The sequence below is a fragment of the Chiloscyllium plagiosum genome, unplaced genomic scaffold (assembly GCF_037043375.1).
Source record: "Chiloscyllium plagiosum isolate Xiang-an unplaced genomic scaffold, Cpla_swu_hap1 HiC_scaffold_23, whole genome shotgun sequence".
Lineage (NCBI taxonomy): Eukaryota > Metazoa > Chordata > Chondrichthyes > Orectolobiformes > Hemiscylliidae > Chiloscyllium > Chiloscyllium plagiosum.
Genome location: NW_028270161.1, coordinates 56,653,122 through 56,797,300, shown reverse-complemented (window position 1 = coordinate 56,797,300; position 144,179 = coordinate 56,653,122). Strand labels below are relative to the sequence as shown.

Genomic DNA, 144,179 nt, shown 5'->3' with positions numbered 1-144,179 from the left:
GGGAGACCAGAATTGCACACAATATTCCAAAAGTGGCCCAACCAATGTCCTGTACTCAATGCTGTGACCAATAAAGGAAAGCATACTAAATGCCTTCTTCACAATGCTACCTACCTGAAACTCCACTTTCGAGGAACTATGAACCTGCACTCCAAGGTCTCTTTGTTCAGCAACACTCCCCAGGACTTTACCATTAAGTGTATAAATCCTGCCCTGATTTGCCTTTCTAAAATGCAGCACCTCAAATTTATCTAAATTGAACTCCATCTGCCACTCTTAGCCCATTTGCCCATCTGATCTAGATCCTGTTGTACTCTGAGGTAACCTTCATTGGTACCCACCACATCACCCAAATTTCTATACCGATGTATTCTGCTTCATCATTGTGACACCAGCACCATAAGACAGAATGTAATGCTACAAACACACTACATGGGCAGCAAGTAGGCAGTCATGTCTCAGTCTGAGGGAACATACCTCACCAACATGGATCTCCATATCAGTCAGGGGGTCAAAGGGCAGCCTCCAATATAGTCCATGGGCTTGGCCACGACCTGGTGTTCATGGGTGTTCCTAGTCAGGAGGTTCATGCCTCCATTCCAGGGGATGGGTCACCAGTCCAGGGGGATGGAGTCAGGGGCACGTATAGGTGCCAGTCATGGCCCAGGTCTGTCTAATTATGTTGCTCATGGTGGGGGCTGGGCCATAGTCAGTCACATATTACACACAACCCTTTGTTAGACACTAATGGTCCCCAGTAACCGCTATTCATTCCCCTAGCGTGACCATTATCCATTCCTTTGTCTGTCCAACTGTTCTCTCTCTTTGAGCTCTATCTCCATCTATCATTTACTCTTTAATCCCCTCTCCCCCAACGCCCATATCTTCAGGTACCATCAGATCTGAGGAATGGTCACTAGACCTGAAACACTATCTCTGGCTTCCTTCCACACATCCTGCCAGACCTGCTGATCTTTTCCAGCAATTTCTGTTTGGTTTTTGAAATTTTGAAGCATTTTGTTTACTTTCACCTTCTTCCAACTTGCTCATTGCAATCCCCATCTCTCCAGGTTCCTGTGTTCTCAAGGCACTATCACCCAGAAGACCTCCATTGATCGCTGGTGGGTAACATTCACAAAGTGACGGCTGAAAGATGCAGTGAATATAACACCTTGGGAAGGGTATATGGCTGAAGGGTTGGAACATTTCAAGATCAAAATCGCAATTTCTTTCCTAATGAGACTGAACTATGGAAATTTAATCCTCAGTCTGACATGAGATCAGAAATTTAAAACAGCGAATTATTTACATTCACAGACACAAACAAGGTTAGGTAGCGGAGCATCCTGCAAGATGGATAAATATTTCAATTAATACTGGAGGGGAGATGTTGGTGCAATGCTATTGTCACTGAGGGAGTAACTAAGTAGGTAGAGACCAAGATGGGCAGCACGGTGGCTCAGTGGTTAGCACTGCTGCCTCACAGCGCCGGGGACCCGGGTTCAATTCCTGCCTCAGGCAATGTCTGTGTGGAGTTTGCACATTCTCCCTGTGTCTGGGTGGGTTTCCTCCGGGTGCTCCAGTTTCCTCCCACAGTCCAAAGATGTGCAGGTCAGGTGAATTGGCCATGCTAAATTGCCCAAAGTATTAGGTGCATTAGTCAGGGGTAAATGTAGGGGAATGGGTCTGGGTGGGTTGTTCTTCGGAGGGCCAGTGTGGACTTGTTGGGCTGAAGGGCCTGTTTCCACACTGTAACCTAAACTCACACCCTGAGAATATCTGAGCAAATAAAACTGGGATATAAAGGCCATGAAATTATCACCATTATGAAAACCCACCTGATTCACTGATACCCCTTAGGGAAGGAAGTCTGATACCTGCCCTCTAAAATGGGGCAATTGGGGATTGACAAGAATCTGGGACTCCTGTGGTGCAGCGATAGTGCTTTACGTTTGGGCTAGAAGGATCTTGTCAGGGTGGTGGCCTGCCTTGGGGAGAACTCACAGGAGGTGGTGTCCCATGTATTTGCTGTCTTCGTCTTTCCAGATGGCAGAGATCATGGGCTTTTGAAACAGAATGGGTGAAATCATATAGGCATTAGATGTGTGTCAGTGGCAGAGGGAATGAATGTTGAAGGTGGTGGATATGGTACTAATCAAAGGGGTTGCTTTGTCCTGGATAGCGTTGAACATCTCAATTAATGAAGCTCCACTTATCCAGCCAAATGATGAGTATTCTTTAACATCAGAGCAGAATTACTTCCTGACTTGGACCTTGTAAATGGCAGACAGTCTTTAGGGAGTCAGAGGCATTACTCAACACTGAATTCGAGCCTCTGGTCTGTTCTAGTGTCCCCAGTATTTCTACGTTTGGCCTAATTTCTGGTCAATAATGACCCCAGGGTAGTGGGGGATTTAGTGATAGTAAAGCCATTGAATGTCAAAGGGAGAAGGTTAACTTCTTCCTGAGATGTTAATGTCCTGGCACTTACGTGGGCAGGAATGTTAATGCACTGTGAAATAGTGCTATGGGGGTCTTTAAATTCACTTGACTGGTTTAAATTGTCACCCAGGAGCCTTACATCAGTGGTGTGCAAATCATTGGAGGGAAACCTGAGGGACAGGATGTACATGTATTTGGAAAAGAAATGACTTTGTGTTTGGTGTTTGGTATACTTTCCTTTATTGGTCAGAGTATTGTGTACAGGAGTCGGGAGGTCATGACTTTGTGCGTGGGAAATCATGTCTCACAAACTTGATTGCATTTTTTTTAAGAAGTAACAAAGACGATTGACGATGGTAGAGCGGTAGATGTGATCTATATGGACTTCAGTAAGACATTCGACATGGTTCCTCATGGTAGACTGATCAGCAAGGTTAGATCTCATGGAATACAGGCAGAACTAGCCATTTGGATACAGAACTGGTTCAAATGTAGAAGACAGACGGTGATGGTGGAGGGTTGCTTTTCAGACTGGAGGCCTTTAACCAGTGGAGTGCCACAAGTATCGGTGCTGGGTCCACTACTTTTCATCATTTATATAAATGATTTGGATGTGAACATAAGAGGTACAGTTAGTAAGTTTGCAGATGACACCAAAATTGGAGGTGTAGTGGACAGCAAAGAAAGTTACCTCAGATTACAACAGGATCTTGACCAGATGGGCCAATGGGCTGAGAAGTGGCAGATGGCGTTTAATTCAGATAAATGTGAGGTGCTGTATTTTGGGAAAGCAAATCTTAGCAGGATTTATACACTTAATGGTAAGGTCCTAGGGAATGTTGCTGTACAAAGAGACCTTGGAGTGTGGGTTTATTGCTCCTTGAAAGTGGAGTTGCAGGTAGATAGGATAGTGAAGAAGGCGTTTGGTATGCTTTCCTTTAATGGTCAGAGTATTGAGTACAGGAGTTGGGAGGTCATGTCGTGGCTATACAGGATATTGGTTAGGCTACTGTTGGAATACTGCGTGCAATTCTGGTCTCTTTCCTATCGGAAAAATGTTGTGAAACTTGAAAGGGTTCAGAAAAGATTTACAAGGATGTTGCCAGGGTTGGAGGATTTGAGCTATAGGGAGAGGCTGAACTGGCTGGGGCTGTTTTCCCTGGAGCATCGGAGGCTGAGGGGTGACCTTATAGAGGTTTACAAAATTATGAGGGTGTGGAGAGGTTAAATAGGCAAAGTCTTTTCCCTGGGTTTGGGGAGTCCAGAACTAGAGGGCATAGGTTTAGGATGAGCGGGGAAAGATATAAAAGAGGCCTACGGGGCAGCTTTTTCACGCAGAGGGTGGTACGTGAATGGAATGAGCTGCCAGAGGAAGTGGTGGAGGCTGGTACAATTACAACTTTTAAGAGGCATTTGGATGGGTATATGAATAGGAAGGGTTTGGAGGGATATGGGCCGGGTGCTGGCAGGTGGGACTAGATTGGGTTGGGATATCTGGTCGGCATGGACGGGTTGGACCGAAGGGTCTGGTTCCATGCTGTACATCTCTATGACTCTATGACTATGACTCTATAAGGACTTATACACTTAGTAGTGAGGTACTGGAGAATGTTGCTGAACAAAGTGACCTTGGAGTGCAGGTTCATAATTCCTTGAAAGTGGAGTCTCAGGTAAGTTGGATAATGAAGAAGTCATTTGGTATGCTTTCCTTTATTGGTCAGAGCATTGAATATAAGACTTGGGAGGTCATGTTGCAGCTGTATAGGACATTGATTAGGCCAGTTTTAGAATATTGTGTGCAATTCTGGTTTCCCTCCTATGGGAAGGATGTTGTGAAACTTGCAAGGGTTCAGAAAAAATTTACAAGGATGTTGCCAGAGTTGGAGGATTTGAGCTATCGGGAGAGGCTGAGTACGCTGGGGCTGATTTCCCTGGAGCGTCGGAGGCTGAAGGCTGACCACAATGGAGGTTTATAAACTCAGGAGGGCATGGATGGGGTAAATACACAATCTCTTTTCCCTGGGGTGGGGGAGTCCAAAACTAGAGGGCATAAGTTTAAGGTGAGAAGAGAAAGATTTAAAAGGGACCTAAGGGGCAAAATTTTCACGCAGAGGGTGGTGCGTGTATGGAACGAGCTGCCAGAGGAAGTGGTGGAGGCTGGTACAATTACAACATTTAAAGGGCATCTGAATGGGTATATGAATAGGAACGAATTGGAGGGATATGGGCCTCACAGCGCCAGAGACCCGGGTTCAGTTCCCGCCTCAGGCAACTGACTGTGTGGAGTTTGCACATTCTCCCTATATCTGCGTGGGTTTCCTCCGGGTGCTCCGGTTTCCTCCCACAATCCAAAAATGTGCAGGTTAGGTGAATTGGCCATGCTAAATTGCCCCTCGTGTTAGGTGAAGGGATAAATGTAGGGGAATGAGTCTAGGTGGATTGTTCTTCGGAGGGTCGGTGTGGACTTGTTGGGCCGAAGGGCCTGTTTCCACACTGTAAGTAATCCAATCTAATCTAATCTAAGGTGCTGGCAAATGGGACTACATTAATTTAGGATATCTGGTCAGCATGAATGAGCTGTTCTCTATGATTCTATGACTCTATAACTCAACATCTCCAACAGTGCAGCACTGCTTAGAATTGCACTGGGGTCTCAGCCAAAATGACATGCCAAACCTCTGATGTGAGGCCTGAACCCACAGTGTTCTGACTGAAAGGTGAGCGCTAACCACTGAGTTACAGCTAAGAGTCTGACGTTAAATGGATAATACTTCATGAAGTCAATGTTACAACGTCAACAAAGTAAACACTGTGCTGTAAAGTATTTGCTAATTTAATCAATAAGTCACCGGGTCTGTCAGTATTCTCCGAACACGTAAACATTCAGATAAGTTGTAGAGTTTTCTTGTTTAAAGTACTTTCTTTGAAAATGAAAAGTGTGAGGAGCTCCGGGCAATTCCTATTTATAAATTAATAAGTGACTGAAATGACTACGTTTGTGTGTCCAACCTGAATTCATAAAGCACCCTTATCATATTAAAGCATCTCATGGTGTTTAATAGAGGCATTATAAAAGATATATACTGAGCTACTGAAGGAGATATTAAAGCAAGTTACAATATACATTTTTAAAAATTTATCTGTTGATGCAAGTGAGCTTTGCTAATAAGACCAGCATTTATTTCAATTCCCTAATTAGTCTGGAGACCAGGTTAAAGCCTGGTCAAGCAAGTAGCTTAAAGAGTGAATCGAAGGCAAAAAACGAGATAGAAAGGCAGACAGTTTTAGGGGAAAAAAGTCCTGAGCTTAGGACCCCCCACCCCCGACCTCCTGAAGGCACAGCAACCAATATCAGAGCAATTACAATCAGAGGTTCTCACTGAGGCTGGACTTAAAGAAATGCAGATATCTCACAGGGTCAGAGGGTTGAAAGAGATTGCAGAGATAAAGAGGGGGCAGACCATAGAGGGATTTAGAGACAGATTAAAATTTAACATTGAAGCATTGCTTAACTGGGAGCCAGTGTAGGTCAGAATGCACATGTCATGATGGTTAGGAGATTAGACTCAAGTCAGTACACGGGCTAAAGAATTATGGATAATCTCCGGTTTGTGGATTGTAAGATGTCAGAAGCCCACCCTGAGTGGTGTGGAATAGTTAGCTCTCGTGATACCAAAGGCATGAATGAGAGAGTCAGCTATGAAGAGCTGAGAGAGGGCAAATTCAGGGGATGTAGTTAAACTCAACTGGGGTTCAGATATAACACTGAGGTTGTGACCAGTCTGGTTCAGCTTCATTTATCTGTCAGGAAGACGGAGGGAGTAAGTGATCTGGGAACTGAGTCTGTGACAGCAATCAAGTATGATGAGTGCAATTTTCCCTTCACTACCCATTTGCAGAGAGCTGGGGAGCTGGGTAAATAATGGGGCAAGTTGGTTTGAGAGAGGGAGTACACCCCTTCTCACCACCTCAGCAATTAATTATTTGGTGTGAAGGTCTGTTAGAGATTTGTTTGACTCACAAGCATTTAAGGCCCTTAAGTGATCAAATAATGGCCTTAACCCATCAATTCCCTGATCACCTCCATCCTTGGCAGGAGAGGAAGATAGCTAGTTTCCCCAATTGTGAAACCATGGCAACCTGCCTTGCTTGGGAGGTGGCCTATTGCCCCAAACTGGGGCAGTTCAACCACATACCCACACCATCACTTAGGAACACCTAATTTGTAACAGCACCTGAATCAGCTCTCTCTCAGCTCTTCTGTAGCTGACCCTAAAACTGGAGGCATGGATGGTGAGGCAAGGAAATAGTCTCGGAAACCTACCCCTCTGACATTATCTTGGACTCCCAGATACCCTTCTTCACGTAAATAATTTAAACTCTAGGTGCTGGATCCCCTAAGGTGTAGGACCCAGACGTTACTGGCCTCTAATTGGCTGGCTTCTCCAAGTCTCCACTGTTGAGGCCTGTAATTGGTCAAGGAAAAGGCCAATGCTGTTAGTGAACTGGTTGCCAGGCAACGGGGTGAGTTATCTCACCAACTGGTACTGCATGCTAATTGCCCCTGAACACACCTTTGCTGCACGTCAAAAAAAAATTCTGTCCAATACCTTTGCTCCTCGCACTATTTAATGGGGGATCTTTCTGCTTATTCAGGATAAACGGTCTGATATTTTATAGACAGTGACAACACTGAATGAATAACTCTGGAGATGAAAAGGAACTAAAAATAGGTAAGAGTGACCAGAACGGAAGAGTTACTGGGTGCAATACATTTCTGTTCATGAAACATACAATCAAATTTTCACAATTGGCCTGTTTACTTCTCAAACTGAGACTAAAACCTTGTGGGTTTTGAACGACTGTTTTTTTTAAACCAATTAACTATCTCGAGGGCAAAGACATCTGCAGAATTCTTCTAAGCAGAGTAATGTAGCTGTGGAGTCTCTAAAATCAAGCACTAGCTGTTGCCATAAGATCCAGGCTAAATTCTGATTGCCAATTGTATTTGAAAAAAAATCTCTCAACACCATGGTTTCCATTTCAAACAGAAATCACCTACCAGTTGGCAAATTAGAAAGTTGTTGTGGTTAAGCATGAATATTTTTATAATTGTACCAAGTAACATATAATGACCCCAAATCAAAAAAACTCATGTGAAATGTGGGGAATATCAGTGAAAATTTATCCTCTTTTGTCATCTCCATACACCATCTGAAGATTTACATCAAAAAGAACGTTTTGTGCATTTAGCTATCAAAAGAGTGCTGAAATATAGCTTTTTGCAAACTTTTTAACATTAAGACAAAGCAAGTAGTGTTGCAAAGCTCCTGGTTTCCTGGAAATTTGTCTAAATTTAGCCAGTAATCCGTAAGATTGGACAATTGAGGAATGAAGAAGGGCTAATGCCCGAAACGTCGATTCTCCTGTTCCCTAGATGCTGCCTGACCTGCTGCGCTTTTCCAGCAACACATTTCCATCAATTGAGGAATGATCTGATTGAGGTATTTGGAATGCTAAAAGGATTCGATAGAGGGATATGACAAAACTATTTCCTCTTGTAGGGGAATTCAGAACATGGGGCATGATTTTAAAACGTAATGTTCGAATGGAATGGTGGAACATGGTCAAGGAGCTGAATGCCTTCCTCCTGTTTCCAAATCTTACAATTTATTACAGATACAGTGATTTCACAAAAACACATTTAAAGAGATTTATCTCTTAATCCTGAAATTTCAGCAGTTCAGAGTCAATGTGAAGTGTGTTATTATTTATTTCAGAGATATTAAAATTGCGCACACATTCCCTCAAATTTAATGTTGCTTTCTTAACATTGTAAAGGTTGATGAAATGGTCATGTCACCACCTAGTGATAAAATTAAGAATATACAAGAGAGTTAAACTATCACAAAACTGCGGGATGAATTAGGCAGTATAGTTTGTCTGTTTATTCCAGCTTGTGACTTAAATCAATACTGCAGCCTGCACAGTGAAATCCCAGTCTGAAATATCTCTGATGTACCTGTGTCGTTTTTTATTCATTCTTGTGATTAGGGCATCGCTGGCTGGGCCAGCATTTATTGCCCATTCCTAATTGCCTAGAGGGCAGTTAAAAGTCAACCATATTGCTGTGGTCTGGAGTCACATGTAGATGGGAACAGCTAAGGATGACAGTTTCTCTGCCTAAAGGACATTAGTGACCCAGATGGGATTTTCCTGATGATCAGCAATGGTTTCATGGTCATTAGACTCTTAATTCCAGATATTTATGGAACTAAAATTCCACTATTTACTGTGGCAGGATTCAAAACAGGGTCCCCTGACATTATCTGGCTCTCTGGACTAGCAGTCCAGTGATAATATTACTAGGTCATTGTCTCCCTCTAACAATCAGCGTTCATCTGCAATTTGAACTTGGGATTTCTCGCATGCCAGTCGAATACTTTTTTCTAAGCGAGAATCATACACCTAGACTAATTCATGATGCAGGTCTGTTCATAAACAGTTCCTAACTCTTCTTGATGCTGATTACTAAGTAGGCTTTTCAACTCCTTATGCACTGTACCACCCTTTATCCTGTAGATAGCCAGCCAAACAAATCAGCCTCACTATCACTGGATTCACAACAGTGAAATTAAAATGACTTCAGGAGAGAGGGAGAGAGAAAGAAACCCACATTGCTAACTGACACAGCAGAGAACCTGCACAGTTACTGCCTTTGCTGTTTAATTCATGTATTGCTGGACATCGGAGTGTGTCTGGGAAAATTAACAAACAGTGAAATTCACAGCTGATCGTGAAGGAACTTGTTTGGGAGAGGTCACAGCACAGAAACAGATAAGTGAATAGTTTTAAGTGTAGCCTTGGGGCTGAACTGTAAATCTGCAGTAGTGAATAGAATGGGTTCTTTCTTGATTATATGTTTTATTGAGATATGTCTCTTGATTAAACTTAAAAATATAAGCTGTAAGTATTAAGTTAGCCTGGAGCAGTATTTTGTAGAGGAATAAAACAGTGCTATTTTCTGAGTCTGCAGATTGGAAGAAGCAAAAATGGTCCTCAGTAGAGTGATACGGTCTTCTTGTCGGATGTGGGAATTTCGGGAGAGTTTACGTGTTACTGAAGATTATATCTGTAATAAATGCCATTGGTTGCGAATCCTCTCAGATTGAATGGAACGGTTGGAGCAACAGTTAGAGGCAATAAGGAATTTACATGAGCAAGGGGGTGTGATGGATGGCAGGGAGAAAAGTCACAGATACAGTCACATAGATGGGTTAACTGCAGGAAACGTAAGAGAGGTCAGCAGTTAGTGCAAGAGTCTTCTTTGGCTATCCCTATTTCAAACAAGTACGCTGTTTTGGAAAATGTAGGGAGTGATGGATTCTCAGGGGAATGTAGCACGCACAGCCAGGTTTCTGGTATTGACACTGGCTCTAATGCAATGAGGGATACATCGGGTTCCAAGAAATCAATTGTGTTGGGGGACTTTCCAGTCCGAAGTACAGACAGACATTTCTGTAGCCAGCAGCGAAAAATCAGAATGGTGTGTTGCTTCCCTGGTGCCAGGATCAAAGGTATCTCAGAGAGAGTGCAGAATGTTCTCACCGGGGAGAGGGACCAGCAGGAAGTCATTGTACACATTGGAGCCAATGACATATGAAGGGAAAAGGATGAGATTCTGCAGGGAGACTACAGAGAGTTAGGCGGGAATTTAACAAGGAAGTCCTCGAGAATAGTAATATCTGGATTACTCCCAGTGCTACAAACTAGTGAGGGCAGGAACATGAGGATAGAGCAGCTGAATGCATAGCTGAGGACCTGGTGTATGGGAGAAGGATTCACAATTTTGGATCATTGAAAACTCTTCTGGGGTAGAAGTAACCTGTACAAGAAGGACAGATTGCTCCTAAATTGGAAGGGGACTAATATACTGGCAGGGAGATTTGTTAAAGCTGCTCAGGAGGATTTCAACTAGCAAAATGGGGAGGGGGCTGGGACCCAGAGAGATAGTGAGGAAAGACATCAATCTGAGACTGGTCCAGTTGAGAACAGAAGTGAGTCAAACAGTCAGGGCAAGCAGAGACAAAGCAGAGAACAAGATAGGACTGATAAATTAAACTACATTTATTTTAATGCAAGAAGTCCAAAAGGGAGGGCAGATGAACTCAGGGCATGATTGGGAACATGGGACTGGGATATCATAGCAATTACAGAAACGTGGTTCAGGAATGGACAGGAGTGGCAGCTTAATGTTCCAGGATACAAATGCTACAGGAAGGACAGAAAGGGAGGCAAGAGAGGAGGGGGAGTGGCTTTTTTGATAAAGGATAGCATTCCAGCTGTAGTGAGGGAGGATATTCCCGGAAATACATCCATGGAAGTTATATGGTGGAACTGGAAAATAAGAAAAGGATGATCACCTTATTGGCATTGTATTATAGTCAGAGGGAAATTGAGAAACTAATTTGTAAGGATATTTATTATTTGTAACAATAATAGGGTGGTCATGGTAGGGGATTTTAACTTCCAAACATAGACTGGACTGCCATAGTTTTAAGGGTTTAGATGGAGAGGAATTTGTTAAGTGTGTGCAAGAAAACTTTCTGATTCAGTATGTGGATGTACCTACTAGAGAAGGTGCAAAACTTGACCTACTCTTGGGAAATAAGGCAGGGCAGGTGACTGAGGTGTCAGTGGGGGAGCACTTTGGGGCCAGCGACCATAATTCTATCAGTTTTAAAATAGTGATGGAAAAGGATAGGCCAGATCTAAAAGTTAAAGTTCTAAAGTTTGTGGGCGGCACGGTGGCACAGTGGTTAGCACTGCTGCCTCACAGCGCCAGAGACCCGGGTTCAATTCCCGCCTCAGGCGACTGACTGTGTGGAGTTTGCACATTCTCCCCGTGTCTGCGTGGGTTTCCTCCGGGTCCTCCGGTTTCCTCCCACAGTCCAAAGATGTGCAGGGTCAGGTGAATTGGCCATGTTAAATTGCCCGTAGTGTTAGGTAAGGGGTAAAAATGTAGGGGTATGGGTGGGTCATGCTTCAGCGGGTCGGTGTGGACTTGTTGGGCCGAAGGGCCTGTTTCCACACTGTAATCTAATCTAAAATCTAAAAAAAATCTAATCTAATCTAAATCGGAGAAAGGCCAATTTTGACAGTGTTAGACAAGAACTTTCAAAAGCTGATTGGAGGTAGATGTTCACAGGTAAAGGGACGGCTGGAAAATGGGAAGCTTTCAAAAATGGGATAACAAGAGTGCAGAGACAGTACATTCCTGTCAGGGTGAAAGGAAAGGCTGGTAGGTATAGGGAATGCTGGATGACGAAAGGAATTGAGGGTTTGGTTCAGAAAAAGAAGGAAGCATATGTCAGGTATAGATTGGATAGATCAACTGAATTCTTAGAAGAGTATAAATGCAATATGAGTATACTTAAAAGGGAAATCAAGAGGGCAAAAAGGGGACATGAGCTAGCTTTGGCAAATAGGGTAAAGGAGAATCCAAAGGACTTTTACAAATACATTAAGGACAAAAGGGAAACTAGGAAGAGAATAGGGCCCCTCAAAGATCAGCAAGGCAGCCTTTGTGTGAAGCCGCAGGAGATGGGGGAGATACTAAATGAGTATTTTGCATCAGTATTGACTGTGGAAAAGACATGGAAGATATAGAATATAGGGAAACAGATGGTGACATCTTGAAAATGTCCATATTACAGAGGAGGAAATGCTAGATGTCTTGAAATTCATAAAAGTGATAAATCCCCAGGACCTGATCAGGTGTACCTGAGAACTCTGTGGGAAGCTAGAGAAGTGATTGCTGGGCCTCTTGCTGAGATATTTGTATCATCGATGGTCACAGATGAGGTGCAAGAAGACTGGAGGTTGGCAAACGTGGGTGCCACTGTTTAAGAAGGGCGGTAAGGACAAGCCAGGGAACTATAGACCATTGAGCTTGACATCAGTGGTGGGCAAGTTGTTGGAGGGAATCCTGAGGGACAGGATGTACATGTATTTGGAAAGGCAAGGACTGATTAGTGATAGTCAACATGGCTTTGTGTGTGGGAAATCATGTCTCACAAACCTGACTGAGTTTTTTGAAGAAGTAACAAAGAAGATTGATGAGGGCAGAGCAGTAGATGTGATCTAAATCGACTTCAGTAAGGCATTTGACAAGGTTCCCCATGGGAGACTGATTAGCAAGGTTAGATCTCATGGAATAAAGGGAGAACTAGCCATTTGGATACAGAACTGGCTCAAAGGTGGAAGACAGAGGGTGGTGGTGGAGGGTTGTTTTTCAGACTGGAGGCCTGTGACCAGTGGAGTCCCACAAGGATCAGTGCTGGGTTCACCACTGTTCGTCATTTATACAAACAATTTGGATGTGAGCATAAGAGGTACAGTTAGTAAGTTTTCAGATGACACCAAAATTGGAGGTGTAGTGGACAGCAAAGAAGATTACCTTGGATTACAATGGGAAATTGGTCAGATAAGCCAATGGGCCAAGGAGTGGCAGATGGAGTTTAATTCAGATAAATTTGAGGTGGTACATTTTGGGAAAGCAAATCATAGCAGGACTTATACACTTAATGGTAAGGTCCTATGGAGTGTTGCTGAACAAAGAGACCTTGGAGTGCAGGTTCATAGCTCCTTGAAAGTAGAGTCGCAGGTTGATAGGATAGTGAAGAAGGCGTTTGGTATGCTTTCCTTTATTGGTCAGAGTATTGAGTACAGGAGTTGGGAGGTCATGTTGTGGCTGTACAGGACATTGGTTAGGCCACTTTTGGAATACTGTGTGCAATTCTGATCTCCTTCCTATCGTAAAGATGTTGTGAAACTTGAAAGGGTTCAGAAAAGATTTACAAGGATGTTGCCAGGGTTGGAGGATTTGAACTATAAGGAGAGGCTGGATAGGCTGTTTTCCCTGGAGTGTTGGAGGCTGAGGAGTGACCTTATAGACGTTTGTAAAATCATGAGGGGGATGGCTAGGGTAAATACACAAGGTCTTTTCCCTGGGGTGGGGAGTCCAGAATTAGAGGGTATAGGTTTGGGGTGAGAGTGGAAAGATATAAAAGAGGCCCTAGGGCCAACTTTTTCGTGCAGAGGGTGGTGTATTTATGGAATGAGCTGCCAGAGGAAGTGGTGGAGGCTTGCAAAATTTAACAGGCATCTGGATGGGTATATGAATAGGAAGGATTTAGAGGGATATGGGCTGGGTTCCGGCAGGTGGAACTAGATTGGGTTGGAATATCTGGTCGGCATGGACGGGTTGGACTGAAGGGTCTGTTTCCGTGCTGTACATCTCTATGACTCTACAACTCTAAGTTACCCAACTGTTGTCAATCAGACTTTATGAAGAATTGATCCTGGATACCAAGTTAATAACTTAAATAAAAATTAACTATTTATTATTACCAATGTAAGAACACTCCATGCTCTAAACCTCCACTCACAGACAGACAGACATACGTAATTAAGGGATAAACAGAGCATAAAAGAAGTTATAATTTGCCAGTTTCCAGACTTGAACAATATATACGAAGTCTTCATGAAATCCTTGGACAATGGGCTGTTCACAAACAGGTAGAACAGTATTGCTCTGGCCGTTCCACACTGATACAATTTAGGTCTGACTGTCCCACATTATCTGATACAGTATAGGTCTGGCTGTCCCATACTGATACAATATAGCTGTCCCTGTTCCACACTGTCTGATACAGTATAGGTCTGACTGTCCCGCATTGCCTGATACAGTATAGGTCTATCTTTTCCGCACTGTTTGATACAATATAGGTCTGTCTGTCCCATACTGTTTGATAGAGTGTCTATCTGTCTCACACTGTCTGATACAGTATAGGTCTGTCTTTTTCACACTGTCGGAAACAGTATAGGTCTGGCTGATCCACACTGATACAGTATAGATTTGACTATTCACACTGTCTGACACGATATAAGACTGGCTGTCCCACACTGTTACAGTATTGCTCTGACTGTTCCATATTGCCTAATACAGTATATGTCTGACCATCCCACACTGATACAGTATAGGTCTGACTGTCCTGCACTGTCTTAAAAAGTATCGGTCTGACTGTCCCACACTGATACAAGTCTCACTGTCCCACACTGTCCTATACAGTATCGGTCTGGCTATCCCACACTAGTACAGAATAGGTCTGACTATCTCACACTGTTAAAACTCACACACCAGGTTATAGTCCAACATGTTTATTTGGAAGTGATAGCTTTTTTGCTATAACTTCTGTGTCTTATGATCCTGTTCCACAGCTACCTGATGAAGGAGCAGTGCTCCAAAAGCTAGAACTTCCAAATAAACCTGTTGGACTATAACCTGGTGTTGTGTGATTTTTAACTTTGTCCACCCCAGTCTAACACCGGCATCTCCTCATCATATCTCACACTGACACAGTATAAGTCTGACTGTCCCTCATTATCTGATAGCTTATAGGTCTCACTGTCCTACACTGATACAGTTAAGGTCTGGCTGTCCCAGATTTTGTGATAATCATACTTGGTCTTACTTTGTGGTTTGAGTAAGATAAACACTTTACTGTGCCTCCTGAATGTTCATTCGGGTATTCCAGCAATATAAGTTGATTCTGTTTCCCTAACAACCATGGCTTCTGGCTGCCTGCCCATTAGCCAGACCCTCTGCCCTGATTTTAAGGCTGACAGACTTTGTTCCCTGTATCTACAGTTGTATAATCTCTGCTGCTTTTTCTCGAGTTTTTTTTACCTTCCTGCAGTCTTGAGAGGTTGTGCTTGGCTTGCGGTTATGTTCTAAAACCAATACATCCATTATTAACTTCTTGCCCAGGAGCAGTTCTGCTGGGGAGTACTCCTTATTCAACGGTTGCTCTGTAATTGAGTTGAGCTAATTTCCAGTCAGGATTCCTATGTGTCAGCAACTTTCCACTCTTGACCAGTCTTCCCATCTCTCCATTTGACTGAGGATGGAGTGGAGAACTTGTCACTTGGCTGATGCTTGTCTTCCTGAAATCATTTACAATTTGAGGTCCATTGTCCGATACCAATTCTTCCAGGAAACTCCGTATCACAAAGATTTTTTTCAGTGTCTGATCAATGAGTATTCTGTGGTTGAATGAAATCTTGCCTCTTCAGTTCATCTCGACTAATAGTTGACTGGGAATAAATAAATCTCCTCTCTAAAACTAAACAAATCCATTGCTAGCCTTTCCCATGCCCTTTCGAGAAATTGTGATGAGATCATTGGCTGTTGAGGCATTTGGCTGTATATGGCACACATTTGACATGACAAATTATAAACTTGTGTGAATTTCAAAATGCCTGGCAACTACTCTGATTGGTTGTGCTTTTGCTCTGCACTTAGAGTCACAGAGTCATAGAGATGTACAGCATGGAAACAGACCCTTTGGTCCAACCTGTCCATGCCAACCAGATATCCCAACCCAATCTAATCCCATCTGCCAGCACCCGGCCCATATCCCTCCAAACCCTTCTTATTCATATACCCATCCAAATGCCTCTTAAACATTGCAATTGTACCAGCATCCACCACTTCCTCTGGCAGCTCATTCCATACACGTACCACCCTCTGGGTGAAAAAGTTGCCCCTTAGGTCTCTTTTATATCTTTCTCCTCTCACCCTAAACCTATGCCCTCTAGTTCTGGACTCCACGACCCCAAGGAAAAGACTTTGCCTATTTACCCTATCCATGCCCCTCATAATTTTGTAAACCTCTACAATGTTCACTCCTCAGCCTCTGACACTCCAGGGAAAATAGCTCCAGCCTGTTCAGCCTCTCCCAGTAGCTCAAATCCTCCAACCCTGGCAACATCCTTGTAAATCTTTTCTGAACCCTTTCAAGTTTCACAACATCTTTTTCTCCTCACATTAACTGTGGTATAACTGTTCTCTGGTTGTAAACCAATACATCTTCCACCATTATCAAGTGCTGTATCTGCTGATTGTAACTTTTGAAGCACTTGATTTGCTGGAATATATTTCAATCTGTTCTTTGTACATCCCATGTCAGATTTTTCTGCTCCATGAATTTGTCTGAGTTTGCTTCAGATGCTGATAAAGTGTTGGATATTACTGTCCAATGAGACCCTCCTGCTTCAGCCAGAATACAATCTTCTTTTTTCTGTTGAATCCACTGTTTGCCTTCCGAGTGTATCCACTTTTCCTGCAACATTGACCGTATCAGTCTAAGCCCAGATCTTTGGATGTGCAGAATATTTTTTGAGTGTTCTTTAGATCCCAATAACATAGAACATTAGAACATAGAACATTACAGCGCAGTACAGGTCCTTTGGCCCTTGATGTTGCACCAGCCTGTGAAACCAATCTGAACCCCATCTATCCTACACTATTCCATTCTCATCCATATGCCTATCCAATGACGATTTAAATGCCCTTAAAGTTGGCGAACCTACTACGGTTGCAGGCAGTACATTCCATGCCCCTACTACTCACTGAGTAAAGAACCTACCTCTGACATCTGTCCTATAGTTATCACCCCTTAATTTAAAGCAATGCTCTCTCATGCTAGCCATCACCATCGCTCTCACTGTCCACCCAACCTAACCCCCTGATTATCTGATATGTCTCAATTAAGACACCTCTCAACCTTCTCCTCTCTAATGAAAACAGCCTGAAGTTCCTCAACCTTTCCTTATAAGACTTTCCCTCCATACCAGGCAACATCCCAGCAAATCCCCTCTGAACCCTTTCCAAAGTTTCCACATTCTTCCTATAATGCGGTGACCAGAGCAAACATCGCCAAAGGCTTATCATTTGTCACAACCTGGAATTTCAGTCCCATGTGATAGTCTGTGAATCTTTCACATCACCATGGAATTGCAAACGCTTCCTTCTCTATGGGTTGTGCATCTCTGTTCAGTCTTCATAGAGGACCTTGATGTTAAACTGAAGTTTGGGAGAATTGTGGGGGGAGAGAGGGATCTCATAAAAACCCATACAATTCTAATAGGACAGGACAAAAGAGGATGTTCCTGATGTCCAGGGAGTACAGAACCAGAGGACACAGAATAAGGATACTATTAGGCCATTTAGGACTGAGATAAGGAGAAATTTCTTCACCCAGAGAGTGAACAGCCTGTGGAATTTTCTACCATAGAAAGCAATTAAAGCCAAAACATTTAATATTTTCATTTAATATTTCAATAGACTAGTGTGTGCTGGTGAGAGATAGATCTACAGAGAACAGTATTATCCACTGTTAAATATAGCTCTTCAGGATGAAGGGATTAAAGGGTGTAGGGAGAAACCAGGAACAGTGGATGATCAACCATGACCATATTGAATGGTGGAGCAGGCTTGAAAGGCCTACTCCTGCTCCTATTTTCTATGGTTCTATGTAAGTAGTTAAAAATCACACAATATTGGGTTATAGTCCAACAGGTTTATTTGGAAGCACTAGCTTTCGGAGCACTGCTCCTAACCACCTGATGAAGGAGCAGCGCTCCGAAAGCTAGTATTTCCAAATAAACCTGTTGGGCTATAACCTGGTGTTGTGTGATTTTTAACTTTGTACACCCCAGTCCAACACTGGCATCTCTAAATCTATGCAAATAGATTTATTTAAATGTTCTGCCAGCTTGCACTTAAATCAGAAATGCACCTGGTTCTGAGCAAGATGCATTTGAAGCTGCTATAGTAAATGGGGAAAACATCAGTAGAAAGTAACTTTTCTTCAATGTTTTCAAAAATTGTTGCTGACTCCAATATCATTGTTGGCCTTTTCACAAAACCTCTCTCATGGGCTTAGTAAAGACTGATTAAATTGGGAATAAATGTTCCCACTTAATTCATCAAACCCAAGAAACATTGTATATCATGTATACACTTCAGCGCTGATGTCCATTGATGGCTCTTGCCTTCCCTTAGGAATGGCATGGTGGCTCAGTGGTCAGTACTGTTGCCTCACAGTGCCAGGGAACTGGGTTTGATTCCACCCTTGCGTGACTGTCTGTGTGAAGTTTCACATTCTCCCCATGTCTGTGTGACTTTCCTCTCACAGTCCAAAGTCATGCAGGTTAGGTGGATTGGCCATGATAAACTGCCCATTGTGTCTAGGGATGTGCAGGCTAGGTGGAGTAGCTCTGGGGGATAGGGGGTGAATCTGGCTGGGATGGTCCTCAGAGGGTTGATGCAGACTTGATGGGCTGAATGGCCTGTTTCCAAACTGTAGGGATTCAATGGTTCCTTGGATCCACAGTGATGCCTTTTGCAGAAATGTAATCATTCTCCAGAATTGATTTTTCTCATTAAGTATAAGGTACATGTTCTGCAGTGCCTGAGGGCATGCTCCTTCTTTGTTTTACCAATTACTGGGCTATCGTCCATGTGGCAAATTATTCCCTTCCAGGATTGAAAACATAGCTGTTTGAAAAATTTCTGGCGCAGAGAAAATCCCAAATAGTAGATGTTTGAAGCAGTACCATTTAAATTATACAGTAAATGAGGTCAGCAATCCTGATTCTTGGTCTAAGAATATCTGTGAGATCTCACTATTGGCTTCCAGTTTTGTAAAAACTTTGCTTTTTGCCAATTTTGCCAAACTATCATTGACACATGCAATGGGATGGATTTCTGTCTTAACTCCCTTGTGTAACTGAATGAGATCCACACAGAATCTTGGTTCTCCATTTGTCTTGGGGCAAGTTACTCATCCTGAGCCCCATTGGTTCTGTCACTGACAATATGACTCCACTGTCAATTATGCTTTCTAACTGGAGTTCTGCTTTACTGAAAGAAGAGGAATTTCCTGGGAGTATATGGCTATAAAGCAACTTCTTTCTTTATCCTTCATGCTTGGAACTTCTTGCAAAAGGTCATAAGCAAAAATACTCAACAACAAGGGTGGTAAAATTCTTACCACATGCAATAACTTATCCTTTACTGTGATTTGTGTGGTGTTGCCAAGACCAGCAGTTATTGCACATCCCAAGCTGGCCTTAAACTGAGGGGCTTGCTCGGCCATTTCAGTGAGCAGCTAAGGGTCAACCCCATTGCTGTGGGTCTGGAGCAACATATAAGCCAGACCAGATAATGACAAGATGTTAGATCTTAGATGATTGTGTGCAGAACTGCATGCCAGGAGAAGCATCATATTGATCATGAAATTGTAACAGACTAATGATTAATCTTTAATTACATTGACTGATTTAATATCTCACACTTTCATTTGTATGAGCCAAAGCACTGTGTTTTCAAAGGTCACAGAAGTCACCTGACCTGAAAGTCGACCAAACTCCAGACAGCTTTAGAAAATGAATGCTTCAACAACATTGAAGAACTGATTTGCATTAAGGTCATTGACACCGGTGATAAAAAATACATCTTCATTGCAGGAACTCCAAAGACAAAAATTGTGACTTACCAATGCTGCCAACTCACCAAAACCTCTTGTGCATTTAGGGATGCTGTAGATGCCCACAGGTATCTTGATGGCTTTGACAATGGGACAATGAAACCTTTTCATTAACATGGACACCCCCTATTGTGTGCCAATAGTCAATTATCACAGGATCAAAAGTCCTCTTGTGAAAAGTTATAATTATAAGCCTGTCAATTGGTTACAGAAGGCTGTAAAATCCAGAAGACTTGTGGGTTGGAATAACAGCTCTCTCAAAGGCTTAATTGGACCCTATCTTTGTTACAATTTGGAATATATCACAGAGAGGGAGAAGTTAAGAATAAGAAGGAATCTCTAGTACCTTACAGCCACTCTGAGAAAGGGTTATTGCAGTTTGGAAGACACTGCCTTCCATCAGTAACAACATTCTGGACTTCCAGTCCACAGAAGGAATATTGGAATGTATGATTTCTTTTCAGTTTAGACTTCAACATTTTTCCATTTCCATTTCCCTCAGATACTACTTCTCAAAAGATATTTTCTGGGAGAAGACACCCTATTCAACCAGGGCTTTAAGGTAAGTCTTTACTTGAAATGTTGATGGATATTCTGTGCTCTGATATGGTTAGATATTTCTAGACGTTCTTAGATACTCCTCAATCATTCTAAATAACATCAAACTGGATTTTAGTAGATTTGGAAAGGCATTTTTGATAGTTTTTAATATAGCTGTATACTTATTCACTTAAACAGAATTGTCTGTGAATTTTTGTCAATTAAATTGTAAAATTAGTAAACTGTCTCATTGGAATTAGATGAGATTACTTTACAGTGTGGAAACAGGCCCTTCGGCCCAACAAGTCCAGACCGACCCGCCGAAGTGCAAACCACCCATACCCCTACATTTACCCTTTACCTAACACTGTGGGCAATTTAGCATGGCCAATTCACCTGACCTACACATCTTTGGACTGTGGGAGGAAACCGGAGCACCCGGAGGAAACCCACACAGACATGGGGAGAATGTGCAAACTCCACACAGTCAGTCGCCTGAGGCGGGAATTGAACCCGGGTCACTGGCGATGTGAGGCAGTAGTGCTAACCACTGTGTCACTGTGCCACCCACATTGAAGTTCTTATTTCACAGCTAAGCAGAATCCACTCTCTGTGTACTCCTTAATGGGGGTGTGCTGGTGGGGGAGTGGAATATATTTTCTGCAAAGAGAAATCCCAGAACCTTAAAACATTTTGGATGTATAAAGCATAGCTACGGCTTATTAAAATTAAAGAGGGTTTTCAGAAGAAGATAACATTCTTAGACAGTTTCTTCCCCTGTGGGATGGTCACGTCAAACCTACAGACTCAAGACTAGGCATTTGATGGTGATTTATTGTCACTTTAATCTACCGTGAACAACACAGTAAAATACAGTGAAAAGCTTCAAATGTCGCCACAATCCAGTGCCATTCAAATACCTCAAGAACAAAAAGAAGACAAAGCTGAAAGAAAGTCCATCTTCGCTCTGCTGCCTTCACCATGAATCTCGAGCCCTGAGTCAGCTGACCAAGATATCTGTTCTGCTGCCTGCACTGGACTCACCAACATTGGAGTCGCTACTCTTCAGGCGCCATCTCTTTGTCACTGGGCCCACCCCGAAAGGCCGACAATGCTGGGTCCGCACTCTTCCCGCTGCCACCGTTGATAACCTGGAATCCCTGCTTCGGTCCTACTGCAACCAGGAGCCCCTGGCTCCACTGAAGCCACCACCTCACTGAGGCCTGGAGTCCCCAGTCCAGGCCCATCACAGCCACCAAGTCAGGCCTCCACCTCACCAAGAGTTCTACTATGGTCGCTGCTCTCCGTGATGTCATCCCCTCTGCCAACACCAACAGGAAGGAGACGAAGAAAATGAAAAAGAAAGAAGACAGGGTAAGGAAAGCAGGGAGGAAGCAACTGCCCAGAGCAGATGGGCCCAGGAGCCTGATTGCTGTCTATCTTCACGGAGCCACCAACTTGCATTTGTGGAATTGACTAACTTGAACTCAGCGAAAGAAGTCATCAGGGAAATACTCCTGATCAAAATTATCTCTAAAAAATATTTAAATGCAATTAATCGCTTTAGCCCTGAACTACTCTATTGTAATATTAACTACTTCTCTTCCTGATCCTACAGCCACACTGCTATCTTTGAGAGTGCCACGTTCTCATAACCTCCTGTGCAAATAAAGGTTTCTCCAGTTCTCTGCTCTCAACTTGCTTCTCACATTTAACTTCAACTTTGTCAAATTACTTAGAGTCATAGAGAAGTACAACACGGAAACAACTCGTCGATGATGACCAGATATTCTAATCTAATCTAATCCCATTTGCCAGCACTTGGCCCATATCCCTCTAAACCCTTCCTATTCATGTACCCATCCAGATGCCTTTTAAATGCTGTAATTGTACCAGCCTCCACCACTTCCTCTGGCAGCTCGTTCCATATACACACCACCCTCTGCATGAAAATGTTGCCCCTTCAGTCTCTTTTATATCTTTCCCCTCTCACCCTAAACCTATGCCCTCTAGTTCTGGACACCCCAAACCCAGGGAAAAGACCTTGTCTATTTATTCTATCCATGCCCCTCATGATTTTATAAACCTCTATAAGGTCACCCCTCAGCCTCTGATGCTCCAGGGAAAACAGCCCCAGCCTGTTCAGCTTCTCCCTATAGCTCAAATCCTCCAACCCTGGCAACATCCTTGTAAATCTTTTCTGAACCCTTCCAAGTTTCACAACATCTTGGGCGGCACGGTGGCACAGTGGTTAGCACTGCTGCCTCACAGCGCCTGAGACCCGGGTTCAGTTCCCGCCTCAGGCGACTGACTGTGTGGAGTTTGCACGTTCTCCCCGTGTCTGCGTGGGTTTCCTCCGGGTGCTCCGGTTTCCTCCCACAGTCCAAAAAGATGTGCAGGGTCAGGTGAATTGGCCATGCTAAATTGCCCGTAGTGTTAGGTAAGGGGTAAATGTAGGGGTATGGGTGGGTTTCGCTTCGGCGGGTCGGTGTGGACTTGTTGGGCCAAAGGGCCTGTTTCTACACTGTAATGTAATGTAATGTAATCTAATCTTTCTGATAGGAAGTGGACCAGAATTGCATGCACTATTCCAAAAGTAGCCTAACCAATGTCCTCTACAGCCACAACATGACCTCCCAACTCCTATACTCAATGCTCTGACCAATAAAGGAAAGCATACCAAATGACTTCTTCACTATCCAACTCACCTGAGACTCCACTTTCAAGGAACTATGAACCTGCACTCCAAGGTCTCTTTGTTCAGCAACACTCCCCAGGACCTTACCATTAAGTATATACATCTTGTTCTGATTTGCTTTCCCGAAATGCAGCACCTCGCATTTATCTAAATGAAACTCCACCTGCCACTCTTTGGCCCATTGGCCCATCTCGTCGAGATCCTGTTGTACTCGGAGGTAACCTTCTTTGCTGTCCACTACACTTCCAATTTTGATGTCATCTGCAAACTTAATAACTATACCTCATATGTTCACATCCAAATCATTTATATAAATGACAAAAAGTAGAGGACCCAGCACCGATCCTTGTAGCACTCCATTGGTCACAGGCCTTCAGTCTGAAAAACAATCCTCCACCACCACCCTTTGTTTTCTACCATCAAGCCAGTTCTGTATCCAAATGGCTACTTCTCCCTGTATTCCATGAAATCTAGTCTTGTTAACCAGTCTCCCATGGGGAACCTTGTCGAACGCCTTCCTGAAGTCCATAAAAATCACGTCCACCGCTCTGCCCTCATCAATCCTCTGTCACTTCTTCAAAAAACTCAATCAAGTTCGTGAAACATGATTTCCCATGCACAAAGCCATGTTGACTATCCATAATCAGTCCTTGCCTTACCAAATACATGTAACTCCTGTCCCTCAGGATTCCCTCCAACAACTTGCTCACTGATCTATAGTTCCTTGGCTTTTCCTTACCACCTTTCTTCAACAGTGACACCAGGTTAGCCAACCTTCAGTCTTCTGGCACCTCGTCAGTAATACAAATATCTCAGCAAGGGTCCCAGCAATCGCTTCTCTAGCTTCCCACAGTGTTCTTCCAGCATCCTGCCTATCTGCCTGGTGGTTGGGCTATGTTCACAACTCTCTGTGGTTTCTTAGGTCCTGGGCAGAGCAGTTGCCATACCAAGCCATGGTGCATTTAATAAAATTGGTGAAAGTCTTACTGACCTCACAATCACTGGAAAATGCCTTGTTTGAACAATCAAAATTATGTAGTGCCTTTTAGCATTGTAGGGCATTTCAAAACATTACACAGTGGCTTTATTGTACAAACCTTTGCAGTTGTGTCAAAAGATATTCAAACAGGTGGCTAAAACCATTGATAATGAAAGAGGCTTGAAGTAGCATGGTGAAGGAGGAGAGAGCTGGGATTTTCAGGGAGGTGAACACCCCAGACTTGATCTTCAGCAGCTGAAGTTAGGCTGACAGTAGCACAGTGAAGGAAACTGAGGAATCTGGATGAGGCCAGAACTGGGGAAATAAAGTCTATGCCCTTACTTATTATTTTACAAAATGATTCAATTGGGACTTCCTAATTCGATGCAGAGGTGACAGCTGGGGTGATTCAACAAAAGTTCATTGCTTCCCTCAGTTGCAAAGCTGGCATTTTCTTTGGCACAAGTTGCATCAATAGACAATAGACAATTGGTGCAGGAGTAGGCCATTCTGCTCTTTGAGCCTGCACCACCATTCAATATAATCATGGCTGATCATTCCTAATCAGTATCCTGTTCCTGCCTTATCTCCATAAGCCTTGATTCCACTATCCTTGAGAGCTCTATCCAACTCTTTCTTAAATGAATCCAGAGACTGGGCCTCCACTGCCCCCTGGGGCAGAGCATTCCACACAGCCACCACTCTCTGGGTGAAGAAGTTTCTCCTCGTCTCTGTCCTAAATGGTCTACCCCATGTTTTAAGCTGTGTCCTCTGGTTCGGCACTCACCCCATCAGCGGAAACATGTTTCCTGCTTCCAGAGTGTCCAATCCTTTAATAATCTTATATGTCTCAATCAGATCCCCTCTCAGTCTTCTAAACTCAAGGGTATACAAGCCCAGTCGCTCCAGTCTTTCAGCGTAAGGTAGTCCCGCCATTCCAGGAATTGACCTCATGAACCTACGCTGCACTCCCTCAATAGCCAGAATGTCTTTCCTCAAATTTGGAGACCAGAACTGCACACAGTACTCCAGGTGTGGTCTCACCAGGGCCCTGTACAGCTGCAGAAGAACCTCTTTGCTTCTATACTCAATCCCTCTTGTTATGAAGGCCAGCATGCTATTAGCCTTCTTCACTACCTGCTGTACCTGCATGCTTACCTTTATTGACTGGTGTACAAGAACACCCAGATCTCTCTGTACTGCCCCTTTACCTAAATTGATTTCATTTAGGTAGTAATCTGCCTTCCTGTTCTTGCCACCAAAGTGGATAACCATACATTTATCCACATTAAACTGCATCTGCCATGCATCTGACCACTCACCTAACCTGTCCAGGTCACCCTGTAATCTCCTAACATCCTCCTCACATTTCACCCTGCCACCCAGCTTAGTATCATCAACAAATTTGCTAATGGTATTACTAATAGCATCTTCTATATCATTAACATATATTGTAAAAAGCTGCGGTCCCAGCACTGATCCTTGCGGTACCCCACTGGTCACTGCCTGCCTTTCCGAAATGGAGCCGTTTATCACTACTCTTTGATTCCTATCAGCCAACCAACTTTCACCCAAGTTAGTACTTTGCCCCCAATACCATGTGCCCTAATTTTGCTCACTAACCTCCTATGTGGGACTTTATTAAATGCTTTCTGAAAGTCCAGATACACTACATCTACTGGATCTCCCTCATCCATCTTCAGAGTTACATCCTCAAAAAATTCCAGAAGATTAGTCAAGCATGATTTTCCTTTCATAAATCCATGCTAACTCTGACCTATCCTGTTACTATTATACAGATCAAGCATTTCATTTGTTGCATTATGCAAAGTGCTTTCCCCCATTGCAGAGGTTGTTGCAATGTCAACTTCCCTATTGCAGTGGATGCATTCCACTTGGTATAACTTGCATAATTTTGGTGGGAATATTGCACTGGGAAACAAGTCTCAGCAGCACACAAATTATCATAAATATGAAATAATGAGGAATTTAATCTCTGTGATGGTTATTACCTGACTATGAACACTGTCTAGGATGTAATAAACTCACACTGGGTTTTATCAATGAACAAGAAAACCAAAAAAAAGGATAAAGCTGAGTTCTTTGCTAAGCACAGATTGTTCAGCAGACAGCAGCTGAGAGTATAGTGAATACACAATGAAAGGTGATTAGAAGAAGAAATTGAGTCAGAGGAAAGGGCCGGGGAGGAAGAGTCCAGAGAAATGTTGGTCCTCATATATGGTTGGAACTTGTGTTCCTTAACACTTGAAAAGAAGAGAGAGGAATGTGGTAATCTGTGAAAATTCGAGGAGCCAAGAAATATCCCAAAAGTCACTATTTAAAGTAAAAATTAACAACTTTAATTATTCTCCGTCAGACTTTAAAAAATAGCTAACGACTATTTACAACTCTTTTCTTGAACCTATCTTTTACTTCCCCTTATACAGTACTGGCCCAATAAAACTCCCATTAAGATTTAACAAAAAAACTCCAATTTCAAAACAAGCCAGCTGTTGAATCTTCTCTTTGTATCTTCCTCTGTCTTCTTTTCTTCCTGGGGATTATGGTTCACAGGTCATTGATGGATAAAAATACCTCTAATAAAGCTATTCTGCAGGCAGTCTGTATAAGTTGTTGGAATGGCAGTTCTCCCCTCAACTGTTCAATGTTTTTTGGTTTTATACCTCAAAGCATCCGATCGTTTAATTGGTTTTAATATTGTCAAAATACCAAATTCAAATTTGATTGGAGTTTGGTATCTTGTACATAATTTAAACTGATTGGCCAAATTCAAATTTGTTTTTGTATCCAGGCAACCCAGCTAATTAGCTATTTGACCAAATGTTACATTTTAAGTTTTCCAGTACTCTGTGTTTGCTTCTCTAAGTCCTTCAACTCTTTTAAAGGTAGAGTACTCCTACATCTTCATAATAGTGAACCACATGAAAAAGACAACACCTTGTCGTATAGAAGAGCATAACTTTTTCAAGTTTGACATTTGTGAAAGAGAGGTGGCAATGAATTAAGAATTAAACAAAAGTAAAATTATTGCAGATGCTGGAGATCTGAAACAAAAACAAAGTTTTAGAGAACTTCAGGTCTGGCATCTGCATAGAGAGAAATAGAGTTAGTGTTTTGAGCCCAATATGAGTCTTCATTGGAACTGAGGAGAAGTTGATAACAATATTTTTTTTCTGTTGGAAAAGGGGAAAAGAGCAATTGTAACAGAAGGGAGATATCACGGCTGTGCTAAAGGAGGACACTATGGGGGGCTTGAGCAGTGAGGCATTTTGCGTAGAGCTGAGAAATAAGAAGGATGCAGTTACATTGTTGGGGCTGTATTACAGGCCTCTCAACAGTGAGCCTGAGGTAGAAGAACAAATAGGTAAACAGATTGTGGAAAGATGTAGAGGCAACAGGGTGGTGGTGATGGGAGATTTTAATTTTCCCAACATTGACTGGGTTACACTTAAAGTCAGAGGTCTGGATGGGGCAGAATTTGTAAGGAGCGTCCAGGAAAGTTTTCTGGAGCAGTATGTCAATAGTCCGACGAGGGAACGGGCCATATTGGACCTGGTGTTGGGGAATGAACCAGGTCAGGTGGTACAAGTTGCAGTGGAGGATTTCTTTGAGAATAGTGACCACAATTCTCTAAGTTTTTAGAATATTCGTATACAAAGATGAGAGTGGTCCTAAGAAGAGTACTGAACTGGGCTAAGGCCAATTATACCAAAATTCAGCAGGAGCTGGGAAATGTGGATTGGGAGCAACTATTTGAAGGAAAGTTCATGTTTGATATGTGGGAGGCTTTCAAAGGTAGGTTGAAGATAGTGCAGGATAGGCCCTTTGAAAACAAGAGATAAGAAAGGCAAGATTCGTGAACCATTGATGACAGGAGATATCATGCGACTAGTCAAGAGGAAAAGGTCCTGGCAGCTAAGAACAGAACGGGCCTTGGCGGAATTTCAGTAGAATAGGACCAATCTTAAATGAGGAACCAAGCGGGCTAAAAGGGGTCATGAAATAACTTTAACAAGCAGAATTAATGAGAATTCCAAGGCCTTTTATTCTTATATAAGAAGTAAGATGGTAACTAGAGAAACGGTTGGCCCACTAAGGGATAAGGAAGGAAGGTTGTGTCGAACCTGAGAAAATGGTGAGATTCTCAATGATTACTTTGCATCAGTGTTCACTGAGGAGAGGAACATGATGAATGTTGAGATTAGAGATAGAAGTTTGTTTACTCTGGATCACATTGACAGAAGGAAGGAGGATGTGTTGGGTAGGCTAAAGGACCGGATGGGATCTATCCCAGGTTGCTGAGGGTGGCAAGAGAGGAAATAGCTGGGGCATCCTTAAACATAGGCGAAGTGGCGGAGGACTGGAGGGTTGCTCATGTTGTTCCCCTGTACAAGAAGGGTAGTAGGGATATTCCAGGTAACTACAGACCAGTGAGCCTGACATCAGTGGTGGGAAAGTTGATGGAGAAGATACTGAGGGATAAAATCTATTTAAATTTGGAAAAGAATAGGCTTATCAGTGATAGGCAACATAGTTTTATGCGGGGGAGATCGTGCCTTACCAACTTAATGGAGTTCTTTGAAGAAGTGACCAAGTTGATAGATGAAGGAAGGGATGTAGATGTCATATACATGGACTTTAGTAAGGTGTTTGATAAGGTTCCCCATGGTAAACTAATGGAGAAAGTGAAGTCATAAGGTGTGCAGGGTGTTCTAGCTAGGTGGACAAAGAACTGGTTGAGCAACAGGGGACAGAGTAGTAGTTGAAATGGAGAAAGGTGACCAGTGGTGTTCCACAGGGATCAGTGCTGGGGCCACTGTTGTTTGATATACGTAAATGGTCTAGAAGAGAGCACTGTTGGTATGATCAGTAAGTTTACACGTGACACAAAGATTGGAGTAGCAGAATGCATAGGGGACTGTCAAAGAATACAGGAGAATATAGATAGACTGGAGAGTGTGGTGGACAAATAGCAAATGGAGTCCAATCCAGGCAAATGTGAGACGCTGCATTTTGGGAAGTCTAATTCTAGAGTCAACTATATTGTAAATGGAAGAGCCTTGGGAAAAGTTGATGAGCAGAGGGATCTGGGAGTTCAGGCCCATTGTACCCTGAAGATGGCTGCACAGGTAGATAGAGTGGCCAAGAAGGCATACGGTATGCTTGCCTTCATTGGATGGGGTATTGAGCATAAGAGCTGGCAGGTCATGTTAAAAATGAACAAGACATTGGTTGGGCCGCATTTACAATACTGGTCGCCACATTACCAAAAGGAAGCTTTGGAGAGGGTGCAGAGAAGTAATTGAGGATGTTGCCTGGTATGAAAGGTGCTAGCTCTGAAGAGCGGTTGAGTAGGTTAGAATTGTTTTCATTAGAAAAAAAAGGAGATTGAGGGGGGTACCTGATTGAGGTCTACAAAATCATGAAGGGTATAGACAGTGGATAGAGGTAAGCTTTTTCCCAGGGTGAGGGATTCAATAACGAGAGGTCACGTGTTCAAGGTGAGAGGTGAAAAGTTTAAGGGGGATACACTCAGGAAGTACTTTACGCAGGGTGGTAGGTGCCTGGAACGGGTTGCCAGCAGAAGTAGTAGAGGCAAGCACGGTAGATTCATTTAAGGTGCGTCTGGACAGACGCATGAGTAGGTGGGGAGAATGGGAAACAGATGCTTAGGAATTGGGTTCAGACAGTGGATTTGGATCAGCTCAGGCTTGGGGGGGCCGAAGGGCCTGTTCCTGAGCTGTAAATTTTCTTTGTTCACACTTATTCGTTAACATATGGTCATGTGATGCCATAGGATCTCCAGTAGACTTCCCCATGTCACTTGATGCAACATCGCATCACCTCACTTGCTACGTTTTCTCCATTATAGTGATTGCATTGCAGCAATCTGTTTTCCCTATTGCAGTGTTGCACTGCACTTGCTACATGTTTCCCCCATTGTAGTGATTGCATTGCATTTGCTGCACCTCTTTTGCCCTCTGGCAATGGTGTCCTCACTGGATGGATTGGGCAAGACTGCGCATGCGGGGTATGGCGGTCGTGCAGGAGTCGGCGCGCATGCGAGCTGCCGGGCCCCCCCAGCTCCTCACGTGATGCGGGTGCCGCTGGGATGTGGGTTGGTGACCCCGGGGGAAGCTGTCAGCCCGCCTGCCCGTTATCATTTTAATGTTTCACAGGCCGTGCCGCGCGGTCGGCTGATTCTGTAGGTTTGCGGGTTTGACGGCGCCGCCCGCCATCTCGGCCAGGATGAAGCTGTTCTCCGAGGCGCACAAGACGGTGTTCGTGGTGGACCACTGCCCGTACATGGCCGAGTCGTGCCGGCAGACGGTGGAGTTCGACATGTTCACCAAGAACCGGGCCCCGGGCATCATCCCGCTCGCCCCCATCTCCAAGTCCCTGTGGACCTGCGCGGTGGAGTCGGCCATGGAGTACTGCCGCATCATGTACGACATCTTCCCGGCTCGGAAACTGGTGAGAGGCCGGGGTCCGCCTCACAGCGGGCCCGGGGGAGGGCTGAGGGACTGGGGGGGAACGGGGGCCGGGCCCGGGGGAGGGCTGAGGGACTGGGGGGGAACGGGGGCCGGGCCCGGGGGGGAGGGCTGAGGGACTGGGGGGGGGGGAACGGGGGCCGGGCCCGGGGGGGAGGGCTGAGGGACTGGGGGGGGGAACGGGGGCCGTGGGCCGGGGGGGGGGAGGGCTGGGGGGGAACGGGGGCCGGGGGGGGGCTGAGGGACTGGGGGGGAACGGGGGCCGGGCCCGGGGGAGGGCTGAGGGACTGGGGGGGAACGGGACAGGGAGGGGTGCGGGGGGAGGGGAGGGGTAGTAGGGTGCGGGGCTAGGGGGTGGGGGGTAGGGGAGTGGGTGCAGGGATCAGGTGAGTGGGTACGGGGTCGGGGATAGGGGTTTCGGGGGAGCGGGGTGCAGGGGTGGTGGGTGCAGGGGTAGGGCAGCAGGATTAGTGGGTGGGGGGTGCAGGGGTCAGACTGGTGGGGTGCAGGGGTAGGGGGTGCACGGGTAGGGGCGTGAGTTGCAGGGGTCGGGGGAGTGGGTGCAGAGATAGGCATAGTGATTGCAGTGGTGGGGGAGTGCGGTGCAGGGGTAGTGGAGCGGGGTGCAGGAGTGGGGGGGGGGTGGGGGGGTAGTGGAGCGGGGTGCAGGAGAAGGGGGGTGGGGGGTGCAGGGGTAGGGAAGTGGGTGCAGGGGTAGGGAAGTGGGTGCAGGGGTAGGGAAGTGGGGTGCAGGGGTAGGGGGTGCAGGAGTGGGGGAGTGGGTGCAAGGTTAGGGAGGGGGTGCAGGGGTAGGATGTCGGAAGGTTATGAATGGGTGAAGAGGGGGTCAGAGTGAAGGTTGGGAATAATGAGGGGAAGCAGAGTGAGTGGGGTTGGCTCAACAAGGGGCATCTTAAAATGGAATGCTGAAAGCAGAATGGGGGTGTTGGTGTGAAGGGGGTGACACAGTGAATTCAGGGTGCGGTTGGAAGGGTAAGGTGAGCCAGCGTATATGGAGTGGTGTGGGGGACTGTTGGAGTGGTCGGGCTTGTCTGGGTTGGAGGACAGAGGAAAGAATGACAAGGTCCTGATTAGGGATGGGCGAAGGGTCCTGCAGAGTTGATGGGGGCAACAGACTGAAGAACCCTGGATGCTTGGTTGGAGGGAAGAGAGAATGAGAGACTGGGGACTATTGGCTGTGTTCAGCAGGGGACGCAGGTATAAGAGGTAGGTTGAGGGCAAAATCAGAGAGGTGTCTGTGTGTGTGGAGACGGGTTTGCCAAGTTTGCACCAGAGTTAGGACAGATCATGGGGATAATAGCCAGTGAGCACTGGGGCAAGGGAGGGCAAGAAATTGAGCTCAGTGAGTTTGGATAGGCACTGGGTTGGGGGTAAGCAGTGAGTTCTCAATGGAGAAAAGTGTCCAATTTCAGCAAGATACTTCTAATGTTCTCTGGCTAGGGGCGTGCAATGAATGGTCAGCCATTAAAAATATACTGGTGTACTGTACTTAATTATACAATCACCCTACTAAACCTCTCAGTAGCTTGACACTTAGTGCATTAGTAGATATTGAATCTTAACTGTAATTTTCCTTACATACAAGGGTCTGATTTTAAATAGTGGGAAATAGAAGTTAAATTAAGCCATGGTTAGCATGTAGTACAAAGCAATAGTATTTACTGCTATTGGAAGTAGATGATGTCTAATGTTTTATTTCTTTATGCTTTCAATACCGTTTAGCTCAGTTATTTATCCATTGAAAAGGTGTTTTTCTTGATAATCAATGAGTTTTTGAACCTTCTAAAAACAGATTAAACATTTCCTCCTTAGCAATAAAGCTTCTAATAAGTCAAAGACATGTGGTTTTATAAATGCAAGACCCTTATAAAAGCACAACTATAATGAATGATTACAGATTCGAGTGTTGCTTCACATCAGGCTACAGGTGTCATTTATATGCTAAATGCTCTGCATTGAGTAAGATTTGGGTTCTCATAACACTGCCTCTTATGAAGTGCTCACTTCAAAGAAACTAGTTTTAATTGTTAGGAGACAAGAAACTGGAATTAGTTTTTTAGACAGAATGATGGGTGTTTAATAGAAGTAATCATTATCATGGCAGGTTTAGATGAAATAAACAAGGAAGAAAATGTTTCTATATGGCAGATGGGTTTAAAGCAGGTTGAGATTTTTTTAATGCTGTAGGTTGTGATAATCTAGGCTGCATTGCCTGAAAGGGGGTGGGAGCAGATTTAGTCATAACTTGCAAAATATAGATATTGAAGGCAAATAAATTGCAGGGCTATAGGGAAAGTGCTGCTGAGAGTAAGTAATTGGTTTGATCTTTCAAAAGAGCTGTACAGGCACAGTGTGCTGAATGATGGTCTTCTGTTCTCAACAATTGCATGAAATATAGAATGGAAAATGTGTGATTCCTGGAGTGTTGACATTCCATTTTTAATATATATTGCAAACTGCGTATAAAATATGTTGTTCTATTTAATTTCCCTGTGTATCTCAGCCAGCAACATTAAGCAGCATGACGTCAACATCTGGTGACCAAAGGCTGCTAACAGTTGCTCCAAAGCAATTAATGGGTGCAACCAGGGTAAGTAAAAAAAAATGTCCTTTTGAGATGCATTTTTTTGTTGGTTCATGCTAGAGTTGAAATGGATTAACTAACAGTGAAAAAACAATACTCTAGACTCTCAAGGAGAGTGTAATGTTTTGTTTATACTTTAGAATCGGATGGTCTCCTAACAGAGATCAATTGGAGTTCAATTGGACATGGGTGGAATTGCATTTGCTGCCTGTGATATTTTGGTTTGTCGTCAACATGTGTAGATGTGGTGAAAGTTCCAGCAGAATAGTAACTTCCTTTCAATTGGCAAGTGGCGGATGTTACTGATAATGCAGACCTTCATTAACAAACCCTGGTTTGCCTGGGCAGGAGATGGTGCGCAGTGAGTTACCTTGAGCCACTTCACAACAGTTCCTTTAGTGCCAAAGGAAGTGGTGGAGGCTGGTACAATTACAACATTTAAAAAGCATCTGGATGGGTATATGGATGGGAAGGGTTTAGAGGGATATGAGCCAAATGCTGGCAAATGGGGCTAGATTAGGTTATTATATCTAGTCGGCATGGACAAGTTGGACCAAAGGGTCTGTTTCCATGCTATACATCGCTATAACTCTGGTTTGCTCAGCTGTGCTGAGGAGTATTGGCGTCAGAATTATTCTAACCATGGCACCTCTTACAGATCCTAAATACGTTTTATAAAGTTAAAAATCTCTCAACATCAAGTCGTCACAACCACCTGATGAAGGAACGGCGCTCCGAAAGCTACTGCTTCCAAATAAACCTGTTGGACTATGAATTTTATGAATTCATGAATTTTAACTTTATCCATCCCAGTCCAACACCGGCACCTCCAAGTTATCACGTTTCATAAACGTTGACTAAAAGCTTAAACAATCAAGGACCAATCTTATTTAAAAGCAAAATACTGCAGGCACCGGAAATCTGGAAAAGAAACACAGTGCTGAAGAAAGTCAGCAAGTCAGGCAGCATCTGTGGAGAGGAAAACAGTTAATGTTTTGAGTCCAATATGATTCTGAATTGAAGTCATACTGGACTTGAAATATCAACCGTTTCTCAACTCCACAGATGCTGCCAGATCTGCTGAGTTTCTCCAGCATTTTCTGTGTTTGCAACTCTCCACTAAAACAGTAGCAGATAAGTAGTCTGTAAACATGGTTTTGTAATTGCATCCATAATGTGTTTGGAGAGCACAGTAATTGTCTTGCGCTTAATGCTACTCATTGAAGCAATTTGTGTGTTAAACTGTTTCTTTTGCAAGTCCATGTTAGTGTCAAAGGAAAGCATTCAGAGCTTCTGACATGTTTCTAGTATTTGTGGCTAAAGGTTAACCCCCTTTATTGAAAGGGGTGCTGTGCAGAAGGTTGAAAACTGTATTGGATAAGTGATATTGCCTTATTTAATTGATGTTACATCTCTCAGGAGTATCAGGTATTTTTACATGTTCTGTCATTTAAAAATCATCAAATCATTTATGCCATTCAAAATTATCCTCCACACACTCGCTAGCAGGTATTTCAGCAAAATGTGCATTTGGTAACTTCACCAGCTCTGCATCCTTGTTCATTAGCTGTTAAATGTGTCCTGTTTTAAATATTAATTATTCTCTGCTTTTCAGGGTTTTCCTTCTCTTCTGCGTTTTTTTTTAATTGCAGAAACAACTTATACTTCGATCCCGGATTCAGGGTAGTAAAATATCCCAAGGGACTTTGCAGGAATACCATCAAAAAGAATTTGACACCGAATAATGTAAAGTGTCAGAGCAGATAACTTGAGCTTCAAGGAGTATTTTATGGGAGGCAGTGAAGTGGAGTGGTTTAGGGAGTAGCTTTTAGATCCAGGCAGTTGAAGGCATAGTGCCAATGGTTGAGAGATTTAAAATCAGGAATGTATGAGAGGTCAGAATTGAATCACTGTGGCTGTCTTGGAGCGGAGTGAGACCATTCGGTGCAGCCATTTTGGCTCGAGCGATTTGGCGCGGCCTGCTTGGCGCAGCCCATTTTGCTGCAGAACTATTTTGGCGCAGCTCATATTTATTCCTTTTCAAACTTAGTTAAAAGCATTTATGAAAGCAATCAAAATAATGTTTATTCTCTTTAGTTAAAATGTTAAAAATAAAACATAAAAGAAATAGGTTAATTACGAAAAATCTAAAATATGACGTTTATTCAAAATTATGGGCAATCCCTCGTAAATACTCAACATCATTACTCTCGCTAAATCTTCTTACGAGTGTTTGTATTCTGCTTCCCTAAATTTCTTTAATTTCAACGGAATTTCGTGCCCTGCTACGAGATGCTCATAGTAAATGCCCCTTCATCTCTGAACCTTTCGTAAACTGTCAATAAATTTCCAAATAACTGGATGTTCCACTACAAGTTTGCATTGTAATCTCCTGTGGGCAGCTTCTGCATGATTGTTTGTTCTGTCCTCATTGTTTAAAGTTCTTTCATATAAATTCCACATTCCAACTGGAAAAAGTGGTGGACGTCGACCATTAAAGAAATTCAGGGAAGCAGACGCTAGAATACAAACACTCGTAAGAAGATTTAGTGAGAGTAATGATGTTGAGTATTTGTGAGGGATTGCCCATAATTTTGAATAAACAACATATTTTAGATTTTTTGTAATTAACTTATTTCTTTTATTATTTTTTCTTTTTAACATTTTTACTAAAGAGAATAAACATTATTTTTATTACTTTCATTCATGCTTTTAACTAAGCCTGAAAAGGAATAAATATGAGCTGTGCCTAAATGGGTCTGCGGCAAAATGGGCTGCACCAAACAGGCCACGCCAAATTGCTCGCGCCAAGATGGGCGGCACGGTGGCACAGTGGTTAGCACTGCTGCCTCACAGCGCCAGAGACCCGGGTTCAATTCCCGCCTCAGGCGACTGACTGTGTGGAGTTTGCATGTTCTCCCCGTGTCTGCGTGGGTTTCCTCCGGGTGCTCCGGTTTCCTCCCACAGTCCAAAGATGTGCAGGTCAGGTGAATTGGCCATGCTAAATTGTCTGTAGTGTTAGGTAAGGGGTAAATGTAGGGGGTATGGGTGGGTTGCGCTTCGGCGGGGCGGTGTGGACTTGTTGGGCCGAAGGGCCTATTTCCACACTGTAAGTAATCTAATCTAATCTAATCTAAGATGGCTGCACCGAATGGTCCTAAACCGTCTTGGAGTGTTATAGTCATTGTGCTAGTTATGGGGAAAAAGAAGGGTTATGATATAGAGGGATTGGTAGACAAGGATGCCAATTTTAAAATGGAGACAGTTCTTACCTGGGAGCCAAACTCAGCAAGCGTGCCGTGGATGATGGGTAAATGTGACTGTGCAAATGAGAGTATAGACAATGGAGTTTTGAGAGGATTCATATTTGGGGAATCTTGAAAGCTGGCTGGGAATGTTTTGGAGCAGTTAGTTCCACAGGGAGCAAAAGTATTGATGCATGTTTCAACAGCAGATGTTATGGAAGTGGAAGGGGATTGTATTAGCGATGCTGCAAATATATAGGTGGAAACTTATCTTGGGGTCATGCTTGGCACCATGGTATGAGCAGTCTAGTTCTCTCCAAACATTTGCCAAGATAAAAAGTGGAATCAAAGGCTAAGGTACAGAGTTTGTACCAGGGACAATGGCTTTGGTCATCAGAATAACTTAATTCTTCAAAATGTTTTTTATTGTCTGGTTGCACGTGATGCTTTATTCTTAACTGTTTGGCTCACCTCCATTTATCCTTGTTTTAGTTTTCTTCTAGACTAGCATGTTATTGACATGAGCTGACCTTTCTTTAATATTAGATATTTCTTGCTCGTAATTTTAAGGAACATCTTTATTCAGTTGTCTTTACCAAATGTTTGACCATGACCTTAATCCTAGTATTGATAAAATTTGTTTCTTTGCAACTGAAGCATTTTACGTTGTACACAGATATGCTCCATTAATAGGTTTCCAGTTGATTTATTTTTTATCGTTGCATTGTATAGAACCAAAGAAGGCTGCAGCACCAAAAGAGACATTTTATCCTGTTGAGTCTCTATTGACTCTTTGCAACAGTAGTCCCAAAACTAGTCCCCATAGGTCGATATAGTCTTCATTGTCAAATACCTATCCAATTATTTTACTGCAGTAGTCTGAGAATTTATTGCATCCTTTAAAAATAAATGAACTGCCTTAATGCCTGCAGGTGCTTTCAAATTCTTCATAATAGTTCTGCAGGTTGCAGGGTTCAGCTGCAAAAATAAGCTAAACTTCAAGATTATGTTGTGTGGGATGGATTGTACTCTCTTGCCCTTGTTTTTGCTTAAAATTAGATCCTATGGATGAATGCCTGTTTAGTAGTGTTTATCTGCAAAGAGAGAAAAGTGACGAGTTTTCAATTATTAGAATAATTTGTTCACAAAATGCAAATTCTATTATTTATTTAATGATGCGGCATGTGTTTACCACTTATTATTAGGAAACTATAATGTGTGAGGTCGTAGATTCATTTGCCGAGCTGACACGTTTTTCTGTAGACGTTTCATTGTCAGTGTGGCTCTGATGAAGCGGTGGTCTGTCCTGCCTGGTATTTAAGTCTCTGTTTTCTGGTTCTTCCGGTTCTGTATGTGACTGGTTAGTATAGGGGGTCCAGTTCAATATGCTTGTTAATTTGAGTTCTGGTTGGAGTGCCAGGCTTCAAGGAATTCTGTCGCATGTCTCTGTTTTGCCTGTGCTAGGATGATTGCATTGTCCCAGCTGAATTCGTGTCCTTCATTGTCTGTGTGGGTGGAAATGAGAGAGTACTGGTTGTGTACGGCAGCGATGAGCTGATGTTCATACTCTTGTATAGTAAGTTTTCTTCCTGTTTGTCCTATGTAGTGATTTTCAGTCTTTGCAGGGTATCTTGTAAACTAGATTCATCCTGTCGGATGTGGGTGTCAGGTCTTTAACTTTTATGAAGTGCTGGTGAAAGGTGTTTACAGATTTGTGGACTGCTATGATTCCTCAGTCTGAGTAGTCAGGTAGCCATTTCTGGTATGTCCTTGATGTACGGTATGGTCGCTATTGTGTGGCTGAGTGGTGTTTTCTTCTTTAGGTTAGTTGCGTAAGTACGGGAGGATAGAGGTCTTTGGGCGCCTGTTCCATTTAAATCCTTTCAATAAGTGTCCCTGTTCTGCCCTCTGGATTTCTGGGTTGACCGTGGGCAGTGTGACCGTGCCCATTTAAATAGTCTCCTAATGCAAAGCTTCACCGGAGGCGCACTGATGATGTGACCTAGCGAGGTGACAAAACATCTGCAGGAAAACACACAAGCTTGGCAAATGAATCTACAACCCACAACCTGAGCCACAAGTCTTTTTGAAGACTCTAACTATAATTGTGTTGAAGTGCAGTGATCACTATTTCTGAAAAACAATACGCTTGTAAAAAATCTGCTTGCTAAGCTTGGATGAAATGTGTTGCAGACAGTTCTCTCAATATGTGAATAATTATTATTTCTAAAGATTGAATTATAATATGCCAACTATGTTCTGTAAATTTATTGTATTTTGTTCACCCCTTTAAAGTACTTAAACATACAGATGAAGTAAATGTTAATCGCACTCATTTTTAGTTTTGACTTTGTGTTTTTCAGGTGAATTTCATTGTCAGTGACTCAAGAGCACACACCCTGAACTCCTGGGGGCAAGAAGATCAGAACCTGCAGGAGGTATAGCAAAGTTTGTTGTTGATAGAGTAGGGGGTGAATTGTTGCAATCACCTGCACTGGCCTCGATAATTTTCAATCTTTGTAGTTCATTTTCTAGCAACTGTTCTTGAAAGCACTATTGTGTTTCAGATACAAATGATTTAGCCGATTTACCTATTGTCTGGTTGCACTTCATGCTTTGTTTTCTAACTATTCTTTTCATCTCCATCTAACATTAGTGTTTTTCTTCTTAATAAATATATTATTGACATGAGGTAAAAACAATGACTGCAGATGCTGGAAACCAGATTCTGGATTAGTGGTGCTGGAAGAGCACAGCAATTCAGGCAGCATCCGAGGACAGGCAAAATCGACGTTTCGGGCAAAAGCGATGAGCTGACCATTCTTTAATATTAGCTATATCTTATTGTAATTTTAAGGATCATTCAGTTTGCTTTACAAATGTTTGATAACCATGACCTTAATCCGGTTATCGATAACATTTGAAACTAAAACATTTTACTTTGTAGAAACTACCACAGAAATGGTAGTTCATAAATAGATTTCCAGTTGGTTTATTTTCTGTGGTTGCACTTTATAGAACCAAAGAAGGCTGCAACACCAAACTAGACATTTTATCCTCATGTGATGTGTTTTTGCAACAGTAGTCCCAAAACTAATCACTATTTTCCCCATAGTTCAAAATTATCATCTTCGTCAAATACTTATCCAATTAGTTTACTGCAGTAGTCACTGAGAATTTGTGTTACCCTTTAAAAAGAAATAACCTGCCGTAATACCTGCAAATGCTTTCAAATTCTTCATAATATCACTGCAAGTTTATTTTAGCCTAAAATTGAATAACTGAAGGGCCAAGTAACCTGATAGCACATGAAAAGCATATCAAAAAGCAGGAAAGTGAATCTAAGTCGATTTAGCTAGGGATTTTCAGTCTGAAGGTTGCGTCTGAGTGTCCGCAAAGTCAAGCAGAAAACTTAATAGGAAAACAAAACCATGGAAGAATACTTAGATATGCTAAAGCAGGTGGAACAGAGTGCAAATATGTAGAATTTATAATTGAACAACAGCATAGGCCAAACCACAGGGAATGAGTTTCAGTAGCTTGGTTGAAGCAGAGCATTGAAGTTGTTTCAGGAACAAAATCAGAAAAATGTCAAGTTGACAAGCTGGCGATTAAATTCACAAGGACTGAAGTGTGTCTCCATTGGAATTGGGACTTGATTTTTATCTAAGCATCATTTAAATTGACTTTACACTAACTGTGTAATTTGCTGTGACAAATAATTTTTATATTTTTGAGATGGTGCTTAGAAATCTCTAATCAAACTCACTCCGAGAACATGTACAAATAACTGATTAATGCTGGTGAATGTGATTTCCTGGAGTGCTATCTTTAATTCTGCCACCTACTCTCACTAGTGTCTTTGTCAGGTGAGGAATAGAAATTAGTGATTTAACTACTTGGTTGGCTCAATAACTTCACTAATGTCATTATATTTGCATCCAACAGTTTAAGCTTGTTTATTGTACAACCAGATGCAGAATAAAACTTGCATTGATTTGACCTAAAGTTTACCATCACCCGCAATTGCACCAGTCAGTCTTTCCATTTTGCATGATTATAGTTCAGTTGTTCACCCCAAAAGGTCTTCTGAGTTCATAACAAAAATATAGGTCGGAAGTGGCAATGAAGATTTCTTGTGGTGCAGTGGTAGTATCCCTACCTCTGGGCTAGGAAACGTGGGTTCAAATCCCACCTGCTCCAGAGGCTTGAACATCTCTGAACAGATTAATTTGGAAAATTAACAGAAATGAAGATGATTGCATGTTGCTTAGTCCCGTTCACAGTTCCTCAGTTATTAAACTATCCTTACCCGCATCCATCCTGCGAACTGGGCAATACTCAGACCTGGGCTGATGATTGAAAATTCACATATGTGTCACATAAGTGACAATGACTATCTTCAGAGGATCTAACTATGGCATTCAATGACTATATCATTGCAGAATCTCCTGACATCAACGTCCTGAACCGGCCATGTAACTTCTGTGGCTGCAAGTAAAGTTCAGAGGCTGGGAATTCTAAGGTGAATAACTCCTCACCTACCTCCCCAAAGCCTGTTCACCATCCAAAAGAGAGAAATAAGGAGAGTGATGGGTATTCTTACCTGAACTAGGCCAACTCCTACAACACTCAGAAGCTCCATACCATTCAAGACAAAGTAGTCTGCTTGATCAGCCACCTATCCACCACCTTCTACACATGCACTTCCTCCTCCTCCACTGATGCACAATAGCCACAGTGTATATCATCATAACAAAATGCATCACCATGACTCCACCAACTTCAAAAACACCTTCTAAATCCAAGACATCTTCTATCGTGAGGTGCACATGCATGAGAACACTATCACCACCTGCAACTTTCACTTTAAACTACACCGTCTCCTGATTTAGAGTTAATGTTTATCACCATTCCTTCACTGTATCTGGGTTAAGAATCTAGTATTCCCTTCCTGATAGCATCGTAGGTGTACTGACACTACATGGACTGCAGTGGTTCAAGCAAACACTCGCTGCCACCACCTCTGGGGCATTTAGAGTTGGATAAAAATGCTGGCCTTTCCAGTGACACAACTCATCCAATGAAAGAATAAAAGAGAAATATTCAAAATTAAAGCACATCATAAATGTTGACTGAAGCAATTCCTGAACACGTCGATTAGAACTAAAATAAATCCTGAACGTTTCCCATCTCTGTTGGGTAAAAAGAATATAAAAATAAAGTCACTGTAGTCTTACCAGACCATAGGCCTGCTCTCTCATTAGAGAGGGATGACTGGTGGTGGTTTAACATGAGGATCACCACACCTCAGGCAGAGGGAGAGGCTGAGGAGGAGTCCCTCTTCAAGTTAAGATTAGCTAGTCCAGGGATCGTACCCATGATTGGCACCAACTGAGCTGACCAACGCCCTTTTTCTATTTGGTAGGCCTTTTTAGAAACATAGTACACTTTCAACAAAACTTCCAATTTTTGCAATTCTTGTTCTTGCCACTATCAATAATACTATAAAGAATTACAAAGTTGATGCTCCCAGTGCAGTAAGTAAGTCAGATATTTTGGGTGGAAGCAGGTATTCTGTGGGTAGTTTATACCTTATTGTGTACTTGTCTAGTGCACTTAATCAGCTGTTGTGCAAGCTGTAATCTGACACTACTCAGCATTGACTGCAGCCTTAAAGTAGATAGTACTGTTGTCAAGCACAAATTAACCCACAGATAATCTTTCATTTCTGCTGTGGCATGGCCAACATTGCCAATCCTTAGAATGCTAGTGCATTTTCAACTTTTTAAAAACTAATTCTTGAATCGACCCGGGAAAATGGGAAGGCAAGTACAGAGGATGACGCAATGATTCTACAGAGAGATACAGATATGTTAATGAGCGGGCAAAACTTGACAGATGGAATGTGATGTGACGAAAATGTTATGAGCTGAGTATTATCCGAATGGAGAGAAACTGCAGCATAGAAGGATTTTGGGTAGCTCGTGCATGAATCCAAGTTTAGCATATAAAAAGGAAGGAAAAAGGACTGATGGCTTTCATGTTAAAGGAAATACAAGGCACTGGTCAGACCACACCTGAAATACTGTGAGCTGTTTTTGTTCCCCAGTCTAATGAAACATATGCTGGCAGTGCAGACAGCCCAGATTGATTGATTCTAGGTATAGAGGGTTTTCTTCATAATGGGAGTTTGAATAGATTGCGCTTGTACTCATTGGAGTTTAGAAAAATGAGAGCTGATCTTATTGAATTCTTTACTATAAGATATCTGCTGAGGCACATTCTAGACTGCGATAGATTTTTAATTAGTAAGGGTAATGAGGGGAAAGTGGACTTGAGGGTTATCAGAGTAGCTGTGATCTCACTGGTGGAGCAGACTTGCTGAGCTGAAATTTCTGCCCTTGTGTTAGCATCTTAAGACACTGAAAGAACAATGACGTAGTTCAAAGTCAGGGTCATGTGCGACTTAGAGGGGACTTTGCTTCCATATATTTGCTGACCTTGACCATCTAGGCTGTAGAGGTCCCTAGTTTGGAAGGTGCTGCTGAAGGAACCTTGGCAAGTGCCCCTGCTCTTTTGTTGACAAAATGAATATTTAAGGTGGGGTGCTGGTCAAGCCAATCAAGTTTTTGGTTAAATTGGTGAAGCCAGTTTCTGGAATTAACATTAACTGCAATACGTATTTCAGCACAGTTCAGTCAGGAGAAGCTTTCTTCTTGGTAATTCTATCTTCTACATCAAACATTCTATTGTAGGGGAAAAAACCTTTACTCATTTCGGAATTTTGAAAGAATGCAGTTATTCATGGGCTTAAAAGGTCTTAAAATCTACTCTGTACCACGTATGCATACATTGGGATGCAATGGCACGGTGGCATTATTGTTGGACTAGTAATCCTGAGGTTACGTTTTGGTTTGCAAGCGATGGTAGATTTTGAACTCAGGAAGACAGTCTGGAATTGAAAGTCTAAGGATGACCATTAAACCATTGCCAATTGGAAAAGCCCATCTGATCACTAATGTCATAGCCATAGAGATACACAGTACAGAAACAGACCCTTCAGTCCAACTCATCTATGCTGACCAGATATCCTAAACAAATCCCATTTGCTAGCACTTGGCCCATATCGTTCTAAGCCCTTCTTATTCATATACCCATCCAGATGCCTTTTAAATGTCAATGTACAAGAGTCCATCACTTCCTCTGGCAGCTCATTTCATTCAGGCACTACCCTCTGTGTGGAAAAAGTTGCCCCTTAGATCCCTTTGAAATCTTTCTCCTCTCACCCTATGCCATCTAGTTCTGGACTCCCCCCATCCCATGGGAAAGACTTTGTCTATTTATCCTATAAAGTCATGCCCCTCATGATTTTATAAACCTCTATAAGGTCACTCCTCAGCCTCCGATGCTCCAGGGAAACAGCCCAACCTATCCAGCCGCCTCCTATAGCTCAAACCCTCCAATCTTGGCAACATCCTTATAAATCTTTTCTGAACCCTTTCATGTTTCACAACATCCTTCTGATAGGATGGAGACTAGAATTTGCACAGTATTCCAAAAGTGGCACAGTATTCCAAAACCAATGTCCTATACAGCTGCAACATGACCTTCCAACTCCTTTACTCAATGCACTGACCAATAAAGGAAAGTGTACCAAACACCACCTTCACTGTCCTAACGGCCTGCAACTCTACTTTCAAGGAACTGTGAACTTGCACTCCAAGGTCTCTTTGTTCAGCAATAGTCACATGTACTGAGATACAGTGCAAAGTGTTGTTTTGCATGCTTTACAGGCAGATTGTACCTACAAAGTGCATCAGGATAGCAGAACAGACTGCAGAATACAGTGTTACAGCCGCCCAGAAGGTGCAGAGAGAGCAATCAACATTAACATGAGAGGTCCACTCAAAAGACTGATAACTGCAGGGAAGAAGCTGTTCTTGAGGAAGGGTCACTCAACTTGCATTAACTCTGATTTCTTTCCACAGATACTGCCAGACTTGCTGAGCTTTTCCAGCAAGTTCTGATTTTGAAGCCCCTTAGGAAAGGAAAATTGCTGTGGCCTGGTCCGGTTTACATGTGACCTCAGATCCACAGTAATGATTGACCTTTAAAACAAGGGACGGCGTGGTGGCTCCGTGGTTAGCATTGCTGCCTCACAGCACCAGGGTCCCAGGTTCCATTCCAGCCTTGGGTGACTGTCTGTGAGGAGTTTGCACATTCTCTGTGTGGGTTTCTCTGGGTACTCTGGTTTCCTCCCACAGTCCAAAGATGTTCAGGCCAGATGAATTGCTAAATTGCCAGTAGTGTTAGGTGCATTAGTTAGAGGGAAATGGGACTGGGTGGGTTACTCTTCGGAGGGTCAGTGTGGACCTGTTGGGCTGAAGGGCCTGTTTCCACACTGTAGGGAATCTAATCTTAAAATCCCACTGAATGGCCTAGCAAGCCATTCAGTTGTATCAAACCAATAAAAAAAACCTCAAAAACCGAATGAAGCCAGACAGATACCTGGAGTTAACGTAGGCACCAGAGATGGCAGTGACCTTGTAACGTCGCTGCCAATGGGAGATAGTGGCAAAATGTGAAGAGCTTTCAGACTGAAAAGTCATATCATACACTCATACCTTATAGGAAATATGCAAAACAACAACAATTTCATCCCTGGGTATGTCCTATCCCACCAATAGTCCAGGCCCAGCAAAGTGATGTGCAGTTGGATGGACTTTGTGCTGGGAAACTCCACGTTAATGTCAGACCCCACAAAGTCTTGTGGCATCAGAACAAATATGGGCAAGGAAACCACCTACTGACTGCCATGTGCTTGTCAACCTGCATGCTGCAGATGCATCTGTCCAAGACAGGATCAACAGGACTGAGCACCTCACAGTCCTTGTTGAGATGAAGTCCCACCTTCACATTGAGGATGCCCTCTATCGTACTGTGTGACACTGTTGCAGTGCCATATGAGAGAGTATTTGAACAGATCTAGCAATTCAACACTGGGGATCCATGAGGTACTGTAAGCAGAATTGTGCTGCACATATGTAACATCATGGCCTGGCTTACCACTCATTCTTGCAATACTGTCAAGCCAAAGCATCAACCTTGGTTCAGTGAAGAGGGCAAAAGGGCATACCTAAATATGAGATGTTTCCTTGGTAAAGCTACAACACAGTACTGCATTCACATCAAACAGCATAAGCAGAAGTTAACAGAGAGGGTTAAGCAATTCTATCAACCAGTGCATCAGATCTAAGCTCTGCAGTCCTGACACACCCAATTGTATATGATGGTGGACAATTAAACAAGTCCCCCAAGGAGGGTGTTCCAGAAAAATGAGATAGGTGAGGCAAGCACATCAGTGCAATATATAAGGCTGAATCATTCACAATGGTTCTTTGCCAAACCTGCCATGTGCTTGTCAACCTGTGGATGATCTGACTCATCTTCTTACAAGATCACAGATGCCAGTCTTTAGCCACTTTGATTCATTCCATGTGATATCAAGTAGCTGCTGAAGACACTATATATTGCATGGTCTGTGGATTCTGACCATGTTCCAGCAGTGCCATTGAAGACTTGTGCTTCAGACTGTGCCACGTCCCTAGCCAAGCTGTTCCAGTACAGCGACTAGGAGAAAGTGAGGACTGCAGAGGCTGGAGATCAGAGTCAATTATAGCGCTGGAAAAGCACAGCAGGTCACACAACACCAGTGGAGCAGGAGAATCAACATTTCAGGCATAAGCCCATCAGGAATGTGGAGGTGGGGGGAAGGGACTGAGAGATAAATGTTGGGTGGCTGGCTTGGGGGGGGGTGAGGGAAGGGGGGGGAGGAGGTGGTAGCTGGGAAGTTGAAGGTAGATGCAGGTGATAGTGGTAGGCCGGAGGGAAGGGTGGAACGGATAGGTGGGATGGAAGATGGACAGGCAGAACAGTTCAAGTGGGTGATTTTGAGTTGGAGGATTGGATCTGGGATGAGGTGGGGGGAGGGGAGCTAAGGAAACTGGTGATATCGACATTGATGCCATGTGGTTGGAGAGTCCCAAGGCAGAAGGTGAGGCGTTCTTCCTCCCGTCATTGGGAGGATGCCCAGGACTTGCATCTGCTTGGCCACGTTGGGTGGAACGGGGCGTTGAAGTGGCTGGCCACAGGATGGAGGAGTTATTTGGTGCGTGTCCCAGAGATGTTCCCTGAAACGTTCTGCAAGTTGGCGTCCTTTCACCCTAATGTAAAGGTGACCACATTGAGAGCAGCACACAGTAGGTGAGGTGTTTGGATGTGCTGGAAAATCTCTTCTGGATGTGAAAAGATCCTTTGGGGGGGGGACTTTGGACGGAGGTGAGGCGGGAGGTGTGGGTGCAGGTTTTACACCTCCTGTTCCAGTACAGCTACAACACTGGCATCTACCTGACAATGTGAAAAATCCTCCCAGCGCATTCTGTTTACAAAGGGACGAATCCAACATGGCCAATTACTGCCCCATGAGCCTCTCAATCATCAGTAAGGATGGAAGGGGTTGTCAGCAGTACAAGAAGTTGCTCATGATAGTGTGGGTTCTTCCAAGACCAAAATTAACCTCTTTGTGGTTCAAGCATGGACAAAAGGCCTGAATTTCAGATGAGGTGAGGTGTGAATGACTGCGCTTCATATCAAGGCCATGGGTGGCTGAATGTGGCAGAAAGAAGCCCTATGAAACTGGAATTGGGGGGAAATTCTCTCCATTGGTTGTAGTCCTACTAGAACAAAGGAAGATGGTTGAAGTTGGTGGAAATCAGTTATCTCACCTCCGGGCCAGCTCTATAAAAGTTCCTCCAAATAGTATCCTCAGCCCTATCAGCAACTGCTTCTTCAATGATCTTACTTCCGTCATAAGGTCAAAAGTGAGAAGAGCTGTGATCAGAGCACAGTATCATTTGCAACTCCTGAGAGAAGAGGTAGTCTGTCTAAATGCGGCGAGACATGAATAATGTCCAGGCTTGGGCTGAAGAGTGGCAAGTAGCATATGCTCCACACAGGCAGTGATCCTCTCCAACAAGAGCAAATCTATCCATGCCCCAAGACAATCAATGGCATTACCATCTCTGATCCGGAGACTGAACTGGATTAACCATATAAATAATGTGTAAACAAAAGCAAATTAGATGTTCTTTGAGTTGGAACATTATAGGTCTGAAGAGAAGCTGGATAGGCTGGGGTGGTTTTCTTTAGAGCAAAAAAGCTGAGGGACATTGAGGTATACAGCATTGAGTAATGTGAACAGAAAGCAGTTGTTCCCCCTAGTTGAAGGGTCAATAATGAGGGGGCATAATTTTAAGTTGAAGAGAAGGAGGTTTAGAGGGGATTTGAGGAAAAATGTTTTCACCCAGAGAATCGTGGGAATCTGGAATGCACCAACTGGGAGGGTAGTAGAGGTTGGTAACTACTCAGATGAGAACTTGAAATGTCATCACATTTAGGGTTATGGGCCAGTTGCTGGGAAGGGATCAGTGTAGATAGGTTGGTGCAAATTTGATGGGTCAGTAGGCCAGTGAGCCTCTTCTGTGTTGTAAGAATCTATGACTAGAGGTAAAGAATCTTGCTGCAAGTAATTGACCACCTATCTCCCCAAAGCCTGTCCACCATCTATAAAGCACAGGTGTGTGACTGAATACTTGACTAGGAGTGCAGCTCCAACATAATCCAGGAGAAAGCACACTGCTTAATTTGCACCACATCCAGGAACACCTAGCTCTATAGTAACTAATGCACAGTAACAGCAATGTAATCTATGTACAAGATGCAATGCAGAAACTCGCCAAGACATTAGCTCCACATGTTCACTGTCTTGATGTATTATGAATCTATGCTTTTAAATGTAATATTTATTTGAGACAGATTCTAGTTGAAAGAGAAACAGAATTATAAAGGGGCATGAAAAGGTAGATGAAGGAAGGTAACCAAACTTCCCATTTTATAAGAAGACTAAAAGCAAACTGAGATTTAGAAGCCAAAATTTCTAGCACATTGAACCTGGTTAACAGGCATAAAAGAACACATTAGACTAGCTGTACTAACCAGAGATTGATGAGTCTTATCTGCATTTCCAACTTGCTGAAGAAGATGAGAAGTTAGATCCAGAAGCTGAGAATACATTGCTGTCACTATTCCAATCTGTAGCTGTGTGTAGCTACTGCCCATGGAACTCTGGTGAATTGTGTGTTATTGAGAGTTCAAGATCAGACCTGCTCCTGGAGGAGAGGAGCTGAAATCCCTCATGAGAAAGACAGAATACTTGTGTACTACACTTCCAATTCCTATTATACACCTTAGTTGTATCTACCATTTAAATGTGCAATTGATCACTTATTTTTGACCACAATTTGCCTGCTAATGCATAGTTAATTTTGAGTATCACAGTACAAGATAAAATTTAATGTTACTTTGATTTTGGTATTGTGAAAAATGTAAACTGCAGATTCGTATGACTTAATTCTTTTAATAAATATCTGGAATTTGAATTTTGTCTACTCCCCCAAAAAAGTTGCTAATGATCTCTCTCAAGATCATGATAATAGTTAAGGTATTGTATTCAGCGTGTTCTAATAAACAGGAGAAAGATAAGCCATCTTAACACGTGGAAATTTTGATACCACTGGAGATGAGATTAATTACTGTTTGAATGCACTGACTTGATAGGGTTCGATAGAGTACAGAGTTGAGTGCCAAGGGTCATTTGTTATTTATATGGACTTTATGCCTGGTGAAGTAGCACGTAATAAATGTTGCAAGTTATAGGGACAGAAACTGTATGGGTATAAAGTTGGCTAAGGGAGAAAAGAGCATAGAGTCACAGATGTACAGCACAGAAACAGACCCTTTGGGCCAACTCGTCCATGCCGACCAGATATTCTAACCTAATCTAGTCCCATCTGTCAGCACTTAGCCCATATCCCTCTAATGTTATAATTGTACTAGCCTCTGGCAGCTCACACACCACCCTCTGCGTGAAAATGTTGCCCCTTACTTCCCTTTTATATCTTTCCCCTCTTATCCTAAACCTATGCCCTCTAGTTCTGGACTCCCCCACCCCAGGGAAAGGACTATGTCAATTTATTCTATCCATGCCCCTCATGATTTTATAAAACCACTGAAGTCACCCCTCAGCCTTCTTTGCTCCAGGGAAAATAGCCCCAGCCTATTCAGCCTCTCTGTTTAGCCCAAACTCTCCAACCCTGGCAACATCCTTGTAAATCTTTTCTGAATCCTTTCAAGTTTCACAACATCTTTTCTATAGGAAGGAGACCAGAATTGTACGGAATATTCCAAAAGTGGCCAAACCAATGTCCCGTACAGCTGCAACATGACCTCCCAACTCCTATACTCAATGCTCTGACCAATAAAGGAAAGCATACCAAATGCTGCCTTCACTATCCTATTTACCTGCGACTCTACTTTCAAGGAGCTATGAACCTGCATTCCAAGGTCACTTTTTTTAGCAACACTCCCTAAGACCTTACCATTAGGTGTATAAGCCCTCCTAATATTTGCTTTCCCAAAATGCAGCACCTCGCATTTATCTAAATTAAACTCCATCTGTCACTCCTCAGCTCATAGGCCCATCTGATCAAGATCCCATTGTAATCCAAGGTAACCCTCTTTGCTGTCCACTTTTGGTCCAATTTTGATGTCATCTGCAAACTTACTAGCTATACCTCTTATGCTCGCATCCAAATCATTTATATAAATGATGAAGAGTAGTGGACCCAGTACTGATCCTTGTAGCATTCCACTGGTCACAGGCCTCCAGTCTGAAAAACAACCCTCCACCACCACCACCCTCGACCTTCAAGCTCTGTATCCAAACGGCTAGTTCTCCCTGTATTCCATGAGATCTAACCTTGCTAATCAGTGTCCCATGGGGAACCTTGTCGAACACTTTACTGAAGTCCATATAGATCATGTCCACTGCTCTGCCCTCCTCGATCTTCTTTGTTACTATTACTGAAAACTCAATCAAGTTTGTGAGACGTTATTTCCCACAGAAAGCCATGTTGACTGTCCCTATTCAGTTCTTGCCTTTCCAAGTACAAGTAAATCCTGTCTCTCAGGATCCAACAGCTTGCCCACTGCCAGTGTCAGGCTCATTGGTCTATAGTTCTTGGCTTGTCCTTGCCACCTTTCTTAAATAATGGTACCACGTTAGCCAACCTCCAATATTCTGGCACCTGTGATTATTGATGATACAAATATCTCAGCAAGGGACCCAGCAATCACTTCCCTAGCTTCCCACAGAGTTCTGGGGTACACCTGATTAGGATTTATCCACCTTTATTAATTTCAAGACATCCAGCACTTCCTCATCTTTTAGTGTGTACATTTTGCAAGATGTCACCATCTCTTTCCCTACATTCTATATCTTCCATGTCCTTTTCCACAGTAAACACTGATGCAACATGTTCGTTAAGTATCTTCCCCATCTTTGCTGATCTTTGAGGGGCCCTCTTTGCTTCCTGGTTACCCTTTAGTCTTTAGTGTATTTGTAAATGCTCTTTGGATTCTCCTTAATTCTATTTGCCAAAGCTATCTCATGTCCTATTTTTGCCCTCCTGATTTCCCTCTTAAGTATACTCCTACTGCCTTATTCTCTTATAAGGATTCACCCGATCTCTCCTGTCTATACCTGACATATGCTTCCTTCTTTTTCTTAACCAAACCCTGGTGAACAGTTGTTTATTTGTTAATATTCAGTGATCATTCCCAAGGTTGGTACAGGATCACTATACTATTTTGATACGTAACTGACCTGAACGTGGGTATGCAGGGCAAAATCCTAAAGTTTGCAATGACAAGAAACTTGAACATATAATGAATAACGGGACAGGAATGGCTTTCAGGAGGGTATAGGTGGCCTGGCGAAATGGTCAGACTTGGAACAAATTAAATATTAATGCAATGAAGCATGAAGTAATAGATTTTGGTAGGAAGAAAGAGAGGCAATATCAACTAAATGAAAGAGTAGATTAGTGTGCTGGAAATCTGAAATGAAAACTTCAAGTTGTGAATAATCAGTGCTGCTGAAAAAGTAATTGATGTGAAGCCTGAACTAAATGATACAATTTCGAAGCAGGTATAGGAACAGAGACCTGGGGTGTGTGTACACAAATCATTCAAGATGATAGGGTAAGTTAAGAAGAGTTTTATTTTTAGAAAAGAAGTATGTGGAGTTTTGTTTTTGAAAAGACAGTTCAAAGTCAAAGTTCTGCTAAATTTTAATAAAACTCTGCTTTAGGTCCCAGGTGGAGACTTGTGTCCAATTCTAACACCTTCCAATTCAGGAAGCAGTGAGAAGAGATTGACCAGAATGGTACTAGAGATGAGGGTCTTCAGTTACGTGGAGAGGCTGGAGAAACTGGGGTTGGCCTCCTTAAAGTAAAGGATAAGAAGAGGTCTTTCTAGAGGTATTCAAAAGCATGAGTGATTTTAGATTTTAATAGAGTACATGAGAAACTGTTTCTACAGACAGGATTTGATATGCTTGACAGAAGAAACTGAGGTGACATTAAGTATTTATTTTACTTAGTTGGTTTGAAAAGAGAATTAGATTAAAAGGATGAGATTTGGCCTAATTTATTAGCTTTGCCTTTGGCATAATGGGCTGAATAGCCTTCCTTGGTCTATCTATTATGATTTTATGACTTGGTTTCAGAATTTCTCATTTTTCTAAAATAACCATCGTTATCAACTCTGTGTAGTATGTAAACATCTTAATTCACCAGAGTTTTTCTATTGCATCAATAATAATGGATCATATTTTCTGTACCAGTTGATGGCAGCCTTAGCGGCCGTTGGGCCTCCGAACCCTCGCATGGACCCAGAGTGTTGCAGTGTGCTGCATGGTTTAGTCGAAGCAGTGGAGGTCCTGTGCAAATGTACCGATTATCAGCATGAAGCCCGGACCACATTAATGGAGAATGCAGACCGTGTCAGCAATCGGGGTCGTATCATTTGTATAACTAACGCCAAAAGGTGTGCTGCTTTGGTATTCTCTGTAGCATTTGCAATAATTCTTATTCGGTCATTTGAACAAATGTATTTTGTTGGCGTCTAATAGATTGATAACTTGAATTGCTTTAAATTGATTATTAATTTCTGAACAAAATGCATCAAAACACACAAATTTGTCATCTTTGCAGAAAATGCTTCCATTAATTTGATTTATATTTTGGGTGGATGCATGAAACCTCTGGTTCACATTATCCACTATACAGTTGTTTTATGACTTACAATTTAACTGTAGTACTTTGGAACATAACTGAATATATTTAAAACCTTTTAATTGAACTCAGACCAATTTAGATTGTTATAATAGATTTTGTTGTGATCTGAGTACAAATTTGGCATCTTCATCAAACTAAAGCTTGTTTCAGATTGATTTTTGTCTTGTCCCTTTTTGCACAGATTACTTCTAAATCAGCAGCCATCACCTGCTGCATCAAAAATCAAATCTTACAGCTTACAATTCTGTCTCTTGATCTCTCTCCAAAGTCCTTTAATATGTTGCCTCCCAAATTTGCACCCATCTTGCCCAGAATGCCATGTTTGAATCCCCAAATAAGTTTCCACACTGAAACCGAACAAAATACCGCTTACCAAAATGACTAATTGTGTTTTTTTAATTCACTCACGGAATGTGGGCATCTCTGGCTTGATCAGCATTTATTCCCATCCCTGATTGTCCAGAGGACAGTTAGGAGTCAGCCATATTACTGTGCATCTGGAGTCGCATATAGGCCAGACTAGGTGAGGATGACTGATTTGCTTCCCTAAAGGACATGAGTCAATCTAGTTTCTCGGGTTTTCCGACAATCGATAATGGTTTCATTATCATCATTAGACCCTTAATTCCAGAATCATTTTATCGAATCATGATAGGATTTGAACCCAGGTCCCCAGAACACTAGCTGGGTTTCTGGGTTAATAGTCTGTTATGATACCACGAGGCAATCACCTCTCCACATTGCATCCCATTCTATATGACTGACAAAGGTAAGTGTTGCCTCCTTGCATTTGTCTGCAGCCTTTAACGTCATTCACCAAATTATCCTATTTCTTCACTACTCCAGTTTTGTCACTCTACTGGGATTGCACTCACTCAATTCTGTTTTTATCTGTCTCCCTAGCCAGAATATCACTTGCAGTGGATGATCTTCCCACTTTTTCCCTTTTGCCTCTCTTGTGCCCCTAGTAAGCTATTTGTCAACCCCATGCTAAATCCTGTAGTACCCCGGGGGGGGTTTTTGAAAGTGCATTGTTAATTTTCACAAGTGCGCCGACAGCACCCAGTTCTACCTCACCATCACCCCTCTTGATGCTACTGCTGTGAATGAAATTATCAAGTTTATCCAATATCTAATATCAGAAGAGCATAAATGTGAGCTGTTGTCATCAACTTGGAGGACGCTGTTGAAAAGACCTCTGGATCGACACCAAAAAATGCTTGGATCTGTGTTAAGAATTTTTTTATTTCTTATACTGAGAATGTGTTACATATGTTATGGTTCTGTTCACCGAGCTGGGAATTTGTGTTGAGACGTTTCGTCCCCTGTCTAGGTGACATCCTCAGTGCTTGGGAGCCTCCTGTGAAGCGCTTCTGTGATGTTTCCTTTGGCATTCGTAGTGGTTTGAATCTGTTGCTTCCGGTTGTCAGTTCCAGCTGTCCGTTGCAGTGGTCGGTATATTGGGTCCAGGTCGATGTGCTTGTTGATTGAATCAGTGGATGAGTGCCATGCCTCTAGGAATTCCCTGGCTGTTCTCTGTTTGGCTCAACAGCCACTCTCAGACAACAACTCACCAGAACAAAGGACCCGATACCTAACATGAGCAAAACCAACGTACTGTACAAAATCCCATGCAAGGACTGCACAAAATACTACATAGGACAAACAGGAAGACAACTAACGATCCGCATCCATGAACACCAACTAACCACGAAACGACATGACCAGCTATCCTTAGTAGCCACACACGCAGATGACAAGCAACATGAATTTGACTGGGACAACACTACTATCATAGGACAAGCCAAACAGAGAACAGCCAGGGAATTCCTAGAGGCATGGCACTCATCCACAGATTCAATCAATAAGCACAGCGACCTGGACCCAATATACCGGCCACTGCAACGGACAGCTGGAACTGACAACCGGAAGCGGCAGATTCAAACCGTTATAAATGCCAAAGGAAACATCACAGAAGCGCTTCACAGGAGGCTCCCAAGCACTGAGGATATCACCTAGACAGGGGACGAAACGTCTGCAACACAAATTCCCAGCTCGGCGAACAGAACCACAACAACGAGCACCCTAGATAAAATCTTCTCACAAACTTTGTGTTACATATAATTAATAAGATACTATTGATTGGCAAGATTGCTTTAAGATTTTAGTTTGTGATTTCTATATCGTGATCACTGTACACGTGAACTCTGAACTATTTTGCCAAGTTCATTCTGATTCCCTGCTATTTCTCTGTTCTAAACCTGTTGTGCAGTGACAGCCATGTGCGAATGTTGGAAGACTGTGTTCAAGAGACTATCCATGAGCATAATAAGTTAGCAGCCAGTTCTGATAAGTAAGTTTTGGGTCTGTTCTTTAATGCAAAGAATTTACTTGATCAATATTCATATCCGTGCGTTGTATTTAACAAAAAGCTTGGTTCCTGAGCAGTTGTCTTATGGAAGAATTCTTGTTCACAGTTAACAAATGTGCAAGTTTCTAAATACTCAGTATTCTGATGAATCTGCTCTCTTTCATGTCAGTGATGTGTCCAAGTGGTTAAAAAAAAAAACTTGCTTTCTGAAGAATCATCAGACTTAAAATGTTAACTCTGCTTTCTTACCACAGATGCTGCCAGACCTGCTGAGTTTCTCCATCAATTTCTGTTTTTGTCCTTTGGTTTTGCTGTTTTGTTTTGATTGTAATTCAGTATTGTTCTAACTAGTTTTATTTGGACATTCTCTTTTTGTTTTTGATTGAAGATGGGCCAATTTAGAAATAATACCGATGACATGAGTAATGTCAAGTGATGATTTTTAGTTGATTATTTCCAAGTTTCTTTGTGGCAGCTTTGTTCAAAGCTTGCTGAACACAGATTGCTTTGCATAGCAACCTCATCTTAAAAGTCTACCAAATTTCCTACTTAGCATGGAATGAAAAAATCTTGGTTTTAAAACATTTAATGTTTATTTATCAAAGTTAAGGACAAGTATGCCAAATTAGCTTATCAATTCAGTGAGAAATGTGATGGCCAACTGCTGATTTACAGGAGGTGTAGACATGCAGCATTGCCTTTGCACAGATGGTCTGCTAAATATTTCTTCTTTCCTTTCAGCTTGATGCAAATTCAACATTGTGAGCTGGTCTTAATACATACCTACACTGCGGGCGAAGACAGCATAGTTTCGGATCGTCCAAGGAAAGATGTGAGCCCTACTTAGAATAAAGATTTGGCACATTTTGCATTTTAGCTTCGATTTAAACTCTTGATTATAGGGACAAATCGTATATGCAATGATCGTATTTTAACGATGTGCAACAGATAATATATTCATGTCCTGGTTGGATGCAAATATAAAGCAGTGTGAGAGCATCTTGGGGAGAAAGGTATTCCAGGACATTTAGGCGTCATGCCATGGGGTCCCATATGTTCTCTGAAACAGAGCAGGATTTGGTTTATGTTTTGACAAAACAGCTGTTGCTGCTCTTTTTAAAAAAAAAAGTGACAGAAAATGGTGCTGTGTGTGTATACACATAATGTTTGTGCAGACTCCTCACTGGTGTCTGAATCACAGCTTATGACAAAATAAATCAACTTTTTTAAAGGCTGTGACTAGCAATCGGCAGCATGTGGTGGGACTGGTGATGGCTTGTCACTGGCCAGCCGTGTGATGGACCTGCAGCTAGAGTCTTCTAGAAAGGAGAAACCAATGCCATGAACATTACTAAAAATTGAAGGAGCCGAAGTTGATGTACTTAATTAAAATGTATATTAATATGCAGCAATAGAACAGTAACCAAAGGCTGTATATTTACAAATCTGTTTCATTTACAAACAATAAATGACCCTGAAATTAAACTATGTGCCATTCATTGTTTTCTATTAATTGCTGTAGTTTTTAAATAGAAAGGTGATCAAATAATATTTTCAAGGATTATTTTATTAAAATGGTTTGTTTAGATGTGGTCAGTTTTTAGTGCTAGAGCTAATCATATTGCTCTTAAGGTTCCTAAAATGAAGCACATTTCTTCCGTCCCTGTACTCATTTGATTGTTGCAAAAAGTGTGTTCCCTGTTTTGTTTTGAAATAGTTTTTTGAAGGAAACTAGATTGAGAACTTTTGTTGAACTGTGGAGTTTGCTGTGTTTATTAGTGTCACCGATGATGCAAAACAAAATGCAGCATCCCCAGAGAATAATGCAGTTCCAGCTGTGAATAACCTTGGAAAGTTCAGAGCTGACTTTCCTCAATGTTTGGGATCCTTAAAGAAGCTGAAAATAACGGGAGTAATTTAGTTTTTGTCAATTGGTGTAAGATAGCTGGCATTGAATTAGCTGCATGTTCTGATGATTTCTTTTTTCCTTTCCCTCTATTGACTTCAGTGAGTGGAAATTTGAGCATGGTAATAAACTATTTTAAAATCTAGCCCCTGACTTTAGAATTTCCCACCCAAACTTCTCAATCTCTTTCTCCTTTAATGATGCTCCTTAAAATCTACCTCACTGACCAAGCTATTAGTCAGCTGTCCTAATATTTCATCCTTTACTCAGTGTTGAATTTTATATAATTTCAATAGAAGCACCTCATGATTTTTAATTATATTAAGCATGCTAACCAACTAGCCACAAAAAGACATGACCCTCTCTCACTAGTATCCTCACATACGGATGAGGAAGGACACCACCTCGACTGGGACAACACATCCACCCTAGGACAAGCCATACAAAGACAGGCACGAGAATTCCTAGAAGCATAGCATTCCAACCAAAACTCTATCAACAAACATATCGAGTTAGACCCCATCTACCACGCCCTGAGAAAAGGAACAGGAAATAATATCACATGAAGTGACATCACCAATCCAAAGAAACCCAAACATATAAATAGCAGGAATTTTCAGCATTGTTTCGCATGAGGCCCACTGAAGATGTTACCCAGTAGGGTAAGGAAACATCTGGAAATGAACCTTGCAGCTCAGCAAGCAAACCTACATCCCAAACATGCTAAGTAAACAAAAAATAGTTTAAAGTTATTCCTAATTAAATAGACAACTTAATTTTGTTGTAACTTTAGATATTTAGGATCAGTGTTCTACTTTACATCTTGACTGTTAAAGTGGTGAATATATCCTATTGGTGTCTTGTAAAAACAATGTTATTTAACTTGGTTGTCAAAGATTTTAGTCACCATTTAAATTTGTTTTTTGTAGATCTCTTTGGCTTTAACGAGTGAAGTACACAGTGTCCGTGCAGGAAGACAGTTACCTGCAAAGCTCACTTCTCTTGTTCAGCAACACTTTGACCTTGCCTCCACTACTATTACTAATATACCCATGAAGGTAGGTTTTTTTCTTCCCCTCAAAACTGTCTAGTTAAGTAGAGTGCAGCATCTAATTGTTTTTTAGTTCTTATTTTCAGTTTGTGAAAATTAACATTTTTCAAAGTAATTTTCGAATTATTTTCTCTCCACATCATATTTCTGTTTGCTAGCCTACATTCAGTGTCAGTGAACAGGTTAGTAAATTTGATTTTAAAATAGAACATTAGATCATGAAAACTGATCAATAGGTTATATTGCATGTAACACGTGACGGTGTGCAATATAATCTTTCTTTTTGGTTGGATAGTTTTCCTTTTCAATTTTGCAGTCACACTCAAGCTGTCTGCTCTTGTAACATTACTTTATGATCCTTTGTATGATAATGTCGCTGAGACTGTTACCCTATGTCTGTACTGTTCCTCCCATTTTATGTGTTTATATGTATTACCCTGTATCGTATTTGTGTGGCATGCAGTGATAATGTACCTGCTGCAATTTGTTCATCATTGAAAGCTTTCTACACCCTGGGACCGGGTATGGGGAGAAAGTATTTTATTGAATTTTCAAAATAAATGACATTCATTGATCTTTTGCATTGTTAAAATGCTGTGAGGTTCAATGTTTCTTAATTTTGCTGCTCAATGTACAGTGAGATTACTAGGACAACTTTGAGTGTTAATTGTGTTGTGTGTTTTACTGGAACAACTTGTGCCAGTGTTTCCTGATATGTTTAACTACTCTATCAAGTGAACTGGTTACAAGGCAGCCACAAGGTGGCATGATAATCCAATCAAAATACCTGGTTTTAAGTGTGGGAAAGGGGAATTGGGATTGTTCCTTCCCTATCAACATTGTGTTGGCTTAAAAGGAAGGGTAAAGTTAATGAAAATTACAGATTAATATTTTTGAAAATAACTTCAAAACCCGTTAAAGTTGTAATCTACATAATTTATTCAGAATTCAGTGATAGAACAGGAGCTGCTGGAAATATTTCAGTATTGCAACATTGGAGAGAGAAATGGAGGTTAATATTTTGTTGCCAACCCTCCTCTCAAATTTTATTTCACATTTGGCATCTGCAATATTTTCCTTTTTTTTAAAAGAACTTTAAGGGCTAGCAGTTTTCTTGAGTTTGCGAATGATTCTGATTGAGCTGATGAGGCAAATGTGGAGTTGCCAAAGGTCCACTAATGTCCTTTAGGGAAGGAAATATGTCATCCTTACCTGTTGGATCTACATGTGACTCCAGATCCACAGCAATGTGAAAGACTCAAAACTGCCCTCTTCAGGAGTCTAGCAAACCACTCCGTTCAATTAGGTATGCAGACAAAATGACACAAATAGACATGAATGCGAGCATCTGAAATAGGCCATTCAAACCCTTGTATCTGCTCCACCATTCAGTAGGATCATGATTAATCTGTTGTGTTTTGAACTCCAAGCCACCTACTCCGATAATCTTAAATTCCCTTCTCTAACAAGAGTCGATTTACCTCCGCCGTGGAAATGTTTGTTGACCCTGGCCCCATTCTCTTCTGAGGCAGAGTGTTCCAAAGTCGCACTACCCTCTAAAAGGAAAACAATTTCCTTACCTTTGTCCTCTGAGGGCAACCTTCATTTTTAAACAGTGCCTCAGGTTCTGGGCTCACCCACATGTTCACGTCGTCAGGACCATTAGAATCTTGTAAACTTCAATCAAGTCATCGGTTATGCTTCTGAACTTCAGTTGAAATAAGCCCAGCCTGTCCATTCCATTCCTATAAGGCAATCTACTTATTCCAGGTATCAATCCAGTGAACCTCCTCTGAACTGCCTCGAAAACATTTACATCCTTATTTAAGAAAACTAAAACTGTGTACCATTTTCCAGATGTCTCATCAGTGTTCTGTATAACTGAAGCACAACATTCTTAGTTTTATGGTCAATTCCTCTTGTAATAAAGAATAGCATTCCATTAGCCACCTTAATTGCTAATTGTATCTGCATTTTAATTTTTGTAACTCTTGCACTAGAGCACCTAGATCACTGTACATTGCATGCTTCATTTATATTACACTCTGTTTTTAGTTCTTCCTGCCACCGTGAATAATGTTTTCCCACATCTTCTAGAAATTTGCTCACTCACTCAGTCTGCCTGTACCAGCCTTTGGCCTCCTTACATCCTCTTTACCTTTGTGTCATTTGCAAATTTAGTCTTCATCTTTGATCCCTTAATTGAAGTCATCAAGACTTTCTTGGTATAATTTGTAAAAAGCAGCGCCCTTTAGGAGCCTTCTTGCAATGTCATACCAATCAGATAAAGACCCATTTGTGTATACTTTTGTTTCTTGCTATCCAGCCAATCATCATTCCTTGCTAGTATGTTCACCCCAACATGCTGAGGCTCCTACTCTGTGCAGTAAATATTTTAGGTGGCATCTTCTCAAACGCCTTCTGAAAATCCAAATTTAAATCCCTATAACTGCAGTTCCAGTTCCTCAAAGCACTATAATAATCTGTTTAAACATGATTTTCCTTTCATTAAAATCATGCTGACTCTTCTGATTACATGGAATATTTGTAAGTGTCCAGCTGTAATAATCTTTATGGTTTATCAGGGGGCACGTGTTAGAATCAGATGTCAAGCTAACCGGTGTTTAGTTTCCTATTTGCTGCTTCCCTCCCTTGAATGGAGGAGTTATATTTGCTACTATCCAGAATCCAGCAAATTTTGGAAAATTAACGCCAACATATCTCCCATTTTAGCCACCTCTGTTAGGACCAGAAAATGAAATCCATCTGAGCCCAGAGACTTGTCAGCCTGCCCCTCCAGCAGTCTGCTAAGTCCCACTTCCCTGGTGATTGACATTTCACTAATCTCTCATTCTCCTTTCCACCTTCAGATTTATAGCTATTATTGGAATGTTTTTGTATACTTTGTAGCGAAGACGGAAGTAAAATATTTGTTCATTTCTTCTGCTATTCCTTATTATTTATTAACTCCCTTTTCTCATTCCCTATAGGACCAACACTCAATTTATTTACTCGCCTTTTTAAATCGCAGTAAAAACACTTGCTATTCATTTGAGCATTTCTAGCTCGCTTCCCCTCATGCTCAAGTTTTTTTCCTCCTGATTAATCTTTGAGTTATTCTTCTGCTGTTTTTTGTTCTGTCCAATTCTCTGACTTGCCTCTCATTGTGCAATTGTCCATTTTTCTTTATTTGATGCTCTCCTTAACTTCAGTTAAACATTGACAGTTGGTCTTCCACTTAGAATTTTTCTTTATAATAAGAATCTACATATTCTAAGTACTATGTTCTGAAATATCTGTTTACATAAGTTTCTGTAGTGCAGTGATTATCGCATTCGCCTAACATATGAAAGGTGTCTGGTTCAGAACCGGACAGCCACTGCTTTGTTCACGACTGAAGTCTTTTGATGGGAGGCACAGTGGCTCAGTGGTCAATACTGCTGCATCACAGCGCCAGGGACCTGGATTTGATTCCCACCTCGCGTGACTGTCTATGTGGAGTTTGCACATTCCCCCTGTTTCCTCAGAGTGCTCCGGTTTCCTCCCACAATCCAAAAATGTGCAGGCCAGGTGAATTGGCCATGCCAAATTGCCCATAGTGTTAGGTGCATTAGTTGGGGTAAATATAGGGTAGGGGAATGGGTCTGGGTGGGTTACTCTTTGGGGAGTCGGTGTGGACTTGTTGGACCAAAGGGCCTGTTTCCATACTGTAGGGTATCTAATCAAATGTCTGTCCCTAATTCTCTGTGGATCTATCCCCTAGCCTAGCTTTCGAATTCAGTTAAGCTAGTTCAAAATAGTTGACCTTATTTAGGTTTGAAATATCAATCTTCGATCCAATCTTCTCACTTTCAAACTGAATACAAAGATTCATCATATTGTGGTCAATGCTCCCTGCAGATGCCTTTACTCAGAGGTCATTAATTCTGTCACATTACATAAACCTAACTCTACTCGAGCCTGCTGTCTCGTCTGTTTCATATGTGCTGCTCTAAGAAACTATCTCAGAAACATTGAGTTCTTCATGCAGACTATCATTACCAGTGTGACTTTTCCAGTAGATTAAAATGACTTAATTGTGGCCATCACTTTATCACAAGAATGCAGTATTCCTTGTGTACTTTATCCACATTGTGGTTACTTCTGAGGGGCTTGTAGACCACTGTCACGAGTCATTTATTTTCTGCCTACTATTCCTCCTCTCCATCCAGACTGGTTCGTCAGCCTTATATTCTGAACCAAGCTCATCTCTAATTAATGTACAAATGTCATCCTCATTAAACAGAGCTGATTCCCTTTATTCCCTTTCCTATCTTCCTGTTTTTGTTGAACCCCATATGTGCCTCAATATTCACGATACAATCCATGTCATCATGTAGCCACATATCCGTAATGGCTATCTGAGAGGAGAGGCAATGGTGGTAATATCATTGGTATCAATCCAGAGAATGTTCTGGAGAGGCAGGTTTGATCCTGCCATGACAAGTGGTGGATTTAAGTTTGATAAGAAAATCTGGAATTAACATTCCAATTGTGACCTTGAAATTGTTGTCAGGAAAAACTCACCTGGGTCACTCGTGTGCTTTAGGGAAGGAAACCACATGTGGCTCCGAGCTGCTAGCAATCTGGTTCACCCTTGACTGTCCTCTGGGCTTTAGGGATGGGTGATTAATACTGGTGTCCAGGCATTAATTTAATTTTAAAAAATCTGTGGTCAATCTGGAGGCATGGGAGATCATCAGAGATTTTATCACTGAAATAGGTGTGCTTGGGGAAGATTACCTAGTGAGTGGGTTCCCCACGCCAGCTTATTCCCACTGCTATCTAAATTGGGTTCATTTCTCTCCAGTGAGGATGGGCATTGTGACTGTGTATTGATATCAATAAATGTTTTGTTGAAAGATTAATACCTAGAGTAGCCTTCTAGCTGAGGTAGATGTACAAGGAATAATGGGGCCGTTCATAAAACAAATGGGGATTAATTGGTGTCTGTAAAAGTGTGGACTTGATAGGCTTATTCCCAAAATATCGATTCTCCTGCTCCTCGGATGTCGCCTGAATGGCTGTGCTTTCCCAATGCCACACTTTTTGACTCTGATCTCCAGTATCTGCAGTCCTCACTTTCTCCTAATGGACTTGATGGCCCAAATACAACCAAGTAATGGTGACTGAGAGTTTTAGTGAGAGAAGGAAAACTAGAAATTAGTCAAATCTGAATGGCTATGGCATCACTTGTGTAAAAATCTACTTCAAGCCGGTTGATTTGTGTTAGGAAATAAAACTTCAATTGTTTTAAACTTTGTATACATCTGATATCTTGACTGGATATGCATTGTTTCATGTCACCTTCTCAAAGTTGTAAACCATCTACAGAGATGAGACTTGATGCTGCAGCAAAGCGATAGGACTCGACAAATTAAAAGTTGCAAAGTGGTTTAGCAATTGTGAAGGTCCTGCACCATCTAATACACTAAATGTTATGGAAGTATTTATAGTAACATGGTGAGATTCACACCAACATTGTTCTTGTAAGTTCTGTGTGTACTGTCTGAATTTTGCAATCACATGTGACCACAATTTGTATATGTACAGCATGCTTAACAAAATATCCTGAGGAGCATTATGAAATAAAATATGATGTAACCTGTATAATGAAATTTGATAAGATGCCCAAAAGCTCGCGTAAAGAATTTAGGTTTCAGCAAAACAGAGGCAGAGATGATTACAAAGATGATTGTTTAGTTTGGAGCTCAGGTAGTGCAAGTCTTGATCAGCAGTGATAGAGCAAATAAAATCAGAGATGATCAAAAAGCCAGCATCAGAAGAATTCTGATATCTCCGATACACTACATGGGAGGAGAGAGGTCATCATGTAAAGGGCAGATTGTAAATGATGAATAGGAGGTGTGAGGGGGCTGAGGATAAATCCTTGGGAACACGAGAGATAACACTGCTGGAGTGGGAACAGAAATCTTTGTTCACACACACACAAAACTAATAGGTTAGTCATCTTGTTGCTAAAGATGGATAATATCATTTTTGCTTGCCTACATACAGGAAAGAACAAACATAACATTACTGTTCAGGCCAGTTGTACAAAGCATAAGCTGTATGCAAGGATTAAATGGTGCTGAAGGTAACAGAACAGCATAACCTTTATTGTCATGTATAGTGCAGGACAGAAGCATAGGAGTACAGTGAAGAGTTTTTACAATGGCTGCCTTTAATGGTACCACCTTAGGTACAAGTACCTAAGTGCAAATCTTGGATACAAAAGAGGAATTAAAGGTAAGTAGTAGCATTACTTGGTATCTAAAACATTAGTTAGAAATAACCTAGGAGTGTGAGGGGAAACCTGGATTCCAGAGCAGCGTAGCTGAGTGTCGGAGCGGAGCGGACTGGAGGCTTGGAGAGAAGCAGAACGTTTGTTGGACTGGGACTTGGCGCGGATGGTCAGACCACGTGCTGAGCTGCTGCTATTTGAAATTCTTTCCTGGCTGGAATGTTATAGCTATCTTACTTCTAACTTTTTTTAGACACTGTAAGTAATGCTACTACTTTGCCTTTTATTCCTCTTTTGTATCCAAGTTTTGTTTCGCACTCTGATGTGGTGCTACTGTTGAGCCCGGTCGTACCATACTTTACAGATAAACTAAAAAAATTCTCTTCTAATCTTAAAAATGTGCTTTTATTAAAGCCAAAACTGACCTATCTTAATGGCCCCAAAAGATAAGTACAAGTTGGAAAAGGATTTTATTGATGTGGTCAGTTCCCTGCAGCTTAGGTATATAACATTGGTTTATTGACTGTAAACAAACACATATTACCTTTACATTCTGACTGTCCTTCATTTAAAGGAAGAACAACATGCAAACACTTCAGCAAATTATGACGTAGAGCTTCTCCACCAAAAAGATGCCCATACTGAACTACTAAGAAGTGGTAAGTGACAGTTTGGACTTGATCTAACCAATACTTGGACCATGTAGCATACAGTTCTGTAAATTAGTATGTGTGAGGATTTAAGGAAAAATAAACCCTCTCCTTTAAATGTTCACTCCTTTAGTTCCAAGAGCACTTTTTATCAAGTTTAGTTTGCTAACTAGGGATCAAACGCCATTGCATTCTTGACCCCCCTCCTGACTTGTACAAAACGCTGTATCCCATCCTGCAGCCTGCCGTGTTCACCCATCTCCCCAGTGACAGCGTGCTATAACCATCATTGGCAATTGATATTTCAATTTAAGAGTTCTTGGTATCATTGTTTTCTAATCCCATTGTGGTTTTGCCCCTCTACCTCAGTTATTTCTTCCAGCTTGGTGATATAAGGTGCTCTACAAGGATTTTGAGGAAAGAATATATCCTGAAACATAGAACCATAGAGATATACAGAACATAAACAGACACTTCAGTACGACTCAGCCATGCTGACTAAATAAATCTAGTCCCATTTTCCAGCATTTGGCCCATATCCCTCTAAATCTTTCCTATTCCATATACCCATCAAGAAGCCTTTTAAATGTTATAATTGTACCAGTCTCCATACAGCTCATTTCATACACGCACCAACCTCTGTGAGAAAAAGTTGCCCTTTAGGTCTCTTTTAAATCTTTCCCCTCTTGCCTTACACCTTAGCCCTCTAGTTCTGGACTCCCCCACCCCACCGCCACCACCACCTTGTCCATTTACCCTATCCATGCCCCTCATGATCTTATAAACCTCTATAAGGTTGTAGCTCAGCTGCCGATGCTCCAGGGAAAACAGCCCCAGCCTGTTCAGCTTCTCCCTATAACTCAAATCCTCCAACCCTGGCAACATCCTTGTAAACCTTGTCTGAACCCTTTCAAGTTTCACAACATCTTTCCAATAGGAGGGAGACCAAAATTGCACGCAACGTTCCAAAAGTGGCCGGACCAACGACTTGTGCAGCCACAAGATGACCTCCCAACTCCTCTACTCGATGCTTGGAGCAATAAAGGAAAGCATACCAAACGCCAACTTCATTATCCTATCTACCTGCGACTCCACTTCAAAGGAATTATGAACCTGCACTCTAAGGTCTCTTTGTTCAGCAACACTCCCCAGGACCTTACCATTAAGTGTTTAAGTCCCTCTCTGATTTGCCTTTCCAAATGCAGCACCTCACATTTATTTAAATTAAACTCCATCTGCCAGTCCTATGCCCAGTAGCAATGTTCCTCAAGAGTTGGCCCACTCTGAAATAGGAAGTCAAGGAAGTGGAAAAGCCTCAATATAACATTTTTTTTTCCATACAGCTCTAGCATTTTAACATTTCTAGCTATCATGTTCATGATTTGTAATCTACTGAGGAAAGATTGAGCAAGTTGTTCTGAACTTGGTGGAATTGAAAAGAATGAGAAGTGATCTTATTTGAAACCTACAAGATTTTAAGGATGCTTGAGGGGAGATAATGTAGAAGAATTTAAACTAGAGGACACAGTTTAAAGATCAGGGAACTCTTATTTAAGATGGAGAAGAGGGATTCTCTTCCAGACAGAATAGTGGTGGCTAGGACATTTAATTTATCTAAGGCTGAATTAGACAGATTTTGGTTGAAACTTTATTGCTGGAACAGCACAGCAGGTCAGGCAGCATCCAGGGAACAGGAGATTCGACGTTTCGGGCACAGGCCCTTCTGGGCCTGTGCCCGAAACGTCGAATCTCCTGTTCCCTGGATGCTGCCTGACCTGCTGTGCTGTTCCAGCAATAAAGTTTCAACTTTGATCTCCAGCATCTGCAGACCTCACTTTCTCCTCTTAGACAGATTTTGATCAGGAAGAGAGAATTGTGGGAGTTACAGGAAAGCTAAGTCACAATCTAATTAGGTATGATCTTATTGAATGATGGAGCAGTCTTGATATGGCAAATGGATCACTCCTGTTCTCCTTGTAAAATGTTGTTAGATAAGCTCATGTGATATCCAGCTAATCAGTGAGTTCTACACGTTGTCAGTTTTCTTCATTAACGTTTTGGACAAAAGTGACATTGAGTCACAAAACACATTAGCGCACATTTCATCAAAAAGCTAGGATTTCAAATGGCGTCTGAAAGAAGGAAAGTGAATAAGTTGAAGGGGGGGATTGCAGATGAAGGCACAACCACCATTGATGGATATAGGGAATTATGAGGATTCCTAAATAGCCTGGGCTTACAATGTCAGATGGAAGTTTGTCAATCTACAGGAGGCTACAGAGATAGCTTAGGGTGAGACCATGAAAAGATTTAAACTAAGGTTGAGAATTTTAGAGTTGAAGTGTTGATACGGTAAAAGCCTCTGCAGGTCAGGGACCACAGAGGTCAAACTAATCAGACTTGTAACAAGTTAGGCCACAGGCAGAAGAGTTTTCAATCAGCTCAAGCTTATAGAACTTAGAGTCATAGCAATCAACATTACAGAAAAATGCTGTTTGGCCCGTCACATCTGCTCTGGTCAAAAACAACCACTAACTATTCTAACCCTATTTTCTAGCACTTGACCCATAGAGTGTATATTTAAATATTTAAGTTCTCAGTGTTCCAGCTTCCTGCCACCTTCTGGCTGAAAAGAATTTTCTTCACATCTCACCAAACCATCTGCCCTTTACCTTAAATCTAGCTCCCAGTCATTGATCCCTCCATCAAAAGTTTTTTGCCCTGTATAACTTACTCTGTATTCCTCCTAATTTAATACTTCTCAATCATGTCCCTCTCTTAATCTGCTCTGATTCAAGGAAAATAACCCCAGTTTATCCAATTTCTCTTCATAATTGAAACTCTCCAGTCGAGGTAGTATCCTGTCGAATCTCCTCTGCACCTTCTTCAGTGCTCATATCCCTCCTATAATGTGGATTCCAGAACTGCACACAAACTCTAGCTGTGAACTAACCAATGTTTTATGCAATTACAGCATGACCTCCCTGCTCTTGACCTTTATGCCCAGCTAATCAAGGTAAGTATACCCATATACCTCCTTAACTACTTTATCTACCTCTCCTGATATGTTAAGGGACCAGTGTACATGCACACCTAGGTGCCTCTGATCCTTGGTGTTCCCCAGGGTCCTAATGTCCATCATATATTTCCTTACCTTGTTTGTTCTGCCCTACTGTATTACCTCATTTATTTGGATTGAATGCCATTTGCCACTGATCAGCCCATCTATATCCTCTTGTAGTCTGAGGCTGTCCTCCTCACTATTTACTAACCCAGCAATTTTTGCATTATTTGTGAACTTTCGGATCAACCTTCCTACATTTTAGTCAATTTTGTTAAAAATTGCATCCACAAGGACTCCAGCTCTGACCCCTGCAGGACCCCCGCTGGACAGATTTCAAGTTGGAAAAACGCATTTCAACCATTGCCCTCTTCCTGCCACTCAGCTGATTGTGGATCCAATTTGCCAAATTTCCTTGGGCTCTTACCTTTGCTATCAGTCTCCCATGCAGAACCTTATCAACGGATTGTTTCCACTTAACAGCTTGAGGGATAATGCTGTATGCTTATCAACTGCCAAGTTACCTACGTAACAATAACCACTGTTCAAGTGTGCTTTATTATAAAATGCTTTAGATATCTGAGATAATGGAAGATGTTATGCCATCAAAAGTCCTTATGAGACAACTATAGATTATACAATTCAAAAGCAAGCAAAGATAAGTGTACATGTAACAAAAAAATAAGAATTGCTAGGGAAACTCAGCAAATCATGCAGCATCTGTGGGGAGAAAGCAGAGTTACTGTTCGAGTCCAGTGATCCTTCAAAATTGTACTTGAAACATTAACTCTGCTTTCTCTCCACAGATGCTGCCAGACCTGTTGAGTTTCTCCAGCAATTTGTTTTTACTTGATTCAGATGTCCACATTCTTTATTGTTATGTGCATGTGCAGTAGCTTCATATACAAGAGATCATCTGTCTTCTAAATTGTGTACCAAAGCAAAGTGTCCAATTCAAGAAAGGCATATTTTGTCAACCCACTGAAGTAGAGGTTGTCATTTGTGCAGTTATTTTTCTCATGACTGGCCTTTTAATTGTTCTTCCACAGAATGGAAGAGCCTGACACCAATGACATGTATGTTAAATTCTAACATAATTGAATTGTAATATTGGTATAACTAATGTAGATTTTTTTGTTGTTTTAATTAGATTATCTACCAGCTGCTACAGGGTAGAATAACAAAATACATTAGCTACAAAGAAAAAAAAAGAGAAATAGTGAAGTTCTAATTCTGCAGCAAGTGATTTTTTTCATCTTAAAAATAATCCAGTTTGTGAGTGCATTTCTATTACCATGTTCCCTCCTTTTGACAGAAAGTAATAGTTACAATTAGATTGTAGTTACAACCACTCTTGATCAAATAGTGGGGGTCCGTGAACCCTGTATGATGATGGGCTGTAATAATTTGCCAGTCCATTGAGATGAGGATCTTTCTATGAAGTCACTGGTGTTAATTCTCGAGTAGCCTTTCAAACAAAACATTTCCCATCATAAAACCTAAATTCAAACTTGAATCTACAGGTTTAGTACATCAGATGCTGAGTTGGCACAATTTCTAAATGCAAAACATTTGTGATTTAAATTAAGAAGTTCAAAATACCTTTCTTTTACAAAATGAAACAGCAGGAATAGACAGGGTTGATGCAGAAAAAAACATTTCCTCTGGTTAGGGAGTTTAGGACTGGGTGTACCATTTAGGATTGATATCAGGAGAAAGTCTGTTTTAACCACAATGGTGAATCTTTCGAACGTTATAACCAATGGACCATGGAAGCTTAGTTTTTGGGAATATTTAAAAATGTCGATAGATTTTTGATTATCAGTAGTGTAAGAGATATGGAGATAGTGTAGATAAAAGGCAATGAAGTATTTGATCAGCCATAATCATATTAAATGATGGAATAGGCTGAACTGTCTATTGCTGTTCCTATGATTGTGTAATATGCTGCTTGTTTTTAATCTCTCACTGAACACACTTCTTGCCAGCAAGGAACAGACCAAAAGTTTCACCTATGTAACTATTTATCTGCTCGTAGGTTGAGTGCATGCAGATAGTAATGAGGTTTTGGTGAGTTAGAATGTCATCAATGGTGGCAGTCTCTTCTTAAACAGACCGCTTGCTTGACAAGGCAGTCTTTCAGATTAATTGTACATAAGGACCCTGTTCAAGAGGATATAAAAGATCTTCAGTTACTTATATGAAGGGTAACTGAGTTCCTCAGATGCTGACATTTATCCCTTAATTGACAGTATCAAAACAGTTATCTGGCCTTCTCATTTGTCTTTTGGGGGAGATTTTTCCTTTATGGAGTTGATTCATAAATTTGGACAGAAAGAGGCCATTTGATCTATCACGTGCATGGAAGCTCTTTGAGTCATAGATTCATAATCCCAAACTAAACTAGTCCCACCTGCCCGTTCCTGGTCCATATACCTCCAAACCTTTCCCATTCATGTATCTATCCAAATACCTCTCAAACATTGTAATTATACACGCACCCACCACTTCCTCAGGAAATTAATTCCAAACATGAGCATCCCTCTGTGTGAAATTTGCCCCTCATTTTTTTTAAAATTTCTCTCCTCTCACCTTAAAAATGTGCCCCCTAGTCTTGAAATTCCCCATCCTAGGGAAAAGACAGCTATCATTAACCCTCTATACTTCTCTTTATTTTATAAATATCAGATCACTTCTCAACCTCCTACGCTCCAGTGGAAAAATGTCCCAGCCTTCCTTTATAACTGAAATGTTCCATACCTGGCAGCATCTCTTCTGAAGACTCTCCAGCTTGGTAATATCCTTCCTATAACTGGGTGACCGGAACTGGACACCGTATTCCAGACGAGGCCTCACCAATGTCCTGTACAACCTCAACATGACTTTCCAACTCCTATACTTAAAGGACTGAGCAATGAAGGCAAGTGTGCCAAACACTTTTTAAAAGCCTTTTATGTGGTAAAAACTTCAAAGTATTATGTACCTGCACCCCCAGGTCCCTTTGTTCTACAAACGCTACCCAAGTCTCTACCATTAATTGTATAAGCCTTACCCTTGTTTGTTGTACCAAAATGCAATACCTCACATTTATCCAAATTGAATTTCATCTGTATTTTTCAGCCCATAGACTCATTTGATGGAGATCCCTTTGTAGTCTTAGAAAACCTTCTTCACTGTCTATAATGCCACTAATTTTGGTGTTGTCTGCAAACATTATGCATGCCTTCCATATTCTGATCCATATCATTTATATAAGTGACAATACAACAGAGACTCAGAACCGATCCCTGTGAAACACCGCTGATCACAAATCTCTAAAGAATAACCCTCCACCATTACTGTATCCTACCATTGAGCTAATTATGTATCAATTGGCAAGATCACCCTGAACACCATGTGACCTAACTTTACTATTTAGTCTACCATGTGGGACTTTGTCAAAGGCTTTACTAAAATCCAACTAAACAATATCTCTGCTCTATCATCATCAATCTTTTTGGTAACTTTCCCAAAAAACTCAAGTTGTAAGACATGATTTTCCTCATACAAAACCATGCTAACTATCCCTAATCAATTTTTGCGCCTCTAAATGTCCATAAATCCTATCTTTTATAATCATCTCCAACAATTTGGCAGCACGGTGGCACAGTGGTTAGCACTGCTGCCTCACAGCACCAGAGACCCGGGTTCAGTTCCTGCCTCAGGCGACTGACTGTGTGGAGTTTGCACATTCTCCCCGTGTCTGTGTGGGTTTCCTCCGGGTGCTCCAGTTTCCTCCCACAATCCAAAGATGTGCAGGTTAGGTGAATTGGCCATGCTAAATTGCCCGTAGTGTTAGGTGCAGGGGTAAATGTAAGGGAATGGGTCTGGGTGGGTTGCGCTTCGGCGGGTCGGTGTGGACTTGTTGGGCCGAAGGGCCTGTTTCCACACTAAGTAATCTAATCTAATCTTAAAAAAAATTTTACCACAACCGTAGTCAGACTCTCAGGTTTATAGTTCCCCTATTTCTCCTTACAATTTTTCTTAAACAAAGGTACAACATTAGCTACCCTCCAGTCATCGGGCACTTCACCTTATGAATACTACCCCTACCTTTTCCCTTTTCTCCTTGCTCCTCTCTTTCCCTTCTTTGCCATTAGCATTTGTAATGATTAAGGTGAGTGGCTAATCATTCATGAAATATTTTCCATGCTGGAACAGAATTATAGTTTATCCAGTTTGACAAAGGTGATTATAAGGTTGCTATTTTAATTTTGACATACTTAAGTCTACTTGAATAATTAAGTGTTAATCTAAATGATTTAAATGATGCAGGATTGTTGATGTGCAAAACATGCATTCTTTCAAATGTTTGCCTCTATTTGGAAAAGATACCCAAACACAAGATTGAAATATGATGAAATCCTCTTTAACTTGGTATCAGCATAACAGAAAATGGCTCAATCTTTCCAGTGAGTCTGTAAATATTCTTGCTGTCTTTCTGAGTTGAGGCTACATTTCCATTACCTGCACTGGAATAGCCACAGCCCCAGTTTGGATTTCTATTGCTTGAATTCCTCTTTGTCAGAAGAAAAATCTTAATATTATTTCTGATGTTTGTAGGTGACCACTTCAAGGGAAAGAAAGGTAACTGATTGGTAGACACTTCTGATGGTTTCCCTCAGTGTATATAACAGGAGTTAAGTTATTTATCCACAGTAGCAAGTTGGCCCTGTAACTATCAATATTTTGATCCAAATGTCCATTGTAGCTATATGTAGTAGCTATATGTGAATCAGTATCTTGATATTTTTAGCTTGATCTTTGAAAACAATCTATGAAATTTGCTTAATTTTGACTATTTAAGTGTCCTACTTTGCATGAGACATCAAGACTGTAGAGGGTGGAGCAGAGTTTCATGAAGGTGGTAATGAGAGAGGAAACTCATTTTAAGGGTAGATGAGAATGGAACAACTTGCAATAGAACAGAGAATATTGGGAAAAGATGTAATCTTTTACTCAGTGCACTTTCAAGGTATATAAAAAAAGTCACGAATCCAATGGCATCATTTAAAGAACAAACGAGAGAGTTTAGGAGAGACCTCTTTATGTATTGGATTGTTTTGTTCTTTGATGGAATATGGGCATCACTGGAAAGGCCAGCATCTGTTGTCATAATTACCTTGATCTGAATGGCTTACTTGGCCAATTCAGAAAGTAGTTATGAGTCAACCACATGTGGGTCTAGACTTGCATTTGGGCCTGACCAAGGAAGGATGGTAAATTTCCTTTCCATTAGTGAAGTGGGTTTTTATGACAATTGATTTGTCATGGTCCCCATTAGTGAGAGCAGCTTTATATTACAGATTCATTCACTCTGTCAGTAACAGATTCACATTCATTTAATTCATCATCATCTGTTTATTAAAAACAAGTATGTTTAAAAGAATAACTGAAGGTAGGGCAGAGGAGAAAGGGCAGGTCAGTGGGTTTAATGGAAGTCTTTTTTTGTCAGAGAGCCAATCCAGGCGTCATGGGCCAAATTCCGGTTTACCAATAAACTGCAATGGTTGCTTATTTTGAAGTGGATGTGTTTTTGTTTTTCTGTGAATTTTATTTGGAAGTCGTTGGTTAAGATTTATGGCAACTCATCAAATATGTGATGTATGCTCCCAGTGCAAAGGCAAGGTATGTACTCTTGCAAATTTTAAAGAACTTGACCAAGTTGGAGCTTTTGTTTTTCTCATCCAGTCACGTTCATTTGAACCAGGAGGTCATAACACAATGAGATATAGGAACAGAAATAGCCCATTTGGTCCATCAAGTCTTTTCAATCATTCAGTTTACCATGGCTGACCTGACGATCCTCATCTGCATATCCTTTGTTATCCCTAATATCCTTGAACCACTTACTGATTAAAAATCTGTCCGTATCAGCCTTGGATATGCTTAACAGCCCTCCCTATCAAGAATTCCACAGATTGTAACTCTGAGAGAATAGATTCCTCATGTCTTAAATGGTTTACCCTTATTGTGAGTTTATGCTGTCTGGTGTTAGACTCCCCACCAGGGAAAACGCATCTGGGCATTTACCCTGTTGTGCCCTCTAAGAATCCATTTCAATAAAGTATCCTCTTGTTCTTCTAAACTGCAACAAAGACAGCCCCAATCTTCTCAAACTTTCCATAAGAAAATCCCCTGTACCTGGAATTAACATAGTGAACTTTCTTTGCACTGTCTCCAATGCCATATACCTTTCCTTAGGTAAAGAGACCATACGATTGCCAGTGGATACGGCAGGCTACAGATGGGCTGGAGACTTGGGTGGAGAAATGGCAGATGGAGTTTAACCTGAACAAATGCAAGGTCATTTTGGAAGATTACGCAGGAGTAAAGTATACAGTAAATTGCAAAACCCTTAGTAGCATCAATCTGCAGAGGGATCTGGGCATACAGGACCACAGTTCCCTGGAAGTGGCAACACAAGTGGATAAGGTGGTCAAGAATACATATGGCATGCTTGTCGTCTTCAGTCAGGGCATAGAGTATAAAAATTAGCAAGTCGTTTTGCAGCTGTATAGAACTTTAGTTAGACCACATTTGGAATATTGTGTACAGTTCTGGTCATTACACTACCAGAGGGATGTGGATGGTTTGGAGAGGTTGCAAAAGAGGTTGACCAAGATGTTGCTTGTTTTGGAGGGATTAACCATGAGCAGAGATTCGTCAAACGTGATTTGATTTCACTTCAGTGTCAAAGGATGACGGGTGACCTTATAGAAGTTCACAAAATGAGGAGAAAAATAGAATGGACGGTTGTCGTCTTTTTCCCAGGGTGGTAACATCAATACATGGATTTAAGGTAAAAGGACATGAGTTTACAGAAGATCCGAGAAGCAAGTGTTTTTACACAGATGGCAACTGCCTTGAATTTGTTGCTAGAGGAGGTGGTGGAGGTAGATACAATAGCAGCATGTAAGAGGCATCTTGACAGATATATGAATAGGCAGGGAATAGACAGATATGGGCCATGTAGAGGCAAAAGGTTTTTAGTTTAGAAGGGAATCGTGTCGATTGTTCCTGTGCTTTACTGTTCTTTGTCCTTTGAAACTGTTCATGCTATTCCATTTATACCTTGCGAAGATTTAAAAAGACATCCCTACTTTTATATGCAATCCCATTTGAAATGAAGGCCAACATTCCATTTTCCTTTTCTATAACCTGCTGAAGTTGGGTGATTCATGCAGAAGGGCCCTCAAATCTAAGTGTTAAATCTTTCTTTTTGGCCCCGTATAAATAATATTTAGCTCTTCTGGTCTTCCTGTCAAAGTGGATAACTTCACATTTTCCCACAATATGTTCCATCTGCCGAGTTTTCACCCAATCATTCAACCTGTTGCTATCCCTCTGTAGACTTCGTCATCCTCACTATTTGTCTTTCTACCTACTTTTGTGTCAACTGCAAAATTGGCAACCGTGCACTCACTTTCAACATCCAAGTAATTAAAATATACTGTGAATAATTGTGACTCCAGCACTGGTCCCTGTAGAATACTAATGCTTACAGGTTGCTATACTGAAAATACCCCTTTTATCCCAACTGTGTATCTTCTATTAGTTAACCAATCCTCTATCAAGCCATGTTGACTCAGCTTTCCAATCAGGTGCAGAGGAAAGAGAGTGATTTAATAAATAATGGAAATAAAATACAAAAGAGACAGCAGATCAGGTGATGCGTTCCAAATGCAGCATATGGGAACTGCTGGATACAAAGGTGATCCACAATTAATATGTCTATAGCAAGTGTTTGCAACTCAAGTAACTTCAGATTTGAACTGAGGAGCTGTAGTCCAAGCTGTGGACATTGTGCTACATCAGGGAGGGAGCAAGTTACCTAGACACTTTGCGCAGGTCCTTAGCTTAGGTAATCCAAACCTGGTCTTTGATCAAGAACAGGGGGATTGATTGTCAGTGAGACAGGCATGGAGACCAAGAGAAAGTCCCTGCAACGGTCCAACAATCTTGCAAGGTGTGTGGACATGTGGGAATGGATAAGCAAACTGGCCATAACACCATTGAAATGGGGTAAGAAATAGAACAGTCGGAGTGAATAGTATAATTAGGGGATGGATTCTGTGCAGCTGTAATCATGAGATCTGATGGCTGTGGTTTCCTGCCTAATGCCAGCATAAAGGAGATATTCTTAGGGTTGGACAGGAACTTAGGAGTGGGAGGGAGGGATCTGGTTGTCATCATCTATACTGGCACCAATTACATTGAGGGGACTGGAAAAGAGGCTCTGCAGGAAGAGTTTTAATATTTGGGAACTAAACAGGAAAAAAAAGCAGAACCTCCGAGATGATATTTTCAGGATTACTACCTGAGCCATGGATAAACTAGCACAAGGTAAAAATCAAGGAATAAATGCGCTGCTGTAAAGAGTGGCACAGTGGGCGGCACGGTGGCACAGTGGTTAGCACTGCTGCCTCACAGCGCCAGAGACCCGGGTTCAATTCCCGCCTCAGGCGACTGACTGTGTGGAGTTTGCACCTTCTCCCCGTGTCTGCGTGGGTTTCCTCCGGGTGCTCCGGTTTCCTCCCACAGTCCAAAAATGTGCAGGTCAGGTGAATTGGCCATGCTAAAATTGCCCGTAGTGTTAGGTGCAGGGGTAAATGTAGGGGAATGGGTTTGGGTGGGTTGCGCTTCGGCGGGTCGGTGTGGACTTGTTGGGCCGAAGGGCCTGTTTCCACACAGTAAGTAATCTAATCTAAAAAGTAATGTAGCAGGAATGGTTTTCAGTTCATGGGGCCCTATCACAAGTACTGGGACAGAAGGGAACTATTGGCATGACCATAGGCTCTATTGGAACTGTGCTTGAATTAATGTCCTGGCAAATCAAATACCTAGGGATATAGTGAGGGCCTTAAACTATTCAGAGTGGTGGTGGTGGTGTTGGTGGGGGTGATGCATAGACTTATAAACAAAAAGATATGACATTTCAGGTCAACTACTTTGATCGCCAGAGAACGTGTACAAACATTTTTGAAAAGCAGCAAATAGGATGGAAGGGGAGGAAAACTGGTAAAATTTAATGGCTCTTTACTTAAAGGTTTGCAGTAATCAGACCAGAATAAATGAATTAATGACACACACAGAAGTGGTATGATCTTATGGCCATTACAAAGAGACTTTTGAAAAGACAGACAGGAAGTGATGGGGTAGCTTTCTTAATACAAGATAGAATAAATACAATAACAAGAAATGATCTAGGATCAGATGATGTAGAATCCATGGGTAAGAAAAGAGGAAAGCAATACTGTTGGGAGTAGTCTATAGCCTAACAGTCACTGTTCTAAGGACAGAGAATAAAACCAGGCTTTTTTTTTAAAAGAAAGGCAGTTCATCAATCATGTGACTTTAATCTTCAGGTTATTTGGAAAATCAAACTGGCAAAGATAGCTATGAAGAGGAATTCATTATGATTTGAGACTTTCCTGAAACAATATGTTCTGGATCTTCCATAAATCAGATCGGTTCTGAATCTGACAATGTGTACTGAGGCACATTTAGTAAATGATCTGAGTAATATATCCCCTAGGGAACAGTGGCCATCACATGGTAGAATTTAGCATTCAGTTGAGAGAGGAGAACCCAGGTCAGAAACTACTGTGCTCAGCACAAATAAGGGTAACTAAAAAGGGATGAGTGTTGCTTTGGCTAGAGTAGACTGGGAAAGAAGCTTGGTAGAAAAGATTATAGAACAGTAATGTCAGATGTTTGGGAAAATAGCTCATGACTTGCATCAAAGACATATCCCAGTGAGGAAGGGCAACTCTGTGAAGGGGATAAATTGACCATGGTTAACCAAGGATGTTAAGGATATTTAAAGAAGCATACAATGTAGCAAAGATTAGTGGTAAACCAGAGGATTGGGCAAGTTTTAAAAGCAAACAAAACTTGACTAAAAATACTGGATACAGAATTGGCTGGCCCATAGAAGGCACTGGGTGATAGTAGGTGGACAGTATTCAGCCTGGAGCTCGATAACCAGTAGTGTTCTGCAGGGATCTGTTCTGGGACCTGTGTTCTTTGTGATTTTTATAATTGACTTGGATGAGGAAGTGAAAGGGTGCATTAGTATGTCTGCTGATGGCACGAAAGTTGGTGGAGTGGAGGACAGTGTGGAGGGCTGCTGTAGGTTGCATTAGGATATTAACAGGATGCAGAGTTGGGCTGAGAAGTGGCAGATGGAGTTCAACCTGGAAAAGTGTGAAGTGATTCATTTTGGAAGGTCGAATTTGAATGCAGAATGCAGGGTTAAAGGCAGGATTCTTGGCACTGTGGAGGAACAGAGGAATCTTGGGATCCATGCCCATAGATCCCTCAAAGTTGCCATCCAAGTTGATAGGGTTGTTAAGAAGGTATATGGTGTGTTGGCTTGCATTAGCAGGGGGATTAAGTTTAAGAGCCTGAGGTTATATTGCAGCGCTGGATAGCCCTGGAATGTTGTGTTCAGTTCTGGTCGCCTCATTATAGGAAGGATGTGGAAGCCTTAGAGAGGGTGCAAAGGATATTTACCAGGATGCTGCCTGAATTGGAGGGCATGCCTTATGAAGAAAGGTTGAGGGACCTAGGGCTTTTCTCATTGAAGTGAAGAAGGGTGAGAGGTGCCTTGATTGAGGTGTAAAAGGTGAGAGGCCTAGATAGAGTGGATAGCCAGAGATTTATCCCAGGGCAAAAATGGCTATCTGAAGGGGACATAGTTTTAAGGTAATTGGAGGAAGGTTCAGGAGAGGTTGGTACTTTACACAGAGTGGTATGTGCTGCCAGCTGTGGTAGTAGAGTCAGATACAGTAGGGGCATTTAAGCGACTCTTGGATGGCCCATGGATGATAGTAAATTGAAGGGTATGTGGGTTAGAGTACGATAAAAGGTCAGCACAACATCAAGGGCTGAAAGGCCTGTACTGTTCTATAGACTACAAAGTGATATAAAAACCAACAGCAAATCTTAAACATAAAAACAGAGGCACCAAAGTGAGCATTGGCCAGTCAAGAGAATTAGGTTAGGGAAGTGATGGGAAACTGGAAACTGCAGAGGAGTTGAATAAATACTTTGCAACAGTCATCACAGCAGAAGACGCTAATAGCCGACCAGAAATACTAAATCAAGGGGCTAAAGTGGGGGATGGGGCTGGAAGTAAACGCACTAACTATCACTAGAGAAAAAGTACTAATGAAATGAATTGAAATAAAGACCATTAAGTCTCCTTGACATGATGAGTTGCTTCCTTGGAATTTGAAGGAGGCATCTACAGTGATAGTGGATACACTAGTGGTAATCTTTCAGAAATCGTTATATTATGAAGCGCTAGAGAATTGAAAAATTGTCTATGTAAAACCTCTAAATAAAATGGGAGACACAAAGAATTGGTAACATATAGGCCAGTCATCTTAACAGCTGTCACTGGGATAAGTTAGATTCCATTGTAAATAAAGTAATAGAGCATTCAGAAATACATAATCCAATCAAGCAGAGTCAACATGGCTTGAAAGAGGATTGGCTAATTAATGGAAGACACACAGTTGAGATAAAAGGGGTATTTTCAGGATGGCAACCTGTAAGCATTAGTATTCTACAGGCACTTGAGCCAGAGTCACAATTATTCACAGTATATTTTAATTAACTGGATCCTGGACTTCCTGGCTGGGAGACCTCAGTTAGTCCGGATTAGGAACAGCATCTCCAACACCTCTCACTGAGCACGGGGGCCCCCAGGGCTGTGTGTTCCGACCACTGTTGTTCACCCTGCTGACACAGGTCAAATCACACCATCACATTTGCTGATGATACGACTGTAGTGGATCTCTTTAGCAGGAGCAACAAGTCAGCATACAGAAAGGAGGCGTAGTGGCTAACAGACTGATGCAGAGCCAACAACCTGTCTCTGAATGTGAACGAAAGAGATGGTTGTTGACTTCAGGAGGGCACAGAGTGACCACTCTCTGCTGGCCCATGGAGATTGTGAAGAGCATCAAATGTCTTGGCATCCACCTAGCGCAGAATCTCACCTGGACTCTCAATACCAGCTCCATAGCCAAGAAAGCCCAGCAGTGTCTCTATTTTCTGCACAGGCTGAGGAAAGCTCACCTCTCACTTCCCATCTTCACCACATTCTACAGCGGGTTCATTCAGAGTAGCCTGAGCTGCTGCATCACTGGTTTGGGAACTGCACCCTCTCGGATCGTAAGACCCTACAACGGATAATGAGGGCAGCTGAGAGGATCATTGGGGTCTCTCTCTCCTCCATTACACCACACGTTGCATCCGAAAGGCTAAGAGCATTGTGGAAGACCCCACCCACCCCTCACTCAAACTTTTCTCCCTCCTGCCATCTGGCAGAAGGTACCGGAGCATTTGGTCTCTCCTGGCCAGACTCCTTAACACAGTATGATCAGACTTTTTTTTTCCCCCATCTGAAATTCGTTGCATGACTTCAAACTGCTGCTAGAAAAATATCTTAATTATCTTTCTTCTGTGAGACTGTAACCTGCGTGTTTTGCACTTATGCACTTTATGCCATGTACGATTGTGTAGTTTGTGCTGTCCACGGGGCACCCTCGGTCCTGGAGGAATGCTGTCTCATTATTACGGTGTCAGTTGTATATGGTAGAAATGACAAAATACTACTCTACTCTAACATTCCTGCTCTTTTGACTTGAAGATCTCTATTCTGAAGACTTTATTTTATTTTTTTATCCCACTAGTGTTAATCACATACATAAGTTATTTTTGAGGAGGAAAAAAAGAGACCTAATCGCAATCTAAAGATCTTTCTTTAAATTTAAAGACTAGAAGCAATCATCAATCCCACTGTCAAATTAGCTACTTGTTTAGGTAAAAGCAAACAAAGCCTTCTTCTTGTGATGAACACTGACAAACTGTTGTAAGTCTTATTCCTTGAGGTGCTAAGTTGCACTGTTTGCTACTTATACATGTTCCCAACACAAGGTGTAGCTCGTGGTTAACAAGGAGCCAGTTTCAACTGATTCCTAATTAGGTTTCTCTTTCAATGCACCCCTTAAAAATAAGCCTACTCGAAGCTCTCAACTGCAGAATTTTACTTTAATGTCAAGTACCAATTACAATCTAAACTGGGATAAATTATGTTTGTATAATCTCGTGGTTGTGGTTATGTACTATAGAGTGTACAGGAAAACCGCACGCACTGACCAGGTCCTGAATTATATCAACAACCATTGGGCGGCATGGTGGCACAGTGGTTAGCACTGCTGCCTCACAGCGCCTGAGACCCAGGTTCAATTCCCGCCTCAGGCGACTGACTGTGTGGAGTTTGCACGTTCTCCCCGTGTCTGCGTGGGTTTCCTCCGGGTGCTCCGGTTTCCTCCCACAGTCCAAAGATGTGCAGGTCAGGTGAATTGGCCATGCTAAATTGCCCGTAGTGTTAGGTAAGGGGTAAATGTAGGGGTATGGGTGGGTTGCGCTTCGGCGGGTCGGTGTGGACTTGTTGGGCCGAAGGGCCTGTTTCCACGCTGTAATGTAATCTAATCTAATCTAATCTAATCAAACCACCGAAACACACACAATAGAAGCTATATTAGGACTCTGTTCAAAAGGTCCACACTACACTGCAGCAATCCCCATCTACAAAATGAAGAAGAACACCTCTACAGAGTCTTCGCCAAGAACGAATATCCCCATAGTTTCATCCGCAGATGCCCAAGTACATACCATGCCCTAATTCACTAGCCGCGCTACCTTTCATAAAAACCTCTCTGAACTGACCGCCAGGCTTCTCCAATCACTTGGGTTCATGACAGCCACGCTCAGACAATTGACTCACCAGGGTAAAAGACCCTCTACCCATCATGTGCCAGACTAATGTAATTTACAGGATTCCATACAAAGCCTGCACGAAACACTGTACAGGGCAAACAGACAACTAGCAATCCACATCCACAAACACCAACTAGCCACTAAACGCCATGACTAGCTGTCCCGAGTAGCCATGCACACAGATGAAAAGGACCACAAATTCGACTGGGACATCACAACAATCATAGGACAAGCTAAACAGAGGACACCCAGAGAATTTCTCGCAGGATATCACTTATCCATGGACTCCATCAACAAGCACCCTGACCTAGACCAAATATACTGGCCACAATAACAAACAACCGAAACCGGCAACTAGAAGCAGCAGGAACCGAACCAAGCCACTTCCAGAAGAGTGTGCAGCAGCGCTTTACAGGAGGCTCCAAAGCACTGACGATGTCACTGAGACAGGGGACGAAGCAACTGCAAGTCAACTTCCCAGCTTGGTGAACATACCCACAACTACGACAACTGGCACCCGAGCTACAAGTTTTTACACAAACCTTGAGGTTTGCATAAATTAAGCGTTTATGCATTTTCTTATCCAGCAAACATATACTCAATCCAGTATTTTCCTGTTCACTAATTGCTGAATTGTTGATGAGAGCCATAGGGAATGCTGTGGAACATGCACGTTATTCTCCTGCATGTGACTGATATGAGAGACACTTGTTAAAAAGTTGGCTGCAATAATAGTGGTTAAGTTATCAAAGTCTGTTTGGAATAAGCTTTAGTTGAACACTTGCAAGGGAAGAATTTTCATTTTATATTTTAGAGTCATCTTTTCTATTTTTGATATCTCTCATCTAGAGCATTAAGATGGAATTGTAGTTTGCTCAAAATGTTTTGAAATTTAATTGTTCATCCAAAATGCTATCTGCTGTTTTATCTTGCAGTTGATCCACATTTGAGCAGTACCAATAGAGATAGTGCTATCAAAGAAACTGTGACATTAAAATGGTGTACCCCACGAACTAATAATGTTGGTAAGTATCAAGTAAGATGAAACTAATGATGAAAATGATTTTATCTATTGAATCGTTTAACAAAAAAACTTTCAGTTGTATTGATTGTAAACACTTGTCCCTACAAAAAGAGCCAGTAGAATGGAATTTGGAGGTGTTGGGATCATTTGTCACTACTCAATTAAACATCTCAGTTAGCATTTGCTCAGCAACAATGCAAAATGTAGGGGAAGGGTAATAGTCCCTAAATTTTAGTTTGTTTCTTATGCAGAAAGAATCCAGTTGCTCGGAGTACACGCCAGCTCACCATAGAGCAATCTCGTCAATCCTAATCTCCTCAATCCATGTCACCCTGCAAGTATATTTCCTTCAAGTATCCATTCAGTTTCTTCTTGAATTTTCTGGAATGAATTTTCTTTTTTGCAGACTAATTGTGGAGTTGGGTGTTAAAGCAGGAGGGACTTCCAGTAGGGGCTGATTTGGGGTTTCCTGCATGATTAAATTCTCCTCTGCTCACGTGCATACGCTAGTGAAATGACACATTTAATGGGCGAAGCGTTCTGAAGCCTGCCAAGACTTTTTAAACTCCCATATCAGGGCATCATATTCAGAAGAAAACTGGAGAGCACTTGTCTGTCTGCAGTTCAGGAGTATCAGTCATACTCTACTGATCAACCCAGCCACCTCTGCAGATATCAGAGACCAGGCAGAAAGTGGTGCCATGTTTTTATGAATCCTCTCAAGAGGAACTGGTCTGTTTCCATGCTGTACATCTCTATGACGCTATAACAAAGGCAAGTTCTTTGCCTAGGGATGGCAACAGGAGGCTATTCCATCTCAAGAAGGCAGTCTGAACAGAGGTAGCTGCAGAGGTTAGTGCTTGAGAGAACCACATTCCAATGCCTCAACAGGTTGAAAAATCTTCTACACTCTGCCAGATTATGTTTCACTGCCTTCTCAATGCTTCCTGCTGCAGTGAGTGAAAGTTAGTATTGTAAGGTGGACAGTGTGGAGGTCTGTCACACAGGATATTGAGTGCCAGCCATTTCTATCTGTTGCGTAGTGCAAAATCAGTGCTTGTCACTTAATTCCACTTAGTCATATATCGCTACCTGGACAACAGCGTTACTGCTTCTCTCACATCTACCAAGATACACACTCAAACATTAAAGGAGCTGCAACTGAGTAGCTCGCATGCCATCATGTCACTGATCTTTCATCACAACTCGGAGAATTTACACCTGTTGTTCACCAGAGGCTTGCAGGAGACCAAAGGTGACCTTTTGAGTTGAATCGCCTTTGCTCTAATAGGATGTGATGGCATTAGTCATGTTGTTGCATTGTTTGGGGGTAAGCTTATTGGCTTGGTCAGATTTCACTCAAAAACTATTGTGTTTAACCACATAGCCAGACTACATATGACTTGCGATTTGTCATGAGCTGATTGGGGTGGAGAGCCAGTGCCCCTCATAATTATTTGCTCAAAGGAACATTTTGATTATGATGGATCCAAATAATTGAAAAAGGTTTGTACTCACCAAAGCTTGGAGGAAGAAAGCTACCCTGCCAGGGTTCATACCACCTATATATAACTGAGTTTATGAATGTATGCAAAATGGGTAATGCAATCCACCTGGAAGTTTGAGAAATTATGTTTAATCCACATCAGGAAAGTGTATTTATACTCCTCAGCCACTTATGTTCCCCCACCTATTCTTCTAAAGCCCTGCGAGTTCAAAAAATTCTATGCATCATTTTCACTTTGCCCATCTTCATAGGCAGTCAGTTCCAAGTCATTCCTATTCTGTGCAAAGCAGGTCTCCTGCACATTCCCTCAGGATTCTTAAGCTTGTGTCCCCTCATCCTTCTATCATCAGATAATAGGAAGAGATTTTCCCCGTCTACCTTATCGAATCTTGTCAACATCAGTGCCCAGCTCAGCGAGAGTAGACATGTAGTAGCATATGGCTTTTGCCCGAAATGTCGATTTCGAAGCTCCTTGGATGCTGCCTGAACTGCTGTGCTCTTCCGCACCACTAATCCAGAATCTGGTTTTCAGCATCTGCAGTCATTGTTTTTACCATATAGTAGCATATGACTAATGATAGAAATCTCTGAGGCATTCGCATTTCACAACTTCAACATGACTCCACCCGTAAGGTAGACTGAGTTTAAGATGCAAAGGTTTTTTGAAGGCAGGAAACTCAGGAAATGTGGCATCTCCACTTAGCCTGGGTGGAAATGAATAAGTGAGTAATCTTGAGCAGTGGCATTGTTGCCTTTGAGCAGCTAAGTATACAAGCATACACTCCTAGAGTTTTTATAGCATGAGAAAAGACCTTATTGTATTTCATCTAGCATCAGTCTGTTGTAGTCCCATTTTCCAGCATCAGCCCAAAGCCTTGAATGCTACTTCATTTCAAGTGCAAGTACTTCTAGTCTAGTAAGGACAAAAGGCAAGCTACTATGCTGACTATCCCAATACAGTCAGACAACTCACTGCATTGTCATGTGGAATGACATGTCGATATGCAATCAGGCTCCACATCCATCAGAATGTACATCACTGAGGTTAAACTAAAAGAGGCATGTTGGTTTCCCAAATTTGTTCATTTAATCTGTGTTTCTCTTTCTACTGTGAGGTCAGTGATTAGTTAAAATTTTACCCCCACATAATCTTTGCAACAACATTGGAAGTGAGAGTGGGATAATTTGAACTCTACTTCACTTGATCCTGGAAGTATATAGAATCGACCACATTCAACAGCACCTCCCAGACTTCCATAATTTAGAAGGCCAGGACAATAGTTTCATTGGGGTGCAACCACCTTGAATATTCCTTTAAAGTCTCACATCGTACTCACTGGTACTTGTGTTACCATTCTTCCATTACTGTGGAGAGCCTTCGCTACAATGATGAAAAGATGGGTCAGTGAGGAATGGTCAATGAATGCTGGTCATTAACACCTAGAAATGAATTTTTAGAAATGCTTGAGAAGACATGGGGAAGAAATGGAGGGAATCTTGAGTGCCAGAAATGCTTGTCATGTCCTTCTGTAAATCATGCACATATTGAGCTATTTCATTATTATTTTGACCCAAGTCCCACTTTAAGGACCAGCAAGCTATTGTGTTGTGTTTCAGTGCAGTTTCCTGCACTTGAACAAGTTAAGCTGCTTTGTCTGACTGTCCTTGTGGTATTGTTCTTCTATATAATTTCATGCCTGTGTGGCTCTCAGGGTATTTTGCCATATGAAAGTAGAATGCTTTGACTTAGTGAAAAAATGCATATTTTTACTTCTAAATAGAATTGTTTTGTTAATTTATGTTTTTTTTTAATATGCTATTTTACATGGTGATACAATATTTCTTTCAGAGTTGCATTATTGTACAGGGGCTTACAGAATATCACCTGTAGACGTAAACAGCAGACCCTCCTCCTGCCTAACAAATTTCTTACTGAACGGTAGGTAATTTTTCTATATTTAGTATTTTCTGTATTTGATTTGAAAATATCATGACAAAGTTACAATATTACCAACGAAGTTGTCCCAAACAGAATAGACAATAAGTGCAGGAGTAGGCCATTCAGCCCTTCGAGCCTGCACCGCCATTCAATATGATCATGGCTGATCATTCCTAATCAGTATCAGAATAGTCAGGACTGTGTGCTGGTAGTGTCAATGTTTGCTGTTGTAATTCCACAGAAGCTGGCAGCAACTTCTGGGGGTTTGGGTACATTCAGAATGATGTGGGAATCCAGAGATGGTTGTCCATGAATTTATCGTCCTCTGTGTGGTGTGCTGCAGAGGTTCCCACAGACTACCATTTCCCTTTACAATCTTAACTTTACAATCATAGCTTCCACTCCAACCCTGTTCACCTGGCTGTAAAATCCTGGAAAAAGCTACACCTTATTGACTTGCAAAGGGGATTTTAATGGTATACGAATTTCTTCATTATTGCTAAGTAATCACTCTGGTCCTGAAAAACCGCTTTCATGTTTGTGGAATTTCAAAGTTCTGTGCAATTATTTTAAAATTCTGTTTTTTACAAACATTACCTTTATTAGTTTTCTGTGTCGCTTATTTCTATTTTAATAGTTATACATTTAATGCCCCAACTGAAAATATAAGCTAGAAGTTCACTTAAAAGATTTTAAATACTTTTAGTTTTGTAGTTTGGTTGAATACACACTTATTGTCAGCAGTGCTGCTGCCCTTGATTTGTTGCCAGATTTAAACTGTTACAGAGAAAGGGGCAATTCTAGTCACATGGTTCTCGATCTTTGCAGGTGGCATCCTCCAGGGTTAATGGTGAACACTTTTGCACCATTGCTTACTGCAAAAAAAAAACAAGCAGTTGACCCACTCCATCACACTCAGAATCACCTTATGCCAAATACTAGGGAGATCTGATTACCAGTTGTAAACACTCCTCTCAGCAACAGCTTAATTGACAAGAGTATTGATATCTAACATATCAATAGGTATAATTTGAAATAGATAGAAGATATGTGTTGTCTGTATTTGGTTTATAATAATCATGGTCTAACAGTGGTGGTGCCCCTAACTCTGGGCCAGAAGTCCATGTCTGAATAGATTGCTTGAAAATAGCAACAGTTGTTACCCTAACTGCCCTCTGCTACCTATGTTATCGATACATAGTTACTGTTCGTGAATCCTACATTTATAAAGACTAGTTTTTCTAATTGGAGTATTAATGCAATCAATTTAAAATGGCTGATTTATCGCTGATGCATCGGAAAATTTGGTGTTTTAAATTGTAAATATATTACAAAAGCCTTTTTATTGTGGAAATTCTTCTGGAGTGTGTTCAAATAAGTCCTGGATGTTTTAACTTGGTCTAAATAAGCACTAATTAGTCCCCATTATCTCAGTGTCACTTTTGGACAGGAGCCAAGTTGTGTCCAGATTTTTAAAAAAGCATCGCTTTCAATTCTTTTATTTATTTCACTATCTGCAATTGAAAAGACAGAAAGGGTAATGATTTCCCCTTATGAGAACCTGTATTTTCTCTCCCATTTTGTTTACATCAATTGAAATTAATTATTTGAGCCTTTCTTTGTAAATAAGAAGCAATTTTTGTTTTGAAATGTAAGATTCAGAGAGAACTTGACAGGGTAGATGCTGAGAGGATGTTTCCTCTTGTGGGGGAGCCTAGAATTAAACGTCAGAGTTTAACAATGAGGAATGTCTCATTTAAAACTGACATTGGGGGGGATTCCTTCCCAGAAGGTTGTTAATCTTTGGGATTCTCTTCCCCAGTGAACAGTGGAAGCTGGCCTGAATGTACCTATGGCCAAATTAGATATTTGTGCATTGATGTTGAATTTAGGCCACAGTTAGATCAGCTCATTATCTTATTGTATGATTGAGCGGGTGGGAAGAGTCAAATGGTTCCCTCCTGTGCCTATTACTTATGCTGTCATGCTCTAAGAAGTAAAGGAACATTTTGTTCTGAACAAAGTTCTATCCCAAATGACTTTCCCCTCCAGCCCTACTGTTCCCAAAGCTAAGTAATAAGAATTCTGGGCCAGGTCACATCCTGCTCCAGAGATGTGAGTACAAATCCAAGTTGATACTCCAGTGCTATGCATTGGAACCAGTACATTTTTAGATGAGACAGCTGGCCTTTCAGGTAAAAGTAACAGATTCTGTGGTACTATTTTGAAGATCAAGGAAGTTATCCCCAAAAATATCACTTTTAAAAACAAAAGTTCTATCGCTATGCATGCTATCACTGTTTGTTGGAACTTGCTGGGTGCGAATTGGCTGCTGTGTTTCCCATGTTACAGCTCACAAAACTTCAAAAGTACTTGATTGGCTGTATAGCACTTTGATATCAGATTGCAGATGATACTGTAAAAATGTAAATTTTCTTAATTGCCTGACCAGTGAGTGAGGCCTAAGATTATTCTCTGATCCTGAGGCATCTTCCACTTCTTAAATGAATGATCATCTCCTGATCACAGGTCTCTGTCTATTGGAGTCATAGCGATGTACAGCACGGAAACAGACCCTTTGGTCCAACTTGTCCATGCCGACCAGATATCCCAACCCAATCTAGTCCCACCTGTCAGCACCCGGCCCATATCCCTTCAAGCCCTTCCTATTCATAAACCCATCCAGTTGCCTTTTAAATGTTGCAATTGTACCAGCCTCCACCACTTCCACTGGCAGCTCATTCCATACATGTATCACCCTCTGTGTGAAAAGGTTGCCCCTTAGGTCTCTTTTATATCTTTCTCCTTTCACCCTAAAGCTATGTCCTCTAGTTCTGGACTCCCCCACCCCCAGGAAAATACTTTGTCTATTTATCCGATCCATGCCCTCATGATTTTATAAACCTTTATAAGGTTTTTAGAGGTATATAAGCCTCTGACGTTCCAGGGAAAACAGCCCAGTCCATTCAACCTCTCCCTATAACTCAAATCCTCCAATCCTGGCAACATCCTTGTAAAGCTTTTCTGAACCCTTTCACAATGTCTTTCCTATAGGAAGGAGGCCAGAATTGCACGCAATATTCCGACAGTGGCGTAACCAATGTCCTGTACAGCTGCAACATGACCTCCCAACTCCTGTACCCAATACTCTATTATTCAATATCTCTGCATGGCATAATCATGCCTTACATGTGGTTTGATTTATCAGCAGCTCTGGTTCGATAAGCTTTTTTTCCGCGCTCTGCTTCATTTGCCAAAGGATCTAATCTAACTTTGCACATGTACATACGGAGGCAAAAGTATCATGTGCCAAATTTGTCCCTTTGTTATCCTACTCTTCTTGAGCTGAAATGCTTAAAACATTTTCCTGTATCAGGGCTTAATTAATGCTTGAACTTTGACTTTGCACTTCCTCAGTTTAAAGGATATCTTAAGTTGAGCATGTACTGCACCTCTATTGCCCTCTGTGTTTTAGATAGCAAGGCTGCATTTAGGGGCAATGCCACATCTTTGTGAAGACTTGCAGTCCCAGAGTGGGAGAGATGCACCTGACTGCATATAGCTAAACCAACAACATCAAAGTTAGGTTAGATTCCCTACCGTGCGGAACAGGCCCTTTAGCCCAACTAGTCCACACTGACCCTCTGGAGAGTAACCCACGCAGACCCATTCACCTATTCCCTACTAACGCACCTATCACTATGGGCAATTTAGCATGGCCAATTCACCCGACCTGCACATCTTTGGACTGTGGGAGGAAACCGGAGTACCCGGAGGAAACCCACGCCGACACAGGGAGAATGTGCAAACTCCACACGACAGTCGCCCGAGGCTGGAATCGAACCCGGGTCCCTGGCGCTGTGAGGCAGCAGAGCTAACCGCTGAGCTGCTGTGCCACCCCTAAATTAATTCTGAGCAAAAAATAAATAAGCAGGCTGCAACACTTTCTTACATTAAGCTTTAAGTTAGTTGTAAGATTCAGAAAAAAATCTGTCAAACTTGTTTTGTAAGTCAGTACTTCTGAACTACGTTAGCGATGGTGTCATGTTGACTGACAGTTAACCATTTTTATTGAAATTAAGATCTCCAGCTCTAAAGAAATTTAAGATAGCATTGTTACTGTTTCCCAAATCATACAACTAACTTAAAATTTAATATACTGCTGTGATGTCAGAGGTGCTGCTGGACCATAGCAGCCAAGTTTGGAAATGCCGTCCCTCATTTTCCATACTGCCCCCTCTCTCTTTGGATAGCAGGATACTGCAGATGGAAATCTGAAATAAAAAAGACAACACTGGAAATATTCAGGTTGTGGCAGCACCTGTGGAGAGACAAACACAGTTACTGTTTCAGACCTTTCATCAGAATACAAGCCTGCTCCTTCCTTCACGTGTTGAAGCACATGTTGCATTTCACTTCACAAACTGATGGCCAATCTATTTCAATGCCCTTTCAGCAAAGATGACTGATTATAATATTCTGATTTTGGTCTCAATCTTCGTTAAGCCATTCTTTATGGATTTATGAGAGTTCACCATTTTTAAAAAAAATTTTGTTGGCGATTAAATGACTTTTCTTTTTCCAGCTGTTTAAGTTGTGATTAGTCAGAATCACCAGGTGAAATTACCTTTATTTAGGTCACCTCGTGATCCCCAGGCCATCACTCTTTTGTTATCTCTAAACTTTGACTGACCGTCTGGTTTTGGTTGTTATTTGGTGAGTGTTGTTTGTTCCAGAAGTTTGTATGTGGCAGAATGTTGAACAGTCATTTTGAGATTTTCTAGAGCTGAGCTCGGAGTTGAAAGCTATTTGTGAGATCCGTTTCACAACATCACTTGAGGTTTCTTTCAGTCCTTTTATTCGAAGGGGACACATTGTAGACAAGTTTTCTTTCAGGTTATCTTAAATGAAACCAGGCAAAATTTTTCCAGTGAATAAATGTATTATTGTTTGGCTTGCTCTGTTTTAATGTCACCCATGAATAGAAAGTTGAGAAGCAGCATTCATACTGGCTGTGGAGAAGTCTGTGGGCAAAGCTATCTTGTCAAATTCTGTCAAAAAGGAGAACAGAGGAATTTTATCATAGAAATTACATCAGTTTTCAAACTCAGACCTTCATGCTCAGTGTAAAAATAAGGTGAAGAGATGTTAGCATTTATTTTCAGTCTCCTCTCCCTTGCTGGTTGGAGCCTCCAATTTTTAAACACAATTCAGCCTCATAGTCTATCTCCTTTCTGTACCATTGATGTCATGCATGCCTGTGAAAAGGAGGGGAGGGAACAACACACTTCCTCTCCACACTGATCAGCTACACCATTACTTTCCAGAACTATTTGTCCATCTGCCAGTTAGCATGTAGCTCAGAGTATTATGCCGATTGCTTCCTTCACAGTTCTGTCTTGTTTGTAATACTGTCTTAGCAGGACTCTTCTTCTTCCGCAATGTTATAGGTTCCAAATTAAGGCACGGCAACTAACTCGCCTCCACCTTTAGCTGTGTTTCCCCTCCAGCTGCTTTGTCATTACCCTGACAACATGCCCTTCTGACTGTCGATAGTGACTGCAGTGAATATTTCAATGTCAGTTGTGTTTTTTTCTTGTAATTGGATCCCTCCAAACATTGTGACCATGTTCTGCTGTGAAATATGTAGCTATCTTCCACTCCCAAATCATAGATATTTGAAACACAAGTCAATTCAGCTTCTTGGATCTATGCTGTTTCTTTGAAACAGCAGTCGTAGTTATCTCCGAGTCCCTGACTTTTATCTATAATCTTGTCCAGTCCTCCTCAAATACTATCCAAATTGTTTTTAATATCGTTGGAAAGATATGGAAGCTGATTCCACCAAGCAGTACATCCCACATCCTGAGAACTCTTTGGGGAAGATTATTTGGGGTGGTGGAGAGAGACATCAGTCAAACTGATGTCTCTGGTCTGTAAAACATCCTCTGCTTCCCCCAACTGACTTAACCAACCTCAATCCTAACAGACCACCTCTGTCCAAACCAGAGGGAATGAGCTTTAAGGAGAGGCTAGAAAAACTCTAGTTGTTTTCTCTGGAGCAGCAGAGGCTGAGGGGTGACCTGATAGACGTCTATAAAATCATGAGATGCATAGATAGGGTTGGTTGTCAGAATCTTTTTCTCGGAGTCGAAATGTCTAATGCTAGGGGACATGTATTTAAGAAGAGAAGGGGAAAGTACAAAGGAGATGTGAGGGGCAGGTTTCTTACACAGAATGGTGGGAGTCTGGAACGTTCTGCTCGGGGTGGTGGTGCAGGCAGATACGATAGGGGTGTTTAAGGAACGTTTATCTTAGCACATGAATATGCAAGAAATGGAGAGATACGGGCCAACGGCAAGAAGAAGAGATTTGTTTAATTTGGCGTTATGCTTATCCCAACATCCTGGGCCGAAGGGCTTGTTCCTGTGTTGTGGAGTTCTATGCTGTTCAAATGTTCATGTATTCAACATCTTCTGCAGAATCTTGATCATTCTTGTTTCATGTTTTACCAAAGAACTCGGTCAATTTAATTCACACAATTTGCCTTTAACAATTCCATGCTAGTTCTCCTTCATTTTTCTGTGAAAGTTTGTTGTCTTTGTCCCTGATTATGGTTAAAGGTTGATACTCAAATGCACAAATAGTCAGTCTATACAAGTAGTGATGTAAGATCTCACTCTACAGCAGATTCTGGAGAGAGGTGATTCTGGAATCATAGAATCCCCACAGTGTGGAAACAGGCCTTTTGGCCAAACACGTCCACACTGACCCTCTGAGCAGTAACCTACCCAAACCCATTCCCCTTGTTATCCTATATTTGCCCCTGACTAAAGCACCTAACCTACACATTCCTGAACACTATGGGCGATTTCCGGCTCAGGCGACTGACTGTGTGGAGTCTGCACATTCTCCCCAGTGTCTGCGTGAGTTTCCTCCGGGTGCTCTGGTTTCCTCCCACAGTCCAAAAATGTGCAGGTCAGGTGAATTGGCCATGCTAAATTGCCGTAGTGCTAGGTGAAGGGATAAATGTAGGGGAATGGGTCTGGGTGGGTTGCTCTTCGGCGGGTCGGTGTGGACTTGTTGGGCTGTAGGGCCTGTTTCCACACTAAGTAATCTAACCTAATCTAATTTAACATGGCCAATTTACCTGACCTGCACATCTTTGGACTGTGGGAGGAAACCGGAGAACCCGAAGGAAACCCATGCAGACACTGGGAGAACATGCAAACTCCGCACAGACACTCGCCTAAGGCTGGAATCAAACCTGGGTCCCTGGCGCTGAGAGGCAGCAGTGCTGACCACTGAGCCACAGTGTCGCCATTAAACACATACCCTGCAAGTGTGAACTCACATCTTGCAAATGCTAATGACATACCTGGTCAGTGTGGGGATTGAACCCACGATCTTAGCGTTATTTGCACCACACTCTAACTACCTGAACTAACTGACCTCCCCTGCTGTATACAGCCTTGTGCTAAGCTTAATCATGTAAATAGTTAGCAGAATGTTAAATGTAAAGATAAGATTATCATCAGCTCTGACTTCTTAATAGATACTTTTCATCAGGATCAGTAATGTAGGATCAACAGGAATGGTAATCATTTTTAGTCCATCTTCTCTGCCCTATTATCATCCTTTCACAGCTTCCATCTTCCCTTCCAGTGTCAATACTTTGTTTCAAAGACACGTGCAATGTAGTGATTAAACCATGTCCTCTGTCTCCACATGAAGGTGTTCTTTATAGCCCAACTTGTTCCCTAGCTAGCTACTTAAATGTTCTATAAACATAGTGTTTAGTTTGCAGTTTAACATCGCTTGCTAATCTATTGTGTTTGTTATTTGCTGTAAAGTCTGCTGAATCATCTGCAACATTAATTGAGTAATGACTTCAGTTGTAATATATTTTATTTGCATCTCTATTGTTTAAAGGTGTCTCATGTATTTTTTCAAGTTGCTTAGGCCCTTAACTACTTGTACAGACATATTCTGCCATGTGTGCATCGAAGAAAAGAGATTTCAGAGGAAACAATAGTGTATTGCGTATTCTTCTGGCATTGCAATAAAACTAGCCAAATAATCCAGTTTGAACCAGTTTGAGTAAATCCTGCTAACTCTGCTTCCGCTGATAACAGAATTGTGGGTGTGTTTTCACTACATCCTTTTTTTTGTTTTTGAGGGAGCTGAGTTGAAGTTGTGGTAACCTTAGGGTTTCCAGTCCATACATGTCTGTGAATAATTTTCATTGCTAGATAAATCAAACTGATGAAAATTCTTATCTGAAACTGCAGAGCTTGGTTATCCTTCTTCAGTTTACAAGTGACATTGCTTGTGTAGTGTGTGAAAGAATGTTGTTGCAACATTAATTGCTTGCACAATCTCTTTAGTGTGTGTGTATAGTCTACCCTTTGTAAATCAACTTTCACTTTGCCTACTTGCACTATTCCTAAAAGGAAGCACTTGTATTTCTCTGCCACCTTTCAAAGGTTTGGGACTTTGAAACATGAAACAGTTAATGAAGTATCATTGAAATGGGTTACTATTGTAATGTTGCAGTGTAGGAAACTAATGTGTTTTTTTAATATAAAAACTAATATTTATATCCTTTTGTATATGTCAGGTCGATCAGTTTTGTTGGAACAGCCACGTAAGTCGGGTTCCAAAGTGATTAGTCACATGCTTTGCAGCCATGGTGGTGAGATTTTCCTGCATGTTTTAAGCAGTGTTCGTTCCATTCTGGAGGACCCCCCATCGATTAGTGAAGGGTGTGGAGGAAGGGTTACTGATTACAGGATTACGGTTAGTCACTTTGCAAAAATATAAGTATTTCTAATTTGTTCTTATGTCCTGATATCCATAATAGTCAGTATGGACTGGCTGCTTAAAAACTAAATTAGCAATGTACAATGAAAAAAAGTTGATGCTTGAACAAATTTACATCAATTCTTAAAATAGCCTTCCATATACATATAAAAGCATTAAGTTCCTGTTTATTTGAAACTGATCACCTCTGTCTTCTAATCAAATTCTAATTCATTATTGATTGTGTCAAGAATTGAATCTTTAATGCATTCTCTAATGGCACACAGAGTACTTGTCTTCAAATGCAGTAATATTGTAGATGCATTGTACTGTATCTGCATTAGCTAAGCTGAATGCAGAATCACTTCATTTGATTCTCCATGGTGTGTGTCTGCACAATAATAACCTGAGATTTATTTACGCTCCACTTAAACTGGAAATTTGGGCGACTCTACCTAGATCCATACAAATCTACACAAATGGCACTGAAGACAAATGTCCTGCAGACAGGTACCTATCGTATTCCCAGCACCCCTCCCCCAAATTCCCTCCCCCCTACCTTTTATCTCAGCCCGCTTGGCAAACCAGCCTCATTCCTGAAGAAGGGCTTATGCCCGAAACGTCAATTCTCCTGCTCCTCGGACGCTGCCTGGCCTGCTGTGTTTTTCCAGCACCACATTTTTCAACCCTTCCTGATTCTTATCATCCTTAACTTGGTAACCCAGTGGCCATTGTTAAGCTGCTGTGCTATCCTAGCTGACTTAACACAGAACAAAAATTAGGCTGGACCTCCTAACTCTGGTTCTGTGACACCTCACTGTTAACAACTGAGTCAGCAGGCTAGCTTCCTGCACTTATTTTTCTGTTAGATTTGGATTCTGTGCAAGATACTCCTTTATGTAAGACATAAATAATGTGTAATATAAATGGGACAAGAAGAATCCAAACCCCAGTTTATTGTTATTAACAGAGAGTCCTACAGCACAGAGTCAGGCCCTTTGGCCCAAACTGGTCCATGCCGACAAAATGAAATGAGGGCTTGTCCAGGATTTGAATCCAGGATCTCTTATATGTCAGCAATGCACAGGGCCCTATATCAGAATCATATCCCTGGACAGCACATCTCCAACTGGCAAATTAAAAGTCTGGTGAGAGAACTTAAAATCTAATCCCATAGGGATGGTTGATGGTCTATCTTTTTTATTACAGTCAAACATTGGAGTTGTTATAATTGTTCATTTTTAAAAAGAGACTTTAATTCAAGAAGATCAGTATCACATCCAGTGTTCTGGGTTCACGGTACTGTTTTTGTTTTATTAGGACTTTGGTGAGTTCATGAGGGAAAACCGGTTAACTCCTGTAATGGAAAGGGGCTATCTGATGGATGGAAGTATGGAAGTGCCACTGGAGAGAGCAAAGGCCCAGCTGGAGAGGCATACACGCTATTGGCCAATGATTATATCTCAGACTACAATCTTCAACATGCAGGCTGTAAGAAAATTTCTGTTGATTCACATGCACTTTCCACAAGTTGAGCATGCTGTTGGTGTTCATCCTCAGGTAATGGGATCAATGTCCAACTGTAATGTGCAACTTTCAGTGTTGGAGCAGCACGATTTAGCATTATGGCATATGACATATTTTAATTAAGTACAAAGGCAATAACTTTTGAATGAGAATTAATTAGTTCTCTTCCTTCAGTGATAGTCTTATGACACATAGTTCACATTATATTTGACCTATTGGAAATTAAAGTTGTTAAAAGTTGACCGAGCTAAGAACACTTCCTCCTGATGTACTGTAGTTCCCTATGTTGTTTTGAGCAACATTGCAGAGGCAGTAAGGAGCACTTTAAAGTCTCAACGTTCCTTACATTTGGTAATGTTTGCATGTGGACATTGATCACCTGACTTCCAAGTGTTCCCCAAGTGGTAGGAATCAAAAGTTTGAAAGTCAGGGCAGGAGGAGAGATTCTGTTTATTCCACAGATGAGAGGACAGTTTACTTTGTACAAAATGAACATTGGTGTTTTAACTCTGGTAAGATTTGTTTCAACAGATTATTTTTAAAGGATGCCTATTTTGTTTCAAGAAATATAGTCCATTCTTAGACAGTATTTTGAGAATTGACCTGAGGTGGCTCTTACTTTCTTAAATATGTGTGGGGGTAAATGATAAGTCACTTGAATCCCTGTAAAAGTGCACAGCATGCATATCATCTGTCATTGTGTCACTTGACAAATTAAACTAGAGAACCTTGAATACTAAAGGAATAAGTGTTCTCTGTGAAAGTCTCTACAAGTTTTATTAAGGTTATTTTGAATGAAGGAAATATCATCACCTGGCATTAACTTGGATTTGTGCACTGATTGTTTTATATTTAACAATTTATTTACAAGTTGTTTCAGCTGGGAATGCACAGTGCTGTGCATTTAGGGTACACCAGTTCAACTTGTACATTTTTTTTTGTGGATAGAAATGACACTTTTTGACATTGATTCCAATGGGAATCCTTGATTCACTTAGTTTTTTTCATTTAAAGTGTGCTTTCCGAGAATATAACTTAAGATATTAAGTGAGGAATTACTGCATTCTGCAATTGGATGCTTTGAGCAGTTTTGTTTTGCAGACCTTGTTAGTAAATGTTGCTGGCTGGATTCTGCTGGGACCATGATTATTTATGGATATAAAGTTATTTCAGAACTGGTGCAGTGTTATTCTAATATCAAAGGATATTCTTAAAGCAGTGGACCAAATTTCCAATTTCAATTTTCATTGGTTAAAATGAAATAATATGTCTGGGTTGGTCTGCAAAAAGTAGATTGGTCATTCATGTTTCAACACAAGATGGACAAGCATATATTTACATAAAATTCTGTCACATTACTTAAAGGATAATGATGAGAAGAATGTTACCAGTTGATGTGTTTTTGGGGTAATGTTGGCTAGTACACAGGGAAACTGTCTCCTCCCTGAAATATTACTATCGGATTCTAATTGGCTAATCTACTGGAGAGGTCTAACAAAGCTGTGGTTGAGATCAGTACCTTTGACACTATTGTACACAGTGCTAAAATAGAATATCAGCTCAGATTTTCTGCTCAAGCCCTGGAAAAGGGCTTGAACTAGGAATGCTTACGTTTACCTGGCAGTATTTATTTTAGTATCTGCACAAGCACTGTATAAGTTTTTGTGTTAGGTTAATGTTTACTGGCACTTTAAATGTGACCACCAAGAAACCAACCATTGAAATTCACTTACGGCACTATGGGTTAGGAGTGAACTTATTTGAGAAATCTGACCTTGTCAATGCATTTCTACCTGGTACTAGTCTCCCTTTGCAAGACAGCATGATCCACTATCCACAATGGGCTGCTGGCTAATGTAAGTTGAGAAGTTGGAGGGAGGTGCTTAAAAGAAAAGATACTTCTAGCTGTTGCTCCCTGGTATGTCCAAAGCTGCCAATTACCTGTTTGTTCAATTTACTCATGTTTTCTCTTTTCTTTTTGATGTCCAGGTTGTACCTTTAGCCAGTCTAATTGTGAAGGAGAGTCTAACTGATGACGATGTCCTTAATTGTCAAAAAACTATCTACAATTTGGTAGATATGGAAAGAAAAAATGATCACTTGCCCATTTCAACAGTTGGCACCAGAGGCAAAGGCTCCAAAAGGTAACACATTTCCTCAAGAGTGAGCTTTAATTATCTAATACTTCATTACAGATAGCCAGAGTTTTGCTGTGGACATGTCCAGTTTTTAATGTGATATTTGTTGTTTTCCTCAAAAGAAACTTAACTTCAGCCCCCTGGGCACTAAGCTCTGGGTGTTCTCTCCCTAAACCTCTCTACCTTGCTTTCTTTTTAATGTGTTGCTTTAAAACCTACCTCTTTCTAGCCAAGACTTTTGGTTATCTGCCTGAATTGTGAGAGACATTTAGTGTTGAAGTGTTTCTGTGAAGTGACTCGGCATGTCATTTACAGCAAAGGCATGCTATCAATGAGTTAAAATATTTTCTATTTTGCAACTCTAATACCTACCTACCCTGACAAAACCCCACACCAACACTTGTACTGCTTGTCCCAGGAACCTGTTACAGTCTCTTTATTTTACTGTGTTGTTTGTCCATGGTAGAATTTTCCTTTTCACATTCGTCTCCTGTCTTTCTGATTCAGCCTCATGGCTTTTGTGCTGGTTTAGTTATCTTTTGGAGCTCTGCATCCAATGTTCACTTTGCCCATCCCTACCAGAATTCAGTGTTTCCATTCTTTTGGTATCATTATCTATAGCTTAATCTTTTGTGCTTCTTCTAATCTGCTTTAAATCTCTATAATAATCTTTCTACTTATTGATTATGTTCCTTCATTTGTGTGTTTTCTTCAAGAAATACTACATGTGTACTTTTATCTGTTTAAAATTTTGGAGCTGATGTCAACCTGAATTGGAGGTGGGATCTCCCGCAAACTGTGTATTTTGCAGCAGAGTTTCTGTGTACTAAACCAACCAATCCCCCAGTGAAAAGAACTATTTCTTCAAAATTGAATGCTTGTTAGTTGCATAATATAAATTGTCAGCGTGAAGCAGTTTTCAGTAAATTAAACCATCGTTTCCAGTCATTCGATTTGGGATTTGTCATGTCATTCAATGATCCCTGAAGCGTCATATCAATATTGGATGTTATTGAGTGTGGTCTCAAATTTGTGTCATGGGCGATACATTAAGCAGCAGCTCTGCAGCGAAAGAGCTGGTGAAGGACAGTCTCTGCTTGTTTGCATATGTTCAACTCACTAGCAAGTGAAAGTGTACTTACTAGTGAGGCCACGCCACCTTGATAGACAACTGGATTAAACGGCAGCAGTTCATTTTTTGTAAGAACATTGGAAACGAACCAGGAGGAGGCTATTTGTCCCCTTTATTCCATTCAGTTGGCTCATTTACTGCTTTAGCATCATTTTCTTGCTCAATCTGTATACTGTTTTTAATTCCTAGAAATCTATCCATCTTAGTCTGAAACATACTTCATGACAGAGTCTCCCCCAGCCTCGACTAGAGAATTCTGGTGGTTCACAACCCTCTAAGTGAAGGATTTCCTCCTTATCTCAGTCCGAAATGACCTACTTATTCTGAGACTTTGTCCCTGGTTCTTGGAATGTCCTTTCTGCATGTAACCTGATAAGCCCTGTAAGACTTCTGTATGTTTGAATGAGTTCACCTCTCATTCTTCTCAACTTCAGAGAATAAAGTCTCAGTCTGTTTAGTCTGTTGTGATAGGACAATCCCTCCATCTCAAGAATTAGTTTGTTGAACCTTTGTTGCACACACTCTCTGGCCATTATATCCTTCCAGAGATATGGACACCAAAGTTGTATGCAATACTCCAGCTTGATTTTACCAAGTCTCCATATAATTGCAATTGGACATTTTACTCCTATATTCAAATTCTTGTGTGATAAAGGCCAACATCTTAGTTACTTGCTGTATCTGAATGTTAACGTTTGGTGACTCGTGAACAAGGGCATCCAAGTCCCTTTGAAGTTCAACAATACCAGCCACTCACCATTTAACAAATACTGTTTCTGTTTTTCTGACCAAAGTGAATAACCTCACATTTCACAACATTGCATTCCACCTGTAAAGTTTTGCCTGCTCACGCAGCCTCTTCTAGCAACTCTCATTCCACCTTGTTATATAAACTGCAAATTTGGAAATATTACATTTAATCCCTACATCGAAATCACTGACATAGATTGGGGCTCTTGCACTGGTCTTTATGGTACACCACAAGTCACAATCTGACAGAATGCAAACAACCAATTTATTCCTACACACTGCTTTCTGTCTGTTAACCAGTTCACAGTACAGTTCCATGTGCTCTAATTTTGTTTATTAACCTCATGTAGGACCTCCTCAAAAGCTTTCTGGAAATTTAAGTATACTACATTTGCTGGTTACCCTCTATATCTGTTCTATAGAACAGCCATCATTTCTGCTGGTTGCATTCTTACAAAGCTCAAGTTTGTGAAACACAATTTTTATTTTATAAATCCACATTGACTTTTCTGACTCATAGAGTCATATAGCATGGAAACAGACCCTTCAGTCCAGTTCAGGTATGCCAACCAAGTTTCCCAAACTAAACTAGTCCAATTTGCCTGTGTTTAGTCCATATCCCTCTAAATTTTTGTTATTTCAATGTCTCATAAATGTTGTAACTGTACCTGCATCTACCACTTCAGGCAGTTCATTCCAGGGCCCTATTAAACCTTTCTTCTGTCACGTTAAAATTATGCCCCCTAGCTTTGAACACACCCACCCTAGGCTAAAGACCTTTGTTATTCACCTTGTGTGTGCTCTTCATGATTTGAGAGACCCCTCAACCTCCTACACTCCAGGGAAGAAAGTCCCAGCCTATCCTTATAACTCAAACCCTCCAGTCTTGACAACATCCTAGTAAATCTTTTTTGCACACTCTCCAATTTAATAGTAGCCTTGCTATATCAGGTGACCAAAACTATGCACACATTCCAAAAGTGGCCTCACCAACATCCTGTACAACCTCAACATGACATCCCAACTTCGTTACTCAAAGGTCTGAACAATGAAGGCACTGCCTTAACCATCCTGTCCATCCGTGATGCAGTTTCAAAGAACTCTATGACCTGAACCCTCTAGTCTCTCTGTTCAACAACAATTTTGGCCCAACAGTTTTCAACTGCTTCATCAATCACCTTCCCTCTGTCATAAGGTCAAAATTGGGGATGTTCGCCAATGATTGCACCGTGTTCACCATTTGCGGGGGTGGGAGGGGTTAGGTTAGGTCTGGAACGTCAGTATGGACTCGATGGGCCAAATGGCCTGCTTCCACACTATAGGGCTTCTATGATGATTTTATTAAAAAATGCCACTCTCTCTGTCTTTTGCCTCCTTTTCTATCCTTCCTATAGTGTCTAAACCCCAGTACATTGAGATGCCAGTCCAGTCCCTCCCTCTGCCTTGTTTCTATAATAGCGATGATGTCTCAGTCCCATGTTCCCATACAAGCCCTTACATTGAAATAAATACAGGTTAGTTATTCAGAGTTACCTTGTTCTCTGACTTGCTGTTGTTTACGTTTTCTAATTAATTTGCTCCGTTTAACTTCAGAACAATCCTCATCTATCTCTCTATTCTCACTATTACTTAGAATATTCCGGCTTCTCACTCTCCACTTTTACATTATGCTGCAATCATTTTGAGACATCCTTGAGCCCGGTACTGAAGTGTCAACATACCATCCCGAACTCTCACTCACGGCTGCAGAATCCCCTGTCTGTGCCCCTGACAGAAGAGTTCCCCATAACAATTACTGCTTCGAACGCCTGCCATTTTAACACAGGCCCTGTTCTCAATCCTTCTTATAGATTGTACCAATTTCTTTACAGCTTGTGTTAGGCTCCCTTTATTCTCTTGCCCTCCTTTCTTAAATAGTGGGGTTATACTTGCTGTTTGCAAACTGGAGAATCCATTTCAGAAACTGGAGAATTTCAGAAGATTACTATCATTGCATTTATTATTTCTGTAGCCACTTATTTGAACATTGTGGGGTGTAGATCATGAGTCTAATTATGTTAATGCATTTTAATAGTTAAATATTTTGAAGTTCCTTTGTTACTTCTATCCAACTATGGCCTTCCAATTTCCTTTGCAGAGATGAACAGTACCGGATAATGTGGAATGAGTTGGAAACCCTGGTCAGAGCCCACTTAAACAATTCCGAGAAGCATCAGCGCGTTCTGGAATGTCTGCTAGCTTGCAGGAGTAAGCCGCCTGAAGAGGAGGAGCGGAAGAAGAGCCGTAGGAAGAGAGAAGATAAAGAAGATAAATCAGAAAAAGTAGTGAAAGATTATGAGCCTGAGAAATCTTGGCAAGATTCTGAGCGGTGAGTACAGAATTGTTGAAATGATATTAGTAAGCAAGCTATCACTCAAGGTGTTACTTTTGTTTCAAGGTACGCCTCTTAGGAAATTAATTTTAATAGGCATCATTATTTTGTTGCAAAAATCTCCCATTTCATGAATTGGATAGCCTGCGGACAGAATGCCTTTCCTCACTTGACCATACCAACCACCTCAATTAATGGGAACAGACCAGCAGTTAAGCACTTCTCTGGTAACCAGTTTTTATATGCCTTCACCCAAGCATAGAATGAAGTACCCCACTGTGTGGCTACTCATAGCTCAGCACCAATTGGCATTGCCATTCCTATAAGGATGTAAGGTGGCTGCTGTCAGGGATGAAAGGAGCCTGATTCAATCTGGAAGCAGGAACAAAGATTCCCTGCTAATGATGTTGCACTATCTGTCATCTTTTAACTGACAAAGCAATCTCTGGTGTGGTAGCCCACCAGGGGAGAGTGCTGCTGATTGGGGAAATTTAATCTTGTTTTGAATGATAGACAGAAATATTGTTTTGTTCTCTGGGCCATGGTTTTAAAATTCACATTTATTGGTGACCATGATCTCAGCTGCCAAGGCCTTTTACTGCCTTTTACTCCTTGTTTTCTGTGTTAAAACTTACCTGTTTGGCCTTTATTTTTCTAGTTTATATTAAGAAGGACTTTAATGTTAACTATTACATTATTTCTTTATTTTTCTGCTTATTCTATGAAAGTCTGTGATGCTTGACTTTTTAACTTTTTCTTTTACTACTTTGTACCTGAATGTTTTGTACCTAGGGACCTTTTGTACCGAAGATGACACTGTGTGTGGTGAAAATAGACACTTATCACTGTACTTCTGTACTTGAGTACACATGACAATGAAATCTATATCTATATTAAATCTGAAAGTTTGGTCATCTAACCTAATATTTCCTTATTTGGCCTGCTGTCAAATTTTGTTTTATAATCAACTGTCCCTTGGTTTGAGGATAGCAACTTAGTCATGAATTTTCGCCCTAAGTCTACATGCCACTAAAGATGCTGATGCTGAATCCTCAGACCTTTGATAGGAGCTTTGTGGTGTGCAAGGACAGCAATATGGAAGAGATTGGGGGAGCTTGCAAATCTGGTGTAGATTGAGTAGTAACACTGCAGTCACCTATAAACTGTGGATCGTTTATGTCGAGAGTGGACAATTTTGTTTTGGCATGAAAGCAACTAAGATTAAGGAGCTTTCCATCTATTAATGGCAGAATCCTATTGAAATTAAAATATTGTTAATTTTAATACCGATGCAGTTGGCCTGTTGCTCTTTGATAAGAATAGCTACGTTTAGGTGCGTTGTAATAGGCTATCACACAGCATGATCCGACACTGGATATTAAAGGCATTTGTTACAGATCTCCCAAACCTGTTGTCATCAAATCATCTAAATCCTGCAATTTCTTTATGAATTTTCTTGGGCATCCAAGTTTTTTAAGCACAATCTGCAGAGCCTTGCAACAAATGGAATGAAGTGCTTCGGTAAAGTTGAGAAATGAAGAGTTTCTGGTGTCATTCTTGACAGTTTTATGTTCTATAACACCCCAGTGAAGTGCTCTGGGAGGATTTATTGTATTAAAGGTGGTGTCTACATGCAAGTTGTTAAGAAAGTCTAGTAACCTTATGAACAGCATTATTTAGGGTTAACAACATGTCAGGAAAAACAATTCTGCAACATCACTTACACTTGCACCATGTAGTAATAGCTCTTTACACTGCTGTTCATCAGTAAGGCAGGACCTACAGGATGTGTTTATAAATACAGATCATATGATGTAAAGGACCCCCATTTAAATTGGGCACTGGATAAACTTAGCAAAGAGTATATAGTATTTTATACATTATTGCTATTATTGCCAATTAGAGTCATTGTTTTCAATACATCTGTGAAATACACTGGGTATTTTGATAAACTGCAGTTGGCTATTACACTTAAAATGTAACCACATAGAAAATCTAGCAGAATAGAAGCTGGGAAGAGCTAACTAATCTCTGCAGCGAGCCTTGGTATGGAGTCAGCATATCTTGTCAGTTCAGCAATTGTATAGAACAATAGACAGTTCCAGTAATACCTCCCATCAAACCGATTACAAGATATTTTTGTACGGTCACTAGTGGGGACATTAGCTATGGAACAGCAAATTTTGAAGCCTAAGTTGTCCAAATTGTGTAATATACAAAAGCGCTGACAGTCCAACTATAAGCAATATGGGTCTAATTCTTTTGGAAAATGATATGCCTCAGTTTAAATTTCCAGCAGTAAATCCATCATTCTGTATTGGTTTTATTTTCTTCTTTGATCTTCCACTGCTTTCTAGAAGTTATTGAAGGCAGATTACCTCTGTCATGATTTCTTCCCATCCTAGTGTTTTTTTTCTGGTGAGGGATTCCGTAGCTGGAAATATGTAGAAGTTTCCGTAAGGTATTGGTTATAGTGCTGGCTCAGTAACCTATGGAGTATAAATTTTCCACAATTTGAACAGAATTGATCTGGTTGTTTGTGGGCTATAATATAGGCAGCAAGTAACAATGTAAGCTGCTGCTTTGTTGTAAAAGCTTCATCGGTCTCCTTTGTGAAAGGAAGTTTACCACTGTTCATGTTCCAATATCACTCCTGCCCTCTCTATGGTGGTTGACTCTTAGTAATTTCATGGTACTTGGGCATGGGGAATGAATGCTATCATGCCATGACTCCTCTGTACTGACAAAAAAATACATAAAATAAACTCAGGGTAATGCCCTCTATTATCTTAATGGAGGAAAGATGGTCACCATGTTCACCCTATCCTCACAGCAGCACTGGCATTTTATTTGTTACCAGCTGCTCTGGTCTGTTTTACTAGTGTTCTGAAATATTTAAGCTTAGTGTCACCCTCAATATAAGTGATCTAATGCAGTGTGATTTGACGATATGTGTATGCAGTCACAGATAAACATTTGAGTCTTTTTTGTAAAGCCTAAAAGGAACACTGGAACGAGAAAAAGAGGAGTTGGCTGAAGCTGAGATAATCAAGGACTCTCCGGACTCCCCTGAACCCCTGAATAAGAAACCCCGAGTCAGCATCGGAGAAATACAACCTCCTGAAAAGGTTAAAGGTGAGAAGCTGTGTTACTTACAAGTATCTGTTAACCTAGTTATGATTCTATCCTGTATTCAATGAGTGCATAATACAATAGATTAAAGTGTAGCAAAATATCATCTCATGCTGTGCAAAATGTAATCTGAATATATTCTTTATAATATGATATAAAGCCACAGAATTGTTGGATACAATGGGGAAAGAGATTCAGATTGCTTGTCTTAAAAAGAGACATTGTATGAAGTTGGAGAGTATGACGCTAGGTGTGTGGATGTTATTTACTCCACACATCTAATTCATAATTTCTAATGTTTATGAAATTAGTTATAAACAATAAATATAGCAGCAAAAACGGTGGCAATTTGGGAAATCGAGGTGCTATAGTGTTCGGAACTCTTGGCCGTACAGCCTGAGGATCTGGCGATTGCACAACTGACATGCTACAGTATCACTACTGATGGGAGAATGTAAATGTCATGTGACAAATTCAGGTTAACAATTCTGTTAGTGTGGGCAGCAATCTATAATAGAACTCAGCTGACAAAAGTGTGATAATAAAAGGTCGGGATTTGTAGACACACAAAGATCATAGAATAGTACAGCTCAGAAGGTACCATTTGGCCCTTCAAGTCTGTGCTGGCTCTTGCAATGAACAAACCCAGTAAGTCTGTGATCCGAGGATTTTTTCCAGAATCCCAACAACTTATTTCTTCCCAACCTTTTTGGAAAGCTATTAAATCCGTATCCAGGACCCTTCAGGTAGTGCATTCCAAATCCTTACAAGCTGTTGCATTTTTTAAAAAGTGTAACCTCACTTTGCACCTCCAATGGGTTTTGTACGCACTTGATGATGTGCAGCTGTTATGAGAAAGAAATGTTTGTATCTGTTCTCGCCAGCACCACCTTTTGCCCATGTCTCTCAGGAAAATTCTGTAACTGCTGAGTTTAAGATTAATTTGAACAATTGGCAGGATACTAGGTGCTATACGTTTATAGGTGCAGGTAAGGACTTGGAAGGTACCTCTAGTGTGAGGAAAGCACTGATTTATTTTTTCCATTCATCTGTCTCAATTTTCCAGGTCCAATTTCCTTGCTTGCAATGTGGACTAATAGAATCAACACAGCAAATTCAAGAAAGCATCAAGAATTTGCTGGTCGCTTGAATTCTGTTAACAACAAAGCTGAGTTGTACCAGCATCTTAAAGAAGAAAACGGGTCAGTAGCATTTTCACATTTTTGGCCATACCTTCATCTGTGCAATAAGTCTTGGCTATTCATTACACTTAATGGGATGGTAAAATGTTAGATAAACTCTTTGAAAGAATGGGAGTTGAAAATTAATGTTATTTTGATTCACTCTTCTATGATAGTATGTAATATTTGTATGACGTTGCTTTGTAGAGTCTTAGAGGTGTAACCACATACTTGTAGTTCAAACATTTTTAACAATGGCTTTAGATTGACAACTTGTGTTTCTGTATGTTATAGAATGGAGACACATGAAAACGGCAAAGCCAGCAGGCAATAAAGAAAAGATTCATCATGTAATGTAACAGAAGCACCTGGTCAGCTGTCATACTGTTTGTAAATTAATGATTTCTACTAAAGACCCGCGACGTTTTAAGTAATTCGACCTCATCTACCTAAATGCTGCTTCTGAAATAACTTGTAATAAAATGTACAGTTTACAAGTTGAGCCACGAAGCTTTAGAAGGATTTTACTCTTTGTTAAAGTTGGTATTTTGTACTGTAGAATACATTGACAATTTTAGACAAGGTTTACATAAAATTTGCATTGTTGTCAAAAAAAATAAAAGTTCTGACTTTACGCAAATTTCAGTACCCTACTAACTCCGAAATGCTCTTCACACACAACACACAACTTGTTACGAAACATTGTCTCTTATTTTGCTGCATCTAATTTCTCACATTATTGTATGAAGTTAACGTTCCCTTCTTGTTTATACTTTAGGATGTTTGGCCTGTTTATTGCCCATCACAGTTGCACTGTGAATGTAACCTGCAGCTTTGAGTGGCTTGTTAGTCCTTGACAGAAGACATCAAGAGTTGACTGTCTCAATTATTGGACCACTGTCTTGTGAAGGACATTGATTTTCACAGTCAGGCAGCTGTCATAGTTTTCCCCCAAATGATCACAATCAGTTTAATTTACCATTGAAATTTCATTTACTTACTCTGGAAGGCAATCACCAGATTACTAATCCAGCGACCCAGGTTTAGCTGGCAGAATTTGAATTCAATAACAATCTGGAATTAAGAGTCTAATAATGACCATAAATCCATTGCCAATTGTTGTAAAATCCCATCTGGTATACTAATGCCCTTAAGGGAAGGAAGCTGCCATCCTTACCTGCACTGGCCTACATATGAGTCCAGACCCACAGCTGCCCTCTGGGCAATTAGGGATGGGAAATAGATTCTAGCCTGGCCCGTGACATCCACATCCTGTGAATAAATTTTTTTAAATGGTGGGATTTGATCTTGCAATCTCCAGATTGTTAATCCACTATTAATCCATAGCTAGCATGTGGTTCTTAAAGACAGATGAGATGGTCCTATACTCTTCAGTAATCTTAGAAAAAAAACAGCTCTTTAACTATACTCGATATTAGTATGGTCATTTTAGACTAATGTAAAGTATAACCCTTGGATTTGTTCTTGGGCAATTTAATACAAGATTTCTTTGTCTCCAGTGCAGAAGACCAGGTCAGTCAGTGAACTGTAATTTTACACTATTTGATTTGTGAATATTCACCGCCTTTTTAGCTTTTGAAGCCAGATTGTTTCATGCGAAAGCCCATACATTCTCCTCATGCAGTGCACATTAACTTTTCTGAACCGACAGGTACTAAATGGTGTGGTTTCAAAATGATTTAAAGCTTATAAAACAAATGAAATTAGATTTTACTCATGTGTCTCTGATGATACACTGGTTGTCTTTTAGATCACTAAGGAGGAGTTAGTTGATATTTTGGTGGTTCAAATTGAAAATTAGGCATCTCAAAATGGGTGGTAAGTTATATTGTGCTACTGCCTATTAAGTGTATGCCCTGTTGATATTGTGGAGGTGGAGGACGGTTTGCCCACGGTTGTAATAACAGGGACACCTCAGGACTAGTCAGAGATGGCTTTCTCACTCATTACACATCCATCTGTAAATAGTGACTGCTTGCAATTGATCGGTTTTCTTGAAAACGTAGTTCCTGGGAATGGGATGATCTTCTAAGTATCTACATAAGTAATAGCTTGCGGTATTAGTTACAAACCGAAGAATAAGGAACAACATTGTGAGAATGACAGGCCAGACGTTTGTCAATAAATGAGAGCTCTGAGGTTGAATAACTGTGGTATTGAGACCTCCTATGATCATAATAGACAGGCAGACTCTACCATAAGTGTTTGAATTCTGTACTCTGGTAACATTGTCTTGACAGAAGATGGATGCACATGCAGGGCCATCTGACAAGCGGAGTAGTTTGAACAATTCTTGAATGGCTTTCGTTTGGACATACAGCTGAACACAAGGAATTGTCATAGTATTGTGGAACCTGGTTTTATGGAGAATAGAGTAATGCTGTTACTGCTGGAATTATTCAGATACTTAGCTAGTTTTTCGTGGAAGTATACCACTCCGTTTCTACCTCTACAAAAAGAATTGTAAAAGGTTTTTTATTTCTGACTACATTACATACCCTGCTACTTATATAGTAACTCAATTTCAGTTGCCAAAGCTTCTTGGACACTAAGTCCATCTGAATTGGTTACAGTTAAGACACCCCCCTTGTGAATACTGACAGTCTCAAGCGGATATCCAAGCAATTCTATAACTTGATTACATTCCACCCAAGACTCTCTTTCTGAAGGGGGTCCATTGACTGATTTACTTTCTGGCATTTCCATCCTTTTGATGTAGAATACTGTCTGCAGATATTGAATGATGAAATCTAAATCTTACCGTTGCCAAGATTAATTTAGTTGGGTTGATGACAGTCAGAGACTTATTGTGACCTAACTGAATGTTGCAAAAGAAAAGCAATACTGTGTAAATATTGTGGTATAATCATTTAATTCTTGTTTTCATTTGGTTATGGTGTGGAGAATTATGTCACCTAAGAAGGGCTTGAAACTCGTTGGGGGGTGGGGGGGTGGAAATAATGTCTTCACATTGCCTGTAAACCTCTTGCCTTTCACTTTATTTTACACTCATTATTTATCCTTCAACTAAGGGGACTAGCTGTTTACTATTCACCCTGTCAGTGCCCTTCATAAACTTACACACCCCTATTGGGTCCCTCAGCCTTCTCTGGCTAAAGAAAACACCTCGAGTTTATCCAGATTCTCTTCATTGCTGAAATGCTCCATCCAAGGCAACACTGAGTCATAGAGATGTACAGCGTGGAAACAGACCCTTCAGTCCAACCTGTCCATGCCAACCAGATATCTCAACCCAATCTAGTCCCACCTGCCAGCACCCGGCCCATATCCCTCCAAACCCTTCCCATTCATATACCCATCCAGACGCCTTTTAAATGTTACAATTGTACCAGCCTCCACCACTTCCTCTGGCAGCTCATTCCATACACGTACCACCCTCTGAGTGAAAGCGTTGCCCCTTAGGTCTCTTTTTTTTTTATCTTTCCCCTCTCACCCTAAACCTATGCCCTGTAGTTCTGGACTCCCCCACACCAGGGAAAAGACTTTGTCTGTTTACCCCATCTATGCCCCTCATGACTTTATAAACCTCTATAAGGTCACCCCTCAGCCTCCGATGCTCCAGGGAAAACAGCCCCAGCCTGTTCAACCTCTCCCTATAGCTCAAATCCTCCAACCCTGGCAACATCCTTGTAAATCTTTTCTGAACCCTTTCAAGTTTCACAACATCTTTCCGATAGGAAGGAGACCAGAATTGCACGCAATATTCCAACAGTGGCCTAACCAATGTCCTGTACAGCTGCAACATGACCTCCCAACTCATGTACTCAATACTCTAGCCAATAAAGGAAAGCATACCAAACACCTATCACTATCTACCCGCAACTCTACTTTCAAGGAGCTATGAACCTGCACTCCAAGGTCTCTGTTCAGCAACACTCCCTAGGACCTTACCATTAAGTGTGTATGTCCTGCTAAGATTTGCTTTTCCAAAGTGTAGCACCTCGCATTTGTCTAAATTAAACTCCATTGGCCCATCTGATCAAGATCCTGTTGTAATCTGAAGTAACCTTCTTAGCTGTCCACTACACCTCCAACTTTGGTGTCATCTGCAAACTTACTAACTATATACTTCTTATGCTCACATCCAAATCATTTCTGTAAATGATGAAAACATCCTGGTGAATTTCCTCTGCACCCCCTTCAGTGCAATCACATCCTTCCTATAATGTGATGACCAGCACTGCGCAGCCTACTCCAGGTATAACTTAACCAAAGTCCTGTCTAGCTCCATCATGACCTCCCTGCTTTTAATGAAGACAAGAATTCTGTATAGTGCCTTAACAACCTATTACCCTGTCTTGCCACCTTCAGGGATCTGTGGACAAGCATGTCAAGATCTCGCTGTTCTGTTGAACTTTCAAGTGTTTTGCCATTATCGGTAATGGAAAGCAACAAGTTTGGGTGAAGATTTGTAGCTCGGGTGCTCGTTGTTGTGGTTCTGTTCGCCGAGCTGGGAATTTGTGTTGCAAACTCTGGGAGAGTCCAGAAATAGAGAAAACACACCGGATCATCAACGCCACACTAACAGGAATCCGATTCATGGGAGAAGAAGAAAAGGACAACCAACTCCCATTCCTAGATGTGATGCTACAGAGAACACCGAACGGAGAATTCACCACAAAGGTATACAGGAAAGCCACACACACAGACCAAGTCCTGAACTATGAAAGCAACCACCCCAACACACACAAACGAAGTTGCATCAAGACACTATTCAAAAGGGCCACAACACACTGCAGTACACCAGAACTGCAAAAAGAGGAACACCTGTACAAGGTATTCGCCAAAAACGGATACCCGCGCAATTTCATCAACAGATGCCTAAGAGAAAGCCAACGGAACGAGGACATGCTGCAACCCAAAGGACTAGCCACACTACTATACATCAGGAGCATTTCAGAACTGACAGCCAGATTACTGCGACCACTAGGACTTATAACAGCACACAAACCAACAGCCACCCTCAGACAACAACTCACCAGAACAAAGGACCCGATACCCAGCATGAGCAAAACTAATGTAGTGTATAAAATCCCATGCAAGGACTGCACAAAACACTATATAGGACAAACAGGAAGGCAGCTAACGATCCGCATCCACGAACATCAACTAGCCACGAAACGACACGACCAGCTATCCCTAGTTGCCACACACGCAGACGACAAGCAACATGAATTTGACTGGGACAACACTACCATTATAGGGCAAGCCAAACAAAGAACAGCCAGGGAATTCCTAGAAGCATGGCACTCATCCACAAACTCCATCAACAAACACATCGACCTGGACCCAATATACCGGCCACTACAGCGGACAGCTGAAACTGACAACCGGAAGCGGCAGGGACAGGCCACTATAAATGCCGGAGGAAACACCACAGAAGCGCTTCACAGGAGGCTCCCAAGCACTGAGGATGTCACCTAGACAGGGGACGAAACGTTTGCAACAAAAATTTCCAGCTCGGCGAACAGAACCACAATAAAGCAACAAGACTATGACTTAATTCTGGATAGTAATTGCATGTTGTGTTGCCCTTATTTAAAGTATAACTTGGTACTGGCAATTATTCTCAAGGTTATCGTGATAGACATCTCCATGGAAACAGCTGTTTGCACCCAGGAAGAAGCCAACGCATCAGTAAAGAATACATTTTTTTCAGTGTTCTAGCATCTGGAGTCTTGATCATGGAGCACAGCTGTTTTTAGTAGGCATAAAGTATGAATATCTTGAGGTGGGGAGGTTTATGGTGGGGTCAGGGGGAGAGAATATAAGAACAACTCCTCTGATGGTATGTGACTGGCCTGACATAATTGACAGCAACAGCTTGCCTTTCTTTTGCATCTTAGAGTAAAATATCCCAAGTGACTTCCCAGGAGTCGACATTTTCACATATGGCCACACAAGGTATAGGGCAGCTGGCCAAAAGCTTGGTCCAAGGGGTAAGCACAATGGCAAGAAATAGCAGAAGATGTAGACCTCTGAACCATCAGACACACTGCCCCATTCAATAAGATCATGGCTGATCTTGGGTTTCTCTCCACCTTCCTGCCCACTCCCAGATCCTTTGATTTTTCTGAGAAACCAGAACTCTGTTTAGCCCAGCCTTAAAGATTTAAGCATCCACACCTTCAGAATCTCATCAGTTCACAGCCCTTACAGTGAAGTCATTTATTCTCATCTCAGTCCTAAATGATTAGCTCCTTATCTTGAGACTGTGACCCTGGGTTTTAGATGTCTCAGCCTGCAGAAATCATCTCTCCACAACCACCCCATCAAACCCCTTCGAAATCGGGCGTGTTAAGGGAAAAGAGAGAGAGGCTTAGCGAGGGAATTACAGAACCTGGGGCTTAGCAACCAGAAAGTCAAGATTCAGAGGCTCAAAGGTAGCAGTTTCTCATTCTGCAATCTAGTCTCACTGTCCAACATAAAAGCAATACATCTCTCAGACATTTGCAAGACATAATGGCTTGAGACTTTATTGTTTGGTTCCTGAGGCAGCCTGGTAAATAATAAGCCTTCCAGATGCTAAAGAAATTGTGTCAGAATTAATTACTTGTAGAGTTATTGCAGAACAGAATAATTGTGCGTAAAAGATTGAGTTAATAGCTAACTGTAAGAGATAAAATGGAATGGAATGATTTATACTCATTGCAGTGTTATGAATTGCATCCAAAAGTACACATTAGCATTCGAGTTAGGAGCCGTTGTCAACCCCTCTTGATTTCTGAGCCATTCAAGAAGATTGTCTCTGATCTGATTACGCCACAATCCTGAGAACCTTTCACTATCCCCTCCCCACCAACTTATCAAGACTCCATCTACCTCTGGCTTAAACATTTCAAAGACTGCGTTTCCACCTTCTGGGGAAGAATGTCCAAACTTTTAGGATCTTTTAAAAAAAACTGTTTCTTCCTCACTGTCTTAAGTGAGTAATCCCCTGTTTGGAAACAGTGAACCCTAGTTCTCGATTCGCCCAAAACAGGAAGCATCCTTTCCACATGCTTTGGCCTTTGGGAAGTACGGTGGCCTGGTGGCTTATTGGTTAGCACCGCTGCCTCTCAGTGCCAGGGACCCAGGTTTGATTCTGTCCTAACCCGGCTGTTTGCACATTCTCCCCGTGTTCCCGTGCGTTTTCCTCTAGGTGGTCTGGTTTCCTCCGGTCCAAAGATGTGTAGGATAGATGGATTGTCCATGCTAACTTGTCCCATAGTATGCAGGGATGTGCAAGTTAGGTGGACTAGCCATGGGATGTGCAGGGATAATGTAAGGATTTGGGCCTGGGTGGGATGCTCTTTGTAGGATCGATGTGGGCTTGTTGGGCCGAATGGCCTGCCTCCAAGCTGTAGGATCTCTGTGATTCTATGCATCCTGTCACTATCCTGCCCCCAACACCACCCCAGCAGGACCTTGTATGTTTCAATAAAGCAGAGGAAAATTAAGCTGGTTCATAAAAAAAAAAGGCAATTGTTCCTCACTTGTACTTTAAAACTGGCATTTTGAGAATGGTTGAAGTCATTTTGGCTGTGTCTTTGGGGTTCAGACTTTCAATTTCATGTTGTTTGAGAGGAAATTGGAATCTTTATGCATGTATTCTCAAGAGTCCAACTGTTTATGGCATGTGATTTATGTATTAATCCTGAGACAACAGAATTGTTTGACTCGACCAGTATGTGAATGCTGGACTCTTGTCAAGGCTATAAGTAGGAATATTGAAGTTTGGCTGGCTGGGCACTCAGGTAATTGATTTACAGGACACTTGATATTGTTCTGTGGAGTTGTAAATGTCTTGCCAAACCTTTCTGGAGGTGGCTGACATTTCAATCACTGAGCACTGACTGATGGGATGCGTGTCACCAGAGAATATTATGGAATAAAATAAATCTGACGTAGACGAATGGAGTAAACTCTCAGGTAATGGCTTAGTCTGCAGCAGAAATGAAGTAGTCTATGGTAATTCTCCAGATATAACAAAATGATTAAAAATGAGATGTCTTAAGTCCACCTGAAGTGAGAATGAAGACATGTTAGGCTATCACCTGTCACTTAGGTGATAATGTGCATGGTCAAGGTGACACTTTGGGCCTTAAATTTACAAAAAAGATAATGTTAGTTGCTCGCTAGAACTGAAGAGCTGAAAGTTTCTGTAATATTTCAAGGATGTGCAGGTTATGCGAATTGACTGTGCTAAATTGCCTGTAGTGTTTTGGGATGTGTAGGTTAGGTTCATTAGTCAGGGAAAATGTGGAGTAATAGAGGAGGGGAATGGGTCTGGGTGGGATACTCTTTGGAGGGTCGGTGTGGAGATTTTGGGCCAAACGGCCTGTTTCCACACTCAGGATTCAATGATTAATTAATGGCATATGATCCACAAATAAAGGAGAGAAACTGATGAAGCTGTCTTTGTGGAACTGATCTGTGATATCTCTGAACTGGGAAGAGGATCTAGAACTGTGGACCAAGAAAATAGTTCAGGCAATGGGGAAATCGGAAACATTGTTAAGATGAATGGAACAGGATTCTTTCCGCATGATGAGTAAGATATAGCAGACATAGATGGAGAGAGGACCAAGTTAGTGACTGAGGTTTGTGATTTATCAGTGAGAGAAGACAATGCTATTATAGCATGAGGCCATCACTGGGAGAGGTTAATGCATCAATTGAGTCCCAGTTAGATTGACTGCCTGGGAGTAAATGTGAATTCATTGAATGGGTGATGCCATTTGAGTTTACTGAAAAGAAACTGACGTAATGTGAGATAGTTTGATGGCCACTTGCTTTACAATTTCTCTCTGGTGTAGTTAGTGTGCCAGGTGAATGGGTGCCAATAGATAACTTGTAATTTCTTCCCTGCTGCCTTTAGATAACAAGACTGCTTGAATCTTAGTTAAGTTAGTAAATGGCACAGGGAGGTTCCGTGACGTGTCTGTTTTGTGTATTCAATAAAGCAAGCTTGTCATATCGATTAAAGCTAGCTCTGTTGATCACCTGATCTATCACCTGATGAAGGAGCGTCGCTCTGAAAGCTAGTGTGCTTCCAATTAAACCTGTTGGACTATAACCTGGTGTTGTGTGATTTTTAACTCTGTTGATCAAAGCATGCTGTCCGCTGGCAAGAAAGGCAAGCCTTTGTTTATCCTCCTACTTGATGAGGCTTCTATAAAGGCTATTGTTTGATGGCCAATTGCTCTGCGATGTCTCTAATTGACAAACAAGATACAGTTTCAAAACAGTGAAGCAAACTTGAGGGGCTCCTTCATGTTGGTTTATACTGTCAACGGGGGAATTAACTTCTGGCTACTTGGGTAGAAGAGAAACATTGGAGATTGACTGATTCGGTAATTTCTGAAAAGAGGTGAAAAGGACTAGCCAGATTTTGACTTGTTTCAGCCTTGGTAATTGATTCAGAACTGTATCTTCTGCCCTTAGTGTTGCTTACATCAGTCCCACTGTCTTCAGTTACTCTGTACATCCCTGTTTTAAGGTGGAAGAGGAGAAAATATTTAAATACTGAAAGTAATTTAGTCTTTTGAGCTTGTATTACAAATGGTTTTCGATACAGAAAAATGCAAAGAGATGCACTTTGAGAGAAGGATTAAAGAGGCAATTTGAAAAAGGAAGTCTAAATGGGGAAGAGCAATGAGACTGAGAGATCAGATTCACACTGACTTAAAAGGAGGATGATGTGTCTGCAGGGACAGAAAATTTAAGGTGTTGACTGCTGTCAGGAGGATGATGGTAGAGCATTTATCTAACGGGAATCCTAATCCAGAGACCAAGGCTAATTGTCTGATTACATGGGTTCAAGCATCACCTGTCACAGCTGGTGCAGTTTGAGATACACCAATAACTGTAGGATATGAGGCAGGTCTCAGTTATGACCACAAGAACTCTTGTTGATTGTCATAAAAACATAATGGTTCACTGACTGAAGGAAATCTGCTGTTCTTACCTGATCTGACTGAAATGTGTAATTAGATTGCCTCTTACCTTCCCTCTGAAATCGTGTGGTCAGGGCAATTAGGGATGTGTCCATACTAACAACACCCACATCAAATGAAAGAATTAAGAGGAAGAAGGTAATTTGGGTGTCTCGATGGTCAGCTGGGTTCGATTCCAGCCTCTGGCGACTGTCTGTGTGAAGTTTGCACATTCTCCCTGTCTCTATTTGGCTTCTCTCTGGGTGCTCCAGTTTCCTCCCACAATCCAAAGATGTGCAGGCTAGGTGGATTGGCCATGCTAAATATTCCATAGTGTCCAGGAATGTAAATGATGAGGGGGGGAGTGGTGAATCTGGGTGAGATGCTCTTTGGTGGCTTGGTGTGGGCTCGATGGGCTGAATGGAGTGCTTCCATGCGGTAGAGATTCTATGTATGTCTGTCACATAAAAGTGTGCACGTCACCTGCTCTTTGTCAGCAAGGAATGTTAACGAGGAGTGAGAGGAAGAATCTGTCAGTTGGGAACCTATGGCTGAAAATCAGCTGTGTTTGTAGACATGGGTCAGATTGAAGTACCAGTCATGCATGGTGCAGCAACTGTGTTACCCTTTATAAACAACAAAACCTTGCTATCGAAAGAGGAAATTGGTACCAAGTGGTTAAGAAATTAAATCAAACTACTTACCTAATAAGCATGTGTTCAGAGAAATTGTTGAAAGTGAATTAAAGGCATTGGCAGTATTATCCAGAATACATGCATCGGAGCTTGATAGAAACGGAGATCAGAGTACTTGCTCATTGGAAACTAGCAGGTTTGTCAGTGATTCCCACAGAGGTTGAGGAATGAATGGGAGGAGTTTGGGACAGAGGTTTGTTTTAGACCTATAATGGATAACTGATTGTAGAGAGCTGGCAATGGGAGTAAGGATTTTGGACTAGCTAATGTACTATAAGTATAATGTACTGATGAAGGCTCTGTCTTGTCATTATGGCAAGCAGCCAAGAATGTTGGTGTATTTTATCACCAGTTGGTATACTAAGCATAACCGAAATCACTGGAAAAACTCAGCAGGTCGAGCAGCATCTGTAGAGGGAAATCAGAGTTGATGTTTTGGATCCCGCGACCTTTCATCAGCAAGGGGATACCAAACATTCAGTCGTGTGGTTTTATCAACTTGTGATGACATTGGAGATCATGTGCTTGGACTGGAAGTAACTAGCGTGTTCCATCTGCTCAGCGTTGCAGGTAAATGTTCGGTTGTCATGGAAGCAAACTCTACTGCAAGTGGATGGTGGTGGAAATGAGGACGTAACCAGAGAAACTATCCCAGTAAATCTGTGAAATGATCGTAAGCTTGGGAGTCAGACAGATGTAAGCTTAGAGTAATAGAGATGTACAACATGGAACCAGACCCTTCGGTCCAACCCGTCCATGCTGACCAGATATCCCAACCCAATCTAGTCCCACCTGCCAGCAGCTGGCCCATATCCCTCCAAACGCTTCCTATTCATATACCCATCCAGATGCCTTTTAAATGTTGCAATTGTACCAGCCTCCACCACTCCCTCTGGCAGCTCATTCCATGCAGGTTTCACCCTCTGCATGAAAACGTTGTCCCTTAGGTCTCTTTTATATCTTTTTCCTCTCACCCTAAACCTATGCCCTCTAGTTCTGGACCCACCCACCTCAGGGAAAATACTTTGTCTATTTATCCTATCCATGCTCCTCATGATTTTATAAACCTCTATAAGGTCACCCCTCAGCCTCTGACGCTCCAGGGAAAACAGCCCCAGCCTGTTTAATCTCTCCCTATAGCTCAAATCCTCCAACTCTGGCAATGTCCTTTTCTCTGGTATTCATATGCTGTTGCTTGTTGAACTGCCTTGCACCTTAATTTGGATGTGCCCTCTGTCCACCATGGTTGCAGTACTGTGTTGAATAGACTGTGTTTGATATAAAAGCTTTGGTAGGGATCTAGGGAGTTAATGCAGCTTCAGGTCTGGTGAGGCATGTTGGTTTGGGCAGTGATATTGTCAGGATTGCTGAAAACTTTGAAACTCATTGGCTTTTCTGCTGAACGTGTGTGACCTTTTTTTTTAAAAGATCCTCCAGCCTGCAAGTTACTGCCTGAAATATTGTGAGAGGTGACCTGAGATGACGGCATGATTCAAGATCTGAATGAGTTCTTGCAACATGTCAACCCTCCCAACACTGACTGGCCAGTACATTTCTGCTGCTGCGCTGCCTGTTGATCTCCTGTTGCTACTTCCAGATGTCAAACTGTGGATCCTTTCCAGTTTAAGATTTGCCACAAGGCAAATTGTGGTAGCATGGTGACTCAGTGGTTAGCACTGCTGCCTCTCAGCGCCAGGGGCCCGGGTTCGATTCCAGACTGGGGAGACTGCATTCAGTTGCACATTCTCCCCGTTTCCTCCCACAGTCTAAAGATGTGCAGGTTAGGTGGATTGGACATGCTAGGTTGCCCATAGTGTCCAGGGATGTGCAGGCTGGGTGGGTTAGCCATGGGAAATGTAGGGTTACAGGAATAGGGTGAGGGGGTGCTTTTCAGAGGGTCGGTATGGACTCGATGGGCTGAATGGTCTGCCTGCACACTGTAAGATTCTATGATTCTATGACCCTGAGCGGGCACAATGTTAATGAAAAGGAATCTGTCTGTAGATACCTCGCCAAGGTGATGAGAGAAATGTGACTACTTATTCCTAAGGCGTTTACATCTTCCTGGAAAATAAGGCTAGTGTAAACAATCCTGTACATCTTGTCAAGCGAAAGATGAAGACTGGGAAATAATGGTTATAGCAACTTAAATCTGCCATATTTTAATTGTTTCATAAAACCAGCTATAGTGGGGTGGGGGCATTATAGGTACTTTTTGCAAAGGTGAATCCAATTTTACTTTCTAATTCTAATTCTAATTCTGCCCTTGGTTAGTGCAAGTTCATTTAAACATGTCGTGCACTTCACTAAGTCAACACTAACTTTTAAGACCAGGTTTTGATAAGTAACTACAACAGTCCACAAAGGAAGTTGGCAAGAAGAGCAACGTTAGACAGAGGTTATCCTTGAGCAGTCATTTATACTTGACAACCTCGATTGTGTCAAGAACAGTTTGTACATCATTATACTAGTTTGAAAAACTTTTACTGATATGAACAGTAATGATCTAAATCATACTTAGCTGATGTTGGAAAATGCTGCTGGTTTGTGCCAATCCATTTGTTGAAGTTTGAAACATCGTTCAAAACCAACAGCTGGAATGTTGCAAAAACTTGGCTTGAGTTGTACTGAATGTTTCCCCTTCAGTGAGGCTGGAGCATATGATATAATTATTGGCAGGCCGTGAATAGTCCTGGCATTTGGGCTGTATTCCAGGCACTTGGGCAGAATGGGTGCACCAACTCAGGAGACCTGGTTTGATATACAGCTTAAAGTGAGAGTAGTTTTTGATCTAAATCATCTGCCTCTCAATGCGTATTATAACACGGTGCTTTTACTGTGGTAACAGTGTCCCCGAGCACTTTGTAGGAGTGTAGTTAGACACATTTTTAAAAATTGACGCAAAGCCAAACCAAGTGGAAAATTAGGAAATCTTGCTCTAAGACTTATTTGCAAACATGGGAGATGAAGTGGAGGTGCCGGTATTGGACTGGAGTGGGCAAGGTCAGAAGTCACACAACACCAGATTATAGTGCAACAGGTTTATTTGAAATCACAAGCTTTCAGAGGGCTACTCCTTCATCAGGTGAAGTGAAGTGTAGGAGACCAAAGTCGAGGATGAGGTGTGTGTACAGGCTAGGATTTAACAGTTCCCCAGAATGGCCATATTCAACTGTTTCTACCTCTACAGATCTGCAGTATTTTGCTTTAATGCTTCCCTGGAGATTGACCATTGAAGCGTAAAGTAATTATGTCATGTATGCCTGGTTGCCCCATTGATTGACAGATAAATAATCTATCAGAACGCTACCATTTCTACATAGAGAGTGCCTGTAAAGTGACCACACCTTAAGGCTATATTAGCTTTGGAGGGAGTACAATATAGGTTCGCAAGAATGATACCTGGACTTTAAGGGTTAGGTTATAAGAAGAGATGATACAAATTTAGCCTGTTTTCTGTATAATTTAAAGGCTAAGGCTAATCTAATTGAAATCTTGAAGACATTAACAGGAAAAGACAGGGCAGATAAAGATAAACTATTTCCACTGGTTGGTGATTCTTGAACTAGAGGGCATAGTCTGAAAATTAGGGCGAGCCCATTCAGGAGATATGTTATGAAGCACTTCTACACATGAGGGTGATAAATGTTTGGAACTCTCGTCCACAAATGATGGTGGATGCTAGATCAGTTGTTAATTTTAAATCTGAAATTGAATTTTTGTTAACCAAAGGTGTGAAGGGATATGGGCCAAAGGTAGGGCTATGGAGTTAGAATCATAGAATCCCTATAGTGTGAAAATAGGCCAATTGGCCCATCAAATCCACACCGACCCTCTGATGAGCATCCCACTCAAACCCACCCCATCCCTGTAACCCTGCATGCCCCATAGCTAATCCAACTAACCTACACATCCCTGGACATTGAGTAATTTAGCATGGCCAATCCACCTAACCTGCACATTTTGGGACAGTGTGAGGAAACCAGATGTAGCTGGTTGAAACACATGCAGACATGGGGGGAGGGAATGTGCAAACTCCAAGCACTCAGTCACCCGAGGCTGGCATCAAACCCGGGTTCCTGGTGCTATGAGGCAGCAGAGCTAACCACTGAGCCACTGTGCCACCCTGTTAGACCACAGATCAAGGAAGAAAATCTGCAGGAAGCAGCAACACAAAGGGACTTGGGAGAGCTTGTACACAAAACACAGAAAGATAGCAATCTGTGGGGTCAGAGGAAATCAGGAAGGTTAATGGAATGTTGGTTGTTATTTCAAGGCGGTTAGAATATGAGTCGGGAAGTCTTACTGCCACTGAGCAAGGTGCTGGTGGGACCACACTGAGACTACTGTAAGCAGTTTCCATTATTTAAGGAAAAATATTTCATTGGAGGCAGTTCAGAAAAGATTCACTAGGGTGATCCCTGGATGGAGGGATTGACCTATGAGCAAAGTCTAAACAGGTTGGGACTCTACTCCCTGGCGTTTAGAAGAAGGTCACTGAAACATACAGGATTCTTAAGGCTAAATACTGAGAGGATGTTTCCCTCGTGGGAGAGGCTAGGACCGGACGGCACACTCTCAGAATAAAGGCACTTCAGTTTAAGATTCCAATGAAGGCGCATTTCTTCTCTTGGATGGTTGTGACTCTTTGGAGCTCTTTACCACAGAGAGCTGTGGGGCAGTGTCCTTCTGTAAATTTAAGGCAGTGATTGACTCTTGATCAGCCAGAGAATCAAGGGTTACAGGGAAAGCGCAAGAAAGTGGATGGGAGGAATGTTGGATCAGTCATGATCCTATTGAATGATGGAGAGGGCGTGAGGGGCTGAATGGCCTACTCCTGTTTCTATTTCTTATGATCTTATGGTTTTATTGAATGGTGAAACAAGGCTTGAGGGACTGAGTCATTGATTTGTGTTCCTATATTCCTATGCCTCACACCAGAGCCCAGAGTACATAATCATGGAATACAGGGAGAACTAGCCATTTGGATACAGAACTGGCTCAAAGATAGAAGACAGAGGGTGGTGGTGGAGGGCTGTTTTTCAGACTGGAGGCCTGTGACCAGTGGAGTGCCACAAGGACCGGTGCTAGGTCCTCTACGTTTTGTCATTTATATAAATGATTTGGACGTGAGCATAAGAGGTACAGTTAGTAAGTTTGCAGATTAGATTAGATTATATTAGATTACATTACAGTGTGGAAACAGGCCCTTCGGCCCAACATGTCCACACCGACCCGCCGAAGCGCAACCCACCCATACCCCTACATTTACCCCTTACCTAACACTACGGGCAATTTAGCACCGCCAATTCACCTGACCTGCACATCTTTGGACTGTGGGAGGAAACCGGAGCACCCGGAGGAAACCCACGCAGACACGGGGAGAATGTGCAAACTCCACACAGTCAGGGAATTGAACCCGGGTCTCAGGCGCTGTGAGGCAGCAGTGCTAACCACTGTGCCACCGTGCCGCCCATGACACCAAAATTGCAGGTGTAGTGGACAGCGAAGAAGGTTACCTCAGATTACAACAGGATCTTGACCAGATGGGCCAATGGGCTGAGAAGTGGCAGATGGAGTTTGATTCAGATAAATGTGAGGTGATGCATTTTGGGAAAGCAAATCTTAGCAGGACTTATACACTTAATGGTAAGGTCCTAGGGAGTGTTGCTAAACACATAGACCTTGGAGTGCAGGTACATAGCTCTTCGAAAGTGGAGTCGCAGGTAGATAGGATAGTGAAGAAGGCATTTGGTATGCTTTCCTTTATTGGTCAGAGTATTGAGTACAGGAGTTGGGAGGTCATGTTGGGCTATACAGGACATTGGTTAGGCCAATGTTGGAATATTGCGTGCAATTCTGGTCTCCTTCCTATCAGAAAGATGTTGTGAAACTTGGAAGGGTTCAGAAAAGATTTATAAGGATGTTGCCAGGGTTGGAGGATTTGAGCTACAGAGAGAGGCTGAACAGGCTGGGGCTGTTTTCCCTGGAGCGTCGGAGACTGAGGGGTGACCTTATAGAGGTTTACAAAATTATGGGGGACATGGATAGGATAAATAGACAAAGTCTTTTCCCTGGGGTTGGGGAGTCCAGAACTACAGGGCAGAGGTTTAGGGTGAGAGGGGAAAGATATAAAAGAGACCTAAGGGGCAACTTTTTCACGCAGAGGGTGGTACGTGTATAGAATGAGCTGCCAGAGGAAGTGGTGGAGGCTGGTACAATTGCAACATTTAAGAGCTATTTTAATGGGTATATGAATAGGAAGGGTTTGGAGGGATATGGGCCAGGTGCTGGCAGGTGGGACTAGAATCGGTTGGGATATCTGGTCGGCATGGACAGATTGGACTGAAGGGTCTGTTTCCATGCTGTACATCTCTATGACCTCAGTGCGGTGCTAAGGGTCTACCACACTGTCAGGGGTGCTAACATTTCATCTGCCATATGGGTGGGTTTGACTGACTCAATGGCTTCTTATGGTTTCTATCCATCACTCAACTGTCCTATAGGGTAATGGTTCCAAAAGGGTGAATGTGCATGTTGCATTGGCTATGCCCATGTTACTGATGTTACACAATGTGGATGGAGTTTGTCTTTAGCTTTTGGAGGGAGCAGGTGGATCTATACCGGCTCTGTAAGGTCCTGGTCACTTTCCTGGATCAAAGGTAGTTGTACCTGTTGTTATTATATAATAAACCTTCTCTTTAATAGAGACCAGTGTAGATGCCCTGCAGTGGTTTATTCTCTCTTTAATCACAAGACAGGCACAGGACAAAGCAAAGGAGAATTGGTGGCAGCAAATTACCTTAAACAGCCTTCACCAAGGAGCATATACTGATCGAGATGGTAAATACCACATCAAACAACACTGCAAGCACAGATCACTCTATCTTGCTGTTTGAGAGAGTTGTATTTCATTGTCTTCTGTGTTACAGCTACAATCGGTGAAGAAGTTCCTGAGTGTGAAGGGCTTTGAGATGTCCTGAAATGATGAAAGACTTTAATATGGGCTCTCCTAGATCCAAGGCAAATGGAACAATATGATCTTGTTCCCTTTGGGACTGGGGGAAACAGCTAAACTGAATCCAATATGGTTTCCCTCACCTCTTCCACATCCTGCTGATCAGTGCATGCAGTAACCCCATGACCTGATCAAAGTGTCTCTGACTTGGTTCAGTCAACTAACCGTGAGCTTGTCTCAATTGCCTGTGTCTCCAAAGGAGAGCTTCAGCTTCTTGCACATTAATCACTCCTACAGGGCATCCCACCTCAGTATGGGCTGGCAATTTCATTCTCTCTATCACCACTATGAGAGTGGTGGTTGGACGGGGGGAAATGGGAGGAAATGATAGGTTCCGCTCTGTTAAATTAATCCTGCCAGGTACAAGTGTGACGTGCTTTTGTGAGTGTTTTAAAGTGGGGCTTATTCAATGCAAAATTTTTTAATTCCACAAATATCAAATAGCTTCCTTCTGTGAAGCACAAGATATTGGATGTTCCCAAACCTCAGTCCCTATCTCCCTGGCCTTATTCCCTTTCTCAAACTACTTGTTATCTTTCAGTCACAACCTCTCTTAGCTCTATATCACATAAATACCCTGCACATGATCCTTTCCTCTAAACTTGTGATACACATGAACCCACTTTAAAAGATTGTGTCTCCTCCCTGGGTCCAGGCTAAACAATAGATTTTTGGTATTAAAGCCTTCCGTAACCTGCTCTCCTCTCGAACGACCAGAGATACATGTCTGGAATATGTAACATATTTTGGAAGGGTTTTAGTGTTGCTCCATTATAGTCCCCATCACATTGAAATCTAACTGATGTACATCAATAACAGCCTTAAAATCACTTCTCTACGTTCAACCCATTACACTCCACTGAACAGTCTATATATTTGCAAAAGTGGCCATCAAACACTATATAAGGCCCTTGGGACAGTGGTTTGCAATATATATGCAATGGATTTTCATTCAGCCTTGATGCTGTACTAAGAAACAGTGTCTCTCTGATTCAATTTTTTCCCATTGCATGTCTCCATTTTTGACTCCATTATCATTTACAGTTGATTTGACAGGTGGCTCTCTTGGTACCTTTTATATTTTCAGAGGTTGGGAATTTTGCAGCAAGTAACTTACCTTCTGACTCCCCGAAGCCTGACCACCATCTACAAGGCACCAGTCAGGAGTGTGATGGAATACTCCCCACTTGCCTGGATGGGTGCAGCTCCAACAATACTCTAACTTGATACCATCCAGGACAAAGCAGCCCACTTGATTGGCACCACATCCACAAATATCGATCCCCTTCACCACAGATGCTCAGTAGCAGCAGTGTACCATCTACAAGGTATGCTGCAGAAATTCACCAAGGATCCTCAGACAGCACCTTCCTAACCCTTGACCACTTCCATCTAAACAGACAAGGGCAGCAGGTACATGGGAACACTACCCCTTGTAAATTCCTCTCCAAGCCACTCACCATCCTGACTTGGAAATATATTCCTTCAATGCGACTCTGGATCAAAATCCTGAAGGGCTTTTGCCCAAAATGTCGATTTTCCTGCTCCTCGGATGCTGCCTGACCTGCTGTGCTTTCCCAGCACCACATTCTGGACTCTAATCTCCATCATCTGCAGTCCTCACTTTCTCCTTGAATTCCCTGTCTATCTGCAGGTGGACACAGCAGTCCAAGGAGTTTCAAGACCTTCTGAAGGGGCAATAAAGGCTGTCCTAGCCAGCGATGCTCACATCTGATGAATGCATTTTTGAAAATGTATGGATTATCACATCAGACAATCATTTGAGGTTTATCACAGCCTTGACATCCCTTAGTCTGCACTGGAGTAGAAAGGTACAACAATAAACTAGAAAAATGCAGCAACCAATGTATGCACAGCAAGACTCAGCCAGCATTGAAGTAGATCACCCAGTCAGCTGATTGAATGGTGGTTTACTGGCCTGCTAATGCAGCTGCTTCATATTAATGGGACCCAGGTTCAAATTCCAGTATGGTGACGGGTCAAATTTAAATAATGCAAATTCAAAGCTAGTAGCTGTAATGGGGACTGTGCATTTGTTGGTTGTCATTTTTTTTAAAAGTTCATCTGAATCACTATCATCTTGAGGAAGGAAATTGTCATCCATATCTGATCTGCAGACACAGCGTGTGTGGTTAACTCTTAAGCTGTCCTTGAAATGGCCTCACAGGCCACTCAGTTTGAAAGGATGCCCCCAGCACTGTGGGTGTACCTGCAGCAGATAAACTTCACCATCCACCTCCAAGGGCAACTGGGGGATAGGTTGACAAATGCTGGCCCTGCTCCTGATCCTCACATCCTAAGAGAGCAAAACATTAGAAATATTTACCAGAACAACAACACTGTTCTTCAACATGTACCATCGAATCCTTTACTCTCTGTGTAGTCAGGTGGGTACTGAATGTAACATTTCATCTTCATCCCAGGACTCTGTCTCTGAAATGCATTGAGCAGGTCATTGGAACCTACAGCCTCCTGACTGGGGTAATATTCCAATCACTGAGCAAGGTGAACAACTGCAGGCAATAGTTAATATGCAACCAAAGGCCAATGACTGAGGTAGTCTGCTGTGTTTTTATTGAAGAGTTTTGTAGCAATGTCAGTGAAGCTTAGGGGCTTAGATTTCATGATTCTCTGCACATTTATGTGGAAAGTTAATCAGTGTACTTTTATAGAATCCCTACAGTGTGGATACAGGCCGTTAGGCCCAACAAGTCCACATTGATCCTCTGAAGAGTATCCCACACAGACCCACTCCCCTACCTATTACTCTACATTCCCCCTGACCAATGCACCTCATTTACACACCCCTGAACACTACGGGCAATTTAGCATGACCAATTCACCTAACCTACACATGTTTGTGACTGTGGGCAGAAACCGGAGCACCCAGAGGAAACCCACACAGACACGGGGAGAATGTGTAAAGTCCACACAATCAGTTACCCGAGGCTGGAATTGAACCTGGGACACTGGCACAGCGAGGCCGCAGTGCCGCCCCACTTGATTACAGTTAAGTGGTATCCGAACTTGAATTAACTTTATCTTGTTTTTAAAACGCCAACACACGGCAGAAGATTGTGAAGAGGCAGTTTTTGGAGTTGGGTGAGCCATGTGAATTAGTAGTATTGGAGGAGGAGCAGGCAGTTAGTGGTAATGCTGGATTAGTGGTGCTGGAAGAGCACAGCAGTTCAGGCAGCATCCAAGGAGCTTCGAAATTGACGTTTCGGGCAAAAGCCCTTCATCAGGAATAAAGGCAGTGAGCCTGAAGCATGGAGAGATAAGCTAGAGGAGGGTGGGGGTGGGGGGGGGGGGGGGGGGGAGAAAGTAGCATAGAGTACAATGGGTGAGTGGGGGAGGGGATGAAGGTGATAGGTCAGGGAGGAGGGTGGAGTGGATAGGTGGAAAAGGAGATAGGCAGGTAGAACAAGTCCGGACAAGTCATGGGGACAGTGCTGAGCTGGAAGTTTGGAACTAGGGTGAGGTGGGGGAAGGGGAAATGAGGAAGCTGTTGAAGTCCACATTGATGCCCTGGGGTTGAAGTGTTCCGAGGCGGAAGATGAGGCGTTCTTCCTCCAGGCGTCTGGTGGTGAGGGAGCGGCGGTGAAGGAAGCCCAGGACCTCCATGTCCTCGGCAGAGTGGGAGGGGGAGTTGAAATGTTGGGCCACGGGGCGGTGTGGTTGATTGGTGCGGGTGTCCCGGAAATGTTCCCTAAAGCACTCTGCTAGGAGGCTCCCAGTCTCCCCAATGTAGAGGAGACCGCATCAGGAGCAACGGATACAATAAATGATATTAGTGGATGTGCAGGTAAAACTTCGGTGGATGTGGAAGGCTCCTTTAGGGCCTTGGATAGAGGTGTGGGAGGAGGTGTGGGCGCGGGTTTTACAGTTCCTGCGGTGGCAGGGGAAAATGCCAGGATGGGAAGGTAAGTTGTAAGGGGGCGTGGACCTGACCAGAGGGAATGGTCTTTGCGGAAGGCGGAAAGCGGTGGGGAGGGAAATATATCCCTGGTGGTGGGGTCTGTTTGGAGGTGGCGGAAATGTCGGCAGATGATTTGGTTTATGCGAAGGTTGGTAGGGTGGAAGGTGAGCACCAGGGGCGTTCTGTCCTTGTTACGGTTGGAGGGGTGGGGTCTGAGGGCGGAGGTGCGGGATGTTGAAGAGATGCGTTGGAGGGCATCTTTAACCACGTGGGAAGGGAAATTGCGGTCTCTAAAGAAGGAGGCCATCTGGTGTGTTCTGTGGTGGAAATGGTCCTCCTGGGAGCAGATACGGCGGAGACGGAGGAATTGGGAATACGGGATGGCATTTTTGCAAGAGGTACGGTGGGAAGAGGTGTAATTCAGGTAGCTGTGGGAGTTGGTGGGTTTGTAAAAAATGTTAGTGTCAAGTCGGTCGTCATTGATGGAGATGGAGAGGTCCAGGAAGGGGAGGGAGGTGTCAGAGATGGTCCAGGTAAATTTAAGGTCAGGGTGGAATGTGTTGGTGAAGTTGATGAATTGCTCAACCTCCTCGCGGGAGCACGAGGTGGGGCCAATGCAGTCATCAATGTAGCGGAGGAAGAGGTGGGGAGTGGTGCCAGTGTAATTACGGAAGATCAACTGTTCTCCGTAGCCAACAAAGAGACAGGCATAGCTGAGGCCCATATGTGTGCCCATGGCTACCCTTTTGGTCTGGAGGAAGTGGGAGGATTCAAAGGAGAAATTGTTAAGGGTGAGGACCAGTTCGGCCAAACGAATGAGAGTGTCGGTGGAAGGGTACTGTTGGGGATGTCTGGAGAGGAAAATACGGAGGGTTTGGAGGACCTGGTCATGGCAGATGGAGGTGTAGAGGGATTGGATATCCATGGTGAAGATGAGGCGTTGGGGGCCGGGGAAACGGACATCTTGGAGGAGTTGGAGGGCGTGGGTGGTGTCTCGAACGTATGTGGGGAGTTCCTGGACTAGGGGGGATAGGACAGTGTCGAGATAGGTAGAGATGAGTTCAGTGGGGCAGGCGCATGCTGAGACAATGGGTCGGCCAGGGTGGTCAGGCTTGTGAATCCTGGGAAGGAGGTAGAACCGGGCAGTGCGGGGTTCCCGGACTATGAGGTTGGAAGCTGTGGGTGGGAGATCTCCTGAGGTGATGAGGTTCTGTATGGTCTGGGAGATGATGGTTTGGTGACGGGGGTTGGGGTCATGGTCGAGGGGTCAGTAGGAAGAGGTATCCTCGAATTGGCGTTTGGCTTCAGCAGTGTCACGGTCAGTGCGCCAGACTACCACTGCACCCCCTTTATCTGCTGGCTTGATGGTGAGGTTGGGATTGGAGCAGAGGGATTGGAGGGCTGCGCGTTGTGAGGGTGAGAGGTTGGAGTGGGGGAGGGGGATAGACTGGTTGAGGCGGTTAATGTCCCAGCGGCAGTTGGAAATGAAGAGGTCGAGAGCAGGTAATAGGCCAGCGGGGGGTGTCCAGGTGGATGCAGTGCGTTGGAGGTGGGCGAAGGGGTCCTCAGAAGGTGGGCGGGAATCCTGATTGTGAATGTAAGCTCGGAGGCGGAGGAAGAAGTGTTCGATGTCATGGCGTGTATTAAATTCATTGATGCGCGGACGGAGGGGGATGAAGGTGAGTCCTTTGCTGAGGACTGATCGTTCGTCCTCAGTGAGGGGGAAGTCTGGAGGGATGGTGAAAACTCGGCAGGGCTGGGAGCTGGGATCTGGTGTGGGTGTGGAGCTGGGAGTGGGGGCGGAACCTGTAACTGGAGTGGGTGTGATGGTGGGGGGAATGGGGGTGGAGTCATGAGCAGGGGTCGTGTTCCCCTCGGGGTTCTGGGGGGGCGGGGATGGTGACAGTGGGGGGCATGTCAGCAGAATGCAGGTGAGTGGTGCTGGTGGGGGCGGAAGTGGTGGTGACGACGGCAGTAGGGGTGGTGGAAGTCACTGAGCATGTGGCATCAGCGATGATGTGAAGGGTGGAAGTGATGTCACGTGTGATGCATGAGGAATTGTGAGGGGTGGAAGTGGTTGTGGGAGTGGCCATGATGGGGGCAGAAGTGACATCATCAATCAGTGTGGGGGTGGCAGCTGCACCAGCGCCACTCACCTGCATTCTGCTGACACGCCCCCCACAGACCCCACTGTCACTATCCCCCCCCCCAGAACCCCGAGGGGAACACTACCCCTGCTCATGACTCCACCCCCATTCCCCCCACCATCACACCCATTCCAGTTACAGGTTCCGCCCCCACTCCCAGCTCCACACCCACACCAGATCCCAGCTCCCAGCCCTGCCGAGTTTTCACCATCCCCCCAGACCTCCCCCTCACTGAGGACGAACGATCAGTCCTCAGCAAAGGACTCACCTTCATCCCCCTCCGTCCATGCATCAATGAATTTAATACACGCCGTGACGTCGAACACTTCTTCCGTCGCCTCCACCTCCGAGCTTACTTTCACAATCAGGACTCCCGCCCACCTTCCGAGGACTCCTTCGCCCACCTCCAATACACTGCATCCACCTGGACACCCCGCGCTGGCCTATTACCTGCCCTCGACCTCTTCATTTCCAACTGCCGCCGGGACATTAACCGCCTCAACCTGTCTGCCCCCTCCCCCACTCCAACCTCTCACCCTCACAACGCGCAGCCCTCCAATCCCTCTGCTCCAATCCTGACCTCACCATCAAGCCAGCAGATAAAGGGGGCGCAGTGGTAGTCTGGCGCACTGACCTCTACACCGCTGAAGCCAAGCGCCAACTCGAGGACACCTCTTCCTACTGCCCCCTCGACCATGACCCCACCCCCCATCACCAAACCATCATCTCCCAGACCATACAGAACCTCATCACCTCAGGAGATCTCCCACCCACAGCTTCCAACCTCATAGTTAGGGAACCCTGCACTGCCCGGTTCTACCTCTTTCCCAAGATCCACAAGCCTGACCACTCTGGCCAACCCATTGTCTCAGCATGCTCTTGCCCCACTGAACTCATCTCTACCTACCTCGACACTGTCCTATCCCCCCTAGTCCAGGAACTCCCTACATAGGTTTGAGATACCACCCACGCCCTCCACCTCCTCCAAGATGTCCGTTTCCCCGGCCCCCAACGCCTCATCTTCACCATGGATATCCAATCCCTCTACACCTCCATCTGCCATGACCAGGGCCTCTAAACCCTCCGTTTTTTTCCTCTCCAGACATCCCCAACAGTACCCTTCCACCGACACTCTCATTCGTTTGGCCGAACTGGTCCTCACCCTTAACAATTTCTCCTTTGAATCCTCCCACTTCCTCCAGTCCAAAAGGGTAGCCAGGGGCACATGTATGGGCCCCAGCTGTGCCTGCCTCTTTGTTGGCTACGTAGAGCAGTCCATCTTCCGTAATTACACCGGCACCACTCCCCACCTCTTCCTCCGCTACATTGATGACTGCATTGGCGCCACCTCATGCTCCCGCGATGAGGTTGAGCAATTCATCAACTTCACCAACACATTCCACCCTGACCTTAAATTTACCTGGACCATCTCTGACACCTCCCTCCCCTTCCTGGACCTCTCCATCTCCATTAATGACGACCGACTTGACACTAACATTTTTTACAAACCCACCGACTCCCACAGCTACCTGGATTACACCTCTTCCCACCCTACCTCTTGCAAAAATGCCATCCCGTATTCCCAATTCCTCCACCTCCGCCGTATCTGCTCCCAGGAGGACCAGTTCCACCACAGAACACACCAGATGGCCTCCTTCTTTAGAGACCGCAATTTCCCTTCCCACGCGGTTAAAGATGCCCTCCAACGCATCTCGTCCACATCCCGCACCTCCGCCCTCAGACCCCACCCCTCCAACTGTAACAAGGACAGAACGCCCCTGCTGCTTACCTTCCACCCTACCAACCTTCGCATAAACCAAATCATCCGCCGACATTTCTGCCACCTCCAAACAGACCCCACCGCCGACATTTCTGCCACCTCCAAACAGACCCCACCACCAGGAATATATTTCCCTCCCCACCCCTTTCCGCCTTCCGCAAAGACCGTTCCCTCTGGTCAGGTCCATGCCCCCTTACAACTTACCTTCCCATCCTGGCATTTTCCCCTGCCACCGCAGGAACTGTAAAACCTGTGCCCACACCTCCTCCCTCACCTCTATCCAAGGCCCTAAAGGAGCCTTCCACATCCACCGAAGTTTTACCTGCACATCCACTAATATCATTTATTGTATCCGTTGCTCCTGATGCGGTCTCCTCTACATTGGGGAGACTGGGAGCCTCCTAGCAGAGTGCTTTAGGGAACATCTCCGGGACACCCGCACCAATCAACCACACCGCCCCGTGGCCCAACATTTCAACTCCCCCTCCCACTCTGCCGAGGACATGGAGGTCCTGGGCTTCCTTCACCGCCGCTCCCTCACCACCAGACGCCTGGAGGAAGAACGCCTCATCTTCCGCCTCGGAACACTTCAACCCCAGGGCATCAATGTGGACTTCAACAGCTTCCTCATTTCCCCTTCCCCCACCTCACCCTAGTTCCAAACTTCCAGCTCAGCACTGTCCCCATGACTTGTCCGGACTTGTCCTACCTGCCTATCTCCTTTTCTGCCTATCCACTCCACCCTCTCCTCCCTCACCTATCACCTTCATCCCCTCCCCCACTCACCCATTGTACTCTATGCTACTTTCTCCCCACCCCCACCCTCCTCTAGCTTATCTCTCCACGCTCCAGGCTCCCTGCCTTTATTCCTGATGAAGGGCTTTTGCCCCCGAAATGTCGATTTCGAAGCTCCTCGGATGCTGCCTGAACTGCTGTGCTCTTCCAGCACCACTGATCCAGAATCTGGTTTCCAGCATCTGCAGTCATTGCTTTTACCTAGTTAGTGGTAATGCAGTAACCCAGGGTTACTGTACTCTGAGATGACATTAAGCCATTACGCTCAGGAAGTGTAGGATGGGCAACAAATATCACCCTTGCTTATTCGAAAGAATAAATAGAGAAAGCCCTATAATTCTTTGTATTATGCCATATATGGAAGCATGGTGTCTTTGGATGATGTGAATCACAAGAAGTCAGCATAAAAGCAAGTAACTAAGCAGGCATATAGTCTTTCTGGAAGTGGGGTGTGGAAAATGACAGCAGGACGTCCCACTACCGCAGTCTAAAAACATGGACATTTATCGGAGCCTCCCATTTAAATATAATCCCATTGTAAGAGTTGTCTTTGTTGGGTTGAGTCAAACTCCACTGTTTTTGTTTTCTTCATGCAGAACTATTTGTACCTATGTATGTATATAAAGATATTTTTTATGAATAAAATAAAATTATTTTTTAAAAAATTAGTGAGACCACACCTGGAGTACAGTGTACAGCTTTGGTCTCCACTCCATATGAACATATTTCATTGGGAACAGCTGAGAGAAGGTTCACTCAGTTGTTTCCTGGGATGTTGGGGGTTGTCCGAGGAAAGATTGAGCAGACAGGGCCTGTTCTCTTTGGAGTTGAGAGGAATGTGAGGTGTCTTATTGAAACATATAAGATTCTGGGAGGGCTCCATAAGGTGGCTGCTGAGAGGATGCTTTCCTGAGAATCGGGGCAGTGGCTCAGTGGTTAGCACTGCTGCCTCACAGTGCCAGGGTTTAGATTAGATTACATTACAGTGTGGAAACAGGCCCTTCGGCCCAACATGTCCACACCGACCCGCCAAAGCGTAACCCACCCATACCCCTACATTTACCCCTTACCTAACACTACGGGCAATTTAGCATGGCCAATTCACCTGACCTGCACATCTTTGGACTGTGGGAGGAAACCGGAGCACCCGGAGGAAACCCACGCAGACACGGGGAGAACGTGCAAACTCCACACAGACAGTCGCCTGAGGCGGGAATTGAACCCGGGTCTCTGGCGCTGTGAGGCAGCAGTGCTAACCACTGTGCCACCGTGCCGCCCACTCCCTCCCTCGGGCAACTCCCTCAATCCCTCCCTCGGGCAACTGCCTGTGTGGAGTTTGCACGTTCTCCCCGTGTCTGCGTGGGTTTCCTCCGGGTGCTCCGTTTTCCTCCCACAGTCCAAAGAGGTGCAGGTCAGGTGAATTGGCCACGCTAAATTGCCTGTGGTGTTAGGTGCATTAGTCAGGGGTAAATATAGGGTAGGGGAATGGGTCTGGATGAGTTACTCTTCAGAGGTGCGGTGTGGACTTGTTGGGCCAAAGGGCCTGTTTCCACACTGTAGGGTATCTAACCTAATCAAAAATGAACGATTTCCCATTGAAACCAAAATAAGGAGCACTTTCTTCTCAGGAGGCAGTTAACTTTTGGAATTCTCTCCCCAGCAAGTACTGGAGGCTGGGCCGTTCTGTATTCAAGAGTGAGTTAGACAGGTTCTTGATTGACAAGGGACTTGAGGGAGATCAGGAGGAAAGGTAAGGCCGTATCAATGAGCCTTAGGCTTGTTGAATGAAGGAGTTATTTGAGAGGCTTGAATGGCTTCCTCCTGCCTCTATCTCTGATAATCTTATGTAAGAATTCAAAATTCCATGGAACAGGAGAGTGTAGTCAAACGTTGACTACAATAATACTCTTCATAGGCTCTCACCAGTTGGGTTAAATTAAACATTTAAACCTTTCTGTAACAAAAAAAAACCCTGATGAGTCCTGTTACCTCAAAGCCTGTCCACCATCTGCAAGGCACAAGTCAGGAGTGTGAGGGAATACTCCCCATTTGCCTGGATGGGTGCAACTCCAACAACACTCAAGAAGCTTACACCATCCGGGACAAAGCAGCCCGCTCGATGAGCACCCACATTCACAAACATCCACTCCCTTTACCACCGATGCTCAGGAGCAGCAGTGTGTACTATTGTAGAAATTCACCAAAGATAATTCAACAGCACCTTACAAACTCAACCAGCACCAACTGGAAGGACAAGGGCAGCAGGTAGGTGCGGACACCACCAAGCACCTGTCCAAGCCACTCATTGTGGGTCAACCTACAGCACATGGACTGCAGTGGTTTAAGAAGGCAGCTCACCCCCACCTTCTCGAGGGCAGCCAGGGGTAGGCAGTAAATGCTGACCCAGCCCGTGATGCTCATGTCCCACGAGTGAAAAGCAAGCCCTTGCCTGGGTGAGTGCAGCTCCAACAACAGCCAAGAAGCTCGACAACCACAGCAACTTCCAGACCAGTGACCTCCCCGACAAGGAGAACATGGGAACATCATGTTTCCCTTCAAGATACTCACCATCTCGATTTGGAAATCGATCGCTTCCTTCACAGTCACTGGGTCAGAATCCTAGAACTTAGGGGCGGCTCACATCACCAGGGTCCCAGGTTCGATTCCAGCCTCGGGCGACTGTCTGTGTGGAGTTTGTACATTCTCCCCGTGTCTGCGTGGGTTTCCTCCGGGTGCTCCGGTTTCCTCCCACAGTCCAAAGATGTGCAGGTCAGGTGAATTGGCCATGCTAAATTGCCCGTAGTGTTAGGTGCATTAGTCAGGGACAAATATAGGGTAGGCAAATGGGTCTGGGTGGGTTACTCCTCAGAGGGTCATGGTGGACTTGTTGGACCAAAGGGCCTGTTTCCCATACTGTAGGGCATCTAATCTAAACATGCTCCCTTGCAACGCTCCGGGTGTGATCAGTGCTTATGGTTCAAGAAAGTGACTCACTACCACCTTCTCAAGGGCAATTAAAATGGGTAATAAATGGTGGCCCAGTGAAGCGATTATAAATTAAATAGGCATCCCAGCCAGGAGAGGAACAGAACCCATGTTCTTAGCACTTATAAGCACGAAACATACTGCCATCTCAGTTAACCAGCTCGAAATCGCAGTGATGGATGTTAAACCCATTATGGAATGTTCTTGTATGATAGGTATAACATCCTCACCTGGTACTAGTCTATGGGCAAGAGAAAGCAGATGTTAGTACAGGGTAGTGAAATATTTTCCCTGTTCTGTTGATTGACCCTGATCGATCTTCCCCAGTCCAGAGGTGGGCGTGGTACTGCTTGAGTATGACAGGCCTGATTAAGAAACTTTGTAAGCCCTGTCACAACCACCAAAAGAAGCATGATGCTGCCTGGCTTGCTGTATTCTTTCAGCCTCCAACTTGGCTACCAATGGAAGCAGCAGATGCACTCATTGGCCCAGAGGCCAGGCGGTGAGGAAGGGTGGTCTACATCACTCTGTACAGACCAGGCTGTGAGGGGGAGTTGCTCTATAGCACTCTGTACAGACCAGGCTGTGAGGGGGAGTTGCTCTATAGCACTCTGTACAGACCAGGCTGTGAGGGGGAGTTGCTCTATAGCACTCTGTACAGACCTGAAGGGTTCCTGAAGAAGGGCTTATGCCCGAAACGTCGATTCTCCTGTTCCTTGGATGCTGCCTGACCTGCTGTGCTTTACCAGCAACACATTTTCAGCACTCTGTCCAGACCAGGCTGTGAGGGGGAGGTGGTCTACATCATTCTGTACAGACCAGGCTGACAGGGGCTGGTGGTCTACATCACTCTGTACAGACCCAGCTGTGAGGGGGAGGTGGTCTATATCACTCTGTACAGACCAGGCTGTGAAGGGGAGGTGGTCTATATTACTCTGTACAGACCAGGCTGTGAGGGGGAGGTGGTCTACATCACTCTGTACAAACCAGGCTGTGAGGGGGTGGTGGTCTACATCACTCTGTACAGACCAGCCTGTAAGGGGGGGGGGGTGGTCTATATCACTCAGTACAGACCAGGCTGTGAGGGGGTGGTGGTCAACATCACTCTGTACAGACCAGGCTGTGAGGGGGTGGTGGTCAACATCACTCTGTACAGACCAGCCTGTAAGGGGGGGGTGGTCTATATCACTCTGTCCAGACCAGGCTGTGAGGGGAAAGGGATCTACATCTCTCAGTACAGATGAGGCTGTGAGGGGGAAATGGTGTACAGCACTCTGTCCATATCAAGCTGTGAGGGGGAGGTGGTCTACATCACTCTGAACAGACCAGGCTGTGAGGGGGGGAGTGGTCTATATCGCTCAGTACAGACCAGGCTGTGAGGGGGAAATGGTCTACATCACTCTGTCCAGGAGGAGATAGTGAGGTCTGCAGATGCTGGAGATCGGAGCTGAAAATGTGTTGCTGGAAAAGCGTAGCAGGTCAGGCAGCATCCAGGGAACAGGAAAATCGACGTTTCGGGCATTCCTGAAGAAGGGCTTATGCCCGAAATGTCGATTCTCCTGTTCCCTAGATGTTGCCTGACCTGCTGCGCTTTTCCAGCAACACATTTTCGGCTCCGATCACTCTGTCCAGACCAGGCTGTGAGGGGGTGGTGGTCAACATCACTCTGTACAGACCAGGCTGTGAGGGGGAGGTGGTCTACATCACTCTGTACAGACCAGACTGTGAGGGGGAGGTGGTCTATATCACTCTGTACAGACCAGACTGTGAGGGGGAGGTGGTCTATATCAATCTGTACAGAACAGGCTGTGAGGGGGAGGTGGTTTAAATCACTCTGTACAGACCAGGCTGTAGGGGAGAGGTGGTCTACATCACTCTGTACAGACCAGACTGTGAGGGGGAGGTGGTCTATATCAATCTGTACAGACCAGACTGTGAGGGGGAGGTGGTCTATATCACTCTGTACAGACCAGGCTGTGAGGGGGAGGTGGTCTATATCAATCTGTACAGACCAGGCTGTGAGGGGGTGGTGGTCTACATCACTCTGTACAGATCAGGCTGTGAGGGGGAGGTGGTCTATATCAATCTGTACAGACCAGACTGTGAGGGGGAGGTGGTCTACATCACTCTGTACAGACCAGGCTGTGAGGGGGAGGTGGTCTATATCAATCTGTACAGACCAGGGTGTGAGGGGGTGGTGGTCTATATCACTCTGTACAGACCAGGCTGTGAGGGGGAGGTGATCTATATCATTCTGTACAGACCAGGCTGTGAGGGGGAGATGGTCTATATCACTCTGTATAGACCAGGCTGTGAGGGGAAGGTGGTCTATATCACTCTGTACAGACCAGGCTGTGAGGGGAAGGTGGTCTATCTCACTCTGTATAGACAAGGCTGTGAGGGGAAGGTGGTCTATATCACTCTGTATAGACCAGGCTGTGAGGGGAAGGTGGTCTATATCACTCTGTATAGACCAGGCTGTGAGGGGAAGGTGGTCTATATCACTCTGTATAGACCAGGCTGTGAGGGGAAGGTGGTCTATATCACTCCATACAGACCAGGCTGTGAGGGGGAGGTGGTTTACATCACTCAGTACAGACCAGGCTGTGAGGGGGAGGTGGTCTATATCACTCTGTACAGACCAGGCTGTGAGGGGGAGGTGGTCTATATCACTCTGTACCGACCAGGCTGTGAGGGGGTGGTGGTCTACATCACTCTGTACAGACCAGGCTGTGAGGGGGCGGTGGTCTATATCACTCTGTACAGACCAGGCTGTGAGGGGGCGGTGGTCTATATCACTTTGTACAGACCAAGCTGTGAAGAGGAGGTGGTTTACATCACTCTGTACAGACCAGGCTGTGAGGGGGAGGTGGTCTATATCACTCTGTACAGAACATGCTGTGAGGGGGAGGTGGTCTACATCACTCTGTACAGACCAAGCTGTGAGGGGGAGGTGGTCTATATCACTTTGTACAGACCAAGCTGTGAAGAGGAGGTGGTTTACATCACTCTGTACAGACCAGGCTGTGAGGGGGAGGTGGTCTATATCACTCTGTACAGAACATGCTGTGAGGGGGAGGTGGTCTACATCACACTGTACAGAACATGCTGTGAGGGGGAGGTGGTCTGCATCACTCTGTACACACCAGGCTGTGAGGGGGAGGTGGTCTACCTCACTCTGTACAGTCCAGGCTGTGAGGGGGAGGTGGGCTATATCACTCTGTACAGACCAGGCTGTGAAGGGGTGGTCTACATCACTCTCTACAGACCAGGCTGTGAAGGGGAGGTGGTCCCCATCACTCTGTACAGACCAGGCTGTGAGGGGGAGGTGGTCTATATCACTCTGTACAGACCAGACTGTGAGGGGGAGGTGGTCTGCATCACTCTGTACACACCAGGCTGTGAGGGGGAGGTGGTCTACATCACTCTGTACAGACCAGGCTGTGAGGGGGTAGTGGTCTACATCACTCTCTACAGATGAGGCTGTGAGGGGGAGGTGGGCTATATCACTCTGTACAGACCAGGCTGTGAAGGGGAGGTGGTCCCCATCACTCTGTACAGACCAGGCTGTGAGGGGGAGGTGGTCTATATCACTCTGTACACACCAGGCTGTTAGGGGGAGGTGGTCCCCATCACTCTGTACAGACCAGGCTGTGAGGGGGAGGTGGTCTATATCACTCTGTACAGACCAGGCGGAGAAGGGGACGTAGTCTATATCACTCTGTACAGACCAGGCTGTCAGGGGGAGGTGGTCTGTATCACTCTGTACAGACCAGGCTGTGAGGGGGCGGTGGTCTATATCACTCTGTACAGACCAGGCTGTGAGGGGGCGGTGGTCTATATCACTCTGTACAGACCAGGCTGTGAGGGGGAGGTGGTCTATATCACACTGTACAGACCACGCTGTGAGGGGGCGGTGGTCTATATCACTCTGTACAGACCAGGCGGAGAAGGGGACGTGGTCCATATCACTCTGTACAGAACAGGCTGTGAGGGGGAGGTGGTTTAAATCACTCTGTACAGACCAGGCTGTGGGGGAGAGGTGGTCTACATCACTCTGTACAGATCAGGCTGTGAGGGGGAGGTGGTCTATATCAATCTGTACAGACCAGACTGTGAGGGGGAGGTGGTCTACATCACTCTGTACAGACCAGACTGTGAGGGGGAGGTGGTCTATATCAATCTGTACAGACCAGACTGTGAGGGGGTGGTGGTCTACATCACTCTGTACAGACCAGGCTGTGAGGGGGTGGTGGTCTACATCACTCTGTACAGATCAGGCTGTGAGGGGGAGGTGGTCTATATCAATCTGTACAGACCAGACTGTGAGGGGGAGGTGGTCTACATCACTCTGTACAGACCAGGCTGTGAGGGGGAGGTGGTCTATATCAATCTGTACAGACCAGGGTGTGAGGGGGTGGTGGTCTATATCACTCTTTACAGACCAGGCTGTGAGGGGGAGGTGGTCTATATCAATCTGTACAGACCAGGCTGTGAGGTGGAGGTGGTCTATATCATTCTGAACACACCCAGCTGTGAGGGGGGGAGGTGGTCTACATCACTCTGTACAGACCAGGCTGTGAGGGGGAGGTGGTCTACATCACTCTGTACAGACCAGGCTGTGAGGGGGTGGTGGTCTACATCACTCTGTACAGATCAGGCTGTGAGGGGGAGGTGGTCTATATCAATCTGTACAGACCAGACTGTGAGGGGGAGGTGGTCTATATCACTCTGTACAGACCAGGCTGTGAGGGGGAGATGGTCTATATCACTCTGTACAGACCAGGCTGTGAGGGGGAGATGGTCTATATCACTCTGTACAGACCAGGCTGTGAGGGGAAGGTGGTCTATATCACTCTGTATAGACCAGGCTGTGAGGGGAAGGTGGTCTATATCACTCTGTATAGACCAGGCTGTGAGGGGAAGGTGGTCTATATCACTCTGTACAGACCAGGCTGTGAGGGGAAGGTGGTCTATATCACTCTGTATAGACAAGGCTGTGAGGGGAAGGTGGTCTATATCACTCTGTATAGACCAGGCTGTGAGGGGAAGGTGATCTATTTCACTCTGTATAGACCAGGCTGTGAGGGGAAGGTGGTCTATATCACTCTGTATAGACCAGGCTGTGAGGGGAAGGTGGTCTATATCACTCCATACAGACCAGGCTGTGAGGGGGAGGTGGTTTACATCACTCAGTACAGACCAGGCTGTGAGGGGGAGGTGGTCTATATCACTCTGTACAGACCAGGCTGTGAGGGGGAGGTGGTCTATATCACTCTGTACCGACCAGGCTGTGAGGGGGTGGTGGTCTACATCACTCTGTACAGACCAGGCTGTGAGGGGGCGGTGGTCTATATCACTCTGTACAGACCAGGCTGTGAGGGGGCGGTGGTCTATATCACTTTGTACAGACCAAGCTGTGAAGAGGAGGTGGTTTACATCACTCTGTACAGACCAGGCTGTGAGGGGGAGGTGGTCTATATCACTCTGTACAGAACATGCTGTGAGGGGGAGGTGGTCTACATCACTCTGTACAGAACATGCTGTGAGGGGGAGGTGGTCTACATCACTCTGTACAGACCAAGCTGTGAGGGGGAGGTGGTCTATATCACTTTGTACAGACCAAGCTGTGAAGAGGAGGTGGTTTACATCACTCTGTACAGACCAGGCTGTGAGGGGGAGGTGGTCTATATCACTCTGTACAGAACATGCTGTGAGGGGGAGGTGGTCTACATCACACTGTACAGAACATGCTGTGAGGGGGAGGTGGTCTGCATCACTCTGTACACACCAGGCTGTGAGGGGGAGGTGGTCTACCTCACTCTGTACAGTCCAGGCTGTGAGGGGGAGGTGGGCTATATCACTCTGTACAGACCAGGCTGTGAAGGGGTGGTCTACATCACTCTCTACAGACCAGGCTGTGAAGGGGAGGTGGTCCCCATCACTCTGTACAGACCAGGCTGTGAGGGGGAGGTGGTCCATATCACTCTGTACAGACCAGACTGTGAGGGGGAGGTGGTCTGCATCACTCTGTACACACCAGGCTGTGAGGGGGAGGTGGTCTACATCACTCTGTACAGACCAGGCTGTGAGGGGGTAGTGGTCTACATCACTCTCTACAGATGAGGCTGTGAGGGGGAGGTGGGCTATATCACTCTGTACAGACCAGGCTGTGAAGGGGAGGTGGTCCCCATCACTCTGTACAGACCAGGCTGTGAGGGGGAGGTGGTCTATATCACTCTGTACACACCAGGCTGTTAGGGGGAGGTGGTCCCCATCACTCTGTACAGACCAGGCTGTGAGGGGGAGGTGGTCTATATCACTCTGTACAGACCAGGCGGAGAAGGGGACGTAGTCTATATCACTCTGTACAGACCAGGCTGTCAGGGGGAGGTGGTCTGTATCACTCTGTACAGACCAGGCTGTGAGGGGGCGGTGGTCTATATCACTCTGTACAGACCAGGCTGTGAGGGGGCGGTGGTCTATATCACTCTGTACAGACCAGGCTGTGAGGGGGAGGTGGTCTATATCACACTGTACAGACCACGCTGTGAGGGGGCGGTGGTCTATATCACTCTGTACAGACCAGGCGGAGAAGGGGACGTGGTCCATATCACTCTGTACAGAACAGGCTGTGAGGGGGAGGTGGTCTATATTACTCTGTACAGACCAGGCAGAGAAGGGTAGGTGGTCGATATCACTCTGTACAGACCAGGCTGTGAGGGGGAGGTGGTCTATATCACTCTGTACAGACCAGGCTGTGAACGGGAGGTGGTCAATGTCACTCTGTACAGACCAGGCTGTGAGGGGGAGGTGGTCTACATCACTCTGTACAGACCAGGCTGTGAAGGGGACTTGGTCTACATCACTCTCTACAGACGAGGCTGTGAGGGGTAGGTGGTCTATATGACTCCGTACAGACCAGGCTGTGAAGGGGGTTGTGGTCTGCATCACTCTGTACACACCAGGCTGTGAGGGGGTGGTGGTCTACATCACTCAGTACAGACCAGACTGTAGGGGGAGGTGGTCCATATCACTCTCTACAGACCAGGCTGTGAGGGGGAGGTGGTCCATATCACTCAGTACAGACCAGGCTGTGAGGGGATGGTGGTCTACATCACTCTCTACAGACCAGGCTGTGAGGGGGAGGTGGTCTACATCACTCACTACAGACGAGGCTATGAACGGGAGGTGGTCTATATCACTTTGTACAGACCAGGCTGTGAAGGGGAGGTGGTCTACATCACTCTGTACAGACCAGGCTGTGAAGAGGAGGTGGTTTACATCACTCTGTATAGTTCAGGCTGTGAGGGGGAGGTGGTCTACATCACTTTGTACAGACCTGACTGTGAATGGGAGGTGGTCTGCATCACTCTGTATAGTCCAGGCTGTGAGGGGGAGGTGGTCGATATCACTCTGTACAGACCAGGCTGTGATGGGGAGGTGGTCTACATCACTCTGAATAGACCAGACTGTAGGGGGAGGTGGTCCATATCACTCAGTACAGACCAGGCTGTGAGGGG

At 43.0% G+C, this 144,179-nt stretch overlaps 1 protein-coding gene across 1 annotated transcript; it reads left to right on the top strand.

Moving 5' to 3' along the window:
* Nucleotides 1–30,195: 30,195 nt before the first annotated feature.
* On the top strand, nt 30,196–107,971 carry ints13 (integrator complex subunit 13). The gene is made up of 17 exons (XM_043713349.2): nt 30,196–30,550; nt 33,092–33,178; nt 38,781–38,855; nt 52,223–52,425; nt 54,949–55,029; nt 55,789–55,879; nt 57,883–58,011; nt 64,862–64,946; nt 82,770–82,859; nt 86,215–86,304; nt 94,925–95,103; nt 96,427–96,597; nt 98,623–98,777; nt 102,791–103,021; nt 106,020–106,159; nt 107,223–107,358; nt 107,632–107,971. Exons 1-17 carry the CDS (start codon nt 30,326–30,328, stop codon nt 107,669–107,671), a joined length of 2,208 nt encoding a protein of 735 aa, XP_043569284.1. The 5' UTR covers nt 30,196–30,325; the 3' UTR covers nt 107,672–107,971.
* Nucleotides 107,972–144,179: the final 36,208 nt, after the last annotated feature.

Coding starts and splice junctions, on each gene's coding strand:
- ints13 (XM_043713349.2), top strand. CDS start 30,326: ATGAAGCTGTTCTCCGAGGCGCACAAGACGGTGTTCGTGGTGGACCAC. Junction 82,860..86,214: donor CCCACGAACTAATAATGTTG/GTAAGTATCAAG, acceptor TATTTCTTTCAG/AGTTGCATTATTGTACAGGG. Junction 103,022..106,019: donor TCTTGGCAAGATTCTGAGCG/GTGAGTACAGAA, acceptor TTTTTTGTAAAG/CCTAAAAGGAACACTGGAAC.